This window comes from Triturus cristatus, chromosome 6 (genome assembly GCF_964204655.1).
Source record: "Triturus cristatus chromosome 6, aTriCri1.1, whole genome shotgun sequence".
NCBI classification, from domain to species: domain Eukaryota; kingdom Metazoa; phylum Chordata; class Amphibia; order Caudata; family Salamandridae; genus Triturus; species Triturus cristatus.
The window spans coordinates 121,595,737-121,739,915 of record NC_140589.1 but is presented as its reverse complement, the minus strand read 5'-3'; the positions used below and the strand labels follow the sequence as shown (position 1 = coordinate 121,739,915).

Genomic DNA, 144,179 nt, shown 5'->3' with positions numbered 1-144,179 from the left:
GGAAATGGATGTATCTGTCCTTGTATAGCATCATGGCGGACAGTACATCACTCAGCACCATGCTGAACATCAGTTGTGACATCCCACCAGAGCTGGCCACTGTCTCTTGGAATGATCCAGTGACAAAAAACTGCAGGGCCGCCATCACCTTATAAGTAGGGGTGAAAGCTGTTGGATATGTCCTGCAAGGCTGCAGGTGGGGCTCCAACAGATCATAAAGTGTTTTCAGAGTGGCTGTGTCCAGGCGGCATTTCCGTATGATCGCAACATCCTCCATGTCCTCCAGCACGTCAAGTGACTAATCAAATTTGGCCTCCTCCTATTGGAGATGATAGTGAACACATGTCAATGCAATACATCATGAGATGTGCACAGCACATCTCGTTCTGGATGACACAACGACAACAATGACTGACATCAATCTTGACTAACAGACCAGCTCACATGTAGGGACACATTCATGTACACAAAGGACACGCCTGTCAACTTACACAAGACAAGTACCTCAAACACCACCTTGGTCAATGTGAATGCACATAGGGATACGGCCACATTTCAAATGGGCACGCCTGGTAGTATAGCATCCAGCATATGTGTAACTGATCTAACCCACTGTCTCATACCTAGCTGCTGTACCTGTCACACCTCAATGCGTCATTACAACCTGGCACACATCCACCACACAATGACCACAGTCGGCGCTGGAATGACGAATGTGTGTATGAGCAGACATGAGAGGTAATGCAACATAGTTCATCATTCATTCAGACGAGCATTGCTGTGATTGTCACTGCACCTCAACACATTGACATGTGTACACATTGTAGAGTCCAGAACAACACTGTCCTGCCTACACCAACATCAAATCCATAAGTGACATGTGAGTGGGTACAGGCCGATCTACAAAACACACAAACAAACATGGCATGTGTAGCCATCAGTGAAGTAAATGGAAGATTGGCCTCGTGTGCACGATGATGTTCCATTGACCATCTTGGCACTGTGCCCTGTTGATGTTTGACAGATAGGCATTGCGATTGTATGGCACACAAATTGCGGAAGCTACCGCCTGGCCACGGCAGTGTTTCACCAGCACCCCCATTCACACAAGTGCGGTACTGATAAGCATGGAGACATGTGGAAATGGCGGTGGGCATGCTCCGCCATCCAAATCGTGGTGCCTCGTGTCAATGCATGGCACCCATATCGCGGTACCTACCGCCTGGCCCCAGCGGTGTGTCACCAGCACCCCCATTCACACAAGTGCGGTACTGATAGGCATGGAGACATGTGGAAATGGCGGTTGGCATTGAGACATGCCCATATGGCGGTGGGCATGCTTCGCCACCCAAATCGCGGTGCCTCATGTCAATGCATGGCACCCATATCGCTGTAGCTACCGCCTGGCCCCATCGGTGTGTCACCAGCACCCCCATTCACACGATTGCGGTAGTCATAGGCATGGAGACATGCCCATATGGTGGTGGGCATGCTCCCCCACCCAAATCGCGGTGCCTCGTGTCAATGCATGGCACCCATATCGCGGTAGCTACCACCTGGCCCCAGTGGTGTGTCACCAGCACCCCCATTCACACAAGTGGGGTAGTCATAGGCATGGAGACATGCCCATATGGCGGTGGCCATGCTCCGCCACCCAAATCGCAGTGCCTCGTGTCAATGCATGGCACCCATATCGCGGTAGCTACCGCCTGGCCCCAGCGGTGTGTCACCAGCACCCCCATTCACACAAGTGCGGTACTGATAGGCATGGTGACATGTGGAAATGGCGGTTGGCATGCTCTGCCGCTAAAATCGCGGTAGCGCACACCGCGCCCCTGCGGTGTGTCACCGCCATGGAGCTTGCCCTAAAGCCAATGCGAAGCTCGATAGAGGTGGCATGATGCAATTTTGAAGATCGCGGTAGGCGTGCTCTGCCACCACGGAGGCGGACATTGGCTGCATTTGAAAGATGCACCATCGTGGTAGAGCACCCCAAGCCCCAGCGTTGTGTCACCGCCATGAAGCATGCCCTTACAGCCAATGGGAGCCATGATTGCGGTGACATGATGCTATTTTGAAGATCGCGGTAGGCGTGCTCCGCCACCGTGGAGGCGGACATTGGATGCATTTGAAAGAGGCAGACCTGGACCACCAATTGCTGCAGCTTGGCACCTTTGAAACGACCCCAGAGGGCTATATGTGTGTGGGAGTGAGCCTCACATTGCCACTGCTCCCAGAGCCTGCTGCCTGAGACCCCTCACCTGCTGCTGCCTCCAGGGACTGCTGCCTGAGACCCCTCACCTGCTGCTGCCTCCATGGACTGCTGCCAGAGACCCCTCACCTGCTGCTGCCTCCAGGGACTGCTGCCAGCGACCCCTCACCTGCTGATGCCTCCAGGGACTGCTGCCTGAGTCCCCTCACCACCCAATTTCGCTGCTGTTGCCTCATGTCCACAGTGATGGCAAGGACAGAGAAGATCCGTGTCATTCCCTTCACGAGGAGCTGGAGGTCCTGGTGGACGAGGTGCTCACACACTACCCAAGGCTATATGGTGCCCCAAATGTCGTGGTGAGTCTTCGACAGTGGTGGGGTAGGGCAGGGGGGCCACACATGTAATTGGACTGATGCAGTATGTGCCTGGGAGTGTGGGGGTAGTGTCATGCACTCCCTGGCATGCTATCTCCAGTGGGAGGGTGTGTGTACCCAATGCCACAGCTTTCCCTCCCTGCACATGTATGTATGAGTGACCTGTGTTGTGTTGTCGGCCATACAGTGACACATAAGGTTGTTCATGCTGTAGTCAGGACAGTGATTGCTTGCCTGGATGGCTGTGTGTGCCCCTGTAATCCATCTCAGTAGGAGCCCAGCTGGCCTGCTCAGTCCCCGCCTACATAGTCAAGGACACCTCACTTAACTTACAGAGTATGACATCAGTCTTTTCACATTGCACTCCAGCTATGGGCCATCTCAGCAATGTATTTTGCACACAACTGCCCTTGTGAATGGCATTTTGTATTTGTGAGATCATGTCCCTCAATGTGACCACCATGACACATTCACCTGTTCACAGGACAGGGACATTGATGGCTGTGCAGTCTTGGACACAGTGAGTCCACCCCCAAACACAGGTTGCTATGTGATGTATGTGTTGCTCAAGCCAACAATGGACTGGAGATGTGGGCAGGCTACATGGGTGTTTCAGTGCTGGCATCCTGCATGTATGTGAGATGTGCACGGACTGTGCTCTCCCTCACACCTGCATGCTTTAATATCAGCTTTCCCATGCAGGTGTCCCATGTGAGCTTTACTATAGTCTCTGATTGACCTATGGTTGGATATGTGATGATTTTGTATCTTGCTGCTATACTGATAGATGTCGGTACATGACACTGTGCCACTGATCATTTCCCCCTCTTGTCTCCCATGCCTGCAGCTCAAGGTACACCATCGTAAGGCCGTGTGGAGGGCCATTGCAGAGAAGGTGCAAGCTCTGGGGGTCTCAAACCGACGGCGCACCGACTGCCACAAGAGATGGGACGACATCAGCCGGCTGGCAAAGAATGTGGCAGAGATGACCTTGGGGCTGCTTCCTCGCACTGGGCGTTTGGCATGGTGCAGCATGACACCACTAATGGGGCGCATTTTGGCGGTGACACAGCCTGAGCTGGTTGCACGTTTGAAGGAGCATCAGCAGCAAGCCAGGGGTGAGCATTTGGGGAGTCTGTCTTTTGCTGTCAGTGGCTGCATGTGTACAGAGCCGGTGCCAGCGCTGGCCTATGTGATGTTGGTAGTGTGATGCTGTAGCATGTAAGTGGCTGCTGGCCTGGGTGCCGGTGGCATGCATTTGCCCTACCTGTACTTACATAGGTGATTTGGATGCTGTACCTTCACATTACATTCTGAGTTGTGCTCTTCAGGTTTCTTCTGCATTGGGGTAGTCTTGGGAATCCCATGGGAGGGAATAACAGTGTGCCCGATCTGACTGTGCGTACATCAATACGTCCATTGCATGCACCCATATTGGGGAGGCCTACACATCTGAACGCAATGTGCACCATTCTATTGTCCCTAAGGTACGACATGGTGGGTGGCATTGGCTAATATCCATTGTGGACTGTCATGTTGTAGTCTGGGTCTGTGTTGTCCCCTCCTGTTCCATCCAGATCTGTCATTGGCAACAAGTACTGTGCCCCCATCATGTCCCTAGGTGTGCTCAGAGCTAGTTGTGTGTCTGTTTGAACAGAGCCACAAGCAGGGTGTTGTGCTGTGTGGTCATCACATGGCTCACTCATGCCTGAGTTTCCAGTTTCAACATGTAGATTTGGTCTTCTTTTTTGATGCATTGCTTGCATATGTTTGTTCTGTTGCTGTCACTGACCTGACCCTACATCTCTCTCTCTCTCATGCAGCATCGCCTGTGGTCACGGAGGGACAGTAGACGGACACCAGTGGGGATGAAACTAGCATAACAGCTGCCCAGGAGCCCACTGACACAGATGTCAACAGCGCCTCAGAGGGGGTCAGGAGTCTGTTGGAGGAATCCCAGCCTGAGACGCAAAGCACCACATCAACCAATGCCAGCGGGGATGCATCCATGTTGGAGGGCACAGGGAACGGGGACTCTGCATCGACTTCCACCACACAACGGCCAGTGCCCACCCTCCTAGCCACTTCCTCTGGTGCTGCCCGTGTCCGCCTCAGTAAGAGGGGAAGAGTGTCCTTCACCCCTAGCAATGTTGCCCCTGCCCCTGCCCCTGTCCCCCTGCTGCCATCAGTGCTGAGTCTGTTCACCTTTTGCGCCAGCTGTGTGTAGGCCAGACAGCTCTCCTCAATGCATTCATTGACCACGACAAGAAATTGGCCCAGGTGGTTGCTTTCATGGAGGGCATACATTCAGACGTGGGTGGGCTGCACCGGACAGTCCAGGCTTTGTCATCAACAGTGACGTCTTCCCTGCCTGCAACAGGCACATACTCTCAGTCCAGCTCTGGTCCCTTTGTCTACCCCCCTGGCAGTGGGCACATCTGACGATAGTGACCATGGTCCACATACATCAAAGTCATGATACAGCACACGAAGCACACAGCAGCAGCAACCCAAGCGGTCCCGGGCGCGGACCCCATCCCCATCCAAGGACTCTCCCGCCCCTAAAGCATCGCGCAAAGAGAAGCATACTGTGTCTGTGCCCACCAAGGAGGTGGTGCATGCCAAGGGTACACCTAGGAAGGTCTCCAAGGCAGAATCACCAACCACCTCGACTCCCATTCCAAGCCTAGTGAAGAAGGGGCCGGAGGGCACTGTTGGGGTGACACCTAGTAAACAGGGGAAGTGGGGGCAGAGGCGAAGCCAGGCAAAGCGTTCCGCTGGGTCCAGCACATCACCAGAGGGGTTGCCAGCCCCTGCAGCAGCTGTGGTGGTGAGTGTGCTTGTTGTGCCCACACCACTTCCCATTGATCCACAGTCAGTCAAGCCATTTAGGATCCCCAAGAAGTGGAAGGGCACCCCTCCACAATCTCCCGGTCACACCGTGTCTCCCGTCTGCATGACTCCACCTCCACGTGCCACTACACCACCTGGTCCAAGCAGCCCTCCGGCTTGCCAAGCCACTGATAGCTCTACCTCAGCTGTTCCGCTCTCTCCCCGGGCAAGTGACCCGACAGTCCCCGAGACACAGCCAGCTCCCAGTCCGCCTGACAGCCAAGTCTGAGTGGTAGTCACCCTCACACACCTGTCTCTCACACAGGTGGGCCTGTACTGCACATTGTTGCCCCCTGACTGTGTTGCTGACCATGGACATGCTCTGCATTTTGTGCCTTGCTCTTCTCTTCTCATGGTACATATCTGTGCTATATGTGAATAAAAACAGTTGCTCCTGTTGTCTATTTTGTCAGTGTCCTTACTGAATAAAGTTATTTTGCTGAGTGTAAATGGTTTACTGTGCCAGATGGTCTGTGTGGCACTTCAACATAGTAAATTTTTGGGCTCACTTACTCTCTTTTTTTTCAGGGGTGACACAGTCTTCAGTTCTTCTTGACCCAGATACTTGTGTGGGCAATGGTGTCAATTTACAATGGTTAACAGTAGTCATTTACTTAATTAGTTCATGTTGGCTATATTGTACACATGTCAGGTTGGGGGACACTGCCAGCACAGAGTGGGTTTCTGCACACAGTATTGCAGGCAGGCTGACCAGGGTCATCATGTATGTGTGTTCTTCCTTTATGTGTGCCCAGTGGTGTATGTGTGTGGTCATCTTGTGATGGCCAGTCATCCTAGTCCCATGGCTTACTTTCCATGTGTGCTCTTGGATGGCCAGGTAGTGTGCAGTGTGAAGGGGTGAGTTTGTGGGGAGTGTTGATGTATACATGCCTCTGCACTGTCAACTACACACACGTGTCACCCAGGAGATGTGTGCCTGTTGTTTTGATTGTTTATACCTGTGGATGTGAGTTGTATGTTGTGCACTGTGCAGTGTGTTGGTGTGTCCTTGCAGTTCTGTCTGACTCCTACTTGTTGTTTTTGTCACTTGTGAGTATGCAGAGAGTGTTACTGGCAAGTCAGTGTTGTATTTTGTTGCACATCCATGTGTCTGGTGGCTGTTTGTGGGGACTGTGCAGACCTGCTGCTCCACACTGCCATTTTGGTTGTGTTTTCTCATGCATTGCTGTCACATGGTGCCTTCTTGCCTCCAGTGTGGCATGTTGTGTGTGTTGTCATTCCATCCCCTATCTGTGCTTCAGCTGCCTACCCATTGAAGGTCTGCACTCCCTCTCATTGTGTATGGTACACTCCTGCCATGTCCCCTACTGACATGCAGTACACTTCACTTTGGTGTCAGCTGTCCCCTTGGTTTATATGCGTGTGTGCCTCCCCCTGAACTTCATTTGTGACACTGTGCTTTGTGGTGCAGTTCTTTGGCCAGGGTCAATGTGTCACTCAGGGCACGGTGTGGGTCATGTGTGATGTTCTGGTGCTGTTTGTCAGTCATGATTGCTCCTATGCAGTTCAACTGTGTGTGCTGCCCAGTCTTCTGGTCAAGTTGTTTCCACCTTTGTGTCCCAGACTTGTGCATCTATTGGGTGTTGTGTTGGATTTATGTGTGTTGTTGGTGTTTTTGCTTCACTTCCTGGGTGTGCTGTTGTCTTTGTGCTGTGCTGTATGGTGTTGTGTGGGTTGCTGTTCTGTCACTGATGTCTGTGTGTGGCTGGTATGCTTGGTGTGCACATGCAGCTTGTTGTGCATGCAGTGCTGTGTGTGTATGCTGCCTTGTGATTGCCTGGTGTGCATCCCCTGATGTCCTGCTGTGTTTGCTATGTGATTGTTCTGCCTGTGCATCTGTTGTTTGTTTGCTGTGGCTGTGTTGTTCTATGATTGTGCACTTCTTGTGTGTGTTGTGGTATGTTGCCTGTGCATTGTTCCTGAGTGATGAGGTTGTGCACTCCCGTTGTGTCAGTGCTCCCATTGCCTTTCCCCAGTTTAGCTGCACAGGGCATGTCTGTTGTTGTTGTTGTGGCTCTGTGTGTGTTTCTGTTGGGTTATGTGTTTGTATGTTGTATTTGTTTCCACATTTGTGGTGGCATCCCTGTGTGTGTAATGTTTGTGGCTGACCCCAGGGTGTGTGGTAGTTTGTGTGTGTATTGACTGTCAAGTATTGTCAGCCTTCAGTGTGTTTGGCAATGGTGTTGTGTGCTGCTGGTGTGAGGGGGGTATGTGTGTAGATTCTTACTGGTGTTTGTCAGTCCTGAGGTGTGTAGATGGGCCCTGTGTGTAGTGCTGCTGGTGTACTCCTGTGAAGTAGTTGTATGGATGTGTGTCTGTTCATAGTTTGACTTCAGGGCCTTCCTTTTATCCTTGTGCCTATACGTGGTTTGCCTTGCTGTCTCCCTGTGTTGTTGCACTGAGCTGTCTGTGGTTTGACTTCACTCACTGTGCCAGCCATGTGTGCTTTGATGGTGTGAGGGTGTTGTTCTCTGTTCCTTGTTGATGTGATGTACACATGCTTGTTGTGTGTTTCCACAGCCTTCCATTTGTGTGCAGCCCACTTTGGTTTCCCTATTTGTTGTGCTCCATTGCTGTTGGCATGCGGGGTGTGTATGTGTGTGTGTGTGTCAGTCTGTGGTATGTATGTGTGACTGTGCAGGCTGTGTGTCCATTTGGATGTTAATTCCTTGTATGTGTTCATTTGTTGCTTGTCCTCATTTTTATTTCCCTGAGTGTGGTGTTGTGGTAGTGTGTGTGTTTCCCTAGCCCTGTGCTACTGTGCTGTGTGTTGTGTGTTCCTGTGCAGCCACTCCTGTGTCTGTCTCCATGATTGGTTGTTGTGTGGTGCAGGGTGTGTATTGACCTGGCTTGTTGTGCATGGGGTTCACAGGAGGGGCACATGGCATGTGCCTTCATGGGGTGTGCTAGTGTGTGATGGGAGGGGGTGTGGCCCTGTGGTCTTTGTGCCTTGCCCATGCCTGGCACTGGATGTGCCTTCTGCATTGTGCGCATGTATTTCCTTGTGTTTGCCGCTGCGGTGACGTGACCGTGACATTGCTGCATGGTGGCGGTAGCTGTGTGTCCAGGATGCAGAGGGGTGACTTTGTGGAAGGTGGGTGATGTGTGGGTGCCCTTGTGGATGTGTCCCTGTCCCCCCTAGGGTGTCTGATGTGGATTTGGACCCTGTGTCAGCCCATGTGTTGTGTGTTGTGTTTGGGTTGTTGCTTACCTGCGGTGGCGTCCGCGCGGTCCATGATTTCATGGTGATGTAGCAGGTACAGCACCGGAAAGACGTGTTGAGCTGGGTCCATGGCGGTCGTGACCGGGACTCTGGTTTCGCGCTCCGCTGCTGAGCTTCCGCCGTCTCTGGTTGGGCGGTGTCTCTGCTATGGTGCGTCTGCTTGTTTGAGTCAACCTAATTTGTGGAGCGGGCGGACGTTATTCCGCACGGCGGAGAGTCTCCATTGGCTCCCACCGCCGCTGTGGCGGGTGCACTTTGATGGCGGTGCGCGTCACACCGCGGCAGTTGAGAAATTACCTATGTTTGGCCATACTAATATGGTGGACGTGGGGGCCGCTGCTCGCAGTTGTAAAATAGCTTTTTTCCGCACCGCCAGCACCACGGTGGTGCCACCGCTCGACATCCGAATGGGCCCCTAAGTCAGTATTCAGTAAACAGGAACAGCCAGCCCAAATAGGAATAGGAGACAGCAACACAGCCCTCTCCTGTAGCAAAGTAAAAAATCACGCAACCTAACCCCACCCACCGGGTATCTAAGATATACTCTAAATCCCAAGAAAGACCAACCCTCAACGTAACATAACACACTATTTCTCTTCATTCTATTGGTTGAGGAAGGGGGTGTACTATCACACCACTCTCGTTGTGATAACTCTGCAAAGTATCAACTTCCAGCCAAGGAAATACAAATTCGAGCTTCCTTCATGTACACATTTCCTCCATCTCGGTCATGTAACAACTTTTGCGCCGCTCTCTAAGGAAGTATTCCAGCTTCGAAGATTAATTTGTTTCTGCACACAAACTTTGGCAGGCACACAGGACCCATGAAGGATGAACTGTTTCCGACTTCCCTTTCTTGCCCAGTTTTAAACACATATTTATTTTCTAAAATGACTCTCGGGCCTTTTCTGCAGGGCAGACAATCATACTTCTACGGAAAAATAACACAATTACTATTAATCACTTATAATGCTATACTATAAACGCACCCACCCTGTGTGTTGCATATTTCTCAATTATACCCATGCGCTCCCCGAAATTATGTTTTTTCCAACGTAAATTAGTATAAAATAAACAAGCAGCATTAGTCCTTTTTATTTTCCATTAGTCATAAGCATTTGCGTCCTACTTCAGCATCTTTGTTTGTGCTTTTGCAAGTTCATCTTCCCTCATGTTAGCCCTTTTTCGCATTTAGAGGCCTATTAGCATGGTGGGCAGATCGCCACCACCCAACTGGCGGTGGCGATCCGCCCGCCAAAACACCCCGCCGGACGGCCTTTTACCCACGCCACATTAGCATGGCGAGGGTTCCACAGTGGACGGAAAGACGGTCCAAAGCTTTTCCGCCAGTAGGCAGTCGTCACGATTGCCTACCGGGCGGAAAAGGCCCATAATATGGTGGCGGTGCCTGCCTATCCATATTTTGATGTGTGCGGAAAAATGCCTTTCCGTGGCGGAGACTCCGCCACGGAAAGGCATGCGGAGTTCGCTTCGGTGGCCCGCAGGGGTGTGGGGGATGCACATGGGGGGTACCCATGGTACCCCCCAACATTGGCATGCACAAGGTGGCAGGTACCACGCAGTGCATGCCAATGCAGAACATGCTTATATTGCATTGTGGCGGATGCCCGCCACAATGTAATATATGCGGAATGCCACTGCCGCCGTGCTGATGGCATCCAAATTGCCAGTGCGGGACCGCCCCACCACTGGCAGCCGGTTCCAGCACTGCTAGGGTGGCGGGCGGACTGAAGTCCGCCCGCCATCCTAAAGGGCCCCTTAGTTTGCACATCACACGATTAGTCAATTTCTCTATGAGGGTTCAATCTGAGTAGGTTTCATTTTGCGAAAACCCAGCTCCCTCAATTACCCCCTTAATTGATGTTGGTTGCCCTGTCTAGTGTGGGGGTAATAAAACATACCACATTAAGCCAAAGAATTTCCCTTTCCTGGCAGCATAACTTAACTCTGCTGCATAATTTGGCCCCCCTTGCCATATAATTCCAGTGGCCCTGTCTATTGCACAGCACTGTAGTCTCGTGAAATCTATTAATTCTACTCATTTACTCATTCAATCTACTAAAAGTTCCACCTTTCCCAACAACCCAATTCCCCTGGCAAGCACCCACTTCCCCAAACTCCTGGGGAATACCTTGCTCCCCCACCCTAAAAAAGCCACACAGAATCTGTCTTCTGCAGACATCGCTAATTTACTGGTTAGTTACAAGACTTCTAATGCCATCCCCCTTCCCCTCTCCACTTAAGTCTACTCTGTGCACTATTCCGACCATCTCCTCTGCCAGAAGTAAACAACAGCCTTAGTCTGCTCTGGCACCCTAATACAGGAACGGTGAGCAGTCAAAATATCGAATTTTTAATATTGACCTACAATAATATCGAGTTTTTAATATCGTAGGGACAGAATATTGATGTCAAGAATATCGTTGACCAGAATATCGACCTTAAGGTAAGTAATACCGTTTTTTTTTATATCGAAGTCAGTAATATCGAAGTAAGCAATATCGTTCGCAAAAATGTTGTTGTTAATAATATCAATATTTATATTAGTGTTATGTATTTTAGTATGTATTTTATATGTATGTTTAACATTTTTTGTAATGTATTTTTATCATTTTTAAATATATGTATTAAATGTTTAGAAATTAGTAATTTTTTTAAAGTAAATTTTGCGTTTTAGTTTCAGAGTGGGTTGTGGGTTTATTGGGGAATAGGGTGGGAAGTATTTTAATTATAACTAATTCAAATATTACTATGTTTTTTTATTTATTGTTATTGGTTATTAATTTATTGTTAATTAATTATTAATTAGTAATTAATTTTTACTAACTGATTAATTCATCATTATATTAATTATAAATAAAGTATAATTTTTTCATTTATTGTTATTGTGTTTTTTTTTTAAAGAATTTGTATTGAGTTTTCCCCAACCATCGCAGCATTAAATCAACGTTACATACAATAGCCTCTTGCAAGAGAACTAGGCAGCATAGGAATTTTCAGGAGAAACTAGTTCCTCAACATTTTCTCCCCTAACACCCCCACCCCACCCCCTCTCTACCCCCCCCCCCTCCCCCTTGTCAGTGTGCCCGCGTCCAACCCCATCCGGTTGAGGCATACAGTGCCCCATGTATCGAGAGAGCCTAACTCAAAACTTATGGGATGAGCCCCATCAGTGTTCTCAAAAAGACCAGAGGCTTCACGCTGCCACACATATGCGCACCACGCCTCCAACCCGACCACTCATGTCTTAAGATATTGTACAAATGCCGATTCCTCGCGGAAAGTACTCAAGTGGCCTCATCCTGAGCAGACTCCCCAGCGGTCCCAGGGGGCCCCACCGCACTCCCCATGTTCCGAACCATGAGTGCAGGAGCCCCATCTTCCTCATCCAGCTCCCCCGGGCAACGAAGCTCCTCTACTAAGGCTCCCCACACCCTAGCAGCGTCTATCACCTTGTCATTAGAAGCACGCCTGGCCAGTTGTAGACGAAGCGTCCCTTCATTCCCTGCCCAAACCAAGAAACTCGCCTTCCACCTCCTAAAGCTCGGTCCGGCCCTTGCCTTCCAATGTATGGTAAGCTCCCTCTTCGCCATTATCAGCCCCAAATCATAAAATTTGCTAGTAATTTTTGTACTGGGGATGTGCGGAAACCAAAGCAAAAGGCAAGTTCCCATGTCCACTTCCAGCTCACGCTCAGTCACTTGATTCAAACACGCCACCACATCTGCCCAGTAGGAGCCCAGACCCGGACAGGACCAGAACATATGTCCGAAGTCAGCCCCTTCCGCATTGCACCGAGGACACAGTGATTGAGAGCCTCCGAAATACCGCAAAATCTTTGCCGGAGTTAAGTAGGCTCTGTGGAGAGTGTAAAATTGGACCAGTTGAAACCTAGCGTTGCGTGTGCCCTTCCAGGTGCGCCGTAACAGCTGGGACCACGTCGTCTCTGGAATAGGTCTACCAAGGTCCCCCTCCCATTTCCCCTGCAGGGCATTCAGGGGCGAGAGCCCTTCCGTGGACAGCCACCTATAGAGACAGGTGATGGCCTTAAATGTACCCGCTGCCATAACGACGTACTGACATCCCAAGGACGTTGGGGGTTCCGACAGCCCCATCTTCCAATGTTTCTGAATCCCTGACACCAAGGCAGAATGAAGAAGATAATCCCCCCTCGGCAAGTCAAAATCCCTCTGCAACTCCTGAAACAACAACAAAACCCCGTCTCTGTAGAGATCCCCAAGCATGTGAGCCCCGCGCTCCTCCCAGCCCGCCAACGCCGACCAGTCCCCGCCATGTGGGAGAGCCGTACACATGCCCAAAGGAATTTACGGGGCATATGGGACCACGAAGCCTGTTCGTTTCTGACTGCGGATCCATCAGAGCCGAAGCGTGCGCTCCTCTAGTGTGAGCTGGTCCAACCTGAGTTTATGCTGAAGCACAGTAAATGACAACACATGCCTAGGGATGATCCTACCCTGCGGGCCCTCAGGGCCTCTGAACTCACGCACTACGGCCTGTGTAAGCCATTGCAGCTGCGCTGCCAAATAATACCATTCAAAATCTGGAGCTGCCAGCCCCCCCTCCACCCTCGGTCTCATCAGAGTGGCCAAGCCACCCGTGGTCTGTCTGATACCCAAATGAACCCTGTCATCAGTGCCCGGAGCGCCTTGAAAAAGGAAGCCGGAATCCCAAGGTACGAAAGAAGTAAAGCAATCGCAGCAGCGCTACCATTTTCAGCAGTGCCACTCGCCCAGCCACCGACAGCGGGAGGGTGCACCAGAACGCCATACTCCCCTTAAGCCCCCACACCGCGCCACCCCCATTTCCCTCGAAAAGATCGGCAGGAGCGTGAAATATGCGGACGCCCAGGTACGGTAGGCAGGCAGGTTCCCAACGTAGTTCGTCAAGCGCCAAAAGCGCCTGTGCCCCAGGGGACAGAGGAAACAGGCAAGTCTTAGTCCAGTTTACCTGCAACACCGATAAGTAGCCAAACTCCCGGAGGAGGGCTCTAGCACCCCGCAAGGAATCCCGCGCATCTGCTAGATACAACAAGAGGTCATCTGCGTACAGGGAGATGTGGTGTAGCTCTCCCCGCAACGGAACCCCCTCATAGGAACGCCCCTTACGAGCATGCGCCGCAAGGGGCTCAATTGCCAGGGCAAACAAAAGTGGGGACAGCGAACAACCCTGACGAGTGCCTCTCTCCACCTGACAAGCCGCTGAGATAGTACGTCCCGTACGGACCCTAGCTGTAGCAGAACTATATAACAATCTGGTCCAGCGCACGAAGTGGTCACCCAGGCCAAACCCCTTCAGCACCCGAAACAGATACGGCCACTCCACACTATCAAATGCCTTTTCGATATCTACCGACAGTACAACGGCCTTTGATGGGCCTTCCCCCCTTTCCCCATGATCCGCACTAACCTTCGAATGCATGTTGCGGTATTCCTCTTGGGAATGAAACCCGATTGATCCGGATGTACCAATGTGCTCATGTGGCCCATGAGTCGCGTGGCCAAGATCTTACTAAGGATCTTATAATCCACCGAGAGCATGGAGAGCGGCCGGTACGCCGACCTGGAGGAGGGGACCCCATCCTTCTTCAGCAACGGTACTATGATCGCCTCCCTCATAGTGTGCGGTAGCTTACCCACGTCCCACGCCTCCCTATACACTGCCTGCAGACGTGGAGCTAAAGTATCCAAATATGCTGCATAGAACTCCACTGGAAGACCATCCGACCCTGGGGTCTTTTTCCGAGCCATGTGCTGCCCTGATTTCTCCTATAGAGATCACCGCCCCCAGTTCAGAACCCCGTTCCGGATCCAGTTATGGCAACTCAGCAGCTTCTAAGTAAGCGTCCAGACCATCAGGCAGGTCCCGCATTCTACTCTGATACAACAGAGAGTAATAATCCAGCAATTGGTCATTGACCTCCCTTTGCGAGTAAACCAGGCCCCCTGTTGGAGTAGCCAGTGACACTATTGGGGTTCCCCTAACAGCCGGGTTAGCCAGCCAGGCCTGCAACGACCCTACCTTATCCCGTTCAGCGTGCGCACATATCATATATTCCTTATAATCATAGCAGCGAAGCCGCTCCACCTGAGCGGCCACCTCCTCCCGCGCCGCCAAGACCTCCCTCTGGGCGCCCCCGTCCGTGTGACCATCGAGTTCCGCCTGGCGCAGTAACGCCTCAGCTCGGTCAATATCCTGCGACAGTACCTTGCGTGTCCCGGCGACGGCCGAGATGCAAATCCCTCGCACCACCGCCTTAACCCTATCCCATTCATGGGCTCTGCTCATTGCCGTCCCTGAGTTACCCACAAAGTAGCGCTCCACACCCTCCCCAAGCTCCGCGTGAAACACGGGGTCCTCCAGCGCCATCGGATTCAAACGCCAGGTCGGAATCACTTGCCGCTGCTGCGACCAGAGGACCGTTATCAAACAGGGATTGTGGTCTGAGAGTGTCTTTGCCAGATACTCGCTACGGCACGTAAGTTCCAGGGCTCCCGGGGTACACAAAAAGCCATCCAGCCGAACATGTAGGTCGTGCGGCACAGAGTAGAATGAATAGTCCCTATTATACGGATGATGCACCCGCCAGGCATCCTCAAGGCCCCAGGCTGCCTGCCAGTCCCTTCTTACCTTGGCCACTCTGTGTACTGCTGACTGAGCCAACGGGGGGTGAGAACGATCCAGCTCCACATCAGTAACAGAGTTAAAGTCCCCCCCAAGAAACACACCGTGCCAACCAAAAAGTACGCCAGCCTCCCAGAGAGACGTGCAAAGAATGCAGTGTAATCAGAATTCGGGGCATAGATACTGCAAAATGTCACATCTCTGCCATCAAACCGACCAGACACCACCACAAACCTCCCCTCCGGGTCCACCAGCGTGGCCATAGGTTGAAAAGGAACCCCGGACCGTACTCAAATCAAGGCCCCTCTAGCAAAAGCAGAAAAGGTAGTGTAAAATAACTGTCCCCTCCATCTCTTCTGCAATGCCAGCCCCTCGGCCCGATCCACATGTGTCTCCTGCAAGAAGGCCACATGTATCCCCCTGCGGAACAAATATGCATGTACTTTATAACGTTTTCTCATGGAGTTCAGCCCTCGCACATTCCAAGTAATACACTTCAATTCAGGTCGGGTCGCCATATGGAAGTATACCACAGAACACAGTCCAAAGCAGCCTAGCGGGCACACTGACAAATCCCCCCATGCTAACCATCCCCAACAAACCCAGACCCCTTCCATCCCCAGAACAGGCTCTAAACCACAGTTACCCATCCAAACACCAGTCTAACAAAGAAAGTACCCTGGTAGCTACCAGAGTCTCACAATATGTGTGAGGTAGAGGGGGTGACCCAGCACTAGCACGAGCCAGACAGCAGTCCCACCAACCCAGTCGGTATGCCGGCCTCAAGTGTCAAATTCCCCTCCTCCTGGCAGCGTCCCGCCCCCAGCGGTCCCTCCAAATTAGAAAGCCCCCCCCTCCCACACCGCCCCCCACTCAAACCAGGGGCCATGCCCCCCATCATCGTCAGCAGAACCATACTCGCTCCCCACTGTTCCACAAAGCATCGATTGGCTCGCCACCCTGTACTGTTTACAGTTCATAGAGAGGCTGCCTCACTCGTCCAGCATTTATCTGCGGTGCCCGGCATGACCTCCGGTAAGTGTTCATGGGCTCTCCCAGAGTCCACCGACCCCTCTGATTCCTCCTCCTCAGAACCCCGCTGGGATCCTGAATCTGCTACCGAGGCCGCAGCCGCCGCGCCAGATATGACGGAGACCGCCTGTAAAGACGCTTGCCTCTCCAGCTCTGTCTGGGAATGTGACGGCGAACGTCCGCTCACCACACGCTTCCTGTTTCGGCGGTCCCGGCGAGGTTTTGGCTGGGTCCCAGCCTCCGAGTCTCTCCGCCCAGCACCGCCCCTACCCTCGCGGTATTGTTCCAACCAGTGCCATGCGTCGTCTGGTGCATCAAAGAAATGAGCAGTCCTGTCTGCCAACACCTTCAATCGAGCCGGAAAGAACAGGGCATACTGGATCCCCTCCGCTCGAAGGGCCTTCTTAATTGTCATGAAAGAAAAGCGACTCCGCTGAACCTCTTGGGAATAGTCAGGGTAAAGAGAGACTAAAGCATTGTCCACTCTGTATGGGCCAGATGTCCGGGCATTCCGCAGGATAAGGTCGCGGTCCCTGAAATGCAGCAGGCGTGCGACCAACGGCCGCGGGGGCCGGCCCGAAGCCGGCTGGCGGGCCGGCACTCGGTGGGCCCTTTCAAGGGTGTAGAACTGCAATAAGCCCTCCGGCGCCACCACCTCTGGCAGCCACTTTTCAAGATAGTCGACCATGTTGTCCCCTTCGATTCTTTCGGGCAGGCCCACCACCCTTACATTTTTGCGCCTATTGCGCCCTTCCGCCTCTTCGGCCCTCTTCTCAAGCAGTTGCACTCTGCGCGACAAGTCACCCAGCGATGCCTCCGTCGCCTTCTGGGCCGGCTCCAGTGCCACCAGCTTAAGTTCCGTATTGTTAACGCGGTCGGCCAGTTTGCCATGGTCAGCTCGCAGTAACCCAAGGCTCGTGGACACCTGTGCTATATCCCGGCGCAGTGCCTCCCCCGAGTCTGAAATGGCCTTGAGGATCCGGTCCATCTGTCGCTGCAGCAGCCCCGCCGCACGCGCCCCAGCTGGGTCTTGGTCCTGAGGATCCGGCGGGTTCTCTGCACGATCCGGCGGGGTCGCCCCCAGGCCACGCCGCGACTTCCCCATGGGCCGACCACGAGAGCCACGATTCACCTCAGCGTGGAAGGGCCTCCTGCGCCGAACTCCAGAGAGGAAGAAATACACTTCAGCCGTCCCACTCAGCAGTCACCGCTCCAGTTGCCCCTCAGCGCCACAGAAGCTTCTCCCAGTCAATCAGGTACCACTCAGGGGTAGAGGCATCAACCACCACCAGACAAGGGGACTCCACTACACCAGGCCTCTCACCAGGTCCACCTGAAAGGGGAGCCACACCCCGTATCCACCGCAAGTCGTCTGCCTCGGCCGCCCCCTGCGCTCCCAGGCCACAGGGCGTAGTATTCCCGGGCAGCTCCGCAAAGTCTTCAGCAGTCACACTAGGCGCGCCGCAGTTCACCCACCAGAGTCATCAGCCGCCGCAGATGAAGCCAGCCACTCCTAGGCACCCTGATCAGCGCGCACCGCCGGGCGGCAGCTCAACAGGGACACAGAGGAGCGACCAACACCACGTCCCCATCTAAGCTATGGCTCCACCAAAGCAGGCATCGTGAGGCACCCTCCAAGAACCAGCCCCTCTGAGAAGCACGGGCCACGAGGCTTCAGGGCAGTATCCTCGCAGAAGCGTGTTCAACTTCGCCAATCTTCCTGCGGGTAGGCCCTCTCCCACACCAAGGCGCATGAGGCGAGGGGCAAAGGGGGAGAAGCTCGCACCCCAAAGTCTCCGCTGTGCCCGCACAGTACCTCCGCCTCCGCTCACGCACCAGGCCGCAATCCGCCCTCCAGGCCGATCTTCAGGGCGCCGACGCTAGGCCCAGCCCGCCTCCGTTGCCGTCAGCACAGCAGCCGCACCCGTACCACCTCAGCCATCGCAGGCTACAGCTCCGTCGGCCCGCCACAAGCCTCCGAAGACCATAGAGGCCCACACAGTCCACCTTGTCCGCCTCTGCGCTCGTGAACCGCAGCGCGGTCCGAGTGCCGCCGCAGCCGGATTGCCGTCCCCTCCGTCGGGCCTCAAGTTACGCGAGGCCGTGGATGGCAGGCCCCGCGCAGGCCCGAAATAAGATGACCGGGCCTCTCCAAGCCGGATCCGTTTCAAACGCCAGGCGGTGCAGCCTCTCGGGTCCGACACCCCGCTCGATCTATCTGCGGGCAGTTGTCTCTCAGGCACGGGGGAGCACCCCAGAGCCCGCAACGCCGCCAGGGAAGTTTTGTACAGGATAACTCCCGAGGCTGACACGGAGCTCTCAGCTCACGCGTCCATACTCGGTGGTGTCCAAGCCACGCCCCTCTTGTATTGTTATTGTTAATTACGTTATTGTAAGTTAATTATTAATTGGTGATCAATGTTTATTAATTTATTAATTGATAATTAAATTATGTTATTTTTTATGCATAGCGGGTTGTGGGTTTATAGGAGAATAGGGTGGGAAGTAATTTAATTATTATAAATTAATTAATATTTTTTTATCTATTGTTATTGATAATTAATTTACTGTTAATTAATTTATAATTGGTAGTTAATTTTTATTAATTGAAAAATCTATAATTATATTAATTATAATTAATTTATTAATATTTTTTTATTTGGTTTTATTGTTATTTAATTTATTGTTCATTTATTATTAATTGGTAATTAATTTTTATTAATAGACTAATTGACAATTAAATTAAAATGTGCTCTTTTTTGTGTGTAGCGAGTTGTGTGTTTATGGGGCAATAGGGTGGGAAGTAATTCAATTTTATTTAAGTAATTATGAATTTAATTTTATTGGTATTTATTATTAATTTCTTAGTTAATTAATTTTTAATATGTTATTTATGTTACAAAAGTATTTAATTAATCAGTATGTTAATTTAACCCCTACGCTATCGAACACTTTCCCTACTGTTGCACTCACTGGAGTGGGAATAGTAATTTTTACCGCTACCTTATCCAACACTTTCCCTACTGTTGCACACCCTGGAGTGGGAATAGTAATTTTTACCCCTACGCTATCCAACACTTTCCCTACTGTTGCACTCGCGGGAGTGGGAATAGTAATGTTTACCCCTACGCTATCCAACATGTTCCCTACTGTTGCACTCACTGGAGTGGGAATAGTAATTTTTACCCCTCCGCTATCCAACACTTTCTCTACTGTTGCACTCCCTGGAGTTGGAATAGTAATTTTTACCCCTACGCTAGCCAACACTTTCCCTACTGTTGCACTCACGGGAGTGGGAATAGTAAATGTTACCCCTCCGCTATCCAACACATTCCCTACTGTTGCACTCTTTGGAGTGGGAATAGTCATTTTAACCCCTACGCTATCCAACACTTTCCCTACTGTTGCACTCACTGGGTGGGAATAGTAACTTTTACCCCTACGCTATCCAACACTTTCCCTGCTGTTGAACTCACTGGGGAGGGAATAGTAATTTTTACCCCGACGCTATCCAGAATTTTCTCTACTGTAGCACTGTTTTGAGTTGGAATAGTAATTTTATTACCTCTACTATCTAATATTTTTTATATTATTTTAGTTAATGTAGTATATAATTCATATTAAAAAGTTTACATTTTTTTATTTGTTATATATATTTATTTAATTTTCATTTATATTATTGTTTAATGTGTATAGATGTATTTATAAAATGTATGACATTTTTAAAACCATTTATAAGTTATTAAAATAATTATTAAAAATTATTAGTAAATAAGTATATATATTATATATTATGGTGCCGATTCCGATCGGGTAAAATAATTTCCCGTACGACTCGTATCCGTATTTTTTTACGTACGAATCGTACAAGTCCTGTCCCACTGGTGAAGTACGATTCGTACGTAAAAAATACATACGAATCGCTGCGGGAAAAGTCTACGAGAAGTAACCGGACAGTTTTACATACAAATCGTAAAACTGAAGTCCGAGCGCACAAGTACGATCCGTACCACCCTTCCGAATATACAAGCGTATGTAAAACGTCCCGTACGGAGCGAACTCTGTACCACTCGTATCCCGGGTAAACTTGTGCCCGGGATACGAGTCGTACAGCCCCCCCTCTCCCCTGCGTATGTCCGCACATACCCCCCCGTATGTCAGCACCGTACCCCCCTTATGTCAGCACCGTACCCCCCCATGTCGCACCGTACCCCAGCCCTGTACTTGTACGCACCATACCCCAGCACTGTACTTGGACGCACCGTACCCCAGCCCCGTACTTGGACACACCGTACCCCAGCACCGTACTTGGATGCACCATCCCCCAGCCCCGTACTTGGACGCACCGTACCCCAGCACCGTACCTGTAGGCACCGTATCCCAGCCCCGTACTTTGACGCACTGTACCCAAGCCCCGTACTTGTACACACCGTACCCCAGCACCGTACCCCAGCCCCGTACTTGTATGGATCGTACCCCAGCACCGTACCCCAGCCCCGTACTTGGACGCACCGTACCCCAGCACCGTACCTGTACGCACCGTACCCCAGCACCGTACCCCAGCCCCGTACTTTGACGCACCGTACCCAAGCTCGTACTTGTACGCACCGTACCCCAGCACCGTACCCCAGCCCTGTACCTTTTCGGACCGTACCCCAGCACCGTACCCCAGCCCCGTACTTGTACGCACCGTACCCCAGCACCGTACCCCAGCCCCGTACTTGGACGCACCGTACCCCAGCACCGTACTTGTACGCACCATACCCCAGCACCGTACCCCAGCCCCGTACTTGGATGCACCCTACCCCAGCACCGTACTTGTACGCACCGTACCCCAGCACCATCCCCCAGCCCCGTACTTGGATGCACCGTACCCCAGTACTGTACTTGTACGCACCGTACCCCTGAACCGTCCCCCAGCATCGCGTATGTACGGACCTTACAACAACATTGCGTATGCGAGCACGGTCCAACAACATCGCGTATGGACGCACCTTACATACGCGAAAACGACTCGTACTGAACCAGGACACTGTAAAACAGCACAAGGAGGGTCATTTCGACTCGCACAACACCACAAAACACGTCTACAGTACAAAAAACATCAAAATGACTGACCTGGCACATCCAAACAGGTAAACAGAGGCCCAAACTCACAACCACCTCTTATAACACACCCACCAAAAATTCAAACTCAGGCCCACCCACAAATGGACCAATAAAAAGGGCCCACACACACAAACCATGAGCCTTTGCAACAGACTCACTGCAGCTACAGAGCACACCCCAACAACTGCACCCATACACCTTAACATATACACCTTCACACACACTCCTTCACACAAACCCCCTCTCCACATTCCCACACCCACCTTCACATTCACACCCACACACCGACAACCATCCACACCCTCACCCCACACCATGCCCACAGACAAGAATCCAAAGTTCACAAGGGAGGAGCTGGACATCCTTGTCAACGAAGTCATCAGAGTCGAGCCACGGCTCTTTGGAACATTGGTCAGACAGACCAGCATCGCCGAAAAATCACGCCTGCGGCAGAGGATCGTCGATAGGGTGAATGCTGTTGCGCCCATCAGAAGGACCAGGAATGAATGCCAAGCCAGGTGGTACGATCTGCAGAGGGCAGTCAAGCGCAAAATGAACGAGGACTACGCCCAGAGCAACATCACTGGAGGTGGGCTGCCCCGCAGACCGGTACATTACCATCCCTGGGAGGAGAAGGTGATGGCCCTGCATCCGCCGGTGGGAGTACATGGAGTCGAAGGAGTTGCAGAGCCTGGTGAGTACACTAACAACTTACGTAACATGGGGGCAATGGCATCCACACCCCAACCACACCAAATGCACGCAACTATGTAAAGATTTCTAGAGCTGATGTCATGGGATGGTTACTTAGCTACAAGAAGAATGTAAAGGAATGGAGGTTCCGAGGTTGGCCAGTTACTGAAGGAAAGAATTGATATGATGAAGATGCTTTATGCTGGGATGCTGAGTTAAGAATAAACCTGCTTAAATTACAAGAAACCTGTGAAGGCTCTTCTTTTCATGGCGACGGGAAGCTGCGCAAGGAGCAGAAATCAGCATCTCATCCTTGGATTCACAACAAAAGATTAAGGCAAGACTGAACCAACTTTAAACAAATTGAAACGACTTAAAACTGTAAGACCTCTTAAAAAAGTAATTTTAAAGGGCAAGTTTATAAATAACCATATTCATAATTATGCATGGTTTTGAACAATCGGGACGCGCTGCTTAAAAGAAACCAGATGCCATGAATTGCATATTTAAAACAAGCAATGTTCTGCGCTGCTTGAATTAAACCACCTTGTTTGCCTTTGTTCACCAGCGAGCATAAATATCTGCATTTAGCCATACTGTTTAATTTCAAGCTGAAGTGCTCGACAAAAAACGATTGATTTTTAAAGTAAACACCAACGCGTTATCATGAAGTGCATCTTGAAAGATTAATGGAAACATCAGAAGTATGTAATTTTAAACATTTCCTGTGAAACGCTCAACCAAATCCATCATTTCTAAAGTAAATACTAGCGCGTATACAGAGAAAGTTTTAACAGTTTAAGTGTTTACTTTCAAAGCATTTCTGGCTGCATCACGCTCCAAGCTGCCTTCACGCTCGAATGCTCGAGCTAATTGAACAATGCCACTCTGTCTGGCCTTCATGCTCGAGTGCTCTGACTAAGTGAATAATGCCGGTTAACTGCTCAAGTTAAATAAATAATGCCGCTTTTCACCTGAAAGCTAAAAATCAACATAAATCCACAGAATACATGCAGGGATAACCCGTGTGTGAAAGGAAGTGTTTAAACATCGGTAAACTAATAATTTCTTCTACAAAGGACTGTACCTTAATTTATTTCACCAGTTGCCTTCTCTATGGTCCAAACGAAGTAGAGTGTCAGTGCAAACAACACTGAAAAGGGACTACAGCAGATACAATAAAGAAACTACATTCACAAGGAAGTGAACACTTTTCTCTTAGAACATTTGGAACACACAGAAAGAGGACTAAAACTTACAACAACACTAAAAAAAAAATTCTCAAGTACATAAGCAATAATAAAAGTTTATTATTTTATTCAAATTGTTATTTTAATTTATTGTTTTAGATTATTATTTTAAAATTTTGCGTATTTTTTAGGAAAATGTCGGACCAATCTATGTCATCACCACCTCCCTTTTTAGTGTCTCCAGGGGAGCCGTCTATACCATGGTTACAGTGGAAGAAATTATTTGTAACTTACCTTTTGGCCATCGGGGGAGACAAATATGGTCCTGTTAGACGACAAGCAATCCTTTTACATCATTTAGGAGTAGAAGGTAGAAGAATTTATGAAGAAATACCAGAAATATCATTAGGTATGGGAGATGGCCAACCTACTAACATATACGATATGTCCTTGCAAATGCTAGAATTATATTTTAAACCTAAAACAAATGTTGTGCTTGAACGTCATAAGTTTTTTTCAAGAAGCCAAAAAGATGGGGAAGATATAAAATCATACATATCAACCTTGAGAGGGTTAGCAGTAACATGTAAGTTTGAACAGCTAAACGATTCTTTAATTAGAGATCAATTGGTGCGTTGTGTAAATAATAAAAAAATAAGAGAAAAGCTGTTAACAAAAGAATATAGCTTAGATGAAGCAATTGGTATTGCAAACGCAATGGAACATACAGACATATGGATAAAGGAAATGGATAAACCGGTTAATAGCTTCAAGCAAGAGAAAGTAGAACTTATTGAGAAAAAGAATGACAACAAAAGTGACGCAAAGACTAATATTGACATTAAGAGAATATCACCCCAGTCGTCTAAAACAAGTTATCAACCAAGAGAAATCAAATGTTTCAGATGTGGTGCTCCAGGGCATATAGCTACTAGTCTTAATTGCGCTGCAAGAGGGACATTATGTAGTAATTGTGGTAAGAGGGGACATTTCTCTAGGATGTGTCGAACAAAGGGGATTGGAAGAAATAAGATTCAAGAGGTAGAAGATGTCTGCGAATATGTCGACGATATCTTTTTAATGGTTAATGTAGATCATGAAGAAGTTCCGGTAAATGAGGTCAAAGAATTGTCCAATACTAATGTGAAAATGGAAAGTACGGATGAATTAGAAAAGCCACACTGTAACATTACGCTTGATGGAAGGGAGATTAGAATATTAGCAGATTCAGGAAGTTTATACACTCTTGTGTCAAAAAATTCCTTTGAAAAGAATTGGTCGGAAGATCATAATTTGTCTATATGCAAATCAGACATCCGTGCAGTGGGTTATGCTGGAAAAAGAATAGAAATTCTAGGAATGTGTTGGATGACTTTAAGGTTTAAGAATGAAGCAGTGAGGGGAAGAGTCTATATTACGGACTTTGGATCAGATCTCCTAGGATGGAGACACCAAAAAGATTTAAACATCATCATTGATCCAAACGCCAAAGAACCAGTTATGGTCTTAGAAAAAACAAATGTGCAAGATGTATCTGAGGACGGGGAATTGTTTGATAAATATCCCAATGTGTTTTCTTCTAGATTAGGATTGTTAAAGGGATTTTCACATAAGATTATTTTAAAGGACAATGCGAAATCAGTAGTCCACAAAGTAAGAAACGTACCTAATTTGATGCTAGAACCTCTACGTCAAGAAATTGATAATTTATTAAATCAAGGTATCATTGAGCCAATAGAGGCCTCTGAATGGTTGGCTCCGATTGTAATTGCGCCAAAAGATGGAAAAAAAATTCGCTTATGTATTGACTTACGCGATTTAAACAAAAATATTTGGGTAGATAGGGAGCCTTTACCGAACATATCTGAAATGCTATCAACTATGGGAAAGGGACAAGTTTTTAGCGTTTTAGATATGTCAGCAGCATATCATCAAATTAACTTGCATGAAGCATCCAGGCACTTAACTTCTTTCGCCACGCCCTTAGGTGCATTCAGATATAAAAGGATGCCATTTGGTCTAGCATCAGCTTCAGCTGTCTTTCAGAGGGCGATGAAGAGTATTTTTGGAGACATAAAAAATGTATGGTGTTTTCAAGATGACATTTTGATTGCAGGAAGAGATCATTCTGATCATGATAGATTATTTGAAGAGGTAATGAGAAGGTTGGAAAAACACAATTTAACTATAAAGAGAGAAAAATGTCAGCTGAGAAAGGGTGTGGTTGATTATTTGGGGCACGAAATAAGTACAGAGGGGATAAAACCGAAAAGAAGTATTGTTAAGGCTGTGACTTTGGCACCAGAACCCAAGAATAAGGATGAATTGAGGTCATTTCTAGGTCTTGCAGAATATTGTTCAAAATATGTTAACAATTTTGCGGAAACTGTTGAGGCCTTAAGAGAAATTATGAAGAAAGGTGTCCCATTTGAATGGTCAGAGAAATGTAAAACAAGTTTCGAACTGGTAAAAAAGAAAATTTCTGAAGCACCCACGTTAGGACGGTTTGAAGTTGGTGGGAGAACGTTTTTAACCACAGATGCTAGCGGTGTTGGAATCGGGGCAGTGTTGTCTCAAGTAATTAAAGGTGAAGAAAAAATTATTGGGTTTGCAAGTAGAAGGCTGCAAGGCGCAGAGAGGTCATATTCAGTGATAGAGAGAGAAGCGTTAGCGTGTTGCTGGGGTATGTGTCATTTCAAATTTTATTTATGGGGTATCCCGTTCAAAGTACGAACTGACCACAAGCCCTTACTATATATCTTTAAAGGAGGGAAAGGTTTGGAAGGAAGTGTGACACCAAGAATCTCTAGATGGTTACTATCGGTCATGGAGTTTAACTATGAGGTGGAATATGTTAAGGGAGAAAAGAATGTGATTGCGGATTGTTTATCGAGGATGCCTTTGGAGGAAGATTTTGATGAAGTATGTGGTGATGTAAGTGGTGATGTATGTGGTAATGTAGGAGTGTGTGCTTTGTTGTCTGAAGATTGGAAGAGAGCTATGAAGAATGATCCGGTGTCACGCCCCCTTCCCGCCCTTCTTAAGCGCCAGCCTTCAAGCGCTCACTTGGTTCTTTGCTCCTGAGGCGGAAGCCGGGAGACGCTCTGTTTTAAAGTGTGTAATCTGTGTTTTTAAAAACTCTACCTTGCTGCTATCTGCTGATTTGCACAACGAGGGCTCCGTGCAGCGGATCCATCGCTCACGTGACGCCCTCCTACCGGCTGGCCACGCCCACCTCCAGGCCACGCCCCCTTCCCGCCCTTCTTAAGCGCCAGCCTTCAAGCGCTCACTTGGTTCTTTGCTCCTGAGGCGGAAGCCGGGAGACGCTCTGTTTTAAAGTGTGTAATCTGTGTTTTTAAAACTCTACCTTGCTGCTATCTGCTGATTTGCACAACGAGGGCTCCGTGCAGCGGATCCATCGCTCACGTGACGCCCTCCTACCGGCTGGCCACGCCCACCTCCAGGCCACGCCCCCTTCCCGCCCTTCTTAAGCGCCAGCCTTCAAGCGCTCACTTGGTTCTTTGCTCCTGAGGCGGAAGCCGGGAGACGCTCTGTTTTAAAGTGTGTAATCTGTGTTTTTAAAAACTCTACCTTGCTGCTATCTGCTGATTTGCACAACGAGGGCTCCGTGCAGCGGATCCATCGCTCACGTGACGCCCTCCTACCGGCTGGCCACGCCCACCTCCAGGCCACGCCCCCTTCCCGCCCTTACGGCCACCCTTATTTATGTGTCAATACAGAACGCGCAGCGGACGAGCGCAGCGGGAGCGCCGACTTCGCGCCGAAGTCGCGCAAAAGTCAAGCCCGTCTGCGCCCGTCCGCGGCCGAACGGGGCAAGGGGCACGACACCATGCTCAAATTCTTTCTTACTCCTCCAAGGACCTCATCGCCCTTCGAGGCATCTGGCCACTTCCGGACTCCGTCCGTAGACTCGTTCACTCCCTGGGCCTTGCCCCCACCCTCCCCATACCTCTGCCCTCCCCGCGGCGGTTCTCCCTGCCACCTTGCGTCCCCAGCCCCGACCCACCCCCCACCACTCCAGCTCTGTCCGTCATTCTACTCAATACCAGGTCGGCGGTCAAGCACCACCATGAGCTGTCCGTCCTACTCGACACCGAGAAACCGGATCTACTGCTCTTGACCGAGACCTGGTATTGCGATTCCTCCCTTCCCGCTCTCCTGGCCACTCTTCCACCGTCCTACGTGGTCCTACGCGCCGATCGACCGGCCGGCAGGGCGGGCGGTGGGGTTGCGCTAATCACCAGGTCAGATCTGCACTTCCAGACACTCCCCTCTTCCCCTATGGCCCCTGCTGACTTCCTGGTGGTCCGCTCCCTCCAGACCTCCCCTCCCATCACCTGTCTCCTCATGTACCGCCCCCCTCAGTCCTCGCCTTCTTTTCTACCTGCCTTCCAAGATCTACTGGCAAATCTGGCGGTTAACTTTGCCTCGGTGTTGGTGACGGGGGATTTCAACTACTGGCCCTCTGACCCACACGAGTGCCCCGCCTCAAGAGAATTTACTGATTCTCTGTTTTCCTTCAACTTCGTCCCGTACATCTCTGTCCCTACTCATTCCCACGGGCACACACTTGATCAGGTCTGGGCTCTCAATCTCCCACTGGCCTCGGTGGTTGTCTCTCCTTGCCCCTGGTCCGACCACTCCCTCATTTCCTTCTCCATTCCTCACAACCCATCCCCCAAAACTCCGCTCGCCAAAAACACCTGGGCGCGGAACTGGAACAGGCTGGATCTCCCCGCCCTGACCTCCCTGCTTCACAACTCCATCCCCTCCCTCTCCGGCTTATCTTCTGCCTCACAGGCCAAGGCCATTAATACCTGGCTGGCCGGAGCCTGCGACTCAGAGGCCCCCCTGCGACGCATCTCCATTCGCCGGCTTAAAGACTCTAACAGATGGTTCAACGACCACCTAAAAGAACTCAAACTGAGTGTCCGGAGGGCGGAGAGGCAGTGGAGGAAGGAGTATAGCCCCTCACTAAAAACCCATTTTTTGACACTGTTGGCCGAATATAAATCAGCAATCTTATCTGCAAAGACCGACTATTTCTCCACGAAAATAACGTCGGCCGCCAATAAACCCAGGGCTATCTTCGACATCGTGAACGACCTGGCGTTTTCAGATCGAGCCTCACCCCAAATCCCTCCCTCCCAGTCCCTCTGCGACCAATTAAACAACTACTTCGTGGACAAGATCACCAATATCAAGGCAAATATCCCTTTACCCTCGTCGGCCTTCGTCGATCCTTCCCCCCCCCCTGTACAAAATCATCTCACCGTCATCCCTCCCCTCACTCAGGAATCCTTTCTGGCGATACTCCCCAAAGTTAAATCGGGGTCCCCGGCGGATGTCTGCCCTGCACGCATCCTACAGCAAATTTATTCTAGCTGCCCGGATCCCCCGATTGCCTTTCTCAATAGTGCCTTGGCTCAGGGTATGGTGACTCCAGTACTAAAAGCGGCCACAATAGTACCCCTGCTGAAGAAACCCGGCTCGGACACTTCGATCTCGTCCAATTTCCGGCCCATCTCCCTGTTGCCCTTTCTGGGCAAAGTGATGGAACGTCATGTCACCGCAGCTCTGAGCGCTCACATCGAGGCCAATGGGGGGCTGGCCTCTCGTCAGGCAGGATTCCGCCCCAGGCACTCAACAGAATCGGTTGTAGTCTCTGTCCTAGACAACCTCAGAAGGGGCATGGACGATAACAACTACCAGGCACTGGTCCTCCTCGATCTCTCCGCCGCCTTTGACACGGTGGACCACACCATCCTACTTAACCGTGTCAGGGCGGCTGGTATCGGAGGATCAGCCCTGGTCTGGCTCTCCTCCTTTCTGAGGGACCGCACCCAGGCGGTCCGTCTAGGCAACTTCACCTCCACTCCCCTTCCTGTCACCTGCGGGGTTCCCCAGGGTTCCTCTCTCTCCCCTCTTCTCTTTAACCTCTACATCTTTCCTCTTATCTTTGCTCTTCAGCAGCTGGAGGTCACCGTTTTCAACTATGCGGATGACCTCCAGCTCATCTTTGATCTGTCCTCCTCTTCTCTCTCGGTCACTAACTTCCAGTCTACTATGACATTCATCAGGGACTGGATGAACCACAACCATCTTAAACTGAACCCTGACAAAACCGAGTTGGTTCTTACTGGTGGTTCATCCAGCCCCTGGAACTCTTCCTTCTGGCCCTCTTCCCTCGGTCCCGCACCATCCCCCTCCCCCACTGTCAAAACACTGGGTGTCAAAATGAACAATCAGCTCACCCTTCACTCACACATCAGCTCCGTGGTTTCTTCCTGTTCCCTCACTCTTCGAACCATTCGCTCTGTATCCCGTTTTTTCTCCCCCCAGGCTCTGAAGACCATTATGGCCGCCCTGGTGATTTCGCGTCTGGACTACGCCAACGCCCTTTTCCATGGAATCCCAGCCTACAGCCTGCGTAGACTCCAAGTCATTCAGAACCAGGCGGCCAGACTGATATTTGGCCTTCCACGTTATCACCACACCACTCCCCTCCTGATAAAACTCCATTGGCTCCCTGTGAAACAACGTTCCCTTTTCAAAATCGGGTGCATGGTCTTTCAGGCCCGTCAGGGCACTGCCCCTGCTTTCATCACCTCACTCATCAAACCCTACGTCCCCGCTAGAAATCTCCGGTCCTCCTCCAAGTCCCTTCTCCAGATCCCCCGCTTTTCGCGCAAAAAGTGGGGCGGGTCCAACTTTTCCACTCTGGCCCCTTCCTTCTGGAACTCCCTCCCTGACAATCTCCGCTCCGCAACCCAATACCTTCCTTTCCGCAGAGACTTAAAAACCTTCCTATTCAGCCAGGCTTTCCCCGCTTAAAAACTATCGCCCCGGTCTTCCTTTCCCTCAGCCAATGAACCCTCAGCGCCAAGAAACCGCTAGGTGTATGCTGCGCTCTACAAGTGTTTTAAATTAGAAATTAGAAAAGGTAAAGTTGAGAATTGTTCAGGGCTGGAATGTGCATGATTGCAAGGATTCAGATTTGATAGAATTCTTTAAAATTAAAGAGGAGTTAAGTCTTTGTGGTGACAATATTATGAGAAGATGGCAGATCATACCTCCAAAAGAGGTAAGGAAACAGATTTTGGAGATAATTCATGAGGGTCATCCCGGTCAAGGGATGTCTAAACGCAGGATTAGAGAATCGTTCTGGTGGCCGGGGATTGATAGTGAAGTTGAGGCCTTGGTGAAAGATTGTCAATTTTGTGTGAATAGTGACAAATCAAAGATTGTGCGTCAACCTCCTCTAGAATGTACTAAGTTTCCGTCAAAACCTTGGGAAAAATTATCCATGGACTTTATCGGGCCGGTTAATAAATTAGGAATGAGGGATAGATTTATCTTAGTCCTAGTTGATTATCATTCCAAGTGGTTTGTAATACAGACCATGGGTGAAATTAGTACAAGTAATGTCATAAAATGTCTTGAAAAGGTTTTTCTGGAGGAAGGATTGCCAGGCAGTATTGTGACTGATAATGGGGTGCAGTTTGTATCTAGAGAGATGGTAGATTATTTGAACAAGTTGGGAATTGTACATGAGAGAGTGGCTCTTTTCAGACCACAGGCAAATGGTTTAGTGGAAAGAACTAATCGAATTGTTATGGAAAACATACAATTATCACTTGCTAATGGATTGTCGTGGAGAGAAGAATTGAGAAAAATGATGTGGATGCACAGGATTACTCCACATTCTAGTACAGGAGTAGCTCCTTTTGTGTCACTTAAAGGAAGGGAGCCTGGGAAGAAAGAGTGTCCTGTATGGCTGTGCAAGAAGGAAAAGATATGGGTTGATCGGGAGGAAATGTTGAAAAAGGTGCAAGGGAATCAAGAAAGAATGAAAGGGTTATATGATTCCAGAAAAGGTGTAAAAACAGTCTGTGTTCAAAGAGGTGATTGGGTAGTAGTGCGGAAAAACGAATGGGTTCAAAAAGGGGAAAGCAAGTACCTTGGGCCTTTCCAAGTTAAAGGTGTGAGATCCAATGTTGTCGATTTGGAAAATGGCACAACTTGGAGTTTGGGGAATGTTTGTAAAGTACGCCAACCATAGAAACGTCAGTGACAATCTGGAGTTAAATAGATTTAGTCATGAAATTAGAGTTGAGTTGTAATGTATTATCTTATGCTGTGTTTATTTTATCTTATCAATCTATGATTTTATTATTTGTTGTAAAAAAAGGAGATATGTAAAGATTTCTAGAGCTGATGTCATGGGATGGTTACTTAGCTACAAGAAGAATGTAAAGGAATGGAGGTTCCGAGGTTGGCCAGTTACTGAAGGAAAGAATTGATATGATGAAGATGCTTTATGCTGGGATGCTGAGTTAAGAATAAACCTGCTTAAATTACAAGAAACCTGTGAAGGCTCTTCTTTTCAAACTACCCCCAAGCCCTCACCGGACACCACCACACTCAAAAACAACGCTCATACCACTAACATGTGTATGCCCCATCCACAAAGCAAGGCCATGTCATGTCCCAGGCTACACGAAGCACAAACCCAAGACTGGATGTCCGGGATGCTGGGAGGGTGGGGCTCACAAAACACAATGTTCAACTCTGAATCAGACACCATTGCCCTCAGCCCATATGGCCCAGGTACATACCCATGTACCATGCTCAATGCACAGGGACTGGCAAAGTACTGACAAGGTAGCTGACACTTGGCCCTGCTGTAGCCAGCACAAGGCCCTCCTGTGACCACTGTAAACTCAAACACCAACACCACAAGCTCAGATATCTAGGACAGGAAGTCACACTCACTGTCATGCCAGCATGCACCACGAGGGGACAGATACATCACCTGGGAGACCCACAGCCAAATGTAAATGTAAATGTAGTGCATTTATATAGAGCTCCGCACACCCCCGAAAGGGTCTCTCAGGCACTGTGCACATACCGCTGTGGAACCCTTCCTGGCCTCTCCCTGTGAAGTGCCCACTCCTGGGCACCCCCAAGGTGAAGTCAGGCATCCTAGCGCTGTTGGGGCCGTTGTGGAGATTAATCAAGCTATTGCCCAGAGTTGCAGAGTGGGACCCATGAATATGTGTGGGCAGGGGTGGTGGGAGTGGAGGCAGGCGGAGGCGAGAACCTGACCAGCTGAAGGGACCGGTATGTCACACATACGCAACATCATGGACGCATACCGGCGTGACACCAGGGCCATCAGCCAGGTAGTGGAGACCCTCACAGAGATTAAGAACCAGCAGGCCGAGCAACCCCCAAGTCAACAACAACACCAAGGACGGATGGAGGCAAGACTGGCTGAGCTCCTGGTGGTGCAAACGGACATAAGCCGTTCACTCCGTCAGATCGCCGACAACATGGGCAACCCTCCCTGTGCCACCAGGCGAAGACCAACACCAGCCACAGGGAGGGAGGAGCGTCCCAAACATCGTCAAGGCCTGCATCTGAGGGTCCCGCGAGGAAGGTGGGTCGTCCACGGAAAAGACCGTGAGAGGCAGCGGACCATCCACATCTCCCAGGTCACCTGGCCTGGCACCCGGACTTAATTTGTGTTGCAAGCTGTGCACAAGAGTCCTGCTAGACGTGTATGAGTCCAGTAGGTCTGCCTTGTCCCAGGTGGCTTAATTGTTGATGTGCGTCACAGGAAAGTCCGTCAACGTGACTAGACTGTTAGATCAGTTGCTGATCCAGTGTGTGAGGTTGCAGGGTGTGGCGGTGGTGTTGGCTCCAGTGTCCCACACAGCATGTCTGTGTTGACTTACATCAAGCATCTTTGGGGGATTGGTAGCGGGGTGTGTGGCAGTGTGTTGCCCGTAAGAGACGTGGATGCTAATGTGGATGGACCAATGATGGATGTTGGTGTTGTTCTCATCCAGCCAGAAGTTCCTGGCCCACAGCCACATGTATCCTGTGGATGTGAGGGCGTGCGTGATGATGGACGTGTTGATGGCTTTGCGGAATTGTGGATGTAGGGCTGGAGATCTGTAGATGAGTGTTACTCTGATGGTTTGCAGGGGGTTTGTGCCAAACCGGATTTGTGACCCTGAGTGCGTACTTGGGAATAGATATCAATTCATCCTCCGGGATTGTTAGTGCTGTCCCTGCGGCTGCCCTTGTATCCGTCTGAGATGGCAATGAAGAAGTTGTGTGCTGAGGATGCTTTCATCCAGGTCACTGTCATGATGGTGATGTGTGGGCCTGTTGTGTTGAGGAAGTAACAGAGTCCAATGGCGTGCTGTTGGACGGAGCCGGTGTGGAGTAGGAGGGACATGACCTGGTTGGTGTGACAGGGTCTGGAAGGCGGGGCAACGCTGTGTAGGCAGTTGGAGTTGCACACTCAGCATGCGAAGGTGTGGTGTGTGCGCTTAGGGTATGCCTGAGAGCAGGCGGTTGATTTTCGCTTGGACATTGCTTGGAGGGTGGCTGCAACATGAGACTGTTGTGTGATGTGGGTCATGCAATGACATGAGGGTCGTGCGATGTGCACGTTGCATGCGCTGACGGTCCTGCCTTTGCCACCGCCTGGCCGAAACAGTGGCACAGACAAGCTGATGACATCCTAATGAATGGGTGGAGGGAGGAAGGGAGGAGCATCTTGGAGGCGTGTGGGTTGCAGAATCGGGGAACTTGGTGTGCCCTTGCCACAAGGCCCGCAGCAGCAGGCGGCATGTACTGGAAACTAGGCCAAAAGTAGCCCACAAAGACAAGGATGTCAGAAAGGACAACTGCAACAGGTGCATGTAAAGGAAGGAGTGTCGGGTTACTCATGGCTCACCCAGAGAAAATGGATGAACAATCACCAAAGATGACTGACACAGGATCAGGAAACAGAAGGCCGAGCTGCGCACAGGAGACACACCCTCAGCAGGCGTTGACGGCCTGTTGGTGGGAGCAACCTGACCAAATACATACACAACCATGGACTTCATGCACAATAGAGATTATTATCCATGAAGAACTGCATGCATGTTGCCGAACTACACATACACTCATATGCACAATCTTTGACAACTATGCCAGAGATGACGCATGCAAAGTTGCAAGAGTCCTGCATTGACAGAGATGAGGCACTTCGGAGGGTGAGGAACACCTTTATTACTCAAGCTCACACTGAGGGAAATGCATCAATGCGAACAGACTCACAGGTGATATGACTGAACATGTGGGACCTACGCTGGACACCCCCTTCACAACACGGATGTAGTAAATCCAAATGAACTGGCACACAAGTTAAGGGGATGAGCCAAACACCTCCTGCTGCACTCGGAGAGGCTGCAATTCCCCATTGAGCACGTCATGGGGATGTCCCACACTATGTCCACCCGTAGCATCCCGTATGTTTCAGAGGGAAGTTTTACACACATTGATGCCTTCATCAGAATCCTATATCCATTACAGATGACTGTCACGAAGAGTGACTGTCAATTCATGGGAGTCATGCTACATGTTATGTGCCCCATGGTGAGTCAACATGTATGCATGGTAACACAACATGCACAGAGGCAGTCCTCACACATTCCAAACACGTCCCACCCCCAAAATGCCTTGCTGCAATCCTTACCCAAAATGAAATTTCCCCATGTCCGTGCATGGAACGCTGATTCAGCACACGTTCCAATACTCATGAGGAATAGCAGGAGGACAACGATGACACGAGCAGACAACATGCGCAAGAACCTGGGAATGACAGAAACACAAGAAGTCAGCTAAAAGATTTTTCTCCGCATAAAGGAACAATGTTGTCCCCATGCTAATTTAAAAGAAAGTGTCCCTGCTAAAATGTGTGGAATGACATCATCACTCGAGTGACACATCAGAACACACATCTAAGTCACTTAGCATACAGTCAGCTGGACACACACATTGCAACACATGCCACCCAAGCCTCCAAGCGTGCACACACAGACCCAGTGACTCACCATTATGAGAAGAAGTTGCGTATGAGCTGACTCCGGATATCCTCTTCCTCCTCATCATCACTTGCCTCGTGATCAAGCCCTTCATCCTCCATGGGTGGATGTTCCTGCTCATCCTGCTCCAGGATGAGTGGCACTGCCTTCTCCACTGCCATGTTGTGCAGCATGCAGCACACGAGGAAGATTTTGCAGACCTTCGCCGGTGCATATGGGAGGGACCCGCCTGTCTTGTGAAGGCACCGGAATCGGCTCTTCAGGAGGCCAAACGTCCTCTCAATCACTCGCCTGGTCTGCCCGTGTGCATTGTTGTACCAGTGATCTGCAGCTGACCTTGGGTTGAGGAGAGGCGTCATCAGCCATGGCATGTTGGGATAGCCAGAGTCCCCTACATGGAAACATCATGTAAATAAGTGGGTCACGAGATGCCGTAAGAGCCAGAGATACCACAACACACAGGACAGACTATACCCACCATCAAGACATGCTCGTTCGTTGTGCAGCCGCAGCATCATTAGTGACACCCTGCTACGTCTCATGATGTAGGCATCGTGTGCTGACCCTGGAAAACGTGCACAGACATGGATAATCAGCATGTTAGCAAGACACACCACAAGGGCATTTATAGAGTGGTAATGTTTACGGTTGCGATAGGCTACCTCCTGTGCCTGTGGTGGTACCAAAGCCACATGTGTCCCATCAATGGACCCAATGACATGGGGCATCCCTCCCAGGGCATAGAAATCACCCTTGACACCTGTCAACTCCTCAGGAGTCGGAAAATGGATGAATCCATCAAGGTGCTCCAACATGGCTGCCAAAACATCACGCAGGACACGGCTGATCATTGTCTGTGACATGCCACCAACATCAGCTATGGTGAATTGAAACGTACCTGTGGCAAAAAAATGTAGGGCTGCCATCTCCTTCATCTTGGGGGTCAGCGCAGTGGGATACCTGTGTGGCGGTTGGTGGTGTGGTGCCACCTTGGCGGTCAAGTCCTCAATCAACTGTTGAGTGAATCGGTAACATTGGATGCAGGCACGTTCCCTCATGGCACCCAAGTCTGGCATTGGTTGGGGGACAGGCGGTGCCCTGCAGAAAATTGTGATGAATGACCAACATTGAGAGCACGACAACATCAATGTCAATGAACAGAGCACATGCTCAACTGCTACTACACATCTGCTAAATACAGAGTCTGGTGTGTGCAATACATCCAGGACATGTATGCTAGCTTGGTGATACTCCTACGAAAAGCCAGATACACCCGTTGATTGGCAAGTCTACATGACATGCCCTGAAATGAGCTTGGGGCCAGTCTGAGTGAACAGCCAGAGACATCACAGGAGTGACATACATTCACATAGCTGCATTTAAAGGATGTCATCTCATACAGACAGCTGGCGGCAAGCTAGATGCACAGGTCACATGGAAAGTCATATGTACATATCACACACATTGCCATGAAGGGGTACACGTGAAAACAGAAAACACAGACATTGAGATGACGCAGATATGTCCTCATGTGAAAATATCATGTCCGATGCATACAGACCCTGCTTACGTGGGAATCCACATGTGGCATGGTGTGCGTAGATGTGTGCCATGCCCATCTCCACACAGACACATGTTAGATGCGGCAACAGCAGATGTAGTTGACGGAACAGTAACAGCAAGCTCATGGGAACACATGACACACACATGACATAGTCACATCGGGGCACGCTGATTGTGAACTGTCATTTGTTAGTGTCCCTGTCCCTGGCATCAGGGGACAGTTGCGGGTGGTGGTGACTGTGCCATAACAGTGATGCTGTGCTTGACACGTTTGTACTACAGGCACACATGTGCAAAGTGTGAAGGGGAAGTGTGCCACATAGTGCCCCATCACACATGACATGTGTACACAGGTCATCACACATCAATTGTGCAACTACATGAGGAGACATGTGCAATATCACTGCCTGACACACCTAGGCCGTGCACATGAAAGTCTGCAATGACAATGACTTGATGTACAACCTTTTGCGAGTCGGAGACCTCCATTCCTTTCGTGTGCGCCTCCTATCACCAGTGTAAGCGTGTGAAACGCACCATACACACGGTCCCGTGTGTACGGTCCGTATCACTATAGTAGTGGTGCCGTAGGAGTACACGTGTTACGGACCGTACATACACTCTGAGAGCGTGTGTACGGTCCGTATCACTATTGTAGTGGTGCCGTAGGAGTACGCGTGGTACGGACCGTACATACGCTCTGAGAGCGTGTGTACGGTCCGTATCACTATAGTAGTGGTGCCGTAGGAGTACGCGTGTTACGGACCGTACACACATGCGTACTCCTACAGCACCACTACTATAGTGATACGGACCGTACATATGCTCTCAGAGCGTGTGTACGGTCCGTATCACTATTGTAGTGGTGCCGTACGTGTACGGGTACGTGTGAAGCACACCGTACATGTTTTTTTTAATCAAAAATTACATAAGGGACAAGTATTAGGCCCAAAATGCATGCTGGTTGTCATGGATACAGAGATTTCAGTTGCTATGTGGCCATCATGTGGGCTTGAAAAGTCAGTTGGGCCAAAAATTACAATGTTGCAAAGTGGTGTTTGCCTTGCTATGATGCTCAAAATTTGAACCATGCAAATTTGTGTCATTGGTGTATGTTTAAAGGGTTTGGAGGAAACGTAGGATGCAAATGAGTCTGACCAATCACTCTGTACTCCTGTAAATGAAAGCCCCCAGCAAGACAGATATAAGTCAGCCAGAACCCATGAGTGGGCACTTGCCTGCACAACTTTCCTGTCGACCACACTGCTGCTGTCTGTGCTTCCTCTGGCACCATGTCGCGGACTATGGAGAGGACCCAGCCATTCACCCAGGAGGAGAATGAGGCCTTGCTGGATGTCCTCCTCCCACAGTACCCCAGCCTGTATGGGAGACCAGGGGAGCAGGTGAATGCTGACCCCACTACCTTTGACTGTGCACCTGTTTCGTGGCTGTCACTTCTGGCATTGTGTCCAGACAAGCAATGAGGTTTAGAGTGGGACCCGGGGGGGGGGGGGGAGTCTTATGTCTGTCATGCAGAGCATGAAGTAATTCCTGTGTACACTCCTCACTTGCATTCTGCTTACTGTGACATTCACTGCATAGTGCTTGACACATTCAGCCTGGCACATCCTGGGTGGCATTTTTTGGCTATTGTCCTGAGGTGATTCAGTGGTCCCCCCCGGTGTGACAGGTGACTGTACCCACAGATGTGTATGAGTTGAGGGGAGCTGTGGTGAGAGTGTCCAAGTGATGTGTACGCCCTCCTGGACATTGATGTGTGTGAAGGTTCCTTGTCATGTGGGTGAGTGTCTATGTGAAGTGTTGCACCACAGCTGCATGGAGGAGGCAACAGCTCTACCCATCTGATGTGAGGAGTAAGCTGTGCTGTGTGTCTGACTTGCTGGGCTAGCCCGACACCTGTGACACCCCAGAGGCAAGTGGCACATGTGCAGAGTGAGATATGTATCCGCTGTTGCCAATGGCAGCTGATTGATCTGTGTCTGTGTACTCTGCTGAGGTTGCGTCAGTGGGCTGGGGCATGTAACTGCTTTGAGGTGCTGTCCATCAGCCTGTTGTTGCATGTGATGCACAGTGTGTGCCATGATCAGAGACTGTGTCGCACCACTCCTGCCACCTGTGTAGTTTCAATGCCATGTAGTGCATTGGGGCTTCCACAGAGGCCAATGTCGATATGAATAAGATGGGATTCCTTGGCAGCATCCTATGCCCTATTGAACATATCATCGATGTTCAAATGTGTGTCTCTGTGACATGGAGCAGGTGTAGTGATGATGTCTCACTTTGTCATCCTCACAGGTAACTGCCTACGAGAAGGGGGTGATTTGGAAGTGGATCGTCAGGGCCGTGAGAGTGGCGGGGGGTCGCAGTCGGCGCCTAGCCCAAGTCAGAAAACGGTGGCAGGACATCCGGTGCTGGACCCGGCGGATCGCCCGGGTCCAGCTGGGGCTCTCACCTCCACGCCCCCACGGCGGGTGCCGACGCCTGACCACCCACATGATGCGTGTCCTGGCGGTGGTGTTCCCTGACCTGGATAGGCAGTTACAGGAGGGACAGCAGCAAGGAGGGGGTAGGTACCTGTCTGTTTGTTGTGTTGTGTGTCCCCAGCTTTTGGAAGTGCTCTGTAGCCTGGATACACTGCCAGGGTTTATATGTGCAGTGCATATTCTGTTCCCCAAAGTCAACCGGTGCTCTTATTCGTCCCTTCCCCTGCTTGACATGTGTCCCCTGGTGTGTGTGTAATCACAATTGCACATGGTCATCTAGCCTGCCAGTTGATTCAAGTGCACATTGCTTTCAGCATCATGTGGGAGGGTGGTCTGTGACATGTGTTGTTACCTTGCCTGTGCCCTGTCCTGTTCACTCTGTCAGGTGTCCATATTTGTTGGCAATGATGATGAGTCTCAACATGGGAGTGTGAGGTTTCAAATGAACACCCTTGCAGCATGCATGACCAATGTTGTGGCCTCAGACATGATGTGCATGAGTGGCAGATATGCATAGTGCCAGGACGGTTGCTCATTTTACAGTCAGATCATTACAGGAACAAGGAGCAGTGTGCCCACTACAGTCCCCTGAGACACCCTTGCCTCGTAATCATGTGTGTCATCCAACACTGTATCCATTCTCAGTGTGTTCAGCATATGTTTGCCTCTGTGGCATTGTTCCCTGGCCTCATTTGTATTTATCCAAAGTGTGCTACATGTGTCCACTGGACAGGGATACCCCATTTGGCTTGTGCATACTCACACTGGGCAGTGCCTGTGTGTCTATTCACAACTATCTGTCGATGGTTTTTTGTCACAAATATGTGTTGGCAGCCTCACAAGGTGATGTGGAGTACATTTGGGAAGTCTTGCTGCACATTTTAGTAAAGCCTGATTAAGAGGTGTCACTTCTTGATCTGTCTCAATCACATTGTCTCAGGTATGGGGGATTTGTGCGGGCGAGGCCTTCATGGCCAGACCTTATGTCTCCTTGCCAGGTCTGACCTGTGTGTGATAATTGGCTGGACAGAGACTCAACGTGCAGTGTCCCAGTGATGTTGTGCCGGGTTTAATGTTTGTGCTTTGCAGCATGTGTCAATTGTTTAGATACATGATTCCTGCTCATTCATGTTTTGCACCAGTGTGTGGTCAAGATGCTACGTAGTTTGGTCTTTGTGTGCTGACATCTGTGTGGACATTCTGGCTTGCCATTGGGGTGTCTCCTCAGTGCAGGTATGCCTTTTTACAACACAATAGCAGGCCCATTAGCTCATGCATTGTCCTGGGTTTGGACATGTGTGCCACTCCACATGACAGGCAGTGGGTCAGATGTGTTGGCAACTGTGTCATCAGGTAACGGATGGCCATGTGACAACGGACATAATTCAAGTTGTTAGTCACAAGGTATTGTACCTTGGAACTCACAACACTTGTCAACAGGTCTTCATGTTTTCTATGCTTTATTTTGATGTTTTGTTGTTAAGAACAATAATGTGCCTGCATGACAGATATCTCCCAAGGAAGTGCACACCAAACCACCTTTACACCTTCAGGGAACACACAAGCACAATTTTAGAGAAAGCACTATTCTAATGAGACTGTTTTTCTGATTATACATGTTCCCCCAGTGTTGTGGAAATTGGGTAGGTCCTTGGTTGTTGGTGATACCAACTTACGAGTGTCAAGTCATCAAGCCCTCCGTGGGCCCATGTATATGCACTTTCTGCAACTACATTTATTTCTAACAGTGGCTTCTTTAAAGAAGGCTGCCAGCTTCTTCAATGACTGGGTAAATGTAGTTTTGTGTGCACCTCCTTGGGAGCCATCTGTTATGAAGGCACATGTGTGTTCTGTTCACAAAATGGCACATTCCCACATTCTGACCATGTCGATTGTGTCAAGTATGTTGATTCCCAAGGGACCAACTTTTTTTCGTTTTGTGTTCCAACGTACTTACAGGTCTCTGAGTGTGGGGAAACCTTTGGTATTGAGGTGTGTTACTTTGCCTTGGGGGCACCACTACTGTTTCTTTCAGGGTAAACAAGAGGTGGCATGACTTCATTGTATTGCTGTGCTCACCTGTTCCCAGACACTAGCTCCTCAGTGTTTTCTCATTCAGGTTTTTGGCTGGTGTGTCCTATTGTTCCTTGTGTCCAAGTGGCATGGTGGGTCTACCAACTGGGGAGTACAGGGCTTACATATGTGCGGAGTACTCTAGCTGTTACTCATGATGCATTGCCTGATATGCACTGTGACCTATTGTTTTTGTACTCATGTGTCAGATGTATACAGGTGACTGATGTTTTTCTGTATCTTCACCTTGCCCACAGCATCATCATTGAAAACCGAGGGAGACACCGGCACGGACCTGGATGAGGGACCCAGCACCAGTGCCACCAGTGCTGGCGAGTCTGCGGGAGCCAGTGGCACGGAGGGCGAGGGGAGTCAGTCAGAGGACCTGTCTGGTGGCGAATCCAACTACGACGCAGACGGGTCCGAGGCTGACCTCATCAAGGGGGCGGAGGCTGCTACAACACCTGGCAGCAGCCCAACATCTGTCCCCGCCTCCTCCATTCCCAGCACCGCCCTCCCAGTTGCTCCGGTCCCTTCTGTCCGTGCAGGGCACCACCATGTCTCCTTCGGGACAGGCACCACACCCCCTGCCCCTGTCACCCCTGCTGCCCTCAATGCAGAGTCTGTGGAAATACTGCAGCAGTTGCAGGTTGGGCAGGCATCGGTGCTGACTGTCCTCCATGGCCACACCACACTGCTAACACAGATGGTGTCGTTCATGGAGGGCATGTCAGCATCGATGTCTGAACAACACAGGTTTCTGCGGTCCATGGACTCTTCACTGACGGAAGCAGTGAATCTCTTGCAGCGCTTCATCCCCCCATACCCCAGCCCCAGCCACACTTCCCTCTCCCATACCTGTCCCATGCACACCCAGACATTCCCAAGCACGCACCCCACCAGACACAGGCAGCACACCACCAAGTAAGGGCAAGCGCACACCTCCTGTCACGCACACTCAGGGGGATGTAGGCACACCCACTGGGTCTGGGGCAAAAAGACATGCACGCAGCCACAGTCTGAGTCCGCAGGCCTCACAACCCAGTCCCTCCAATAGCACTCCCCTTGGCTCCCCTGCCAAACTGACACCCGAAAAGCTGGCCACCACCCACACTATGACACCACCCCGTAAGTGGGCGTGGAAGTCCCCGGCTAGGGTAGTCAAGTCCCCCCCCTGTCCACCCCCTCCCCCACGAGCGCTGCACCCCATCCCTCGCCCACCCCCCCTCGGCCACCCCCCCCTCCGTTGGCCCTGGGGTTTCTTCCGGTGCAGGGCTTACCCTGGGCTCCCTGACAGCAGTGTGCAGCGACGTGCTAACATCCACCTTTGCCGCTGCCCCACCCCCTGCGTTGGAGACGTCCACCCCTGCACCCACCACATCGACGAACCTGAGGGTTCCAATGTGCAGGCAAGCTAGGGGAGACGCGTGCCCATGTGTTCCCCCAAGGACTTCTATTGTGGACTGGCCATTGGCGTTTGTATATAGTGTCATTTCATGTTTTTTATTTTTATGCTGAATAAAGCATTTATTTTTACTTTGCACACTATTGCATTTCAGGTATTGATGTTGGTGCTGAGGCTCCTGAAGTTGGTGTAGTGGTAATGTGTTATGGTTCTGAGAAATGTTCTAGTCTGATGGTCATGAGGTGGACCATGCTTTCTGCGTGCCATCACAAGGTCCCTGCAAAGAATCATTGTTAGTGTGTGTTATTTTGGTTTTGAGACATTGCCCCAAGGAGTGTTCCTTCCTCTGTGGCACCTGACATCTTCCCTGCAAAGAGTTGCACAATTGTTGCACTGACCTGTGTCTACATTTCCTTTGTTGGTGACGGATCCCTTCAACTATGGCCATGCCTGCTCAGCAATGTCTCCGGCTGCATCGTCTGTGCCATCCTTGCTAGTCACTGTACTTGTGTATTGAGTATGTCGAAATGCCTTCATGGAGAAATTCTCTCTTTTCAGCACTATGCATGTGTGTACTCCCGGCCTAGCACACATATGGTAATTTTTCTGCAGGGTATTTGGGCACCTGACTCACAATTGTGGGCATTGTATCTGTGTGAACTCCACCCTAGTCCTTCCATGTGAGACAACATCTTGGTGGCTGGCCCAGCACCTGAACATTCCTATCAGTCCTGGGATGTGCGTAACAGTGTTTGTTCCCTTTGGCTCTCTTAGTTTAGCAGGCAGTGACATGACTATACAGTCTTGTGGCATGATCTCAGTGTGTGTATTGTGCAGCATCCGCCTGGGGTGGGTATGCATGTGTTATTTGTCCTCACACCCACATGTGGTGTGTCATGCAGTGGGGAAGTGACATCCATCCTCCTGGGAGTGGGGCACTGCTGTCAGTGATGTGTTGTTATGGCACTATCATCATTGTCCACCGTTAGGGATGCGTACATACACCCAAGGAGTTGTGGTCATCTGATAATGATGTCTCTTTCCACTGCTGGGAGTCCTCTGCACCCACCCCTCACATGTCTGTCCACTCACTGCTGGGAGTGATATGCACCCACCCCTCATGTTGCAGGCCACTGCTGTGAGTCCTCTGCACCCACCCCTCACATGTCTGTGTACTGCTGGGAGTCCTCTGCACCCACCCCTCACATGTCTATCCACTGCTGGGAGTCCTCTGCACCCACCCCTCACATGTCTGTCCACTGCTGGGAGTCCTCTGCACCCAGCCCTCACATGTCTGTCCACTGCTGGGAGTGATATGCACCCACCCCTCATGTTGCAGGCCACTGCTGTGAGTCCTCTGCACCCACCCCTCACATGTCTGTCCACTGCTGTGAGTCCTCTGCACCCACCCCTCACATGACTGTCCACTGCTGGGAGTGATATGCACCCACCCCTCATATTGCAGGCCACTGCTGGGAGTCCTCTGTACCCACCCCCATGTCTTTGTCCACTGCTGGGAGTCCTCTGCACCCACCCCCATGTCTCTGTCCGCTGCTGGGAGTCCTCTGCACCCACCCCCATGTCTCTGTCCACTGCTGGTGTTGATATGCACACCCCCCCATGTCTCTGTCCACTGCTGGGAGTCCTTTGCACCCACCCCTCACATGTCTGTCCACTGCTGGGAGTGATATGCACCCACCCCTCAGGTTGCAGGCCACTGCTGTGAGTCCTCTGAACCCACCCCTCACATGTCTGTCCACTGCTGGGAGTGATATGCACCCACCCCTCATGTTACAGGCCACTGCTGGGAGTCCTCTGCACCCAGCCCTCACTTGTCTGTCCACTGCTAGGCGTCCTCTGCACCCACCCCTCACATGTCTGTCCACTGCTGGGAGTTCTCTGCACCCACCCCTCACATGTCTGTCCACTGCTGGGAGTGATATGCACCCACCCCTCATGTTGCAGGCCACTGCTGTGAGTCCTCTGCACCCACCCCTCACATGTCTGTCCACTGCTGGGAGTGATATGCACCCACCCCTCATGTTGCAGGCCACTGCTGGGAGTCCTCTGCACCCACCCCTCACATGTCTGTCCACTGCTGGGAGTCCTCTACACCCACCCCTCACATGTCTGTCCACTGCTGGGAATCCTATGCGGCCACCCAGAAACCCACCCTCCCCCTTGGTGCAGTACACTGCTGTTCTGGGCCTACACACACACCAATATAGTGGTAATATGCTGCACCAGGCCGTAGGCCAACATTTGTGGCGTGTGTACGCCTTGTATCCCAAATGTACTGGTGCCGTAGGGGTACGTGTGATACGGACCGTACCCCCGCATTCATGGGGTGTGTACGGTCCGTACCACCCGTACCCTTACGGCACAAATACAATGGTGATACGGCCCGTTCCCACGCTATGTATGCGTGGGTGCGGTCCGTATCACTGTAGTAGTGGTGCCGTAGGGGTACGTGTGGTACGGCCCGTACACACGCCCTGTGAGCGTGTGTACGGTCCGTTCCACGCGTACCCCTACGGCACCACTCCAATGGTGTTACGGACCGTACACACGCTCTGAGGGCATGTGTACGGTCCGTACCACGAGTACCCCTATGGCACCACTCCAATGGTGTTACGGACCGTACACACGCTCTGAGGGCGTGTGTACGATCCGTACCACGCGTACCCCTACGGCACCACTACAACGGTGATACGACCGTACACACGCTCTGAGGGCGTGTGTACGGTCCTTACCACGCGTACCCCTATGGCATCAGTACAATGGTGATACGGACCATACACACGCTCTGGGGGCGTATGTACGGTCCGTACCACGCATACCCCTACAGCACCACTGATATAGTGCTACGGACCGTACCCACGCAATGTATGTGTGAGTACGGTGCGTATCACTATTGTAGTATTGCCGTAGGGGTAGGAGTACACGTCCACTTCCGTTGCTGCGTGACGCAGGGATTGGTGGACACGCCCCCAGGAGTGACTGGACCCTTGAGGTAATGTATGTCCTCAATATTGTAGGTTTTAATTGGGGTAGGGGGTATGTTTCCTGGCCCTCACCCCCCCCCCCTTGGCCCCTGGGTGTTGTTCTCACCTTCTGCGGCGTGTGCGTCGGGTTCGGTGCACCAGGTCGTAGGCTAAGAGGGCCGGGATGACACGTAGGATGGGGTCCATGGCTGTTCTGGGCTTACACACACACCAATATAGTGGTAATATGCTGCACCAGGCTGTAGGCCAACATTTGTGGCGTGTGTACGCCTTGTATCCCAAATGTACTGGTGCCGTAGGGGTACGTGTGATACGGACCGTACCCCCGCATTCATGGGGTGTGTACGGTCCGTACCACCCGTACCTCTACGGCACAAATACAATGGTGATACGGCCCGTACCCACGCTATGTATGCGTGGGTGCGGTCCGTATCACTGTAGTAGTGGTGCCGTAGGGGTACGCGTGGTACGGCCCGTACACACACCCTGTGAGCGTGTGTACAGTCCGTTCCACGCGTACCCCTACGGCACCACTCCAATGGTGTTACGGACCGTACACACGCTCTGAGGGCGTGTGTACGGTCCGTACCACGAGTACCCCTATGGCACCACTCCAATGGTGTTACGGACCGCACACACGCTCTGAGGGCCTGTGTACAGTCCGTACCACGCGTACCCCTACGGCACCACTACAACGGTGATACAGACCGTACACACGCTCTGAGGGCGTGTGTACGGTCCATACCACGCGTACCCCTATGGCACCAGTACAATGGTGATATGGACCATACACACGCTCTGGGGGCGTGTGTACGGTCCGTACCACTCGTACCCCTACAGCACCACTGATATAGTGCTATGGACCGTACCCACGCTATGTATGTGTGAGTACGGTGCGTATCACTATTGTAGTGTTGCCGTAGGGGTAGGAGTACACGTCCACTTCCGTTGCTGCGTGACGCAGGGATTGGTGGACACGCCCCCCGGAGTGACTGGACCCTTGAGGTAATGTATGTCCTCAATATTGTAGGTTCTAATTTGGGTAGGGGGTATGTTTCCTGGCCCTCACCCCCCCTTGGCCCCTGGGTGTTGTTCTCACCTTCTGCGGCGTGTGCGTCGGGTTCGGTGCACCAGGTCGTAGGCTAAGAGGGCCGGGATGACACGTAGGATGGGGTCCATGGCTGTCCGTCGCGTACCTGGGCTCCGTTTTCGCGTCAGACTCAGTTTTCTGGCTTTTTTTGGCTGCCGTAAAAAAATAGCTGTGCGGAGTGACGTAGGGACGAATCGTACTTGCTGGTCCGTAAAACGCTGCCTGACTCTGTACAGACGTCACGTATGCGCTGTCCAGGATCAGACTCGTAGGTATTTTTTTGCTGTACGGTGTTTTGTACGATTTGTACGGAAATGGTATTTCTGTACGAATCGTACTTGCTGGATTGTACAGTGGATTTCCCGGGTACGAGTCGTATGGAGAATACGCTCCGTACGACGAATCGTACCCGGGTTTTACAGGATCGGAATCGGCACCTATATGTTTAATTTATTTTTTATATTATATATATATTATTTATATTTTTTAAACGTTTTTAAAAAAAATTAACTATGTTTATTTACTTTATTTAAAAAAAAATGTTTTACTTAAATAGCAAACGATATTTTTAACGACGATATTTTCGACATCAATATTTTTTTCCGATATTTTTGTACTTACCATAATGTAGATAGGATGTTGATATTCTTGACTTTGATATTCTTGCTTAGATATTTCTGTAGATCGATATTCTGACCTTCGATATTCTGTCAGTGATTCTACAGGAAGATTATCCCTATCACCCATATAAGCCCAAACGCCCCCTTCACCAAAACAGTCTTGTCAGAGTTGAGCTGTTTGCTCCACAACTGCAGATCTGCAACTAAACACAAGCTAGAAATTTCTGACACCATCATTCTTCACAATCTTGACATTCTTTTCCTCACTGAGACCTGGTTCAACGACACGTCTCATACTATTTTTGATCTTCTGCTACCCACCGACTACTCCATCATTAGAAATGACAGAACAGATACAGTTGGGGGAGGTATTGCAACCATCTTCAGAAACTCCCTTCAATTCAAGGTACTTCCTAACAGCTCCTTCCATACATTCGAATGCCTTTCTCTGGAGCTTCAAATGCAACACTGCTCCCTTTTCAGATTTCATGCCATATATCACCCGCTCGGTGACTGCTCCTGTTTCCTGGAGGAATTCACTGACTTCGCCAGCGACCAATACTCTCAAAGTGAAAGACAGTTTTTTCTGGGGGACTTTAATCTTCACTGGGGCTCCTTGGAAGACTCCGTTGCCAATAGGCTTGCCACTTTTCTCTTAGTTAATGATCTTATCCAACACTGCACGGAAACAACACACTCTAAGGGCTCAATTCTGGATCTTGTTATATCCAAAGCAGATATGCTAACTATTGAATGAATGAATGAATGAAGCGGATTTATATAGCGCAACTAAGCCCAATGGGCGTCAAGGCGCCTAACCAAACAGTACTGACTCAGAAAATACGCGGAACTTACTGGTAGGCCTTCACAAAATACCAGGTTTTAAGTGCTTTCCTAAAAAGGACCAAAGAGGGTTGGGACTTAATCTGTAAAGGGAGAGAGTTCCAAAGTCGTGGAGCAACGATGGAAAACGCTCTACTACCCCATCTCACCTTCTTACTTCTGGGGATTACCAATTGATTAGCCTCTGAAGAGCGGAGACATCTGCTGGGTATATAACGTACCAAAGGGACCCCAGAGCATCAGAAGGGCCAGCGGAAAGGGCTCTGTATGTGAGACAGAGAAGTTTAAAAAAAATCCTGAAATGGATGGGGAGCCAATGTAAGTGCTTCCTAGCAGCTGTTGCAGAGGAACGTTTCGGAAGAGCCAGAACGAATTTAGCAGCAGCATTCTGCACAACCTGAAGGCGCTGGATGAGATGTTTATTGGTATCCGCATAGAGTGCGTTACAATAATCCAACCTCGAGCCAACAAGAGCAGTCACAGTTTGCTTGCGTGCCAGTGGTGAGAGATAATGAAGAATTTTTCTTAGGGTCATAATGACACCCCAACATGTAGAAACCGTCCTGCTGATCTGGAGATTCATAGTCAATGAAGTGTCAAAAATGACTCCAGGGTTCCTAGCAGACTTAACAGGGGAAGGGCAGATTCCTAATGATGTAGGCCACCAATCACTAGACCAGATATCTTGGTCTTTACCAAAGACAAGGACCTCAGTTTTGTCGGCATTCAGTTTTAAGGAGTTTAACACCATCCAATCCGCGACCAACTGCATACAGGACCTAAAACTGGACGCCGAAACACTGACAGGGTGGGCTAGGGACACCATGATTTGTGTGTCGTCAGCATAGGAGACTACCTCCATCCCCTGAGATCTTACTAACCTAGCAAGGGGGGCAACATAAAAGTTGAATAAAGTTGGGCTTAGAGCAGACCCTTGAGGCACCCCACATTGCAAAGATTTAACAGGGGAGAGGAAGTCTCCAAGCATGACTCTTTGCTCTCTCAGATGTAAAAAAGAGTCAAGAAGGCCTAAATCCGGCCCAGCCACCCCTGCCTCCCTTAACCGAGATGTTAAAATGGAGGGAGACAGGGTATCAAACGCTGCGGTAAGGTCCAGGAGAACTAAAATAGTTGTCTGACCCCCATCAACCTTGCAGCGAATGTTATTTACCACCATCGTCAGAGCAGATTCAGTGCTGTGTAATTTCCTGAATCCATGCTGAGAACTGTCAAGAAACTCAGAGGAGTCCAGAAAGGTGGATAGATGGAAATTGAGATGAGCTTCAAGCATCTTGGCAGGAGCAGGTAACAAAGAGATTGGTCTAAAATTCTTCAATACTCCCGGATCAACGGAAGGCTTTTTAAGGAGAGGTCTGACTATAGCCTTTTTCCACGTCACAGGAAAAATACCCTGGGCTATGGCCTCATTCATCACTTCCAGCAATGGAGGCAGAAGGATCGTCCTGCAATCCTTTAAGACTCTTAAGGGACAGGGATCAGCAGGAGAAGCAGACTTAGTCCTATCAAGAAGGGCATTGAGACTCTCTAGAGAGAGCGGCGGAAAAAGAGTAAGGAGCTTATTGGGTCCCTTTCTCCAGGACTCTGCGGCCTTAACCGCAAGGAGGGAACCATCATCTGATAGAATCCTCTGAGTTGCCAAGTCCTGATGAATATCCGAAATTTTCTTGTAAAAGAAATCGGAAATATTGTTGCATAACTCCTGCGAGTCCACAACTGGATCCGGTGACTGAAAAGAACACAGAGAGTCAACTATTTTAAACAGTTCTTTGGACGAAGAGAGGGAAGCCGTCAAATTAGAAAAATAGTCTTGTTTTTCCTTGATCACATTAAATTTATAAGTTCGTAAAGACAGCTTGTGATCATCTCTATCAGAAGGATCCCAAGACTTACGCCATTTCCTCTCCTTGGCTCTACAAGTTTGTCTGAGGAGTCTTAAGGACTCTGTGAACCAGGGCGCTGAGGGTTTACGACGAGCCACATAGCGCAAAGAAGCGGGGGCAAGCACATCAACCGCTCTGCTAATGGAATCAGCCAACTCCTGAGCCGCCACGTTAACATCTCGTGAGGACAGGACCCCAGAACCTTTTATCAGAGGAGCGAGGGCTTGGGTAGTTATATTTTTATAGCTTCTTTTCCAAACTCTATTATTGATGGCACAACTATGGGGCTCTTCCATAGAAATTGTGAGTTCAAGGGGTACAGCCAGATGATCCGACCAGGCCAAGGGAATGGGAGAGCCGGCTGAAAGTCTAGGGTCATTAGTAAAGACCCCGTCTAGTGTATGGCCCGCTCGATGAGTAGGGCCTTTCACCAGCTGGTTAAGCTCACAAGCTTCAAGCGAGTTAATCAGCTGAAATGTGTCTCTTGCTTCAAGATTCTCCAGATGAAAATTTAAATCCCCCAGAATAGTGAGCTGCGATTTACCAAAGTAAGACTCTAAAATTCGAAGTAAATCGGAGCAAAAACTCATTCTGGGACCAGGCGGTCTATAGACGAGAATGCCCGTGAAGGAAACTGTAGGTGAAGAAGAGATACAAAAATACATAGCCTCGAAAGAGTCCGAGGGCTCAGAAACAGTCTTTATCACACAGGAGAGTGGGGCTCTACACAAAATTGCCAACCCTCCCCCTCTACGTCCCACTCTATCCTGTCTGTGAATCGTAAAGCCCTCCGGAATTGCCAGTAATAAATCATGGCCGGAGGAGTCGGAGGCCCAGGTTTCCGAGACAAAGACCCAGTCTGGCTGCCTATCAGTGACGAACTCATGGAACGCAATATTATTCTTGATAAGCGAGCTGGCGTTAATCAAGAAGCCCTTTTTAGTTTGTGTAATAGTCCGACTAGCTAATAGATTAACAGAACCTCCCCCGACCCCTTTAGGTGGGGACAAAACCGCCTCACAAAGGCGGCATGAAGAGGAAGATCTCAAATCCTCAGGGGAAAGGGAGAAATGGCAAGCTAACGGTCGAGGCCTGAAGGCAAGTAACTCACCTCTTGAATAATTCCTCACTATATGTAGCGGGCAATGCGGGGTCCGGTCGGCCAGCCCGCCCAACAGCACGTCCTCAGCGCGGACGGGCGCAGACGGGCTGAACTCAGGCGTAACTCCGGCGGAAGTCCGGCGACTCCGCTGCGCGAGTCCGCTGCGCGAAGCCATGACTCCCTTATCTAGTGTCTATGGCCCTACGGAGAGCTAGAGCGTCCAAGCCACACGCTCAGCTCGTAGTACTCCTAAGATGGCGCCCTATCGACTACAATGAGACCGGGAGGTGGACCCGCCCAACAGCGGTAAGTAATACGAATTATAGTGCAAGCAGGGGACCTAGTGATTAAAACCAGGGAATAATTCCAAATGAAGACTAAATAATATACAAAAACGAAGGAAGTTTAAAAAGCCAGAGGCCAGTAGTTCCAGGTATCCAGTGCTCACAAAAGCGCCAGCGCTACAACAGGTTTCTCAAGTTAATAGTCAGCAAGGGAGAGCAGACAGTTTACGTCCCTTATCTAGTGTCTATGGCCCTACGGAGAGCTAGAGCGTCCAAGCCACACGCTCAGCTCGTAGTACTCCTAAGATGGCGCCCTATCGACTACAATGAGACCGGGAGGTGGACCCGCCCAACAGCGGTAAGTAATACGAATTATAGTGCAAGCAGGGGACCTAGTGATTAAAACCAGGGAATAATTCCAAATAAAGACTAAATAATATACAAAAACGAGGGAAGTTTAAAAAGCCAGAGGCTACCTGGTTCCGGACCACCAAAAACATTGACCTTGACATTCTTTGCGATTCTGCTATGCTATCACTTCCAAAGTTAGACCCTAATTCGGATGTCAATGATCTTACCACCCAATGCCTCTCCAGCCTTGCAGTCATAATTGATAATGTTGCTCCACTTCAAAGCAAACAGGAACGGCCTATTCCTTCTGCTCCATGGTTCAATAAATCTCTTTATGAAGAAAGGAGAACCTGAGATTCCTGGAGAAACAATGGAGACAATCTTCATCCACCACTAATCTCTCTACTCTGCACCCAGCAAGATCAAAATACCACAAACACATCTTCCATGAAAAAGCGTCACACTTAAGAACCCTCCTCAACTCAGCAAAAAACAGACCCAAAAAACGATTTGACCTCATTAAAACTACAAACTTCTCTCCCTCAACCTTCAAGCCTGACGATCCTCCAAAGAAAGCAGCAGAATTCGCTATATTCTTTGATGAAAAAGTGAAATCACTGGTGGATCACGTCATTGACCCTGCCCCCCTAGAGGAGCGCAAATCCTTAGTCACTTTGCAGAACTGTGACATCATCTCTGAAGATACCCTCCTCAAATGCACTCTTGAAACAAAACCCTCTAACCATTCTTTTGACCCCATCCTGAGTGACATCACCATTGACTTCTACACCCACACTCTTTCCTATTGGACCAGTCTGGTTAACCTCTTTCTCAGCCAAGGCTCCCTTCCTGGTGCCCTTAAAACAGGACATGTTACCCCACTTCTTTAAAAAAAAACGCTGATGAGAAGGACCTCAACAACTTCCGCCCCATCACCAACCTCCGCCCCATCACCAACTTCCCTTTTCTTGCGAAAATCGCAGAAAGAAGTGTAGCGAAACCACTTTCCCTACATGTTAAGGATAACAATCTTCTCAACGAATTCCAATCTGGTTTAATACAAGACTGCAGCACTGAAACAGCCCTGCTGCAAGTGATCGACTATGCCCTTCCTGTACTTGACTCGGGGGAGTCTTGTCTTCTGATTCTACTAGACCTTTCTGCAGCCTTTGACACTGTTAATCACAACACCCTCCTAAACACTTTAAAACAGAGAATGGGCTTGGAAGGCACAGTGCTTAAATGGTTTGCTTCATTCCTCTAGGACAGATCTCAAGCGATTAAAATGGCGGGCAGCCTTTCGTCTTCCATGGCAGTAGGTCAAGGCATCCCTCAAGGATCTATACTCGCACCCACTTTGTTCAATCTTTACTTGGAACCATTGGGAAATCTCCTAAGTAAATCTGGGTTACGTTACCACCACTATGCTGATGACACCCAAATTTACATTAAGGTGTCTTCCGCACACAACATCTCAATCCTCAACACTACTCTCAACTCTATTCAAAACTGGATGTTAGCTCAACTCATTCTGAATCCCTCCAAAACTGAATTCCTCCTCCTCTCTACTTCACTCGCTCCTCCTTCTGTTCAATCTTGGATGGATAAGCTGACTTTACTGAACAACAAACCTATCGTTGTCGACAGCGCTAAATCCCTTGGTGTCATACTTGACAAAAGACTCAATCTACACTCCCACATCAATTCCATTGCAAAGAATGCACGTTACCAACTGCGCCTTCTCTGGGGGATTTGTCGTTTCTTTCCGGAGCAAGACCTTAAAACCTTGGTCCAATCTCTGGTTCTCTCTAAATTGGACTATTGCAATTCTCTGCTGCTTGCTGGCCTCCCCAAATCTCACCTTTCCAGTCTCAAATCCGTACTCCATTCAGTGGCTCGTTTTGTCTTTGGTGGCCAAAACAAGTGACCTCATCACACCCATACTGTTTTCTCTTCGATGGCTTCCCATCGAAGCAAGGTGAGTCTTGAAGATTGCCTGTAACACCCACAAAGCCTTGCACACTTCCTCCCCCGATACCTGGCAACTAAAGTTGAAATCTGTGGAGACTCTAGACCCTCAGGCAATGCGGAATGTACTGCTTGAGCCCTTCCTTCTTCAAAAGGGAAAGATCAATGGCTCAATCCTTCTCAGGCAATGCGGTTAGAATCTGGAACTCGCTTCCTCCACTACTCCGTACCACCACCTCTACCCAGACTTTCAAAACTGACCTTAAATCTCTCCTCTTCCAAAGACACTTTCAGAATTAATACATCCCTTTTCATGTCCCTTAAGGAAGTTCTTACAATGTTGTACAATATGTAATCTATGCCTTTACGATCCTAATCCTAATGTGTTTTTGATTTTTGTGTGACTGCCACCTATTGGGTTTTTTACGTTTTCATCTATCTCGTCTGTATCTGTAAGGTGTCAGTATGTAAATTTCCTCATGTACGTACTTGGTTCTATTGTGAAGCGCTCTGACACCTTTTGGTATAAAACTGCATTAAATAAATAAAAATATAAAAAATTGTAAGGGAAACAGGCCACACAGCCCCTATCTCACCAGCCCCACATTCATAAACATGAGCACGCAAAGACCTGTCTTTCCATCACCCTTTGAGTTTTATGAAGGTCGGTCGGAGCAAAAGCAGATCGTCATTTCCACAACTATTATTCGCGTGCTAAAATAAAGATTTCCATTAAATACTAGTGTCTGTTCTTTGCACATGCGCTGAGCTTGGCCTCAGCTACCCGGCCACAGCGCCTGTGCAGAGATTCGTGCACACTCTCCTTAGTAGCCCTAGCTCAGAGCATGCGTAGAAGTTAAGAAAAAAACTAAAAAGAAGGTGCCCTGTCTGGCGATCTAGAGGCAACAGGAAGTAGGAGGATAAATGATGCAGGAAGTGCACGTCTGCGCATGCGGGGATGCACCAACTCTGACACCACCACGTCACGGAGTTTTCAGGCTGCAGGAGAGGTCGGTGTTTTCTCTCTGCTCGCATATTTCCCCGGCCGTACAAATATTATGGAGCAGCAGATGTCCGGTACAAATTCAACAATACAATGCGAAACTCATAAGTGAGTGAGTGCGTGTTGAATGTTTTCACTTTAAACGTGGCTGTAAATGTTTTAATACCTTTCACTTTTGAACTTGTAACTCTTCGATGTGGTTGGCTGTACAGCTTCAAGTATACATATTTATGTAAAGTTTAACAACTGCTTGAAAGCGCGCGGTGATTGGCACCGGCGCAGCATGCCATAAATCGGCGCGAGTGCGCGGCCATAAATCGGCACGAGCGCGCGCGGCAGAATGCCGAAGTCTTTGAGTGAGCACTTGACTTCATTAACCCTAGTTATAGCATCTTTTCTTTCCGAATATGACAAACAGCCTAGCAGCTGCTGAACCACAGGTTGTCCCTAAAATAGAGCTCACGTCTGGCAGAGACTGAACTAGGCGTGCAAGATAAGCAGTCAGTCTTGCGAGCTCAGGGGTACGGAGTATTGTTAAGTGGTGAGGAAGAAAAATTCATATGTTTGTACAGTGGATATCTCCAGCCCCCACTAATGTGAGTGGAGGCTTGAATTCTGCTAGACACGGGTCACGGGAATTATGTGGCTGGGATGATAAAATTATGCGGCAAGAAAAGGCAATTTTTTTTTAATAGCATTAATTATTTTGTCATTTTTACACATGATAATGCTGTCTGCACAAAGATTTCACTTCATTAGTACCAGTTTAACAACCAAATAGAGACCTAAGCATGAATGATGCCTAGGTAATCTTTACAAAGGGAATTCCACTGCTTGTGAACCCCACTATCCCCTGCTTTAGCAGCTTCAGTGGGGGTAGAGTTCTTGATGGAACTCTTCTGTTTGCAACACCAGAAAAAGACTCATAAATAACTTGAAAGGGTCGGTGGATGGTTGGCTGAGTCAGGAAAAGGACTGATGGATAGGTTTGTGAGGGTCGGTGGATGAGTGAAAGGAGGAATGAGGGAAACGATGGATTGTAGCTAAATGAGTTCCCTTTGAATTTTGAGCGCTGGAGCAGCGCTTTCAATGCTCGTTTTGCCCACAGCCTAGTTTATGCCCCTATTGACGCCCAAATTACCGTTTCAGGCTTTGGGCCGTATAATTGTTGCATAGGGGGACAGAACCTGAGGCTGATTTTACCTGCTGGGGATTCCGTTGGTGCCCCGTCCGCTTTGCCAGCGATTTTCGCCGCTGCTCCTGGGTCCCACACGCTGGTGTCTCCCCTGCCGCCGCTGTTTCCATCTCGCGGCCGAGAGCGGGGAGACTACAGCTCCCAGGCACCACAGCGGCCGGTGACGACACCCACGCGCCCGGAGGCGCACAAAAGGACGAGGCTTCCCCCGCGTCGCGGGACGCGCGCGGGCGGCGCCGGGCTAAGCCCGGGCCAAGGGCGGGCCCGTTTAAGCCCGTTCAAGCACGATCAAGACCGGACCGGGCCACCCCTCTGTCATCCCTGATACTGCTTGCTGCATCGGTTTCGAGGAGGATTGTAAGTACAGTTATTTTTGCTCCCTGACTAACGCACCATGGCTGCACCATCAACTAGAAGCAGGACTGTATTAACAGGAACTCTGGACAATTTTATAACAAGAGCAAACTCCGTAATAGATCAGGGGATAATATTAATGGAAAGAAGAGTCTCCCAAGACTTAGCGTTTGCAAAAAGATCCTCTTTGGGTCATATTGCTAATGTATGCACTCCGGATGCTCTTAGCAGAGTAATGCCAGATAATCGCCCCTCATGCATGGACAATGCATCCTGTAGTCCAGATCCATTGCAGTCCCTCCCATCTGAGCATGCCCTAGATTCTACTTTAGCGTCAACAATGCTAAGCTCACCTGAGAGGTTAAGTCTCCCCCAGTTGCGAGGAAGACGTGAGGGAGCGATGCCAAAAAGAAAATTGACTACGGCGCCGAGAGCGGGGGGGAAAAAAGCGAAATTTGCCAAAGGTCATACGGGTACTCAGATGACAACTGACTCAACTATAACAGCCCAACACGCAGCTGCTTTAGTTCAGGCCCCACCTATACCCTTAGGAACTGGGGCAGCAACTCCCATTAGTAGTGAAACCCCACTTGAGATACATGACACCCCAGCAGAGATAAATGCCACTATAACTGCTCTTCTGAGTGCTATTATTAATCCCCTGGAATTGAGATTGTCTCGTATTGAGCAGCAGCTTTCACGGTTAGAACAGGTGGCGCTGGATACACAGAGCAAGCTAATTCCAAATATACCTAATCCATGCCCTCCTCCTGCCAAAAATGGGTGTCTCCAGTCTGACTTAGATCTAATTAACAACACGCCTGTTCCTCCAAAAATTCCAACAGCAACAAACCCAGCCACTATTCCAACCACTCTAATGGGGAGGGGGGATGCCAATATAAATGAAGGGAAGGGTGATCAGATGGAGAGCAAGGGGTATCTCCCCAAGGAACGTACCATAGATTTGCCACCAGAATGTAGCCCTTATGTGGCAATTTTGGTTGGAGTCCCCGAGCTCCCAATCTCAACCATAGAATCATACCCCTCCCTCAAAAATAAAGTAATAGATTGGCTTAATAAAAACCGACCACTTCCCCAACGCATTACTAGCGAAATCCTTATGGTACGCAGAGCATCGTGGGTGGGTCATGGCCCTAAAAACATCAAAGGTGATTGTATTCTAGTAAACTTTAAAGACCCCCGAACTGCTGAATATATCTGCAATTGGAGGTACCAGGGACAGGGTGCACTGATCCAAACTCACCCGCTGTCTTACTTTTATCCACCGACCCGCTGGGATGCTATGGAGAATGGCTGGACATTAGTACAATACAGAGGAGGAACAAGGCCATCAAGGGCTCCATTTGACCACCCACCAGCACCCCCCAAAATATTAACACAAAACAGATACAGCTGTCTGGACCAAGTGGATTGACTTGGCCGGGTAATGGGAGCGGCGCAAACTCAGAATAACAGCAAAAGTCGGGTTGTCAATGAAGCTGAAGGCCCGTCAATAATAGATGGGCTGTCAACTACTATCATAGAGAAACACACCCATATTGCTGAACTCCCTCCTGAACTTCAAGAGGTTACATCTGATGCTAGGCGTCCAGACGTGCAAGAGGTTATAGAGCCGCACCTATGTGACAGCACTGTTATAATTAGGAGTGACTGTAATACCAGGGTACCTACGTACACTGAATCCATGGTAATTGCGTCTTGGAATGTTGCGGGCCTACATAGTAAAGTAGCGAGCGGTGAATGGGGAACGTTTATCGATGGAATGGACATATGTCTATTCCAGGAGACCTGGGCAAGAATAGAGGAAAGGAGAATGGGATTTGCGGGTTTTCATATACCTGCACGATGGGGGGGTAAGGGTCGACCGTCTGGGGGTCTTACCATATGGGTGGCAACCCACTTGGGCTGTTCAGCCGAGTCTGTTAGCACACACTCGGACGATATACAGTGTGTAATCCTGAAGTGGCCCAATAATTTCAAGCTGGCTGTTGTGAATGTCTACTCGAGGCCTGTCAGTCTAGCTAGTGAGTCTACTACGGTCGACGAACTATCAAATTTTCTGTACTCCATCCCTACGGATGTGTCCTTACTAGTAGCAGGAGATTTTAACTGCCACTTTGAACCCTTACCGGGGATGGACCATGGTGCACTTGCAACTGAGGATGATTACTGGTCCATTCCGCAAGTCCAATCTCCTCACACCAGGTCCTGGTCCCCTCTAGCGGTCCAAATAACGGCCCTCACACTGAGCCACTCAATCAGGGCTTGTAACGGACGCACCAATTCAGATACTCCTTCTAGGTGCACATACAACAAAAAGGGCCACGAATCGCGTCTAGACTACATTATGGTTCGGACACACTCGTGGTCAAAGGTTATCGACCTCGAGATCATTGCAAGGGACGACAGTGATCACAATTTGCTGAGGCTGGAGCTGGCTTCTCCGGTCACACATCCGAAGGATTTAGGACCCAGAGATGCCCGAGTAGACAGGTCAGTCCTAACCAATGACCGGCGCAGGGTCAAGTGGGACAAGGTGGAGGCATCCCCTGAGGACCTGGCAAGATTGTACAATTCAGTCTTGCCGTGTTTTATCGAATTAGATGTTTTAATAACTCAAGAACTTTCTCCAGATTTTAATATTAAACTGCAGGCCCTGCATACGAATCTCGTTAGTATCTTGTCAGATATGTTTAATCCAGTAGCAACCAAAAGAAAGAATAGGACCCCCCTTTCCTCTTGGTATAATGATGCTTGTCGCCTGGCAAAAAAAGAGTTGATTCGGGCTGTAAAGCAAGGCAACGACAAGATCCTTATCGCCACCAAGAGAACTCATTATAAAGCTATGCTGAAGTTGGCCAAACAGGATTGGGACCATGCAAAATGGACCGATCTGTCATGCGCTCTAGAACAGAGAGATGCCCGTAAATTTTGGTCTATAATCAACACAGGAAGTGGGGATCCTAAACCGGCCACTGAGCCTAATATAGAGGCTAGTATTTGGGAAGACCACTTTAGAGCCCTGTATGCTATTGAAGTTGATATGGACACATATCCGGCACTACCAGCACTGAATGACTCCTATGATTGCATACAGTTTTCGCCTGAGGAAGTTGTTAATGCCATCTCGAAAATTCCACCTAGCAAGGCCCCTGGGCTAGATAAACTGCCGGGAGACCTCTTTAAACACCAAATGGAGATCTGGGGACCATATCTATGCATTTTATTTAATGCAATCTTGAGAGGAATGAACGTGCCCTGCACTTGGTTGGGCGCAGAAATCGTTCCCATCTTCAAGAAGGGTTCCCCCTTGCTACCGGCAAATTACAGACCCATCAGCCTCATAGATGTTCCGCAAAAATTTTTTGCGCGGCTCATCCTTGAACGACTTGAGGACTGGATGGAGGAGCACGCTATACTGAGCCAATACCAAGCGGGGTTTAGGAGGAACACCTCTACCATGGACCAAATCTTTCGCTTGTTATTACTATTCTGGAAAACAGCAAAGATTGAGGGTGGCAGCCTCTACATGGTATTCGTGGACCTCCGCTCCGCTTTCGATTTAGTACCCCGAGGGAAACTTTGGGGCGTGTTGGTCAGTCTGGGGGTACCTCTACCAATCCTGACAATACTGATCAAGTTGCATGAGGGCAATTTTGCCCAGGTGCGTCATGGGAAGAACGGGGCTTTAACCTCTAAGTTCCCCATTGGCAGAGGGGTGAGACAGGGGTGCGTTCTAGCACCTACCCTGTTCTGCCTATATGTCAATGGCGTGATTTCCCATCTTAATAGCGCCCTTAACAATGACGCCCCAATTCTGGCAGGTAGCAGGGTGCCAGCAATCATGTTTGCGGATGACACCCTGCTACTTTCCAAATCACCAATGGGAATCCAGCGTGTCCTTGACAGTTTCGAGGACTTCTGTAGAGGTCGAGGCCTGGAAATTAATGTGAACAAAACAAAGTATATGGTGTTTAATCCTTCACCTTCCACACGGCCAAACCCTAAACTTGATTCATCAAATCTGGAAAGGGTAAAAACTTTTGATTATCTAGGAGTAACGCTGAGCGAAAATCTTTCATGGGTTCCACAAATTGCCAAGGCGCAGCTGAAATTAGCCCAGTATGCTGGGGGTATCCTTAAGTTTTCCAACACGTCCACATACAAACCAATTAAACCCCCGCTTGAAGTATATAAGAGCCAGGCCAGGGCAGCAATTCTATATGGAGCAGAACTTTGGGGGCACTTACCTGGGCTGGAACTTCTCAAAATTGAAAACAAGTTCATCAGACAGCTACTATCACTTCCACAGAGTACTCCGATGCATCCTCTGAGGATGGATCTGAATCTGAGGTCGATGGATGATGAACTAGCTTTGAAGCCTCTTAGGTACTGGCACAGGTTGTGGACTACACCAGAATTATTGTATTATAGATTAGAGCTGAAGGAAATTCTGGCAAGCAACTGTGTACTAAAAATCCCTTGGTTTGTGTTTATAAAATCCCAGTGCATCAAACTTGGGCTGGGTGACATGTGGTATGAACCGGAACTAAGCTGCAAGATGATCTCACGGAAGATGCTCACTAAGATCTATGTGGCTGAGAAACAAAACAGAGTGCAGACTGCCCTTAATATTGGAGTTTTAACTAAATCTTTTTTAAGTCTTAAGGACTTTTATCAATTTGAGAATTTTATGGATATTATTTATCCTATACCATCAAGAAAACTATATTTGCAATGGAGATACGGCACACTACCTCTGCGAGCTTTCACTAGCAGCTGGGCATCAAATTCTGTTGAGACCTGCCCTGGCTGCAGTTGTGTTAAAGAGGATGAGCTCCATGTATTATTTTTTTGCCCTGCATACACAAAAGCTAGGAAGCACTGGATAGTGCCTATCTGTAAAAATATGGGTTTTCGGCAATGTAGCCATGCTTTTAGAATTTTAAAAACAGACACATCTGAATGTATAGTTTTTGCAGTTTCTAAATTCCTCTTTGCAATGTGGAACAGGAGAAGGGGACTATGCACTACTTAATGTATTGTAATGATATATTTCATTCTGTGCCAAGTTTGTCTGTATATATATTTATTTTTTTATGTACTTTTTAAGGCAAATTGCCGAAATAAAGATATCTTGATGATGATGAAAGAATTAATGGATGGATACAAGTGTAGATGATGGATAAGTGAAAGAATGGATCGATGATTGAAAGAGGGTGGGTGGATGGATGACAGGGTGAATGAGTGAAAAGATGGATGTAAGGATGGATGAGTGAAAGAATGAATAGGTGCGTGAAAGGGAGGATGCATTGATTAAAGTGCGGCTGGATGTATAAGTGAAAGAATATATGGATAAAGCGAAGCCGGATCTGGTGGATTAGTGGAGTAATGCGGCCACTGTAGGGGCCAGTGTTTGACCTCATGGTCACAAGTTCAAATCCCAGTGGGTACACTCAGTCTTTCATCCTTCTGTGGTCAATAAAAGGAGTACCATTGAGTTGGATAACAATAAACATCTGTTATTCAGTGCCAAGCGGCCCTTCTGGGTGAACGTGTACTTTAAAAATACACGTTATGATAAAAGTGGGTGGATGAAAGGGTGAATGGATGGATGACCGAAGGTGGGTAGATGATGAGAGGATGGATGGATTACTAAAAGCGTGAATGGGTGAAGTGAAAGTGTGGCTAGATGAACGAAATGAACGGGTAGATACATGGATGAGCAAAAGGATGGATGAGTGAAAGGATGTATGTTGGGACATCGTGAACCCCCCAGCTTTAGAATGGACACCGGGGGTGGCGTTCTTGATGGGCATGTTCCGTCTGCAACTTGGCAGACAAAGGGAAGTTAGTGAATGAAAGGATGGTTAGATGGATGAATGTATTACTTAAAGTATGGATTGGATGTAAGGATTGATAAGTTAAACATTGGATGAGTGAGTGAAGTGGATGGATAAGTGAAAGGGTGGTTGGATGATGAGAGAAAGGATGGATGAGTGAGTGAAAGGATGGGTGGATAATTGATGGATGTTTGAGTGAAAGGGAGGACGGACAGATGGATGGAGTGAAAGGATGGCTCGAGTGATAGGGTGGATGGATGAATGAAGGGATGGATGGGCTAGTGAAAGGGAGGATGGATGGACAGATTGATGGATGAATGAAAGGGTCGATGGATGAGTGAAAGGGTAAGTGGATGGATGGCTGAGTGCTTGTGTGGAAGGAAGAGGAAATGATGGATGAATGAGTGAAAAGGAGTATGGGGAAAGACTGAATGGTAGATAATTAATGGATGGCAGAATGTATAGATGAAATTGTGGATATCAGCAGGTGGATGGAAGGATGAATGGCTCGATGCTTGGCTGGACAAGATGAGCTCTTTTGGAGAGTGTCATGATGACTTGCTTCATTTGCTTGATGCCATGAGAGCTTTGGTTCGAAGTGGGGGGTATTTTAAATTTCTGGCTACTCCCTTGCAACAGATGATGGATGATGTGGCAAATGCGCCATTCATAATCATGCGGAAAAAGCTGCAGCCACAGAATCACATAATTACAGGGACCTTGAATATGGCTTCTCTTCTCTCCTGTTAAACTCTAGCAATGAACAAATCAATAATGCATATTACGTGGATTAAGAAAAACATATAGTAGCATAATCCATGTGAGGTCTACAGTCTAATTGGCCTGTGAGGTCATAACAGGACCATTAATCAACAGTCCATTAAACCTGGAGATATTTCTGCAGGACAGCAAATCATCCTTTTGTTCGCTATCCTAAAAGATCAGTCTTGAAAAGTTATTTGTACATGTGAATAAACATAAACTGTCACTGTTGATCTGCATAGGATGTGATAGAAGATGTCAGATTTAAAAAAAATGTTTTTATTAATTTTTACCAAGAGGTACGTCTCTGTTTACATGGGTTCACTGCAGTACACAGTACGAAGCAGTCAGTTGCGCTAGCCAGTGAAAACAGTATGTGCACAACACAGCAGCTTCAGCCTGCGAAGATGTAAGATTCCAGAGGAAATCAGCAAGAGGACGTTATCAGGCATAATCTCTTCATCCAATAGGAAAATGAGTTCATATTAAACTGTAAGAAAAAAAGAACAGTAACACCTGGGAGAGTTGGCGGGAGGGAATCCTTGCCTCCATGTTTTTAATAGAACTGGTTTGTAATAAAACATTTTAAAGTTCAATTCTCTAGCCCAATCTGCTGCTTTAATAATATCCTCCAGGAGCACAGGGTGACCAGCTGAAATGTGCTTTTTGGAAGCTATTGCCCCTGTAATCGAGTGGGCACCCAACAGAGAAACATGGGTGCCAACCTCAGGCATGAGTAGATGGATAGACTGACTTGAGTGTTTTCTTGTATAAAATAAGTAATTACAGTGATCAACGATGAAGAAATGCAGAGGTTCGATCTCCAAAATAATGCAGAAATAAACTATGCATAATTTCTTACAATCATGGAAATCAGGATAAGATACAGACAGCGGCATTGTGTTGGCATGTATAGTCACATAGAAGGTAACAGCCTATGGACAGAAATGTCTTTTATCCAGATCTAAGTTATTACATCGCACACTCTTCTAAATGATATACACAACAACAGCATGCTTACATTAGTTAAAATATGCTTTAAAGAGATTAATAAACTTGTTGGCCAAGAAAAAACTCATCTAATACCCCCTTTATGTCCCATAGAAGTGAGTATTTTGATTTTGGTGAAACTTTAAGGCAGGCTTATCTCATAGCCTTCCAGACTAAAACATGCTTCCCTGCTGTTCTCCTTTGATCAGGATCTGACCACAGGCAATTGCTGGTCTGTAGGAATTAACTGTCCTATGGGCCTTACCTTGAATAAAGAGAGATACCAAAGAAATAACCACCTCTACCTCATCCTACAAAAGTCATGGGATATGCCAGACGGGCCTGAAACCTTCCACATTATGTTGGGAGATGGCTGTGAAGAAATAGTTCGAGGGGATGGCTTGAGGGACAGTGAGCAAGAGAGGAAGCAGAGAAAGAACCCTTAAAAAATCAACAGAGACCTCCAGAAGTTGAGGGAACCACATTTGGGATGGTCAAAAGGGGTCACTAATAATAAAGAATCTAAGTTTCTCCTGACATATATCAGAGTTCTGAGAATCATAGTGAAAACTTAACCCATAAGTAAGTCCTGTCACTGTAGAAAAGCACCCACCAATCTGGTCTCCAGCTGAAGAAGTGTGGAAGTTCACAATTGACTCAAAACACAGAGATCTCATTGAACTGGACCCCATAGGTGGAGAATGTTTTAGATCTATTGGGATGAAGTGACCAATCGCTTATGTTCAGAAGAAATCTGGAACCCCAGTCTGCTACTTTGTAGGAGAGACCGGAGAGAAAGTATTGGATCTGACTCTTTTTTTCCTCCCCACCACCTCTTTAATTTGTTAATTTAAAGCATATTGGAGCTGTTGTACCTTTGTAAAAGGATACAACAGTTTACCTGAGAATGGACTAAACATTTCATGGCGAAGGAGCCTGAGAGCAGCTACAAGCAGTTTATATGATATGGAGTTTTTTCAGACAACCGTTTTCCTCCTGTCAGTCTCTCCACATCTTGAGAAAGAGCACCATTTCTATAAAGTCTATTATGAAACACAAAGAATTGAATTGTCTAATATGGATGCAAGAATCATTTCTTTTTGTTTATCACAAAACCCAACCTTTGGAGGAGGGCAGCCAGACACTATATTTGAGTCTGCAACAATTACTTGGCACGTGACATTAACATATCATCCTGATATATCCCTAGTCCGATGCTGTGTAATCTCAGTAAAAACACTACTGGCTGAATAGGAGCCACTTAAATTGGAATCTTTACTCAAAGTAAAAAGTAGAACTGTAGAAAGTGTCTGTGAGATTGATGAATTGTGCCAGATAGATGAACATCTTTCAGATCAATTTGTGCCACCCAGTCTCCATGCTGTAGGGAATAACTCTACCCCCTCCATTTTGAAACATCGTTACAGTACACTAAAATTGTTCAGTAGTTTCATATTTATCCCCAGAAGATAGCCTTCACCGGCTAGGGTGAGTGTTTTTAAAGTTGACAGCGTTTCGATCCCAATAAAAATGGCGGGATCATCATCAGGACTCCGGGTGATACAAAAGGCCCGAGAGAGAGCTGAAACAATCCTTAAGAAAGAGAAAAGTGTGCCAGTACAAGGCATAGTCAATACTCACGCAACCGTACTTGCATTATGAAAAGTTATGCAGCTGCTAAAGGAGGGGGTCTCTGGTGACAAGCCTCTAGAACAGGATGGCTGGGTATGGCCTATATGAAAAAAATGGAAGGAGGAGCTGCTTAAAACCCTAATAATGGGTAATACTGGTGAAGGAGAAAGTGTACCGTAATATGAAAGGCACGGACCTGAGCTGGAAACATGCTGAATACCCGTGGGGGCTCCAATCAACCCGCATGGGAAGTGAGCATGAGGTCTGGGTCTCCGTTTGAGGGCCAGATTCCTGCAGGGGGCTTGACTCAGCCCAAAAATGGAGCTGTGCTGCTAGCTGTCACTGGCAGATTGGAGTCCTTTCGGGACAGTGAGTTCTAAAGGCAGTGTATGAGAAGGCAGCATGCTGGTTAATGTAGGTGATAGAAAGAGAGGAAGGACCATGAACTGAATTGAAGAAACTGAAGGGAGACTGGGCCCGGAGATTAATAAAAAGGAAGGAGTAGTGGGCACTATTTTGGTACACTTACACCAAATTACTCAGGACAGTACAATCAAAAACGTGAGACAGAACAATAAAAACACATTTACATTGTGAAAAGAACCAGTGAGGCAAGAGAAACAAGATTTGACAGCCCATATAGTTTCAGAATGAGGAGAATTCATTTTAAGTCAAGGATGTCCAGTCTTTCTCACGATTTAGACCTATGAGTATAGTGCCCTAATGAAGAATCCATCGTAGTGGGCCTTCAATTGTTTTTTATAATCTCCTTTGAATAAATTCTATTCGCCATTTGGTTCTTTGCATCTAAAGTATTGTTACTGGGGATCAGTGTGTTTCGTTAACTGAACTGGTGGCATGTGCTGCTTTTATCATAGAAGCATAATGCTTTCTTAACTCATGGCGGAATGCACATTTTGTTGTCTTGAAAGTTGTATGACCTCTTCACAGACCACTGCCTTACTTGCCTCCTTAATAGATTCCCAAAAAAGCCTCACCTACCATTTTTTTGAGCAGCTGTAAAAGACCCTTAAGATTTTTTGGATAAGTTGATCTCCTATTAACAAGCTCGTTAGCTTGCAGATTCTTTCACGCTAACATACTGCCATGGATCCAGAGAGTGGAGCATAATCCGTCATGGATTTTGAACATTTTTCAGCCTAAACAATGTCTTTCAAATAACCTTGTTTATTTGGAAAAACATTTGCTCCTCAAAGTTTGCTTTGTCATTGTTTGCTTTGTCATTGTTTGATGGGCATTGATTGTAAATGGCTATCTTTATTTAGACTTCTCAATTTACGTATTTAAGTGAAGATATAACTGGTTTCACATTTCTTGTTCGTGTTACCCATAAGTTATTACAATTAAGATACATTTTAATGTAATTCTATTTTTTCTTTTTCAATCTAACCGGTATTTGATGCACTGGAAGTAATGAAAAAGTGATATTCTGTTTTTTAACCTTGATCATGAAGAAAAGCTGGGTAAGAGGTGTCTAGGACAAGGTCTTCCCATGCCGAAATCCCCAGGAAAAATCCTCCTGAGGTACCACAAAATCTTATTTCAGTTTGAAGAACAAAACCGGTACCAGAAAATGTTAAACTTTGATACGGTACACTATGGATTGTTGATCTATAGAAGAGCATACACTTCATACTAAACAGCCAATAGATATCTACTTATAAGGGCACCATATTACCTCTTGAGAATGTTAATCAACAGTAGAGGTACATAAGAACCAGGCCATGTAAATATACTAAATGTGGCAATATCTATTAAGAAACGTTATGCAACATCGGAGAAACAGCAGAAGACTCAGTGACATAACCTCAAAAGAGGCCACTGAAATTTGCTGCATGTGGAAAGGATTCCTCTGTAGTGACACTGCTGACAATAAATCCATACAGATCAAGAGAACAATTGAAGATTGCATTTAAATCTAATAGCTTCGGAAGTACAAACAATAAAATTGTGACAATAAAGAGAGAAGATTGCTGTTCAATACATTGGCTGTAAAAGCGCCTTTTCCCATGATAACCAGGTGACAGAAACCATACTAGGCGCTATAATTTTGCCTAGCTTCCATTAGACTTGAAAATCTCTTTGAACAGAGGAAAGTGCACATAATGGAGAGACTTAATACATGCAGGAAATGTGACCAGATGTTACCCACAAAGGGAAGTTTAATACTACATCAGATAAGACACACTGGTGAGAAGCCACAAAAATGTATTGAATGTAACAAGGCTTTCAAACCAAAAGGAGACCTAAGGCAACATCAGATAGCCCATACTGATGAAAAACACTATACATGTATCAAATGTGAAAAGTGTTTCAAATAAAAAGTAGTGTTGCTGTGACATCAGGAAATTCACTCTGGTGAAAGACCATATCTATTTGAACACAGGAAAAGCCACATAATGGAGTGACTTTATACATGCCCTAAATGCGCCCATGGGGAAGTTTAATACTACATTAGATAAGACATACCGGTGAGAAACCATATCACTGCATTAAATGTAACAAGGCTTTCAAAACTGATAAAAAACCTTACAACTGTATCAAAATGTGAAAAGGCATTGAAATCAAAAGCAGTACTGATTTGACATCCGGGAATACACTCTGGGTAAAAACCATATACATGTGCAGAATGTGACAAGGCTTTTAGGACCAAAGATCAGTTAATGATCCATGAGAGGACTAACACTAATGAACAGCCTCATAAATGCACTGAAATTGACCAGGCTGTTAGAACAAAAGATAAGTTAATGCTCCATCAGAGGAATCACTGAAGAAAAAACAAATATATGTTCTGAATGTTGCAAGTCTTTCTGAAGAAAGCAACCTCTAGTTCTGCATCAGAGAACTCACACTGGTGAAAAAACATTTAAATGTACTGAATGTGAAAAGGTTTTCAGTACAAAAAGACAGTGCTACACCAGAGAACTCACTCTGAGGAACGACCATATAAATGTACTCCATGTGACAAGGCTTTCAAGCCACAACCAGGACTGATGCCAGATCAGAGAACCCACAGTGGTGAAAAACCATATAAGTGTACTGAGTGTGATCATGGTTTTATAAGAAAAGCAGCACTAATGCTGCATAAGAGAATCCAGTCCAGGGAAAGACCATATGAATGTACTGAATGTGACAAGACTTTCAAAACAAAACCAAATTTCAGACGACATGAGAGAGTTCACATAGGGAAAACCTTATAATCAAAAATATTGAAATTATGCAACAGCATTGAAAACATTAAGCAGCAAGGAAAGGTGCAGTCTGTAGCAGTATTATTTTTTCATCTCAATAAATATTAATAATGTATCAGCAAAGTTGCATCTCTCGGGTGCCAGTTTTAAACCTGAGAACAGCACTCAGCAACTGAAAGGTGACCCATTAACCTTTGCAAAGGATCTACTACTGTGCCAAAGTACGTGTGTTTGTTCTCGGGTACTAACATTTGATCCGTTTAAAACAATGTTGGTGATGAAATCTGCAAACGGTGCAGCAGTTAGTGGATTTTATGGGAAATGTGACAAATCCCGAAGACCCTGCATATAAATGTGCTAAGCTGTAATGGTAATGTTTGACCGGTCCGCTGCTTATGGTAAGGTGGACCACCCCACCTTAATTATGCTACTCAACAGTTTTGCTAGGATGAGGGTGATTGAACTTCTGTTATTTTGATCTTTCTGGGTGGAATTAAAAACACTTGAATTATTTTAAACCGCAGCTAAATACAGGCCAGGGGGAATAGGCAGACCAGCGCCAAGCCATAGAGACTGCAGTGAGTGCAGTTCCATGTATAGTCTTCCATCCACCTCATTTTGAAACTCCATCAAATAACCTACTATGCGTGAAAAACCATAAAAATTTATTGATTGTGACAAGGGTTTCATTACAAAAAGAAACTTATTTTGACATCGGATAACACACTCCAAAATCAACAGATGTGAGTACACAATATGGCGTAGCTTTTGAAGGAAACGGGACAGGTAATACAACATTGAGGACCCACATTGTATGAAGATACAGTGGCTTCAAAAGCTACAAGGGTGTACTTTAGTGAAGTGTAATACGGATTAGTGAAACTAATTGCCATTCCTGGTATATTAGCATGCGACTAGATACCTGTTAGGAATTGATTCATCATACTTCTTAGGAATCACAGACTGGCCACAATTTTAAATAAGCCAGTTGAATATGGAAATAATATACATATTGCATGTTCATCGGTTAATAAAAAAAAAGAAAACGGCACAGTCAAAGATTATACATTGCAATGCAGGAGAACTTACGCGCGTCGTACAAACAGACTATATCTCTAGTGCCTCAAACATAGGCCTAGCCACATACAGAAAATCAGTAGATGCAAGTTTACGCAAGCTACTTCGATTTAAAAACAGGCTAATCCCTACTTCCATTAACCCCTTCGCCGCAGCAGGAATTCCGCCACAGCGCTGGGGGGGGGTTTGGGGGCAGTTGCGGTGGCGCTGTGCTCATGATGGAACCACTCCGTCACGAGCCACGGGTGAGCTGTGCTCATGACGTAGTGGTTCCGTCACGTCTCCGCCCACTGCGCTAATCGCCCGCACAGGCGGGTAATTAGCGCCGCGTGGGCGGAGGGGCCGCCAACGGCCGCAGCATGACGGAACCACTCCGTCATGAGCACACGGCACCCGTGGCTCATGACGGAGTGGTTCCGTCATGAGCACGGAAAGGGTTAATAAATTCCCACTGGCTTTGTCCAAATTAAAAAGTAACCAGCAGAAGCCTGGAGTGACAGAAAAGGGAACTGGAGAGTGCACAAGTACAGTGGAAAATAAAATAAACTCGTAGTGGTTATAAAACTGCAACTCAATGGTGGCTTCCAAGAAGTGGTTTTTATTTACAATAAATTACTGAAAATAAATGTACAAAATCCAAGAGCTGTTTCGTGAAAGAAAAGAAAAAAGCTTGTTGCCAGAAAACTATACAGAGGGATTGATCACTCTGCCCTACACAATGACATACACCAGGGGGGTTGTTACAGAAAGTGTGTCAGGATGCACCAAACATTTACTCTTCCTTCGGGCCACTTTGTTATATTATGTCGATTTGTAAAGCGCCCTATCACCCAGGAGGGTATCCTGGCACTAAGCCGGTATGAGTCTAGCCACAACTTGGACTTAGTGGGACTACGAGAAAACCCAGGGCTTTAGCTTCTTGAGGAATTCAAGAAATGAGGAGGAGGCTCTCATTTGTAGCAGCAGATTATTCCACACTTTAGGAATGATGTAGGAGAAGGCTCGGCCACAGGATCTGGTTTTGTGCAAGTAAGAGTCCGGATATTCAGAGGCGTCTGGAAGGTTTGTAAAAGCGATTGCTGAGGTTTACTGGTCCAGTGTTATGTAGTACCTTGAAAGTGTGGGTATAGAGTTTGAATGATGCTTGTTTGTGAATGGGAAGACAGTGGAGCTCCTTCAGTTGTCGATGTGAGTGTGGCTTGGGAGGTTGAGAGTGATTCTCCAGTTCTAAGCACTCGCACCTACCCCTTAGGGCCACATAGGTCCTCAAAGGTCCCCAGATATCCTTGGGTCAAAGCTGAGTGGGAATCAGCATTCGAAAGCGTCCAGTTGCTCCAGGCAGTAGGCGGCTTCCTGCAGCCAGTCTATTGGTTGGTACAAGGCAATGGCCCTATCACATCACCACTCTGCACTTGGCCAACAGTAAGCCTGCACAGCCCAGATGGAGTATCCTATACCAGGGGCATACTAGGTACCTAGGTTATCTCATCAACCCCATCATTGTGTGTGCCAGCTTCACCACTACTACAGTATCACTCGTTAGGACTTTGACCCAGCCTCAAAATTCGGCTCTCAGCCTCTGTTATGAATAGGATTTCTGCTGTTAACTTTTCCTTTCTGCTTCTTTTGCCTTGTTCCCGTGTTGTTTTGGCTTTTGTTATTGTTCCTGTGTTGTTTTTGTGCTGTTCTCATACTTTTCTCTACTCCTTCCCTCCTGCCAAAGCCCCCCCCCCCCAGGACTACTTATGGAGGCCGCAGCGCAGACGCACTGTCAGCGCACCAAAGGCAAGCTTGTTTGCGCCCATCCACACCTGTAGCGCGCTAGGAACTGTGGCTCAACTGCCACCTGAAGATATACCCCTTCCAAGCCCTTGACCCCGGACTCGCCACAACTGCTGCTGCCACACCTCTCCCCGATCCACGGTAGGGCCTTTAACCTGCCGCACTACCTCTTCGCCTGCAATTACAAAACACCAGCACACACGGCAACCACACCTACCACAACCACCACAGACTATCTCAAACGCCTCCTGCTCAATGCACAATCTGCAAGTACGCTACCGAGATTTGGGACACCTTCACCCAAACTCATCTCTTCACCAAGACCTGGCTCAACCCCGCATCTGCGCCAGACACCTCAGCTTCGCCCAGCGGCTTCAAGACTGCGCACCAAGAACTGGAAGTGGAATTGCCATCATCCACAAGGAAACCATCCACTGCACCACCACCACAGACGACATCCCGATGATCATGGAGCCCATTGACCGAACCACGTTCAAAACAGCCCTCAGCCAGTACCAGCAACTACTGAAAAAGACAAAAAGAAGTAGCCTGGCTGACCGCATCGAACCAAGCTCCAACCATAGCAAGGAACTCTTCATCATCGTCAAAGAACTCTCCAGTGCCTCAGCCACAGAAAATGTCATCATCCCTTCCCAGGAACTCTGCAACATCCTGGCGGACTTCTTCCACAGCAAGATCTCCACCATCTACAGAAAATTCAGCCCCATCCCACCAACATCCTCAGCCATCTTACCCTCACGAATGAGGAACACGACCATCTGCTTACTACCTGGGACCAGCTTACCACACAAGATGCCGCAGCCATCATGAACTCCGTCCACTCAGGAGCACCCTCAGACCCCTTCCTCCAACACATTTTCATCCTCAGAAGTAAGATGATAGCAGGGAGCTCACCATCTTCTTCAACACATCCAGCACCACAGCTGCCTTCCACAAAGAATGGAAACATGCAAAAGTCAAGCCCCCTACTCAACAAACCATCCGCCGACCCCAACAAACTGAAGAACTACCGCCCCATCTCTCTGTTGCCTTTCCCCGCCAAAGTCCTTGAGAAGGCCATCGACCACCAACTCAAAGAACACCTGAAAAACAACAATCATTTGGGCACTTCTCAGTCCGGATTCCATACCAACCACAGTAGCGCAGCTGCACTGATTGCAGCCACAGACGACATGAGATCCCTCCTTTACCAAGGAACAGCAGCAGCCTGATCCTCCTCAACCTCTCAGCAGCGTTCGACACAGTATCACACCACACTCAAATCAAAAGGCTGCACAACATAGGAATTCAAGGAGATACCCTCAAGTGGATTGCCTCATTCCACACTGGAAGAACTCCGAGAATCTGCCTTTCTCCCTTCACCTTGGAACCCAAGAACACCATCTGCGGTGTCTCTCAAGGTTCTCCTCTCAGCCAGACCCTGTTCAACACCTTCATTACTCCCTTAATCAACGTTGTCAGATCGCATGGACTGAACATCATATCCTGCGCTGACAATACCCAGCTCATCCTTTTGCTATCAGAAGACCCCACTGACACGCTGACCAACTTCCGCAGGTGCATGATGAACATTGCCAACTGCATGAGAGACAACTGGCTAAAATTCAACACAGACAAAACAGAAGTACTGATCTTCTGGAGCTACACCTCCCCATGGAACGGTGCTTGGTGGCCTCCCGAACTAGGTCCCTCACCCACTCCAACTGACCACGCCTGCAACCTTGGCATCATCCTGGACAGTAAGCTCGCCATGAAAAGACAGATCAACGCAGTTTCATCGCCTGCTTCCTCACCCTTCGCATGCTCTGCAAGATCTTCAAGTGGCTCCCCCATGAACACCAGACGGACCGCTACACAAGCCCTTGTAAACAGCCAACTGGACTACTGCAACGCTCTCTACGTAGGAATCACTTCACACCTCCTCAAGAGACTGCAAACAATAGAGAACTTAGCGGCTAGACTCATCCTAACCCTCCCTAAATGGGCCCACATCACCCTTGCTCAAGAAGCTCCCCATTCACAAGAGATGCAAGTTCAAGATGTTGATCCACACCTTCAAGTCCCTCTACAACCAGGGACCAGCTCACATCAACCACCGACTGTACTTCCACCTTCCATCCAGACACCTATACTCCACCGGCTTCTGCCTCGCCCACATCCCCCGCATCCGCAGCAGCACCAGTAGAGGACGCTCCTTCACTTACCTCACTGCGGAGTCCAGGAACGACCTCCCACTTTACCTCAAGGCCTCATCCTCTGCCGGAATTCAGAAAAGGGCTCAAGACCTGGCTGTTCAACTGAGCCCAAGCGGTGATCTCAGCAACTGGATACCTCATGGGTGATTAGCCATGCTATACAAATCCAGTTCGATTGATTGATCAACAATACACAACACCAACTCCCAGAAGTCCACCACCCCAGGGCACTGCCACGCCAAATGTAGAAAATCAGCACGTTGTTCCACAGTGGGTGCAGTTGGAATAGTCTCTAACCCCCACATCGGGCAGTGACAGCAGCGTACAGTACAACTGATGCAAGTGTTTAAAGTGTATCAGGTGGAGTGGGTACTTGAGGGATGGTTAACCTGTCTGAGCACAGCAGAATCACTACTGTGCCTCCATCAGTACTGGCGCTAGGCCCTTTTGCCACATGAAGTAAGCCTTTGGGATGCACACTCGTGCTTTGTTTTGCATGGTGCAATAGAGTCTAGTGACCAGTTTTTCAGGGGACGGGGAGTCAAGGATCTCAGACTGTGCATTCAGTTTTGAGGGGCCTGTGGGAAGGTATGATGTGGGACTTTACAGGCTACATGTAAATGTGAATGTAAATGTGTATGTACTTGTATAGCGCACTGCCACCCCCAACGGGGGTATCCTGGCGCTTTTACTCATACCGCTGTGGAACCCTTCCTGGCCTTTCCCTGTGAAATGTCCACTCCTGGGCCCCCCCATGGTGAAGCCAGGCATCCCAGCGCTGCTGGGGCCGTTGTGGAGATTAAGCAAGCTATTGCCCAGCGTTGCAGCGTGGGACCCATGATTAGAATAGGCACCGAGGCGAGAATTATCAGGTCCGAGGAAATTGAATCCAAGACCCGCCGAGGCAGGGGATTGAACTCTGGTCCCGGGCCAGAACTCTGCATCAGGGTCTGCCACTCTAACCATTGAGCCACACTTCTCCAGTATTGAAATATGTCAAGTGGAGGGCATCCAGTGTGAGCAATTATCGACTCACAAATGAGTAATCACCCCTCCAGGTAAAGATCTTCACTGTCCATGCGTGCACACGTTCTAGCTGCTGACATACCTTGCCATTTGCGGTGAGAGGCATGGCTGGATTTCACGCAACTGGTATGCTTTCAGAGTATAAACATGTTAAATGTGTTATCCTGCAGAGGCCCAGGTCGTACATTTTAAGCGTATTGAGCTCCCTGTGGAGGCGCTTGACTGGTGAGCATACTCTAGGGTTAAGCTAGCAGGGGGCAGCATTATATCGTTCGATTGCCCCATGTGGCTGAATAGGAGTGGGGTGATGTCATTAGTGCGCATATTGTAATAGACCTATGTCAGGCACACACATCTACCCTTTGTAAACTTCTCACTTTCAATTGTTGCGCTCCCCTGGTCAGTCCAGTCAAACTAGATCGTAGTTTATGGAGTAAGAATCGGCACAGTGGGATGAGGATATTGTTGAAGAGATATAGAAATTTAGGGAGAACCACCATTTTGACTAAAGCGATCCAACCAGCCATGGAGAGAGGATGGCCAATCCCAGTTGACACCCTCTCCTGCAGCCATGTCAATGGTCAGCCACAATGTTCATGCTACTGGATGTGGAGGTCTTCACTGATTCAGAGTCCAAGGTATTTCACAAGTCCAAAAGCCCACTTCAGGGGGAAGTCCCACGGGAACTCAATCATAGCAGGGGTAAGCGCGAAGAGCACAGGCTTTGCCTGGTTTATCGTTGCACCAGTCAACCAGCTGAACCTAAGAAGTTCCCTGATGATGGGGATATGTTTGTCTATGGGTTATGGATATACAATATGACGTCATTGCCATATAGTGACACAACAAGAGGTCGGGCCTAATACCCTAGTCCTTTCTCGGAGTGATGCTCACGGAGACATGCGGCGTTCGGCTCCATCACAATCATGAATAGGAGAGAAGACAGGTTACACTCCTGTCTCGCACACCTGCCGATCAAGGAGAGTGGGGAGGTCTCTCCAATGACACACTCAAGCCAGTTGCTGTTCTGATATAGGAGTTGTATCCACTGGAGGTAACATCCTCTGAGGTCTATGCTCTCTAACATAAACATATACTGCCACTTCAAATGCTTTTGTTGCATCAAGAAGGACCGATGCAGGTTTAACCAGTGGTTCGAGAGTGTGCAACTATGCAGATAGTGTTCACATATTGTGGGCAGTAGATCGTCTCTGTATGAATCCCGATTAGTCAGGCCAAACAATTGTGGGTAACAGTGGAGGAAGTCTGTTAGCAAGTAGCTTATTCAATCTTATTATCAATGTTAATCATGGAAGCGGGCTTGTAAGAATCACAGTATTGAGGGGGCTTAGCAGGTTTCAAAAGAGTGACGATGAGGGCCTCTCGAAGCGAGGACGGATGAGTCCCAGCCTCCTAGGCCTCTCCAAACACTGGGGCCAAAGTGTGTGCAAATTCTCCATAGAATTGGGCGTGTAGCCATCACCACCTCGGGCCTTATCGCTGGGCATGCTGTATATCACCTGTGTGATCTTCTCTACAGTGAAAGGGGCATCAAAGTATGTCCTGTGGGTATCTTCAAGCCACACAAGAGCTAAAGAATAAAAACATAAGTAAATATCTGCATTGCAGGGTCTGAGGCCAACTGGTATAGATTAATATAATATTCAGTGACAGTCTGCATGACATTCGGGGTGCCGCGGTGAATGATGTATTTTATGTCTTTAAGTTCCATGATATAGGAAATGGCTCAAGGTTTATTAAGAATGCATGTCAATGTTTTTGCTGGCCTGTCACCTTCACCGTAACGGCAAGCGATGGCCTCAGGTCCAAGGTAGTGGACCTCTTGGTCAGCAGCCTCCCTGAACTCCTCTAACTTAGCACTAATGTAGGACTACAGCTGAACATTGCCGGAGGCCAAACAGTTAAGCTCAAGGACATTCAGTTCTTGCTCTAGAGCTTCCAGTTGGCTCTGCACGGTTTTGAGGATGCCCAATTGCTCTCCATTACAGGTCCCACGAATAACAACCCACAGTGTACTAGCCTCAGTCAAAGACTGCACATTTAAGGAGAAGAATTCCAGGATGTCAGATTTTATTGCATCCCAAAACACAGGATCTCAGAGAGCATGTGGCAGCAAGTGCCAAGAAAAGGCGCCCGGCAGAGTGATCTGTAAGAGGAACAGAGAGTGACCAGATAGGGTTGAAAGCAGGTGGGTGGGTGGCCTGTATCGTCCAGGCTCCTACATCCTTGGTTACCAGCCAATAATTGATTCCAGACCAAGTATTGCGTGTGGTCATGATGCACACTGTCTCTTTGACCTCCCCATGGTACATTCTCCAAACGTCAGCCAGACAATTGGCAACAATTGCACGGAGTTACCAAGCCACCTGCAGTTTGGGATCGGCTGTATGGGCTGGATCTATCCAGGAGGGGATGATTTAGGGTCGCATTGAAATTGCACTCCTCCACCCCCCCCCCATATAACCGTTTTGGAGCTAACCAGACCATCTGTTTCTAGACTTCAACAAAAAATTCAGGGCACTTCACGTTTGGCCCATAAGCACAACTAATGACAGTGTTGATTCCAAATTGGGTGCCACAAAGGAGTATAATGACAATGATTCTTTATTTGTGTGATTAATAAAAACCAATACAAAAGAACGATCAATATAAAAGGGATAGTTAAAATTGAATAATATAATGATTATATATACACGTCTTATTCCTAAAACCACCATTTGGTGTTTTGTTTTATAAAATGCAATAAATATTAGTCCTTTAGATGCGCCGGGCAAACTTTCAGTGGGAGCCAGACTGCAGAGGAACTTCATCTAGATGGTTTCCATGCGATGCTGAGGTTGACCTGTCCATTAGGGCGTGATAGATGAACTTAGCAAAATTGGCCATATGCTTCACTGTGTCCAGCAAGTATAACTGAAGGACGGCCTGCTTTGCCGTCCGCGTGCCGAGTTGGAGGAGAATGGACCTTAGGTGGATTCAGCGGACTGGCAACAGGGCAGGACAGCATAGTAAGATGTGAGCCACTGATTCACGCTTGTAATAGCAGAGACGACACTCCGTAATCGCTGGTCTTACTTTCACTGAAGGATACAGATATTTTAGAGGGAGCGCGTGTAGTCTGGCTGCAAGAATCCTTTGTAGGGCTTGCCTCCCCACTGGTTGTGTGAGATGTGGTTTGAGGCCATACGATGTATGAGGGGAACTTTGGGTCTCATGGAAGCCTCTAGCTGTCAGAGCTTCGATGTCCAATATACGAGAGCGTGATCTTACTTGCTTTTTTATTGATGTTTTAATGGTGGTATACTTAATTATATTAGGATCCCAGTTCTCTATAGCTAGATTCAAAAGATCTTTGGCTGAGGCAAGACCAGTTGACCACGGGTTGCCCGGATTTTGGAATATTTTGTTTATAACAGACTTCATTGAGTTCTCTGGAGCCACAGGGGTTAAATAAAAGTATTTTGCCAGACTTGCCAGTTCTTCCAAAGATTGTCGATTAAGGTTGAATTCCAGGTGAATTAAAGTGTTCCTTGTGCATGATGGAAGACAGAATAACTTTTTGTAAGCTGTACAGTAGATCTTTTGAAGGTCTTGCGCAAATTTGCCCGGGAACGCCTGTATCGCATAATTGAGGGAAGGTAATAATTTTGCCCTCAGGACTCGTTGGATGGCCGTACTTGTTGGACTTTCCAAAGTGGCATTAAGTTTACAGATGGCATAGGTAACCATTTTTCCTTTCTGCTGGAGCTTGTGGCGATGGGCCTGTGGCCGGCCAGTCGTACTGAACCAGACTCCGAGATAATTGTACGATTGTGTACTGTTCAACATTAGTGGACCCAAACTCCATTTCATAAGCTTCTTTTTCGGATGGCATCCAAAGATCACTATCTTCGATTTCGTTGGGTTTGTAACCAGCTTATTTTTAGAGTTATACTCTGAGAGTGCTGTTAAGGTTTTTTGAAGGCCGACTTTGGTATGGTCCAAAAGGACCAGGTCATCCGCATATTGTATCAGCTGGATCCTAATTCTCCCAATCCTAGGAGTCGCTAAAGTTGCTCCGTGCAGTGCGCTACCCAAATCTGCTGTGTATAGATTAAAGAGCAACGGGGCAAGGACACAGCCCTGCTTTAACCTGTGATCTGTGATGATTTTTGCTGTAGCAGATTCGCACAAGAGTTTAACTCTTACCCAAGTTTGCGTATACAACGATCTGATGGCTTGTAACAGTTTCGGGCAGATGTTCCAGCAGGCCAATTTCTTCCATAGGATGTTGTGATCTACCCCATCAAATGCTGCTGTATAATCGATAAACCAAGCAAAAAGTGGCTGATTGCCACAAGCCATTGTTTGATGTACTAAGTATGAGAGGGCAATTATATTGTCTAAGGTGGAGCCTCCTGAACGGAATCCGGTCTGATAAAAAGGGAGCAGATCTTCCTTGCTAACCCAGTGTGCTAGTTCCGTCAGGAGAGTGCTTGCATAAGCCTTGCCCTCAATGTCCAATGAGGCAATCATGCGGTAGTTCCTAGGGTCCGTGCTTGGCCCTTTTTTGTAAACTGGATGTAATAGTGATCCCCTCCAGGAGTCTGGGACATCCTCCAAAAACCTGCACTCGGCATACAACTGTCCCAAATTCTCAGCCCAGAAGTTGATGTCCTCTCTGAAGAGGGAGCCAGGCAGGCCATTAGGTCCAGGAGCTCCATTGTGGCATATTTTGTTCAGAGTATTTCGTATTGCCTGTTTTTCTGAGGGGGTGGCAACGGCCAAAGGATCCATAGATTCAGTTGTTGTTTTACTTGGATGTGCATCAAAGGTTATTTCTATTGGTTTGATCTTCGAGTCGTCAGTGTAGAGGGTTTTTACATGGGCTGTCCAAATGCTTGCATCAAGTGGGTTCTCTCTGTTAGTGGTCCCATGGATTACCTTGTTTATGTATTGCCAGAATTCTTGGGATTTGCTAGGTGCAAGCAGCTTGAAAATCTTCAGCCATTTTTCCTCTGTAAGTTCGCGTTTTACTTGCCAGACCAATGTTGAGTGGTTCTTGGCCACTAATTTTAGTTCTTTTTTTTGCAGACTCGGATCTAGTTACTCCATAGGCCCTGCGTTTGGAATTCAGTTGTCTGGAGCATTTCTTAATTGCTGGTTGATGTCCCAATTTATAAGCAGAGTTAACATGGATTCTTTGAATATCGCTCCCCCGAAGCTGATGTGCTAAGTCATAAGCGAGTGAGCCCCATTCCCCTATTCGGTCCTTGTCATTATGGCCAGTCTGCCAGCCTTTCCATGTTAGTTTCCATGAGGCAAACTTATGGCTTGGGAGCGGCCCCCATTTGATTCTTCTAAGGAGTCTATATAACTCTTCCCCCTTTGTAGCTCCAATATAACTACGAGTATAACGTATTTTCGCAGTAATGGACAACTCTAAGGTAAGAGCGGCATGGTCACTTTCGTTCTGAGGTTGGAATGCATAATTTAACATGTGTTTTTGTAGACTCTTACTTAGTAGAATGTAATCTATTGTTGTCTGGTTATTGTAAGTGGGTGCTATCAATGCTGTTGGGTTAACATTTGTAGTTAAAAAGTGTGTCGTTGCCAGATTATATGCCCGCATTAGGGTGTTGAATCTTCCAGTGCTCCCATTGCGGTGATTTTCAGGTATCTTTTGCCCTATGTCGTGCATGTTAAAATCACCAAGAATGATGGAGTCCATACCTGCATACTGTAATAGCAGAGTTTCAATCTCGTTTAATAGCTGATTGAGTTTGTCGTTTAAACCCAGCCCATGGCGATTAAAGTAGACATTGATTAGGAGTATTGATATTGGGCCGTCTGTCATAATCAAACCTTTCAAGACGCCAGCCAAAAACATGTCTGATGAATTCTTTATTACTGAAAAATGTACATTCAATGCATGCTTGACGTATATTGAAATGCCCCCAGACGGTCTCCCGAAAATGTTGGCTTTTATTGCGGGTTTGAAATATTCAGCATAGTCCCCTATTGGTGTGGAAGAAGTAGTCCATGTTTCCTGGGCGCAGATTATATCTGCTCCTGCGAGAAGTGTAATTGCCCCTGGACTTTGCAAAACTTTATGTATCCCTGCAACGTTCCAGGACATTGTATTGATTGTTCGATTATTCTTAATGGGGCTATTGTGCTGAGCGTGGCCGAAGGTGGTCTTTGATGGTATCAGATGGCTGCCCAACGAGGATCTAATATTAGGAGCTAGAGTTTAAAGCCAGTGGGAGCCAGGTCCAATCTTTGGTACTGTTTCCCTTAGTTGAGCAGGAGCGATTGCCTCCATCTATATGTTTGGTGATTTGAATTGAATTGTTGCTCCGCTGTATTGCTTGTGTGCCACCTATGGAGCCGTGTAAAATAGATCTGGAAGCTGGTAAAGTTAGGTATTTACTCTTCATCCATTACTGTCCGTTCAGGTCTTGTTCTCCCTGTTGAGCAGTTGGCCCTTTATTTTTCAGAATCTCTGGATATTTAGTAACTGGTGGAGGCTTAACTTTTATACCCTTGTTGTCCAGTTGCGTTTTGTATCCTTTCAAAACGTTCGCATGATCTGGTTGGAGAAGGTTATCTCAGTTGTTTCGTTTAATTCGCTCTGCCCTGGGCCGGAGAAAGCCACCCTCTCAATATCAGTTGTTTTGATATTTTCCAGTCCCGGAATGTTTTCGCAGAGTTTCAGAAGGTTCCCTCTGTTGAGGATGTCCCAGCTCCCCTGCGAAGCGTATTCGGGATATAACAAAACCTTCGGGTTTTCACAGTCTGTGACAAGGGCCTGGTGGGGGTTAAGTAAGTTGGAAAGAGCCTTGGTAGTTTCCAAGGGCTCTATTAAATTCCGAGTTTGATTTTCACAAAGAGCAGATCCCTCCCTGGTCCAATTTGTATTCGAGATACGGAATTGCGAATCAGTCCTAAGGGTGACCGTGCGATCCGGGGCATTGAGTGTGTTTACAAATTGGAGCTCATTATAGGCTATTGTCTGTGCGGCAGCAAGTTTGTTTGTGATGTCTTGGTGCGGCTCATTGATCTGTGGGCCCTGTGTGTTGCTCAAGTGGTCACTGGGCGCAGGGTGTCTTGCGGAGTCCACGAAGGAGTATCTATCTGCTTTGTTTTTCATTGATGGCTCAAAGCGTATACCAAGGGGTATATTTACTAATAGCAACTGCACATGTGTAAGCTGAGTATGGGTCAATGTAGGTTTCTTTCAGCCATGTTGCCTGCACCTTGTGCCTGGTGGCTGGGTTGAGGTGGAGCTCCTAGAGGAGGCTAATATTAATTTTCTGTCTAAGTAGCTGAACCCCTGCCATGCCTTGGGTGCATTGCTAATGCCTGAATATTCTAAGTTAGCCGACTACTTGTCGTGCTTCAACCACCCGCCTGGGAAGCTTTCCAATTGTCAGTTGGGGGAGTGCCCGGAGCTAGCTTGTCAGCACCTGTCCTAGTATCAGAGAAACATGCAATACGAGTGGAAAGTTGTGAAATGAGCACGTAGAAAAAGTAAGCAAAAACCCTATACTAACATAACCCACCCAGCACTCACTTCAACAACCCCAACACGAGAATGCTAAGGAACCCACACCAAGAAATAGGTACAAACATGATAAACCGAGAGCTACCAGTGAGTTGAGTGTCAGCTGCAGTCTGGGCAATGGGGGCTCGCCAACTCTTCCACCAGCACACCAGCAAAACAAAAGCAACATACCAAATTGTGTAAGGGATCATACTGGGGGGTGGGGCAGGTAGCCAGGCAAACAACCCACCTCGACAAAGACGGGGTGGATATTCTGTCTTGCCAGCAAAGGGTGCCCAAGGAATATGTTGCCAGCAGTCAATTGTACAGTGGGCCACAGTATGTAGCAAGATGTAGTAGCTAGGTCCGGAGACAGTCGGGACAGTTCCTCTATCCGTGAAGACAGCTGATGGCCGAGGGCGAAGGCAGACGATCCCCTACAGTACTCAGATACAGACACTGAGAAGGAGTCATCATGTGGACCAGGAAAAGGGAGGGAGAGACAGGGAGCAAGAAATCAAGTGTGTCACCACTACAGGCTAGCCGATGTTGCTAAGGGTGCTTTCTGGGCTTCTGCACACCCCAGAGCCTATGACAGTATTAATAACAATACCAATGGGTGGGATAATCCTCGCCTCAGTGTCCTTCACAGAATTAAAAATTATTGATGTGTCAGCTAGAACATTTTTTATTTTATGGCTGGACCCGAGGCTCAGAATATGCTTGTTTAAAACTGTCCTATAACCACAGAAGCAACATCTTCCAGTGGTTTATAACAAATCATTTTGATTGTAGGCTCTGCAGACCACTCAGCCAGTCTCATAATATCTTCTACTCTAGAATCCAAAGCATAAGCGTTTGATGCCAATGTACTTTGTGCTGAATGTGCTCCAAAAATAGAAACATAAATACCTGATTCAGACAGGAGCCATTGTATCCATCTAGCCAGGGTAGCTGAAGTCACTGATCTAAACAGTTTCTGGAGTGCTATAACAAATGAACTCTACCATCTTCTCTAAACTCTCTGGTGTTGTCTTCAAATGTTTTCAAACAATGTAGGAGGCTGGATTAGTATATGGTGCTCACCTATGTAAGTGTAGCACCCTGCACCAGTCCAGACAACCCTTATGGTGATTTTAGTGGTCTTAAACAACCTTAGAAAGCTCTCGAAGTGGTACCTGTGGACAGCAGCCTTCAGACTTAGTCCAGAAGGAGTGTAAAGCAGCTTGTTTTACCAGTACTTAATCTTATGGTATAGGTTAAGTGAAAAAGAACCACTTAGTGTGCTTATAAAAATATGTATTTTTTTATAAACACTAACACATTGTAATATCTCCTACCCGCAATACACACAATGCTTTGGAAATGGAGCATGTAAGTAGCACAAATACACAGTTTTCTCCAGGGGGAGACCAAACCATATACTAAAATAGAGGAATGCGAACCACGACCTAAGTCGAGAATGGACCCAGAAGACGTAGAAGAGCCAGGGACCCAATGAACTACCAAAGGTGAGTATCTAAGAAACCCACGGAGGTCGTGTGCTGAGTGGGAATCCGACTACGTGCTCAGTGCAAATCCATGTTTACGTCGCGGTTGCAGTTTGAAAGAAAAAGGACCCTTCCCAGCGGACCCTGTAGACACCCTATGGAAGATGGAAGATTGGAGAGCCACCCCACCCGTGGATACCCCAGGAACCAGGATACCTACATCCAGAAAGCCGGGTGCATAGGTGCGAAGTGACGTCGGAAACTGCCGTAGATCACAATGGGGGACTTCAGCAAAGACGCCGCTGGCGAAGAAGGTGAAAGATTCCGGTGAATCCCAAAGGTGGATTCAAGATGAGAGGTACCTGCAAGCAGGAGGGACAGAGTCTCTGCCCCTCAGGAGGGACCTGGAGGCACGGAAGACGAAGGTCCACCAATGTCGGAGATGCAGGAGAGTTGACGGTACCCTTGAAATTGCAGCTATGCGGACCAGGTGATGCTGTGGAAGACCAGGAGCCGTTCATGAGCTGCCCCATGTCAGATGTCACGAGCCAAAGGGTGAGTTTCCAATAGTGGCACCAACAAGCCTTGGCAACGGCAACCAACTTAGTCGTAGAAAAAGGTGCAATGTCGGGACCACTGTCCAAGTGACTCACCACAAGCAGGTATGTCAGAGCAGGCCCCGAGCAAGCAAGGGAGCCTACTGGAGCCAAAGAAGACCCTCAAGAGGATCCACGGGCCGATGGCACAGGAGTCGTAAGAGGACCTCGAGCAGCTCACCAAAGGATGAAGACCTACGGTGCAAAGGATGCGGTGCAAGTAAAGATCTTGGCTGCAGGAGATGTTTGAGGGTGGAGCTTCTTGGAGCCCGAAGATCTCTGGAGGACAGTCAACAAGCCTTGGCAACAGCAAGTCGACGCATTGCACAGGGGTAATGCTCCAGCGGTTCCGACGAGGGATACTGGCTTCAAACTTGCTATGAAGACAGTGCAGGCCTCGAGAGAGTTGCAGAAACACCACCTGTGTTACTGAACCTTTCAGACCTGTCAGCTTTGTTGCGGTGCCTGCAGATGCGGGGGAGTGACTCCTTCACTCCAGGGGAGAGTCCTTTGGGTGTATTGGAAGACCACAGGCCTTGTGAGGAACCTGCATGGAGCACATGCACAGACGTTGCAAAGACTGGCAGGACGACAAGACCAGGAGCAGCAGGAGTCTTCCCAGTTGCAGTCTCGGTTCCCAAAGCTAAGTCCAGCAAAGTACAAAGTGCCCAGACAGTTGAAGTGGTTTCGGATCTTAATCTTGTCCTACGATGGATCTAGGGACCCACCTACGGGTAAGCCCTTAAGTGCCCTAAGAAAAGGGTTGGGACGATTCAGGGGTCCCTCCCAGAGGAGGGGCTGGACAGTGGGCAGGATACTCCCATGTCCTTTGTCCAGTTTTGCACCAGAGCGGGAGCCAACGGGGTCCCTGAACTGGTTTCAACTGGAGTATTCAAGGAGGGCACCAAACGTGCCCTTTAAAGCAGTATAATGGTGCTGGCAAGCGCCCCACCCTGTCCCAATACACTAAGTCCTGTCTGAGAGGTGGTCACACCTCCCTGTGACAGGAAACCTATTGTCCTGCCTTCCTCTGCTCGAGCTTGGCTCAGCAGCAGAAGAGCAGAATCGTGTCTGGTCGGCAGCAGCCATAGTTTCCTGTCCGGGTCTAGAAGAATGGTATCGGAAGCACGGAGGGCCTCCCGGAGGAGCTTTACAGTGCATGGAATCATACCTTCAACACCGGTTGGGGTATGATTCTGGTGTTGAGGTATGATTCCAACATGTTTGATACCAAACACAACAGGGTTCGTTACAGCCAGTTTAGAGATAGCCATCGCGTAATGGCGCATGGCCACTCTATATATTGTAATGGCTGATGCACTTGCAACCCGGGAGAATGGACACTGAAGTTGTAGGGGTGTCCTGCCCATGCAGAGGCACCTTCCCACTTATAACCGAGCACACTGCCTTCAGGATTGAAAGGCCTGCCTTAGGGGTGACTTATAGGTAATAAGTGTAGTCACCTAAACTATAAGAAAACTTATATCGATCTTAAGTGGTAGTAGCAGCAGCTTACACAGGCTGCAATGGCAGGCCCATAGTCACAATTTGAGTGGTCTCCCATGGGTGGCATAATACATGCTTCAGCCCATGGGAGACCCCTGGTGTACCTATGCCCTGTGTACCTATGCCCTGGGTACCTTATTACCACATACTAGGGACTTACAAGGTTACATCAGTAGCCAATCTGAGGTGTACCGAAGTACTCACCATATCCAATTTAGGGAGGAAGCACAGAGACTGGGGTCCTGATTAGCAGGATCCCAGTCAGACAAGTCAGTAAAACATAATGACACCAGCAAAAAGTGGGGGTGACCATGAAAGTAGATCCTACTTTCCTACAAACACTGTATTTCACACAACTTCCTATTGATAGGAAATGCAATAAGGCCCTGTCTTTGTACATGAAGAAATATGAAAGACTCCATCAGGAGAAAGGGCTCTACCTGCTAGGCCCAGGGCTCCAACATCTGAAGCCCTTCTACAGGAGTTGAGACATAGTAATAGTCAGCTTGACTGATAATAGCTTTTTTGACAAATCTCCATTATCCGACCAATGTTCCATGACCCTAGAAACCACATTAACATTCCATAATTTGCAATATCTAGGCTTGTGAGGATTAGAAAATCTAACTCACCTCATCGGATGTTCTTCGACTGGGTTGCCATCAGAAAAAAACATGACCTGTGGAAATGTAGCAATCACAGTTTTATATCTCAGTGCACTCCAATGTAAACTGAATTCAACAAAAGTTTTATAGCAAGTTGCTTTCGACGTTTGTGGTGTGCTACAACATCCGTTGCACTGTGTCAGTCAGTGTCCTACTTAATACCGGTCCGTGGGTCAGGAAAACCAGTCCCTTGGATGGGTGCACTTTTGCTTGAAACGTTGCGTTTATTAACGTCTCTATTAATTAAACAAAATAATTCCAAAGTCTCTGAAGATTCATTCGTTACTTTCATTTATTATTGAATATAATAATGAGGCACAGTGTTTAGCGACTAACAAAGGTAAGAGGTATTGGGGAGTGGTGTTAGCAGCCTTAAGTCTTAAATGGCATACTGACACCTTTGTTTGTTTATTTTTGAATACCCGCCCTAGTCCCAGCCGGATTACTGGAGACGCTAAACACTGTGCCTCATTATTTTAATTGAGGGGCATAGAAAGCGGCGAGACTACCAGACTCTCCGGCCTGACTTGAGCACCCTAATATTGAATAATCGTGTCATATATTTAGATTTACAACTACAGGCTTAGTCCACCCTGATCCATACCTCAATGCACATCGTAATATAGTTAACCAGAGCCAAGAAGTGAGCGCTTATCTGAAGTGCTTGCAGCCTACTTCTAGCTTATACTCTTTGGCTCTTTATACCACAGAGATACTACGCTGTGTGTCCAAATTACTCCGCTGTGATCTGATGAGGCAGCACATGAAAATCAAAGAGGTGAGCATATGTTCACTCACCCACCATGGTCTGAACCATGACCTTTCTGAATACGGTTACACAGGGGTTATATGTATATATGAACACACACACAGAGCTAGATAGGTTTGCATGACAGCACTGTGTGATTTTAAAGTTTTTACATGTTTAACTTTGAGAATGTATATAGTGAGACACATCCACTGCATTTAATCTGGATCATTTGCCATTATCTTGACATGGTTTTTGATTTTTCTCCTTTCTTGTACTCTAGGTTTGCTGCCCTTCTCCGGGGCATTAACCCTCGGATAGAAAGAGTGGTAGGTAGCGTTGCACCACACCACCCACTGTAGATAGTTTTTTTAGTCACCTGGTCCTGAGGAATCGCCAACTGATCACTTTGTGACATTCCGAGGTGAGAAACATGTTGACCATCTGGGGGTAGAGCGAATCTTTGTCACATTAAAACAAAATAGGCGCCCCCCCTCTCTTCCCTTTTTAGTCAGGTTGGGACCTTCCTAGAAAAAAAATAATCACAAAGGATTCCCTTACCTGTTTTAAACCACACACCACATCTACATGCCTCTAGGCCCCTCACACCCACGGCACCTATACGGCAAGGAACTAAAGATCTCCAAAAAAGAGCCCCTTTATGGGTGCCCGTCGAGCATTACAGCGCTGGCTCGACGAGGAGCAGACCCATATGATGAAGCATGACACCTAGCTTGCTGGGTGTGTGAGGATCCTAGTTCCGACAGGAGGTATGGGTTTCATAAAATCGTCCCCCATATTATCGTTGAGTAATTTACAAAATTTAGATAAGGGCGCTGGGGTCCCTAATGCCACATCCAGTAAAGGAGCTCTATGACAACTTATTGCCTTTTTATATAAATAATCCCTCACTTGTAAACATTTAAAAAAGTAGTTATTTCCTATCCCGAATTTGCTCTTAATTGTATCAAAAAGAATTTTATTATCCTCCATAAAATCACCGATATACCTCACGCCCTTCTCCATCCATTTTTCCATATATCCGTCTTGAAAGATTTCGGGTAATAGGTCATTGTCAGCCAGGGAAAAATATCTATGAATCCTGCTTTTTTTAAATTTCTTCCTATCTGCCGTCCAAACCTTAAATGCTCCCATCAGAATTTTAAATTTCACCCTTTTAAAATAGGCAAAATCTATATGGCGCATTAGACAACCATTGGCCTCCGCCCCTAATACTAACCTATAAATAGAAATATTCGGTGTTTCGTCTATTGTCGTTGCTTCTTTCCCCAACAACTCCGCCATCTGTTGTAAAGCTGCTGCCCAGTAATAAACCTATATATTCGGAACAGGGCAGCCTCCCCGATCTATAGGTAGAGTCATAAATCTTAGTGTTCTTCGGGGCCATTTCCCGGCCCCAAAAAGTTTCGAGATAATTTGATCAAATGCAGAGAGCAAGGCCTTATTTATTTCGACTGGGATGGCCCTAAAAAAATATAAAAATTTGGGCAGGAATAACATCTTAATGACATTACACCTCCCTAAGAGTGTAAGGTGCAGGCCGTTCATTCTATTAAAATCTCCTTTAGTCTTTTGTAGCAGAGGTTCCAAATTGCTTTGTACAATTTTGTCAATATTAGCGCAAATCTCAACCCCTAGATATCTGGCACTTTCCACCACCCTTACATCCTCTAAATCTATTCTTAACAATCATAGTCTTATTCTCATTTAAGTAGTACCAGCATTGCGTATTGCTCTTAAATTGTGATCAAAAAGGTTTAAGGGCCACCGCCAGTGCTCTGTTAATCAATTGTTGAACTGAATTGTCCAAAGCCTCCACTAACTCTTCTTCAAAATATCTACTAGCAGAATCCCCTTCAGAATAGTCCTGGTATTGCTCAATATTGAAGGGCTGCGATTCTGCCATAATTCACAGACCCACAGACGGCCACCCAAAAAGTATAAAATAATGTCAAACTAGGGTTAGAATTATTTGTAAGTCACCTGCCAATCTGCTTCAAAAGGTTGAGAGGTGTGCTTAAATCTATATCTGTGCTGACAATTTCTTTGGGCACAAAGTTTGTCAAAAATAATACATAGACTATCTGTCATGAACTGTGCTTCTTGTGAAGTGGTCCATCATGACCCCCTTCCTACTGTACTCGACTTATGGGATCCCAGAGTAAACCTTTTCCATTTCTATGACTGCGTTTGCTCAAGACTGTGCAGACAAACTCTGTATCTTAGCAAAATGTTGCTCAGACATTTCCTTCACTCTCATTTGCCGTTGCCTGGCCGGCAAGAGCAACTTAGGTATTAAATAACTGCCGATCAGTGCTGGAAAGGAAGGGGTTCTCGCTTGAGCTCGGTTCCAGCAGCTATTTCTGGGCTGGATTGGAATCCAGCTGACCCCGGGAAACATGCTGAATTTGTCCTGGTGACATTTCCCATCACTGGTACATAATTCAGCAGTGCCCACATGTTGTCTGCATTCCATTCGGAGCAGCAACATGCAAGCAGCCAGGAGTCTTTCTGATTGTAATTTCAGCTGGACCCAAAACAAAGGCCTGATTTAAAGGGCCATCACCCCTCCTTTTGTTTAGGCATCATCCTGGCTGGGAGTCATCTGGAACCTAACACTTAGACACCAATTGAATGGAAGGAAACTAAGGCACACAGCTTGCTACCACTCCACAAGTACTTAAGAGACACTATTGGAGGCAGGTTTTTAAACTTTGTTCAAATCCCTATGTTAGAGATATGCTTGCACTGTAAGAATGCAAGTTATTGGGGCGTGGCCAAGACCCGAAGCTTAATGGCCGCCTGAGCTAGTTGCTCCGTAAGCCCTTTTCCCCCTCCAGATATCCTGAAGGTCAATCCTGTGCCCCAGTGGTGAGTGCGCCACCGGAGCACGAGCGGAGCCTCCGCAGCGGTTTCCCGTCGCTGCCGGCCTCTCGAGCCCATTGTAATCGGCTCCGACGGAGGTGTGCCTACGTACGCCTGGGAAGCCGTGGCCTCGGTTTCGGAGCGGCGCTGCGGTGCTGCAGGGAGAGCGCGGCCGTGAGCCCGGCGGACATCGTGAGGGCGCTGACTTGTGGGCGGAGACAAAGATCGCGGAGCTTGGCTGGAACCCCAGCAGCCACGCCAGCCCAGTTGTTCATTGTTGGACTTGGCCCTTCTGGCAGGTTCACCCCTGAACTTTTTGCTTTTACTGGTGACCTGGTGGTAGTGATTTTTGGTTTCTGCGCACTTTCCCTGTGTCCCAGAGTAAAGTGCGTGCGAACTCTGAGTGCATGTGGTGAGATAGGCCTGCCCTCCTATAGGAATGCATGAGGAATGTATGTGTCCCTGGTAATTCCTGATGCGTGGGGTGTGCAGGCTCGAGTTTGGTATGTGCGGACTCGTGTGATCGAATGCTTCGCAATGAAGTATAATGCGTGATTATGTCATGTGCGGAAGTGCCACTTCTAGGAGTTGGGATATTAGTGTAAAGTGTGTCTGGCGTGTGATTGGCTGGAGCTGGCTGGTGAACCTGGCTCCAGGAGTCTGGTTGGGTCTGCCCCAGTGGTGAGTGTGAGATTAGCATGCTGATGGCTGGGGAGGAGTGCACCTTGGACCTGAATAGGGCAGGGCTTTCCCCACACAATGCTGGCTCCGCCCCCTGTGGTGCGACTGATGACCCTAGCCCTGCCAGTGAATAGAGTGAGGGGCTGAGCACATCAAGGGTGCTCCCCAACCAGCTGCGACTGGTTTTCCCCCTCACCCTGAACCAAGAACAAAGGGTTTTACAGTATAAGAAGGGGCTGTGTCCCCTTACAATTGGTTCTCTCTTCCAGGATCCTACCTGAGGGGGGCTGCTGCTGGACCAGAGGACCGCCACTTGGACTACCTCCCTGCCTGGAGGCCCAGTGAGCTGGCTCTGGGTCCAGCCTTGCCCCCCCCCCCACACCCATGCTTGGCTGTTTGCAGGGGAGAGATTTGCTGGACTTTGTTTTTATCCTCCTAAGCGCTGGGAGCGCTTTATTTGTATCCCTGAGCGCCTGAAAGCGCTTTTACTGGACTTATAGCTCTAGGAGCGCTTTATTTTGGCCCCCAGCATCAAGAAGCGCTTTCCCTGAAAAGCGCCTTCATTGGAGCCCGTAGCGCGGCGCTACGATAATCAAGGAGGGAACCCCAACGTAGGGATTCCCCCGTTTTGGCCGAGATCGAGCGGGAGCCCACCCCGCTGATTATGCCGTCTTTCGTTGCCTGATCCTCGCGGGTGCCTACCCTACTTATTTTATTATTTCTATTGCGGGAGCCCACCCCGCATACTGTGCCTGCCGCGGGTGCCCACCCCGCATTGTGTGCCCAGAGAACGGGAGCCGACCCCGTGTTGCGGCGCCAAAACCCTCAGGGCCGCCGCGCTGCCCGCGGTGACCCGGAAGCAGTCCGGGAAGCCCTGGACGTGGGCGGGTCCTTATCCCGAACCGGAAGCTGAGGGAGGCAGAGAGGTGCGTGTTTGCCAGCGGAGCTCCCGGCGTGTTAGGGAGTCCCGCAGCCACCCCAAGGCCAGCCCAGGAGAGAAGCCAACAAGTCTGCCCGGGGTTCTCGTGAGCGGAGAGAGAGCCCCGCAGCCCAGGGAAGTCGGAGCGCTGTGGGCTCCGCTCCCGTCGTCGGCCGAGCGGAAATCGACCCGCTGGCGGGAGCCTTCCCCGCCGCGATGAGTCCGGTGAGTGGGGGGGCTTCTGCCAGCCTGGAGAAAGGGGCTGTGTGGGCATTGTGTTGAGCCGGTTGAGGCTCCAGTGACGGGGCACTATTTTCCAAAGCCGGGGGCAAGAGTGTTTAGAGCGCTAGGCGCTCCAACCAAGGGGCATTTTTGTTTAGTAAGAAGAGCGGCCCCGGGAGGCAGCGGGCCGCTCCAACGTTGGCCCCCCATATTTGTTTAGAGCCCTGCGAGGCTCCAACGTTCAGAGCACTGCAAGCTCCAACTCCGGGGGCATTATTTGTAAAAAGCCTAGAAAGCTCCCACGCCGCATTGGTTGTTAGAGCCCACGAGGCTCCCACATTGCCCCAGAGCATATTTGCATAAAAGAGCCCAGAGGGGGCTCCAGAGGCACGCCGGTGCCAAGTTGCTTTCTACAGCTGCCCAGCACTTAGTGGGCAGCTGCACCGTTTAGGTTGTGCCCCTCCACGCGTTGGCCTGCGCAGCCCCGCCCTGACTCTGGGACAAAGGGCGTTTTAGCCCCTGATAGGCCAGGTGGGCCTGGGGACAGTTTGCTGTATTGTGCCCTCACCTAGGGTACCTGGCGCCGTTTGGCGCAATTTTGTTTACCTGCACCTCTGAATGTGTTGTGATGCATCATGTGTAATGTGCTTACCCCTACAGGTATTGTGATACTTAGGTGGTGGTTTTCTCCTAGTACAGGTGGTGCTAGTGAGGTCCTGGTTCCCTGCGCGATATTTTCCTAAGGTGGTTAGGGTTGCGTAGGTGGTACTTACCTGTTACCAGTAGTTACTGGTCGTGTGCTACATATGTTATTTAGTGCTACAGTGATTGTATGTGCTATGTTCTAAAGCATTATTCCTATGTTCTAAGTGCTAATTTCTACAAAGTGCTAATTCCTGACAGTGGTCCATGTGGCCCAGTCCCCTGTACATATAATCCCTTGTAAACTCTGCCCGTGCCTGTTGGCACATTGTAAAGTGTGTGTTTTTATCTAATGTGTTTTGGTAATACAAAGGCTATTTTTATATAATACCTTGTGTGGAGTTTCTTTTGTGGTGGGCCTTGGGTGTTGTTGCTGGGTGCGCGCACAAACGCTTTACACATCGCCTCCGGGATAAGCCTGACTGCTCGTGCCAAGCTACCAAGGGGGTGAGCAGGGGTTATCTTTGGCGTGTAACTCCTCAGCTCTGACTAGAGTGGTGGTTTCTGCCTGGCTTTGGCGCAAGCCCTAGCCAACCAGAAATCCCATTTCTAACATTCATTGTGTGGCGCTGATTATGCTAATAGCGCTGAAGTGGGGACGCTAACCTGACGGCGGCGCCCGACTTCGGTGCGATACGAGTATCCCAACATTATCGGCTGGCCCAGGATAACTGTGCGGTGATCTGTCGTCAGGTGAGGGGGCCATGGAGTGTGACCAGCGGAGTGATTTGACCGTGGAAGCCCCCTCCCCTCCCCCCCCCCCCCCTTCCTGGCTGCAAGACTCGCTGGGAGAGCTCTGTAGCCCCTGCAGGGCCCTGGACAGGACTTGGTGATAGTATTATATCCCGGCACAAGCAAATCAGGCGATGGCCGGCGGTGGAGCTGGCAATTGATAGCCTCTTCACTTTGTGTGCCTGATGGTGGGGAGATGAGCCGCTACTTGCCAACGGGCCTCCCACGGCCTTCTGGAGGGATATACTGAAGTGGAGGAGGGTGGAGTGACACCCAGAAGTCTCTAAGCTGCCCTTATACGTTAACTTTGCCGCTGTCTGCCTACCTACTATGACATTTGGCGGGATCCATGCCTAAGCCATTGATACGCACTGTTTTATTGCGCTGATCCAACTGGTGGCAATCAGGTGGGGTCTTGCTTTCTCAGCCATGACAGGTGCATTCACATACACTCCCGGGCACGGGGGAGCATACCCTGAGAAACTCGCAACATATCGCCCAAATGGCGACGGAAAAGAGCAAGACGGCTGGCGCTAAGGGACAAAGGGCGATGCAAACCAACAGGCTTGACTGCTACACCCTCCCTAAGGATATGCTGCAACATCGTCAATCTGGGGGTGGCCCCACTGGTGAACAGGGTGGGGAAGACCAGCAGCTCTCCCTGAAGGACGTGATGAAAGCAATCACCACTGGTCAATCCGCGCTTGAGCACAAAATCGACACCATCATCATTGAAGTCAACCTGATACGAGCCGATCTCACCAAGTTGAATGGGAAAGTCAAGCAGGTGGAACTCACCACTGCCAGTCTTGTTGACGACGTTGCCCAGCTCCAAGGTTAACTTCAAGACATCCAGAACATCCGTAAAACCACGGAACTCAATCTAGATGACTATGAAGGGCATCTACGCCGAAATAACCTACGTATTTTGGGTGTGCCGTAGAAGGCTGAGGGGCAGGCCCCGGACCTCTTCGTGGAAGAACTTGTGCTCCAACACCTGAAACCTAAAGGCCTTAGTACGTTTTTTGTCATCGATAGGGCACACAGGGTTCCAGGCAGACGTCCCAAACTGGGAGCCCCTCCGCGTTCGATGCTGGCGAAGGTGCTCAACTTTCGAGACAGAGATGTAATCCTCCAAAATGCTAGAATGGGAGCTCCACTTCTCTTCGAGAACACAGACTTCTCTTTCTTCCCTGACTTCACGCAGCGCGTACAGCATCAAAGACGATCCTTCACGACAGTGAAGCAGAAACTTAGAGACAAGGGCCTGAAATACTCTTATGCTGTTCCCAGCGCGTCTCCGAGTGGAATCTGGTGGGAAAATTTGTTTTTTCCAACAACCGGAGGAAGCTGCAGACTGGCTCGAGCGTCAGATGGAGTGGGCCCCGCAGGACCGGGATGTCGGGGGTGGGGCCTCCACACAAGCTCACGGCTGACATGGATGACTTGGACTATGTCTTAATAAGCTAGCTCCCTGTCGGACTGGCCTGGGCAGGTAACGGGTTGTGAGGGGTCTGCTACCGGTGGGATGCCGCTCTATTCCAAGACTGACTATTAGTCGTTTGGTGTGTAACCTACGCTGGGGGTTTCTTTCTTCTTCTAACCATATTCTACTAATAGTTTCTTTTCAGGGCGACAGGCACTCTGCAAGTTTCTATGGGCAGTTTTGAGCCCAGAGTGCAGGGCAGCGGGGTGGGGGGGTAGTAGGGCAATGGGGGGGGGGCAGTTGGGGTTGGGGGTTGTATTTAAGCATCATCACGGTTCGCGCACTGTTAATTTCCTTTACTATTACTGCAGACACACCAGCCAAGGTAAGTCTGAGTTACGAGCGGAATGGGGGACAAGGATGTTAAGATTTTAAGCTGGAACGTCAACAGCCTGGGGGATAAAATTGAACGTAGTGTGGTTGTACACATTATCAAACGACAGGCCCCAGATGTCGTGCTCCTACAGAAAACACACCTTGTTGGAAACCTTTGCAGGGCTATGCATAGAGGAGGATACAAAATGGTTGCACATGCAGGTTTTACGTCTGGCTCTAGGAGAGTCGGTGTTATGATTAAAAACTCACTCCCGCTTGAGGTGGGGTCTGTGTGGACAGATGAGAGGGACAGGTATGCTGGGATTACAGGCACATGGGAGGGCAGGACGTTCACGTTCATATCGGTATACATGCCGCCGGGTTTACAGGGCTCCACCTTCACTGATCTGGATTCCTTCCTTCTCACGGTACCTGACGGCCTACTGGTCCTTGGTGGTGACTTTAACGCTGTGGTCTCCGGCACCTTGGACCGCTTCCCTCCTAGGGAAATTGGTCCATCTACTAGCTGGTTGCCTGAATTCCTCGACACTATGGGGTTGGTGGACGCTTGGAGGGTCTACCACCCAGACCAGATACAGCATACCTTTCAATCGGGAGCCCACAATAGTTTATCCCGTTTAGACTACTGCCTGATTCCGGCAGCCCGAATTGCTCACATACATGAAGTCAGACATTTGGCTAGGGGCATCTCGGATCACTCTCCGATATGGGTACACATAGTATTCAGTCAAATCGGGGTGGGTAGGCTAGCCCCAATCAATCCCTGGTATCTCAAGAATCCGAAACTTCGCTCGGACCTTCTCAAGGCCATAGACCATTACTTTACCGAAAATGTGGGATTGGTCTCTTCGCCCCAGTCCCTATGGGAGGCTTTCAAGACCGTGATCCAAGTTCAGGCTCTGTCCTTAATCTGTGGGGCAAACAGAAAAACAAAACTAAATCCTAGATATAGAGGTTGACGTCTATCGGCTTGAGAGTGATCTTGAAGCCGGAGTGACACTCTAGAAACTACACCTCCTGAGCCTGAAACAACATGATTACAAGTCCCTGGTCACGGATAGAGCCAAACTCCTGAGCAGAGAACGTCAGGGCAGGATATATGAACTCGGCGACAAGACAGGAAAACTAATAGCCTGGTTAGATAAGAAAGAATGGGCGAGCAGGCTAGTCCCTGAACTGAAAGATGGGGAGGGTTCCTCTCTGACTGAACCCCAAGACATAGTAGACAAATTTGCCACTCACTTCCAGCGGGTATACTCGACTGTGACTCCCCACACAGAGGAAGACTCGCGAGACCTTTTACGTGACATTAAGCTCCCCTGCCTAACCGCAGATAACCGTGATTATCTGGACAGCGATCTGACCGCAGATGAGATTGCACAAGCAATACGTGCACTAAAAACAGGTACAGCTCTGGGACCAAATGGTATTCCCATTGAGCTCTATAAATTGAAGCCCGACAAACTCGCTCCGTGCCTGAAATCGATGTTTGAGGAGTCGCTGGAGCACGATGCATTACAGAGAGATCAGAGTATTGCCACTATAGTCACAATACACAAAGAGGGGAAAACCTGTACGGACTGCGCCTCGTATAGACCGATTTGCCTCCTCAACGCCGAACCTAAAATCCTCGCCAAACGTCTGGCTACCCGCCTGCTTAAAGTGATAGGCACCCTGGTGCACCCGGACCAATCTGGCTTTATGCCGCACAGGAACACTGCCCTGAACTTACGCAGGCTTCAAGGTGTGCTGGGCAGAGCTTCGACCCTACAGGAGTCTGCTGTGGTTGTGTCACTAGACGCGACCATGGCATTCGACGCGGTGGAATGGCCGTATCTTTGGGCCATACTGGTAAAGCTGGGATTTGGACCCAAATACATTCAGTGGGTACGTCTTCTGTATCGGGATCCCCTGGCGCAGGTTGTAGTCAATAACAAATTGTCAGCCGCGTTCCCACTCAGCCGTGGAACCCGCCAGGGCTGCCCCCTTCCTCCCCTTCAGTTTGCCCTTGCCCTAGAGCCATTGGCGGACTGGATCCGACAGGACCAGATGATACGGGGGCTCAGATGGTCCCCCGGATGGGAAGACCGCATTTCGCTCTACGCGGATGACATTCTACTCTATCTGGCCTCCCTGGCCAAATCCCTGATTGTGATCCTGGATATCCTGGCAGGGTTTGGTAGATTCTCCGGATTTGCAGTTAATTGGAGTAAATCCTTGGTATTCGGAGTTCCCCCTATTCCCCCTAGAGACTGCCCGATCCAGATCAACAGAACGGGGTTCACATACCTCGGCATTTTTATCTCTCGCGACTCTTCAGTTCGATATGCCCGAAATCTCCATCCGTTACTGCACAGACTCAAAAAAGACATTAGAAGCTGGAAATCCCTTCCCCTCTCCCTACTGGGCAGTGCTGCATTATTTAAAATGATGTCTCTGCCGTCTCTGCCCCGTTTTCTCTATGTCCTGCAAAACGCTCTTGACCCGGTACCCCCACAATACTTTAACAGGGCTCGACAAATCCACTCGACTGCTCGCATTTGCGAGGTAAATTTAATGAGGTCGAGCTATTTTTAGGTCCTACTCGCCCTTTCTGGCGAGTAGGAAAACATACTAACTTTTGTCCTCTGTCTTTGAAAACGAACCAAATGTGACAAGATAACAAGATTTAAAGGCCTTTTTATTGCTCACAAAGCAAATGAGCAATAAAGATGCCTTTAAATCTTGTCACATTTGCTCCGCTTTCAGAGACGGAGGTCAAGTAGGTTACTGTTAGGTCGAGGAGAGTTTTCAAGGTACTAGACCTGCAGGACTAGTACAATTTTTCAGATTTTTCGAGCCCTGTAGAGGGCCTTCAGAGAGAATTACTCTGGGATGGTAGACCACGTATTGCCTTAAATAAATTGACCCTGAATTGGTATGATGGAGGCATAAGCCTTCCAGACATTAAAAAATACTACTGGGCTGCGCATTTAGCTGCCATAAACCATGGCACTTACGGGCGGGGCGATGACCCAGGCTACGCCATAGACAAATGGCTCCTCCCTGGAGGGAACTATAACAGGGCGCTCTATTCGCGGCCTAACCGATAAAACTTAACGGGCCCCACCAGACACTCGGTTCAGGTCTGGCATGATGCTACAACTCTTTTGGGTGGGGACGTAAACTAACGTTGGCGACCCCCCTTTGGGATTCTGAGTCGTTGGGCAGCCTTTCGAGAACAAAAGGCTTTGACAGATGGGACCTCATTGGCATCACGCAAATTAAGACCTCTGGGGGGAAGGGAGGGTCAAATCCTTCAACACACTACAGGTCGAATATGAACTAGCAGCAACGGAATACTTCCGCTATGCCCAAATCAGCCATTCACTATGAACGCTTTTTCTGGTGGGCGCGATCCCTCCCGAGGCCTCACCCTTAGAGGACAGAATCCTGGATGGCCACCTCCCCGAAAAGACGATTTCCCTAATATATAAAAAACTAATAAATAACATGACCGACCCCCTCCAGGTGTTGAGGGAGAAGTGGACGGAAGACGGGGTCGAGATCGATGATGAAGATTGGCAGGTGGCAGTGTCATCTCGTAGGGTTGTCACCATTCCGCCGCGCCTCAGACTGGTGCAACTGAAAATCCTCCACCGTGTGTACATCACCGGGCTGCGCTTGATCCACATGGGAGTCACTGTTAATGGGGACTGCAGGAGAGGGTGCGGCCAGCTAGGAACCTTTTAAAACATCATATGGTAATGCTAATTTGTGAGCGTTTTTTGGCACAAGGTACACAAGGTAATATTCACAGTACTACATACCCGTCTTACACCGGAGGCAAGACGTTACCTCCTCAATATCTGGGAACCCACAGGTCTTAACATTCACCAGACACAATGCGCCACCCTGGGGTTCATGATAGTGAAAAGAAAACATTGCACAGTTGTGGGGTGCGGCTACACCACCCACGTTAGAGGCCTGGGAGAGAGATCGCAACTGGTGTATGTTTAGGGGGAAGATGACATATGTCGCTAGGAGTTGCCCCAAAAAGTGGGCATGTGTCTGGAGCCCTTGGATTAGTTATCGGGGTGAGATCTGTGCGCCGCCTGAATACCCTGAACCATATGCCCCCCCCCCCGTGATGTTCCCATCATGTGTTGTAATGTAATCCCTGTCTTCCACACGCCATTATTGTTTACTTCATTTATGGTGCTCTCTGTATTGCTTATATGAACCGATGCTTGTTTCAATAAAAAGAATTATAAAAAAAAAAAAGAAGAATGCAAGATTTGTCTGTCTGTATGGCTAGAAGAGTCTGCAGTTTTATTACAGGACAGGATGCACTTATTAATGCATGTTCAAAGCATATCCACTATGACGAATGCATCATGATCAACTGGCTTATGATAGCAAGTTCTAAACATTGAAACTCTAGACCAGTCTGCTGCTTTGAGGATATCCTACAGTTTTGCTCCTCCACAAAATGCTTTGGATGCCATCACTCCTCTTGATCAGTGGGATCTAGATCCACCTGGCTAAATACATACTGTATTTACCCACCTAATCTGTGCGGTGGAAGACACAGAAGTAAAGCGCCTACGCAAGGCTATTAGTAATTGAGGGATTTGTGTTCTCACATCCTTAGCAGATCCATTGAGGTGACAGACACCATTTAGGGTGTTAAGGAAAACTTGGAAAGAAAGCATATGTAGATGAACATTTCATGTCTCATAATATTAAAATGTACGCTATTAGGAGAAAAACTCATTCCCTGAGTATCCAAAGTTCTAACATAAAATACTCTCCTAACAGAGACCAAGCACAAAAAGCATTACCAGTTTAGCAGACAGAAGCCTGAGTGATAATTCCTCACTATCCACCCAGGATTTGAATAAATGTATAACCTTACTTCCACCCCCCATGAAAGTGTTCTTGGGTTTAGGAAGATTCATAAACCTAACCCCTTTCCTCAGCCTTAATGGTCCTGTAGGACATCTGACCAGTTGCTAAAGCAGCTAAGAATTTTAAAATACCACCTACATCCCCTCAAATGGGATCTTCTCTCTTTCCCAAACACCAGCTACACTAAGACTCCCATATAGACTTACATGTTCCGAGCGTGCCCTGGGCCCGTGATCCTTTAATATATCTTGAAGCGGCTTCTGAAAGTCTTGGCATGTCTGTAATTGCCCTGAAAGGTTCCATGCTACCAGTTGCAACTTGCCCCTCAGAGCTAGACTGTGGAGCTGCCCATGTAGACTCTTCAAATTGGAGCAGAAATTGATAATTCACCAATAATTCCAGTAGGACTGGATGCCAAGACTGGGTCCTCCAGAGTGGAGTGATCAGTACCACCTTCGCCTGCTGTCAGTGAATCTGAGCCAGACGTCTGGAGATCATTGTGAACGGAGAGAAAATATACTTAATCCCTCCTTACCACTCCTGAAGACATTCATCCCTAACCAGAGATTCCATAACCAGCATTCCACTGAAAAAATGGCTAATTGCACTGTTAAACTGGAAGTCTATAGATATATTCTGAAAGGCCCCCATATCACCTGAAATTGCCTGAGAATTTGAGACATCTAACTGCCATTTGTCTCAATTTCGTACGCCCTAGTTAGTTTACATATCGGATCACAGTCAGATTGTCCATATACAACAGAATTGCACACCTTGCTCTTTCTTTCGCCAAGCTTTAAATTGCAAAAGAGCCTACAAGAAACTCTAAACAGTTTATGTACAATGATGGCTTTTTCTCTGACCATCCTCTACAGTACGGATGGTGCCACACCTTGCACCTCATCCCCGAAGACTGGCATCTCATTCTAGCTTTATGTCTGGGGATGTAGGGAACATGGCATGACCGTTCCAAGCCTGCAGGTGATCTATCTACCATTCTATTTCTTCCCTCAGTTCTGCATCAAGGGGAATATGTTGGGAGTAGGTCAAACCAGTATTTATGTATTTTTTGTTCAGTCCCTGAAGTGCCCTGTAATGTAACAGACCTGGGAATATTGTCTTAATCGAAGATGCCAAAATACCCATTATTCTTGCTAGGGGTCTGAGAGATATTAGTGAACATTTTAACATATTCCTCCGTTTTTTTCCTGAGGGCCTTTTATTTCACCTCCAGGAGTCTTAACACACCTTTCTCAGAGTCTACCAAAAACGAAGAAATCCATAGTTCTTAAAGGCACCAAATCCGCTTTTCTTAAAACCTATGATAATATTAGATGTTTGTCTTGTCCCATGAAAATTGTTGTCCAGAAAAACAACCATTCTTAAACCTCTCTACATTCGGGAGGCTGCAACTGGTTTCAGTATCTTTGTAAAGCACCATGTCACTGAGGAAATACAGAAATGGCAGGGTCTTGAACCTGTATGTCTGATTCTCCACTATTAAAACTGTAGATACTTCTTGTGTTGTTGATAGATGGGGAGTGATCATTTGATATGCATTCTTCAGGTTTAATCTCATCATCTAATCGCCCAACAAAAGTATATCTCTCACGGATTCCACGGTCTCCAATTTGAAATGGTCTGTACACTACAAACTGGTTTAGATCTTTCAAATTTATGAGTGATTGTATTTACGTGATTGTACTGTTAATTAGGTTTCGGGCGACTAGGACGCCAATCCAGCGAACCACTGTATTTATTGCTCTCTTGTTTTATTTCTGTTACTTTTTTAAAAAAAAGGGGGAAAAACGTAAAAAAAAATAACGAATCTCTTTTTAATGATCTGTTGGGAATTTTCAGGGGGGGTTAATCCGCGCTGCGTGTAGGCAGCTTGATTCCACTAGGGCAGCCTTTTGGTGTTGTGGGGTTATTCGCGCTGCTGTACTGTTGATTTTTGCTTCCGCCTGGCTTTTGGGACATCTGCCTGGGCCGGAAGTTGGTAGGGTGTCCTTCCCACCTCAATGGTACACCGGGGGGATTTAAATGTCGCCTCACAGCGGGCGCGCCGCGGGCGCACCAAAGGCAAGCCCGTCTGCGCCCGGCCCATGCCTAGGGCCGAAGATGCTGCCGGTGTGAATCCCACCCGTGTCTCTGTCTCTAGGATTATGTATAACAGGGAACAGTTACGAGCGCTGAACGACTATGGTAGGTGCGATGCACTTTCTGATATAAATACACAGGATTGTATCAACCATTTTATTTGTCAAGTTTGCGGTTTCACTTCGAGTAGTCCAAATTGCTCCCAGGCCTCAGCAAACTTTAAACAAACGCTCACTGGGTAAACCGACACTGTGCCTATATTAGGATGTTTGATTAATGCACGCTCCCTGTGTAAACATGCATCTGAATTTGCCCTATTCATTGAGGTGCATGGTATTGATGTATCATTCATTACAGAGACTTGTGGAGACGTTTCTTCTGACCCAGATTTAGCAATGGCAATCCCTCCTGGGTATATATTCCATAGGCAGGACCGAGTGGGCAATTGAGGGGGAGGTCTGGCAGTTCTGTTTTCCTGTACCTGGAAAGGAGTTTTTACTTCCCAACATAATGACCCCCATTTGGAGTCCTTACTTTTTAAATTGTTGATTGATAGTCGTCATACCTTCAATGGCCTGTTGTGTTACCGGCATCCAGGCACACGGGCTAGTTTTTTAACGGACATTGGTCTGTCTCTAGATACCCTGGCTCAATCACGAGACTTCACTCTTTTGGGCGATTTTAATGTCCACCTGGAGGACCCCCTAGGTATCCGGGGACACACATTTGGCAGGGCATTTGCTGGATGGTATTTTTTCAAATAATGATTTTTTGGAATGTTTTCCACCTTTACCAATTGTCTGGTCGGACCATAATGCTGTCATGTTTTCCTTCCCAGTTCAAAAGTCTCATTCAAAGAATAGAATAAACAGACAGCGGAGATTGGTCCGCCCTTGGAATAAACTAAATGTGGATTTGTTTCAAAATGTTTTGGCTAAAAATATCCCACAACCTCAAGACGACCCTAATAAAGTCGTAGCAGCATTTGAGGAAGGGTTAAGGAAGTCAATCGATCATAGTCTGCTGGCTAAGTGAATCTCAAGCCATAGGTCAAGGCTCTCTGAACCATGGTACACTGAGCAACTCAGGATCCAAAAACAAAAATGTCGTCGTTTGGAAAGGAGGTGGATATAGCGTAATGGAGTATGAAGCTCCTATTAGTAAAGAAAAAACGAGGTTTTATACTACGGCGATATTGACAGCAAAAAATTTGTCTAAAGAGCTTTTCTCAACAGTTAAAAGATTAGCCAAATGTGTTGTGGCCACTGAGTCTCCGAAAACCCAGCTATTCTGCGATAGAGTGGCCATTCACTTTCAAGAGAAAGTTAAGGGGGTCTATCATAGCCTTGCTGAAGCGACAACGCATGAACTAACGACATTGTCAGCAGACTGAGCTAAAACTAAGACTACCTACACTGAGACAGGTATTTGTGCGGTGGGCGGTTATAGCAAAAATACCTCTGAGTTATCTATGTTCGGTTCTTTGTCATTGGAAGCAACAATAAAATTGATAGAATCAGTTAAATCAGGCTCTCCTCTGGACCCATGCCCACCGAAATGTTTTCATCTTTTGCCGGAGATTTCCGCATCTTATTTGATGCCTATTTTTAACGCAATGTTTTCATCTGGCATTTTCCCCACTTGCTGGAAGTTGGCCTCTGTGCTCCCTCTTCTAAAAAAATCAAATTTAGACGTTACCGACCCGAAGAACTATCGTCCAATATCTAGGCTTCCTTTACCGGCTAAAATAGCGGTGAAAGTAATTAATAACAGCCTATCAGAATATATTGATAGGAACAATTTTCTTGATGACACTCAATTTGGATTTCGTAAACATCATAGCACAGAATCGTCCCTAATCACAGCCTCGGAAATGATTAGGCAAACTGTCGACCGGGGGGGGGCAATGCAGCACTTGCGCTGCTAGACCTCTCAGTGGCTTTTGACACCGTAAACCATCAGAAACTCTTGGAAGTTTTGTGGGGGATCGGGGTCAAAGGGAAGGCTCTTATGCTACTTAAGTCATTTCTATCTGATAGAGAGCAGTTTGTGGCCTTAGATAATTTTAGGTCACCAAATTTTACACTACCCTGCGGGGTTCCGCAGGGATAATCCTTGAGCCCCACACTTTTTAATGTTTATGTTGCACCCTTGGCAAAACTTATTAGATCTCTGGGGTTCTCTGCTGTCTCCTATGCGGATGACACGCAGATTATTGTTTCAGTGTCCGGATCTCCCACTGACACTGTGAAGCGTTTCCATTCTTGCCTACGTCAGGTAGGGAAATGGATGGCTTCTAATTATCTAAAGCTGAACTCTAGTAAGACAGAGGTTCTACTGTTTAGGGCGCATGCTAATTTTTGGTCACCAGATCTCTGGCCCCTAGAGCTGGGTCCACTTCCTAAACCAGTGACCAAGGGTAAGAATTTGGGAGTCACTTTTGACACCACTTTGTCCTTTGAGTATCATGTTAATCAGGTTACTTATTCTTCTTTTCATACATTACAAATCCTGCGAAAAGTTCTTCCTTTCATTCCAGCCGAGCTTCGTAAGTTGGTGGTCTCTGCACTTGTTCTTTCGAGAGCCGATTATTGCAATGGGCTCTTTATTAATCTTCGTATAAAATGTTTGGCCAAACTTCAGGTTGTTCAAAATGCCGCGGCCAGGCTTTTATTGAACATCCCGAAGTATAAATCAGTTTCTTCGGCATTGAAAGATCTCCACTGGATGCCAATAAAGAAACGTATAGAGTTTAAGGCCCTCTGTATTGTTTTTAAATCCATCCATGATATAGGACCAGGTTTCCTAAAACAGAATCGGATACGCTATATCCCAGCACGAAGTCTTCGCTCCTCCTTGTCCAATGATCTGGTTGTCCCCAAGGTAAAAAGATGCTCTTGGGGAGGGAGATGTTTTCTGGTAGGTGCTGCTAGGTTGTGGAATTCACTCCCGTCTTATTTAAAGCATGAGAACAATCTGTTGGTGTTCAGGAAGGCATTAAAGACCTGGCTGTATAATCATTGAGATCTGTGTATTTCCTAGTCAAAGAGTAAGCGCCTAGACACCCTCGGGTGATTGTTTCGCGCTTTATAAATCGCCATTTCATTAATATGATCACCTTGTGAACACTGCCTTGCCTGCACTATATTCACATATTTCGCACCAGGCTGTATATGTATGAATTCAATGCTTTTTTGACTGAAAATCTTACTTTGTCCAGTACGGTCTTCTATATTGTTTTTTATATTAATGTTTCCACACAATCAAGTTGAATTGGAATTGTGTTAAAAATAAGATAGAGCCCTCTAACCCATGGATGAGGGCTCCTTCCTTTTGAATGAGTCCCATGTGACATTTCTTTTGATGTATATACACATTTACACGTGTCCCGTGGGCATATAGGGTTTTCTTGTTGTAGATACTCATTGGTCACTCCTAAAGCAACCATAATTCAGTACTCCACTTCCTTCTCAATGTATGTCGATCATATTAGAATATGGATTGTTATACAGTGTCTGCAATCTTAGACCCAAAACATAATATAAGCATCTTATACTGTTAGTTATGTTGTGCATAATTTCATTGTGCACAACTTGCACAGGAGGGTATTCTGGAGCTGAAGCATGTGCTGCATGCACCGAACCACAGTTGGGGATAGGTGAAGAGCAAGGCTTCACTTTTTTGCAGAAATCAAGAACTGAGGAGGTGGCTCTGATGTGCAGGGGCAGGTCGTTCCCAGGTTTTAGGAGTGAGGTAGAAGGCACAACCACCAGATCTGGTTCTGCGTATGCAGGTCTTGTGTTCTAGTATGAGTCTGGCTGAGCAGTGGTGTCTGGTAGGTTTGTGGGAGTTTATGCAGTTGTTGAGGTATGTGGGGCCAATGTTGTATAATTCTTAATATCTGTGTGTGGGGAGTTAGAAGAGTGCTCGTTTGTGGATTGGGAGCCAGGGAAGCTCCTTTAGGTGCAGTGTGATGTGAGTGTAGGGTGAGTGGTTGAAGGTGAGCCCAGTGGCTGAGTTTTGTACGGTCTGAAGTTCTCTGGACAGTGGAGCATTGATTCCTGTTTAGAGTGCCTTGCCAAAGTCCATCTTGGGTGACAGTTCTGCAAGTGTGGAGAGAGCGCCATTTGAAGATGTTCTTGACTGTGTGGAAGTAGGAGACGGACACTGCATTCACTTGACCGGTCATGGAGAGTTTATTGGCAATTACTATTCTGAAGTTCTTCGCATTGGTTGCTGGAAGGGGCGTGGGTCTGAGTTCAGCAGGCCACCAGATAGAGTCCCATGGTGAGATGTCTTTGCAAAAGATTACTACTTTTGTCTTGTCTGTGTTGAGCTTGAGGCAATTGGTTTTCATCCATCTGGTGACTTCAGTCATGCAGGTGAAGAAATTGGTCTGGGTGTATGGCGTCTTGTTGTAGAGGGAGAGTATGAACTGTGCTTCTTCAGCGAAGGATATGATGTTGATTCAATGGGAGTGGATGATGCTGGCAAGTGGGGTTATATAGGCATCGAACAGATTTGACTAAAATGGATATAGTCTGGAGGAAACTTCTTGTAACTAGTATTTAATATCTACTTTTGTCAGAATCATCATGTTAAGCCAGCACTAGGAGGGGGCTTTAGAGTGGTTGTACTATTAGGAACACTGGGACAAAGAGGGGTTCTGACAAGAAAAACTTTAGCTGGGCCACAGGAGGGAATGGTTGTTACACCAATGCAACTGCATGAAATGTTCGAGGTGGAGAACTCTGGTGGGTCTGTAGCGTAACAAGCTGCCTGTCACTTCTCCCTACAGATGACGAAGAGTTAGCAGTAGTCAAGCATCCTCACCACTGAAGGAGTGTAGATAGACTTGAGGCCAAGTGATATGCACTAAAAGAATCCACAGTTGATTGAAAAGTAACGAGGCATGGACTGTTACTGCATCATGGTGAAGTGTTATTAAAAGGAGTGTGTATCAGCTCTTTCCTAAATTGGAGCAGGATATGGGGCTATCATGATAGATACAGGTATGTTGTTCTAGATACGGTGTGCATTGATGGAAAAGATACAGCTTTGCCTGCAGTCTGATTGTGTCCTGGCTGTGGATGTGCTGAGAGCCACAAGCAAGCTTGTCAGCCAGATATCATTAAGATGCAAGAGTACGAGGGCTGGAGTAGATGTTCTTAAGTCTCTTTCTGGGAGATACAATTTCACTGTCTTTAGTATATAGTACTGATGCCAGGTTGGCTTTGCTTTCTTGGCAACATGTCACTTGAGGATGCGCTTTGCGTCCAGGATGAAGTTAGGTTTAGAGTCATTAAGGTTCATGTCATTGAGCCAGGTTTGCACTGGTTGTTTCTTGTTGTTCTTACCAAATAACAGGAATTCTGTCTTGGTGGGGCTGAGCTTCAGGTAGGCGCTGGGCATCCAGATATGGAGAAGGTGGTGACAATTTTTGAGGTATTGACTGTCTAGAGCAGAGGAGACCAGTGTATCGTCAGTATATTTGTAAATGTTGATGCTTTTATCAGCGAGTAGAGCTCCAAGGGGCTCCATGTAAAGGTTCAAGGTGACAGGAGACAAGAATGAACCATGTAGGCTTTCTGAATTCTCTGTCCAGTGAGAATTCAGGACCTCACCATGAACAGTAGTTTGCGTAAATTACATTGCTGCCATATTGAGCCATAAAACTGTTTAAATAACTTCCAAACACCTTTATAGGAGTTTCTCAATATGATTTCTAACTAGCTAGAACTCGGTTAGACCTTCCTCTGACCAATGCTGGTTTCCAAGAGGTTTCTGGATTAGTGAGACATCTCGTTCAGCTGTTCCAGAAAGAGACAATTTCTTCAGAAAAGCACTGTTCAAGCTAGCTGCCAATTTGTTCGTGAAAAAGAATAATTATTGTTTCAGCCCAACCACAGAGTTGAGTTCCTCATGCGTCACCAAAGATCCGTTTTTCAAAACTTACTTATTGTGCCACCCTTTCTTTGAGCCATAAGTCAGGCTAATAAAACACTGTTCAGGCTGCTCCTTTTGTAACTCTTTACCTGTCTTTTAAGTCCGTAGTCATATGTTCCATTTCTTCTTTGGTTTTCTATAGTTTTATGAGACCCTTTCAGTAGTGTAATAGCACTTTACAAAAACCATTAACATACCATAGGACCAACTGTGTTTGATTTTCATTTGTAGGGTAGAGTCTGTGATTTAAAAACTAACATCACAAAACTAAAAAAAGTTTATACTTGCAGTTTTCAGCTAGTTGATTGTTGAATGATATGAGAATTCCATCAGCAACTGTTACGGTCTTGAAAGAGGCAGCATTTCCAAAATGTGCTTCACTCCAAAATATATAGCCCATTAATAATTACATTTTCATTATCTCAATAAAGCGAATGGTGGTGCGCCAAGTAATGAAGTCCAATCAGTCTTGTTATTTCAAAACCTTTATTAGTACTTATTTTTCTCCAGTGCACAAATATCCTTAATAACACATACTGCTCAGCCTTTCATTATCTCATGTAATCTTTCTGTGATCCTACTATCCAACAGGTAATGGGTGCATAAGGGAATTTAAGGATGAAGACTATACACACAATACTGGAACTACAGCCAAAAACAGCTATTCTCAGTAAATGACAGAAAATGTATTTCCCAGTGCTCTGTGTCAATTGAAAACAGCAGGAAGAAAACCAGCAATGTGCAAGGTGAACAAACAACCTCTGGTGGAAACAGAACTCATCAGCCCCGTACATGCAGCTGTTGAGCTGGCAAATCGTCAAACTTCATTTCAAAGGAAATTTACCAAGAAGAAAGAACACATGTAGGTAACAACCTCAATAAGAGATTCAGCAAATCATCAGCCATTGAGCATCAGCATACTCGCCCTGGAAAGATTGCTGCAAAATCTAGTGATAATTGGAAAGATTTTAACATGTTACCAACCAGAAGAAGAAAACTGCTAATTAACACTGATGAAAAGTCAAGACCATATGCTGAAGATGTCAACAGATTCAGGCGATCTCCATCACTGGACACACACCAAGGAACACACTCAGAAAAGAAGCCATACTCATGTACTGAGTGTGAGAAGTGTTTCAGAACTTACTGCTACCAACAATTACACTTAGGAAGGGAACCATATCCCTGTACTATATGTGAGAAATGTTTTGCAAGCTCATCATACCTGCACATTCATAAAAGAATACATATGGGTTAAAAAACATATCTATGTACTGAATGTGGCACTATGTACTGAATCCAACAAACGTTTTAGAGACTTAACACACCTGCACAGTCATCAGGAAACGCACCCAGGAGAAAAAAAAACATTCATATGTACTGAGTGTGGTAAGTGTTTCAGAGTTGCATCTTCGCTGCGTAGCCACCAACAAGTCCACACAGGAGAGAATTTGCACTCATGCAGTTAGTGTAACATGTGTTTCAGAACATGTTCCAATACTGCCCCGCCACTGACGTGTACACACAGGAGAGAAATCCTATATGTGTAATGTTTGTGGCAAGAGTCACACAAGCTCATCATATCTGCGCAGTTACCAAACAATCCACACTGGAGAGAAACCACTTCCATGTATCGAATGTGAGAAGAGTTTTAGACTCTTTAACACTGCACAGGCATCAGGAATACACACAGAAAAACAATTGCACCAATGCTCTGTGTGTAGGTAGAGATTAAATTATAAATCAGTTTTGAGATAACATGAGCGAATACACACAGAAAAACCATATAAATGCGTGGGGTGTAAAAAGAGATTTAACCAGATATCATCCTCGATCAGTTAATCAATCAACAGTCTATTCGGTTTCATTGAGAAAATCATAAAAGAACACACAAGAAATACCAATTAAAACATGCTCAGATAAAATACAGATTAGTACAATAGTTACAACCGAGAGAATCAGATGACATATAATGGTAAATAAAATCTTTCTCAGACCAACCGCACCAGATAAAAAGATGGCAATATTAAAGCAGGTAAACACCTCTGGTAATAAAATTAAATTAAAAAGTGCAGGTCGGACTTCTATAAAGTGCTTATCAAAAAACAATGGAGTAATAAAAGACGGTCTTAAGCTTTTGTAAAAAGTGCAAAACATAATAAAGTGCATCTGTCCTGGACTGGCTCCCCGTCAAAAGAAGAATAACTTTCAAGCTGCTCATGCATGGTTAGAAGGCTCTCCACGACATCGGACCTAAATACCTCAACAACCTCCTCTCCTTCTATGCTCTCAAGAGAAACCTCCGCTCAGCCGACCTCTCCCTAGCCACCATCTCACGCTTCTACAGGAACAGAGTGGGGGGAAGGTCCTTCTCATACCTCGCAGCCATGATCTGGAAAGATCTCCCCCCTTCACCTCTCGTGAAGCCTGACACTGCACCAATTCAGGAAAGACCTCAATACCTGGCTCTTCGAATGACCTCAACAGAGCCGCATACCCCCCGCGCCTTGAGACCCTGACGGGTGAGTAGTGCACTTTACAAACCCCTGATATGTTATAAGAGAGATACGGTTCGATTGACAAAGTGGCATGAAGTGGTAAGTAATCTCTTACAGACGGTTTATCCTAAGCCAATACTGCTCTTTCTCTGGCTCTCCAATTCGCAAAAGCTCTTAGTCCAAGAGTAATCCTCTGTGACTAAGGACACAGGATGATTAAACAATTCAGGGTGACCCAGCTTAATAAAACAAGCCTTAATATAGCTGAGCCATAGAATGCTGGATGCTCTATCAAGCGCCAGACAGTCCCTTAATATGAAATGATTAAGTGCCTAGCAGTGCGAACCCACACCAAGATCCAGAAGAGTAAGGACCAAGCCATCAGTATGTCCTCTAGATTGTCAATCCCTAGTTTGTCGTGGATAATCATGGAGGATATACTTTCGGAGAGAGAGAAAATAATTCTTAAACTTATTTTCGAGAATTTGCAGTGGGACACATTAGTATACCCCTAGATGTCATCGCTACGCATTTAGCTCTATAGATATCACTCATGACCTTGATTGACTTGTGACCCAACCTAGAAGCAAACCTGAACACAAATGCAGTACTCCCATAGAACAGATGTCCTCTGGCCATCACCAAGGGTGCCCACTGGCCATCACCAAGGGTGCCCAAGATAAAGAAGAGTCAAACATAACTCTCAAATAAGGGAATAACGCAACTCAATTAAGGGGTTTGCCTTTATTACAGTATTATCTAAACTTAGTAGTTTGCAGACCAATCACCATAAAATGGGACTTAGAGAAATTGGTACTGAAATCTAGGCTATCCATGAATTCCATGAAGCAGTTGAGCGAAACCTCTAAACCGAAGGCAGTACAAGATACAAGAACAGCATAGTCTGCATAAAGCAGTATAGGGGTCAGATGAGAACCAATTTTGGGCAAGTCTCCACCAGCTTCTAACAATGACTTCTCGAGGATGTTGATATATAATGTAAACAAAAATGGGGCCAGTATACAGCCTTTACGAACATCCCCGTTTTAACTTACACTGCTCTGTGCATTCACCCCCATCACCAAATCTCACTGAGGCTGACAAGTTAAAATGTAGGTTGCGCAAAAAAAGACTGAGGGTCAGCCCCCATCTCCAGTATGATGGACCTTAGCTTCGTCCTGTTGATCTTGTCAAAGGCTGTGTTAAGATCCATAAATGTGCCATCTAAAACCCCTTTTTTAGCAACAGTGTATTTGGCAAAAGGCATATATAGATTAAGAAACTGTTGAGTACCAAGGCCCTGACAAAACCAGTACTGAGTATCCGATAAGACATTTTGTTCCATGGCCCAATCCACTAGTCTATTAAATAAAACAGGGCCTACAATCCTGGCTGAAGAACTATTTAGTGAAATGGGCCAATAACACTTAGGGTCTTGGCAATTGCCTTTCTTAAAAACAGGGACGATAAGAGAAGACCACGCTTCAGGGATACACATTTTCACAACTGAATTTAAATATAAAGTTGAAAGAGGAGCCCAAAAGTCTATAATTGCCTTATAAAAGTCAAGAAGAACCCCATCAGTGCAGGAGCCTTATTAGCGTGGAGCACAAAAATAGCATTTTGGACATCATCCAAAGTAAAACAGATGGGGGCTCATACCTTATCATAAGAGTCAGAGGTGTTTGTGAGAGAACAGGAAACCAGTCACCAGCCAACACATACGGGAGAGAAACCATATGCTTGTACTGAGTGAGGGAAAAGTTTTAGAGAATCTGCAAAACTTCATAGTCATTGAACAATACACACAGAAGAGAAACAATACCAATGTCCTGAATGTGGGGAAAGGTTTGCAGATGCATCATAGTTGCTCCGACATCAGAGTATACACAGGAGAAGAACTGTACATATGTACTGATTGTGGGAAAAGATTTAAATAAAAATCTGTTTTGCGTGAACATAAATGAATACCCACAAGACAAAAACCATACTTATGAAGTACGTGTTGGAGGAAATTTCCCCAACACTTGTCACTAGTCATCAACGAATACACACAAGAGAAACCATATGCTTGTACTCCGTATGGGAAACCAACAAGCATACCTACAAGCTGACCAGCAAAGATACAGCAGAGACAAGTAATACTGACATCTTCTCAGGTCTGAGCTGCATATATTTTCATCATGGAACTTAAAGTAGTAATCTTTCAACCACTCTGCAAAGCGAAAATTATATTATGTGAACTCTGTGAATGAATTAAGGATTCTTGCTGTCTTCTGGGATAAAAAGGTGTTTTCCCCCCACCATGTTCACAATAGCCTTTGTCAAAAGGCTGTAACAGTGTAACCACCTCTAAAAAAAATCATACTGTCCCTGTTGTGGTTTTACACTGTTGTGGCCATGTTAGCGATTACACTTTCTTTGAAAAAGCCCAGTTGGCTTAGTGTAGCACAGTGGGCAAAACAAAAAAGGCAGAAATCTACTGTCCATGCTATGGCTAATCTCAAGTAAAAAAAAGTAACTAAATGCAATTAGATCTACATGCACTAACACTATAAAAAAATAGATCAAATAGAGTAAGCAACTGTAACATCCAACTACCAAAGAGCAGCTAGAAGAGTACTTCATCCTTATGATAACTGAAAGAGTGAAATCTGTAGCATGTTTTTTCTACAAGAACATTTTGACTGTAAAATATAATCTTAATTATGAGGAAGTTCATCCACTGCCAGATATTAAAGAACCAAGATGCCAGAATGTACAAACTTTTTAATTCCTAGGGATGGGCGGAATTTTTAATCCCGCAGGAGGAATTGGAGGAATTTAGTAATTTTGCATTACTATTGTAAAGCGGAATTACTAATAAATTCTGCTGCTCTGTTGGCAGAATTAATTAATCAGCACGGCTTTTAAACACTTGTTTGAACATGAAAAACATGTGTTGGCCTCTGACGGGAAACTCAGCGAGTAAAGAGTTAAAACCTTGCTCATTCAATGAGCGAAGTTTTAACTCTTAGCTCGCCCGGTAGCAATTAGCCTAATTGGGGAGTAAGAGGATTGCTTCCTGCCTGAAAGTCATGCAGCGAGTCATGGCATGGGGCCTCCCACGGGCTCTCAACTCTTGGCTCACTGACAGAGCTGCCACCCATCTGGACGTCCTCCTCGGAAGTTCAAGGCTACAGAGCACGGCTCGAGCTTGCAGGAGCACTCCCCAAAATGTGACGTCTCAGCAGGATGTATCCAAGAGCTCCAAACTACGTCCGCATGAAAACAGCATTAGCACTAGTGCTAGGGACCCTGGTACTGTCCTTCCTGTCCCCCGGCGCGTGTGAAGAAGGTGTGCGTGTGTCTTTGTGCTGTAACCCTCTCCGGCGCTCTGTGTGGTGAGCTGGGCAGCTGCGAAGGCTAGCACAGACAATGTGGAGCACTTTCCTCAATGAAGTGGTGAGTACAGATTTAAAGCGCATGTGGCAACATTTCACAAATCACATATGCGTGTACTCCCTGTTTGCTTTTTCAACTGAAATGGAGTAAAAACGTTTTAAAGAACACACTGGTGAAGGGGGGGGCGTGTTGCTGTTTGTCTTCGGAAGTGCAAGAGAGGATTGCAGAAGCATGATGGCGTCAGCGGGAGACAATTTTAATTCCTGAAGTTATGAAGTGACCTTGAGAAGCACATCTTCCTAACAACATCCTAATAATACTAGCAGGTAGAGCTCAATGGGCGAGCCAGAATTGAATACCACACGAGTGGCTGATTATTCTGCTGGAGTAATGACTTGGGCGAACGGAACTCCACGGAATCTTGCAGAGTTTTTATGTAACTCAGTGGAATTCCGCGGAGGAAAACTCCATGAGTTCCGCCCACCCATGCTCCCACGTCAGTGTCTATCACTTGTGTATTTATAATTTTAAGTGATCAATAGCTCATGCAGCAATCTGTCATTAAAGCAAAATTTAAAGGCAAAATGACAAAGGCTTTCGAAATATTACGTTCAATCCTATTTCTTATATGTGTGATATGTTATATGTATTTTTATAGTGTGCAAACATCTGTGAGAGTATCCTGGTGCTTTACAGGTGTATGAAGGCTAGTCTCGAGGGGACTTACTCGAAGCCAGGTCATTAGCTTCTTGCGGAATTCAAGGAAAGGTGAGAAGGGTCTAATGTGCTGTGGAAGTTCGTTTCATACTTTAGAAGCGATGTATGAAAAGGCACGACCTCCTGACCTGCTTTTATGTATTCGTGAGTGTTGGAAGGCGGACCTCGGGGGAGTCGGGAGAGACCACCCAGAGGGGCCCCCACACTGCATGAAGTAGCCGAGCGCTGCTGAGAAGCCTCCTAGGAGAGGTCCTTCTCCTATATCGTACTAGCACAGTAACACCACCACACAGGACTCGAGGATGTTTATCAAGACGAGCAGTTCTTTATCAGCATCTAAGAAATTACGGTTATCGATATGTACAAGGGGGATCGAGGGATCCACAAGAGTCTCAAAGTCTCGGGTAGGGACGGGGTAGCGGGACAGTCTTTAGTAGCAGCTTGGTACGAAAGTACCCTGGGCCCAGTTCTTGATCCTCAAGCTGGAGGGACTCCGGGTCTCGGAGTGGTCGAGCCGCGACGGCGTCAGCAGGGCTCTGGCGATCAGTTCGTGGAGTTCGAGCCGCGACCAGGTCAGCAGGGCTCTTAAGGTGTTTCAGTTCAGCTCGAGCCGCGACGACGTCAGCAGGGCTCCGAGGGAGGTTTCAGCGAGGTTGGGCCGCGACAGCGTCAGCAGGGCCCCGATGTTCCGTGAGGTTCCTTGTCTCAATAAGGTGGAGCCGCGACGCAGTCAGCAGGGCTCGTGATATAGTCTCAAGCAAGAGTTCTTCTCCGTAGGGTCAGCCGCGATTCCATCAGCAGGGCTCTTGACTCCGGGATACAACTACTGTCCCATTGCGGGGTTGCCCCAGATATAGGTCTGGAGCCCTTTGATGTCCGGACCCTTGCGCCTGGGGGGCGGAGAGGCCGGGCTGGGAGAGGCCAGACACCCAGCGGGAGAGGCGCCAGGCCCGGGGAGGCCGGAGGACGATCGCACCTAGGTGTTGAGGGACGGTGGGGGGTCCCATCGAAACTCTCCTCCTCCGGGAGTGGTGAAGTGGCCATGCGGTGCCCCCTGGCCAGATCTTGGTGCCTCGATGTCGGGGCTTCGCTGGGGCCGAGGCTTGAGGGAGCCGGGCTGCGTGGGCTGGTGCGTGGAGCAAGCATGGGGGGGACCCCGAAGGGATGAGGGGTCCCTGGGTGACCTGGAAAAGGGGGCCGCTGAGGCGGGTGTGGGAAACGGGTACAATCCAAAGGGGGCCTCGAAGGTAAGAGGGGTCCCTGGCGGCCTGAAATGGCGGCCTGTGTAGGCCGGTGCGGGGGACGAGCACAATCCAAGAGGGTTAAGACCACGCCACGAGGCCGGGTCCAACAGGCGTCCCCCCCCCCCCCAGCCAAAGGCAGGGAGTCACCCATTTCCTTGGGGGTTCTCCTCGTCGAGGCGAGACAGGCCGTCGGCGTTGGCGTGGTCATTGCCGGGCCGGTGTTCAACAGAGAAGTCCATCCCTTGCAGCGAGATGGACCATCGCAGTAGCTTGGGGTTCTCGCCCCTCATTTGCATTAACCACCGCAAGGGCCGGTGGTCGGTCTGGACCCGGAAGTGGGTGCCGAAGAGATAGGGCCGGAGCTTTTTGAGGGCCCACACTACAGCGAAGTGTGGTAAATATTTCGTTACCGGTACTATTTTTTATGCGGTAAAGTCTATTAAGAATAACTCAGTAAATATAAGAGGCAGAATCCGTGGTATTAGAGGTTTTAAAAGGCTTTATTCCTATATAAAAGGAAGACAATTCGAATTGTGGGCCTTCTATTCCATCACCACGAAAGTTCAGGAAGGAAGGGGCATACATTATTGACAGATAAGCAGTTTTATAGAAAATACATTACAGTGAAACAGATGCAAGAGGCGTAACAACTGATAAAAGGTGCATACGTAGCTAATAGAAGGCGTAATTTAAGAAACGTCATTAAACATGATGTCACAAGTGGGTGGATCCATAAAAGAATCCTGCAATGTCAGCAGAAATATTTGGCAGAGATGCGTGCGCAGCCGCATGACGTGTGATTGACGTGCAACTAGAGGGTGAAGGGGACTTGACATTTAGCTCTACATGTGGAGACAGAAGTCTAGGGTTATGTCAACCTAATTCCAAATCATATCTAATATCCTATGTTTAAAGAACAGTGTTATCCAAAAAGAGAGGTCTCTTAGGATAGAATCTTATTCTATACTGACTATACTGACTGTTAGTGCGTGTACAAGCGTCTAAGTGTCTACACTAGATGCGAGGGGGTAGGAATATTCCATGGTAACGGGGCTATGAATTACTTGCATGAGGGCAGCGAGGCCTGGCCCTTTGTACGGTAGCTGGAGAAATGTTTACCTAAACTACTAGACAGGAATGCATCGGATGAGGAGCGAAGGAGATAATCTTGAAGGTGAAATACAGTTTTTGGCAGGCAACTGGCTGGATCAGGCACCGTTAGCCGCGCAGGGAGTAGGACAAAGTTCATGGTCACAGATGCAGGCTCAGACTGGAGCTTTCAGAAGCAGAAGGCAGGAAAAGGCTTGATGACAGAATTCGGGCCTACTCGCCTGAATCTGTAAAATGTGGAAAGTGAACCATATAAAGTCGGTGGCCTTTCATACTTAGGAATGGAATATCTGACCCATTCATGGCGGATCTGAAAGAGGACATGTTAACGGTGGACGCACATATATTTGCGTCTTCAAAACTGGAGTAGGAGGGAACATACATGTACTTATAGCATGCACATGGAGCCGTTGGGGTCTACGATAGGGGACATAACTGATCACAAAATTCATATTTCCTCATTCCCTCCTTGTCCCCTTCGGACCCTTAGGAGATATCGATCTTCATCAATCCATCGATCTGTTCATATAGCATCATTTGTTCTTCTTCCTTCTTCCGGGATCTCGAACGAATACTTGGATGTGGGATACACGAGGTGGCACACAGACCACAAATCGCTGGCCCACATTGTAGACATAAGCAGCAACTGAATAGTATGAGAAAGCCAATACCTAGGAAGGATAGGATTCTCCATCCCCAGGCTGACAACACGCCCCAGAACCAACCGGACCAAGTCCAGGTGCCTGGGCTCTGGTGTATCTGGCTTACAATCTTATGAAGGCGAGTTATGGCTTTATATACTGACGGCGAATTTTCTGGGATGAAAATGCAGCAACTTGATCCGATGACCCTACAAGCTCCGCCCCTATCGGCCAGGATGACGTCAAGGACAAGACGATTTTGGAGCACAACAATCCGCATAGCAGACTGCTCTTCTGTTAAATTGCCTAAGGCGGAAATAGTTTCATTCACTACTGCTTCAAGGGTTCTGGTTAATCTACGTATCAGCTTACTATTAGTGACTGTACCTATATAGGGAAAGAAACCTTTATTGAAATCTGTGTATTTCTCCCATGCTGTTTCAGTGTAATCGACAATTGGGAGATCTCTCTGCTGTCTATTGTGTACTAAATGGGTATTTCTGTGATAATCAGGAGGGGCTAGGAAAACAGGTGGTAGAAGGAATGCTATGTAACAGGTACCATCCCAATCTAAAGGTAGACATATATATGCGGTCTGGCCACATATGAAGTAGGAATGATGAGAAGCTCTAAATGTAGACTTGCCTTGATCACTGAATTTTATTACAGTGGTGCATTTACTATGACCCATGTGTATGGAACCATTCTTTCTTGTACATAATTCCCCTTTTACTGGGAATACTGACATGGCGGGCAAGATTGGTGTAGCTTCAGATTCAACGTTCAGGATCATGAGGTTAAGTGTAAAGTTACCTAATCCATATACTTCATTTTCTAGATCAGTTCCTGTTCTTTTGGGAAGTCCCTCCTTGTTAGGGTAGCAGACTTTAAGTAAAACTAAGTTCAGGTTGCCCCATACCCAGTTGTCTTGATAAACCGCGGAATTTGAATCTAGGGAATTAATCAAACTAAACCATGCTCCACAGGAGCCATTGTGTGTAAACGGATAGGGAAAGAGGGGCAAAACTCCCTTATAGTTCTGATAGGGAGGGAGTCGGCCACATATCCAACAATTTGTGGCATTGCTGGTTTGATGGGAATGATGTAACATGCTAATGAAAGTGTTATTGCGCAGCGCAAATCTATAAGACAATTCATGTGGAGGTAATTCACTAAAAGAATGTTCTGCAGTTGTATTATAAGCACGCTTAGGAATAGGGTAATACATGTGCAATAGGATGCTGACAATGATGATCAGAAGACTTAGAAAAAACAAAATTAATAATGTTACTGTGCAGTGACTACGAAATGATTTACAATACGCATGCTTTTTGAGCTGCATCTGATGATTTCTTTCTCTATTCCGGTCTAGAGGATACATGTCAGGGACAAATTCAACCGATTCACCTTGGAGAGGACTTAAACAATCAAATTGTCTGACTTACTAGACCTCAATTTTAGTTTATAAATTTCTGAGTTCGATTGCTCAACCAAGGGGAGCTTTGAGTCTGTCTGTGAGGGAATACAGGGTTGAGTCTCTACACTGGGTGGTAGTCCATAAAATTTCTTGATATGACTCGAGTGCAACCACCCTTTCCGTCCCTCGATTTTCACGGCTGTCCTTGTGGTGAGTAGAACCAACTTCGGTGACTTCCACCTAGGATCCAGTTGGGTCTTCCGGTCAAAATTCCTGACCAGCACCAGGTCACCAGGAACCACGTCATGGGGCTTCACCTCAGTATTGTCGGGAAAAGCTGCGGATACCTGTGAACGACAAGATTGTAGTGCAGACATCAAGGAAGCCAGGTAATCTGTCAGCATATTACAGTCAACGTCAGTGATTTTGCGAGGTATAGGCGTCCCCCACATATTTGGTGGTCTACCGAAGATCACCTCATACGGGGATAGCCCTGTTCGAGAATGTGCTACCATTCTCATGTAAAAGAGCGCAACTGGTAAGGCTACTATCCAATCGACTCCTTTTTCTCTACATATTTTGGACAATCTAATTTTCAAAGTTTGATTATGGCGTTCTACGAGACCTGCTGCCTCGGGATGTCGGACACAGTGAAATTTCCATTGATAGCCTAATAGAAGGGAAACGTGTTTCATTAGTTCGGATGAGAACGGCTGGCCGTTATCTGAATAGACAACACGTGGTAAACCGTACCGTGGGAAGAATTCTCGAACTAACTGTTTGGCAGTAGTCGGGGCAGTGTAATCTGAAACCGGGTATGCTTCTGTCCAACGGGAAAGAGCACAGACAACTACGAGAACATATTTGAATCCTCAACATCGTTCCATCTGGATATAATCCATCTGGAGGACTTCAAAAGCATGATCGGGAGTTTGAAATCCACCCTGTTCTACGGGGATGCTTTTACCTGGATTAAACTGACAACATATCATACAGGTACGAACCTTTTGTTTAGCTGCGGCTCGCAAGTGTTTGTTGAACCAAATGTGTTGAATACTGTCTAGCATAGCTTTTTCTCCTAGGTGCGCTGGACTATGTATAGTGTTAATGATGACTTGGACCATTGAGTCGGGAAGAAACCATATAGATTTTTCCTTCGTCATCCATCCTTGATCGGTTTGGATCCCTCCTAATTCAGTCCATTTCTTTATTTCTTCTGGTGTAGCATGTGTCTGTATATCAATTACATCAAGGGCGGGATCCTTAACTGTCATGCAATGTGTTGGTGTCGGAACTATTGTCTTTGTCATGTCAGTTGTGTGAGTCTGATTCTGAGCAGTCTGTTTAGCTGTTCTGTCAGCTAGGTCATTACCCTGAGAGATGATATCGTTAACTTTTGTATGGGCTTTGCATTTCATAATCGATATTTCAGTGGGTAGATGAATCGCATCTAATAGGGCTTGAATGAGGGGTCCGTGTTGGATGTGGGCACCGTGAGAAGTTAAATAACCTCTCTCTCGCCACAGTACGCCGAAGTCATGGACGACTCCGAATGCATAACGTGAATCTGTGTATATGTTGACCTTTTTATTTGTGGCTTGAATACAGGCTTGTGTCAGAGCGGTGAGCTCTGCTGCTTGAGCTGACAAAGTGTTAATACAATTTGTTTCAATGACTTCAGTGTCTGTTGTGACTGCGTAAGCGGCCACTAACTCTCCTGTACTTGTTCTCATACATGACCCATCTACATACAATGTCAAGTCTGGATCTGACAAAGGGATGTCTGTCAAGTCTTGTCTGGGTTTCGTCGTGATAGTAATGACTTCGACACAATCATGTGCCAATGGATCTGTTCCGCCTACTGGTAACAGTGTGGCAGGATTTAACGTATTACAACGTCTGATTTCTATGTGTGGCTGAAACAATGTTAATTCGTAACCGGTGAGTCTCGCTATAGTCAAGTGTTGTGTCTGTGTGCGGTTCAAAAGAACCTCTACTGCGTGTGGTACTTGTACTGTCAATTGATGTCCTAACACTATGGCATCGCTTTGTCTGATTGCTAAAGCTGTTGCTGCCACTGATTTCAGGCACGCTGGAAGAGCCTGAGCTACTGGATCTAATGTACTAGAGAAATAAGCACATGGTTTATGTGATCCTGCTTGTTCCTGAGTGAGTACTGACAAAGCAGTACCTTCGCGTTCTGTAACGAAGAGTGTAAACTGTTTACTGTAACATGGTGTTGTTAGGACAGGTGCTTGGCATAAAGCTTTCTTTAAGCTTTCAAAGGCGTGTGTATGTTCTGGAGTCCAAGGGAGGACAGTCGATGTGGCTGCCTCCTGTGTTGTCAACTGGATGAGTGGTTTTGCTAGAAATGCATATTGAGGGATCCACTGCCTACAGTAGGAAGTGAGGCCTATAAAAGCCCGCACCTCCTTTTGTGTCTTGGGTGCTGGCATGTTAGCAATTAACTGGATGCGGTCGGATGTAAGCTGCCTTCCCTCCTTGGACAGCGAGTGCCCAAGGTAAACAACTCGCTGGACACAGAATTGCAGCTTAGAAGGGGACACCTTGTGCCCCTTATCGGCCAGAAATTTCAAAACCGTCAGTGACGCTTTTTCACATTCAAGTTCGCTTCGAGCGGTGATCAGCAGATCATCGACATATTGAAGCAAGGCAGTGTTAACTGGCATGTGGATACTGTCAAGTTCTCGTTTCAGTGCTTGGCTATAGATGCTGGGGCTCTCTGTAAATCCTTGAGGTGCGCGTGTGAATTTAAAACTTTGTCCATTTAAACTGAATCCGAACAAATATTGACTTTCCGGATCGATTGGGACACTAAAGAAAGCGTTCTTGAGATCAATTACAGTGAAAAACGTTGCTTCTGAGTCAATAGCTGTGAGTAATGAAGAGATATCTGGGACCACAGGGTATTGTGGTACAATACATTTATTTAATTCGCGCAGATCAATAACTAATCGATATACTGGTGGTGCTTTTGGATCCGTTCTTTTAAGAATCGGAATTATCGGGGAATTACACACATTGGAGTCCGTTTCGACAACCACTCCTTGTGCAATGAGCTCGTCAATGATTTGCAGTAAAGCCACTACAGCATCTGGTGGTAACTTGTATTGTCGCATTCGTGGTAGTACTATTCCTGATTTCAGTGTAACTCGATATGGTGTAATGTTCATGCAACCAACATCAGTGGGGCCTTGTGCCCATAAATGTGTAGGTAAATTCTGCAGTCGGTGATCCATGTCTCTGGATACGTAGTGACCTTTAAAGTCACGTAAAAATAGTCGTACTCCTTCCGGAGAACAACATATTATGGCTCCTAGAGCTTTCAATGTTTTTATGCCTAGCAAGTTTTCTGGACATGATTTAGTAAGCAACAAATCTGTAGTACGTGTTAATGGACCTTCTGTAAGTGGAAGAGGTTGTGTTACGTCATTGATTATAGGTTTTCCTGAGAATCCAAGGGAAATAATCTGTGAGCCTGAGAGGGGTGCCCCTGGAACTTCGCTACGTCTTATAGTTGTTCTGCTTGCCCCTGTATCAAGTAAAAACTTTCTGTCTTCCCCTAATAGTTCACTATGTACATAAGGTCCCTCTTGGTCTACAGGAACCTCAATAAGGGGTAAGCCAACTTCCCTCTCTAGGCTATCTCATGAGTATCGCTGATAATCGGGATAATCTGTTTGTGCGTACTGATACATCTGTTGTGTTGTTGCTTGGGTTGCAGCAATAGGCTGCGCTTGTGGTGGTGCTACGATCTGTTGTGGAGCTGCCTGTTGCGGAGCTAGTTGTTGCGGAGCTAACCTAGGTTGTGCATGCTGAGGGATTTGTTGTTGATTCTGATCCTGTCTAGGTGGACGTGGTCTCTCCTGAGTTCTACCTGTGGCAATATTATGTTTCAGGACTGGACAATCGTGTATATAATGACCTGGTTGTTTACAATAGTTGCATGTCCCTTTTGCAGGACTTGCGGAATCACCCTTTTGATGACCATCGGCTGGAACTGACTGTGCAACAAGCATTTTCATTTTCGTATCTTTCATACGTCTTTGTTCGTGTTCTTGTTCTTCTCTAATTCTATTGTGGTGATATTGTAACATCTGTAGCATCTGTGATGGGGTATTACCTTGCCAGGTACTTTCGAATTTCAATACTCTATTCTTGACTTGTAGCAAAGAATTTTCAACTAATTTTGTCACAAACAGATGTGGGTATGACTCACTACTGGCTTTTATGCCACTATTTATACTAAAACATTTTTCAAATCGGGAATAGAAATCACTAGTGTCTTCATCGGGTTTTTGTTTACAGGCTGAGATTGCACCCCAGTCTTCCTTTCTCGTAGTTAATAAACGTGGCAGTACCTGTATTAGTAATCCTGCTAGTGCTGTAGTCTTTTCCCCAAGCCCTGCTCCTGCAGCTCGGGCTTTTTCTTCGTTTTCTAATGCTGTCCAATCTATCTTTTGGTCTCCCACCACCCATTCTTTTTCTTTGAGTTTTTCATAAACACCGGCGGGTAATAGGACTTTTAATATTTTCATAATGTCGGGGTAGGTATACTCTCCCATGAGTAACATGTCTTTTATCTCACGGTGGAAACCTGCTGGGTCCTTGTCATGGCTGGGTACTACTTTCTTCATTTCTAATAATTCCAATTTAGTTATAGGCGTGTACACAAACACGCGTGTGAAATTATCACCGGCACCTCTTATTGGGTGTACTTCGCGTAACGGGTTCTGTCTGTCTATGTGATACATTTTTCTTCCCATGATGGGAACTGAAATGTGTTCTGGGCATAAGAAATTTAAATATTGGTTTCGGGATTCTAGAATTTCTTTAATCAAATCAGTACCTGACCCTCTCCATATATTCGTGAGTAGTTCTGTCAATATGTCAGGTAAGGGTCCTGGATCGGAGTGTTGGCCTTTATATAATATAAGGAGGTGTTGAATCATGTATATACTAGCTAAACGCTGTTCATATGGGTCTAGATTCAGAAACGTGTGTGCAAGTACATCATCATTGTATTCGCCGGGACTGTCAGCCCATTGTACTGCTGACCTGGCTAATTCTTGTTCGTCCATGGAATCGAGCATGTGGTACCCCCTTCGATCTCGGAGTAATTTATCAGCGGCTTGGAATAAGTGTTCGGGGGATTTTGTATTTAACATAGGGTTTGGAAAATGTCTATTATATTCTGGACGCATCGGACGTATCGGATCGTTAAAGCCTCTGGTATTATTATGGGGCCTTCCTCTACCTACATAAGCTATCGTTTCTACTTGCTCTGACTCTTGCTCCTCCTCTTCTCTGTTTAGGTCAGCGGCGTCTACCTCTAATCTTTCTTCGTGTATTCGTTCTACTTCTTTGCGGATCTTTCGGTACATAGCTACTATACATAACTGTTTATCATGTCTCCCTTCTGATATATTCTGGCCCCAAGTGACAAGTTTTTGCATTTCTTCCGGATTTACCCCAGGCCGGTCTTGATTTCTGATTACACAGTTTATGAGGAAACGTAACAATTGTCCCTGTACCTCCGCTTTCTGGTACTCCATGGCTCTGCTAATACTTTCAGGACCTCGCCCCGACTGGACAAAGTGATATATATTTTCTAAATGTGTAGTCATTCCTGGTAGCTTCGTTAAATATATTGCAGCTCGTCGAATACGTAATGATGACAGCAGCATTTCGTCCCGTTTACCGGGCACAGGATCATATCTACAATCTACTAGAAGTTCCTTAAGCATGTCGGGAGTTGCTAGTTTGGGCGTACGTTGGTGTGCTAATTCTCTAAGGGTCTGTTTATTTCTCGGCGGTGTGGCAAACATATCTGTCGTACCTCCTGTAGCACCATCTGAGGTGCTAGGCACGAAAGGATTAGTTGGGCGTAGGATAGAGATTGTAGATGCGGGAAAAACTGTAGAGACGGACGAGCCTGTTGAAACTTGTGTAGGAGTTTGTAGTTGCGGGGATACAGACGAATGCTCTTGGTGTTGAACACCATCGGCAAGCGGTGTGGGTGGTATGGCATTAGCATACTCGGGAGCTGCGTCATCTAAATAGGAGGAAAGAAAAACGTCCTTTGCTGTTTTGGGATGTGATTTGGGATGTGCTTTTATCGGAAACAATGGAGGTGGCAGGTCTTTTGGTATTTCCGGAGTAGCCTTAGGTAACCCTTCGGCCAGAAGTGGATACATACCATTCATAAGGGCGTTTCTTTGTCTATCTACTTGTTCTGATTTTACTCGGGTACCTTCCTCAAGTAATAGATTTTCTCGTGTTTTATTTGAATTCTCTCTACCTTTCTCTTCCTGTCTGAGTGCTTTTTCTGTACGTCTATATGATTCTTTACGCCATAATTCAATGGCATCTTTCTGTGACTGTCTGGCTTTCTTTTTCCATAATTCTTCTTCTACTCTCATGATGCAATCTGCGTCCCAGGTCCCCGCTGCGGGCCATCTCTGACTCTCCGGTAATTCTTTGGTGTAATCCACCCATAAATCAAGAAATAATACGGCATCTAGGCCATGCTTATGATACATAAAGTACCCTGGAGTGTCCCTCGGTGGGATGGGAACAGCTTCTTCGAGTACCCCTTTTCTGGTTTTGATCTGTCTTAGTTTCGAAAAGAGCGGCATTTTTAGACCTTATTACTAGAACACACTTTATACAAAAAAACACAATAATGAACAGTCATTCACACCACAGTATATAGAACCTATTTTAAAACATTTAACACTTAACAGTTTTACGAACAATAATAACTAATAGAAAACTAGTTACTGACATTATACTGACACTAGATAATACTTATTTATATGCAAAACATACTATATATACTGCTAAACAGTACAGATACACTGCTAAAACAGTGCAGACCGGATTTGTGTACCCAAACCCGTCTTGACCGGCACAGACTATGTGCACGTAAAATGCCTTCCCGGTAATGGTACTCACCGGGTAGCTCGGAACGGAAGGCCTCGGAACGGAACTGAAACTGGACCGGACTGGACTCGACTCGACTGGACTCGGAACTTCGGAACCTGGCGGGTCTCTATATACCTCGGATCTTGCTCTCTCAGCTAGGCTCTGGTCGGGATACTTCGCACTTCTCACCGCCTCGTCTGGGTGTTGATCGCAGCCTCAGTCGTCCCCGCTTGGCCGGAAGGAGACACAGGAAATCCTGTAGATACGCGTTTTTGTCCGTTCAGCTGTGGCAGGAGACCGGGCCTGCAACGCACCGCCGGCGCGTGAGATGAGAAAGTGTCCCTATTCGGGCGCCAATTTATGTGGTAAATATTTCGTTACCGGTACTATTTTTTATGCGGTAAAGTCTATTAAGAATAACTCAGTAAATATAAGAGGCAGAATCCGTGGTATTAGAGGTTTTAAAAGGCTTTATTCCTATATAAAAGGAAGACAATTCGAATTGTGGGCCTTCTATTCCATCTACACGAAAGTTCAGGAAGGAAGGGGCATACATTATTGACAGATAAGCAGTTTTATAGAAAATACATTACAGTGAAACAGATGCAAGAGGCGTAACAACTGATAAAAGGTGCATACGTAGCTAATAGAAGGCGTAATTTAAGAAACGTCATTAAACATGATGTCACAAGTGGGTGGATCCATAAAAGAATCCTGCAATGTCAGCAGAAATATTTGGCAGAGATGCGTGCGCAGCCGCATGACGTGTGATTGACGTGCAACTAGAGGGTGAAGGGGACTTGACATTTAGCTCTACATGTGGAGACAGAAGTCTAGGGTTATGTCAACCTAATTCCAAATCATATCTAATATCCTATGTTTAAAGAACAGTGTTATCCAAAAAGAGAGGTCTCTTAGGATAGAATCTTATTCTATACTGACTATACTGACTGTTAGTGCGTGTACAAGCGTCTAAGTGTCTACACTAGATGCGAGGGGGTAGGAATATTCCATGGTAACGGGGCTATGAATTACTTGCATGAGGGCAGCGAGGCCTGGCCCTTTGTACGGTAGCTGGAGGAATGTTTACCTAAACTACTAGACAGGAATGCATCGGATGAGGAGCGAAGGAGATAATCTTGAAGGTGAAATACAGTTTTTGGCAGGCAACTGGCTGGATCAGGCACCGTTAGCCGCGCAGGGAGTAGGACAAAGTTCATGGTCACAGATGCAGGCTCAGACTGGAGCTTTCAGAAGCAGAAGGCAGGAAAAGGCTTGATGACAGAATTCGGGCCTACTCGCCTGAATCTGTAAAATGTGGAAAGTGAACCATATAAAGTCGGTGGCCTTTCATACTTAGGAATGGAATATCTGACCCATTCATGGCGGATCTGAAAGAGGACATGTTAACGGTGGACGCACATATATTTGCGTCTTCAAAACTGGAGTAGGAGGGAACATACATGTACTTATAGCATGCACATGGAGCCGTTGGGGTCTACGATAGGGGACATAACTGATCACAAAATTCATATTTCCTCAGAAGGCCTCCCGCTCGATGGTGCTCCACCGCTGCTCCCGGGGCAGCAGCCGTCGGCTGATGAAGGCCACGGGTCTGTCGAGTCCCTCCGAATCTACCTGGGACAGGACGGCCCCAATTCCATACTCGGAGGCGTCCGTCTGCACCACGAACCCCTTGCTGTAGTCAGGGGCCTGTAGCACGGGGGCAGTGCACATCGCCGTTTTGAGAGTCTCGAAGGCCGTCTGGCAGCGGGTGGTCCAGTGTACCTTCTTGGGCTGCTTTTTTGACGTGAGCTCTGTGAGGGGGCCGACAATGCTCCCATAGTCTCTGATGAATCGCCGGTAGTACCCGGTGAGGCCCAGGAAGGCCCGGACGGCTGTCTGGGTGGAGGGGGGTTCCCACGCCTGGATGGCATCAACTTTCGGTTGGAGGGGAGCCACCTGACCGCTCCCTACTTGATGGCCCAGATAGGTCACCGATCCTTGGCCTATCTGGCATTTGCTGGCCTTGATTTTGAGCCCGGCCCTTTGGAGGGCGGCCAGGGCTGCTTTGAGGTGCCCCAGGTGCTCAGCCCAGTGGCTGCTGTATACGGCAATGTCATCTAAATAAGCCGCGCTGAAGGCCTCTAGCCCGGCCAGGACTTTGTTCACTAGTCTCTGGAAGGTGGCCGGGGCGTTCTTCATGCCGAAGGGCATCACCCGAAAGTGGTAGTGCCCATCAGGGGTGGAGAAAGCGGATCTCTCTTGGGCACCGGGGGTGAGCTGGATCTGCCAGTACCCGGCGGTGAGGTCAAAAGTGCTCAGGTAGCGGGCTGCTGCTAAGCGGTCGATGAGCTCGTCGGCCCGGGGAAGAGGGTAACAGCGTTCAGGGCCCGGTAGTCCACACAATCGTAGCTCCGGGGGGGTGCCTGGGGCGGCGGCCTTTGGCACCAGGACGACGGGACTGGTCCACGGGCTGTCGGAGGGCTCGATGTTCCCGAGGGCCAGCATCTTCGCCACCTCAGCCTGGATGCAGGCCCGCACCCGGTCGGGTACTCGGTAGGCTCTGTCGCACGGGGGGACTGTCCCCAGTGTCGACGTCGTGGACACACCATGGAGTCACCCCCGGAGTGAGGGAGAAGAGGGCCGCAAAGGGCTGCAACAGTTGCTGACAGTCGTGGTGCTGTTCCGGGGTCAGGGAGGAGGCGAGTTGGACGCCTTCGATGGTCCCGTCGTGGTCGCTGGTCCGCAGGAGGTCGGGTAGGGGCTCGGAGTCGCCTTCGCCCCCGTCGTCGGTCGCTAGCAGTAGGCTTAGTTCGGTCCGGGCAAAGTGGGGTTTGAGCCGGTTAGCGTGTAGAACCCGGAGGGGGTTCCGGTGAGACTCCATGTCGATCAGGTAGGTGACAGGGCTCTTCTTCTCCACCACCTTGAAGGGCCCGGTCCATTTGTCCTGGAGGGCGCAGGGGTCAACCGGTGACATGACCCAGACTTGCTGACCCGGCTCAAACTCGATGGTAGAAGCGTTTTGATCGTACCATCTTTTCATGTCCTCTTGGCTGGCCTCGAGGTTGGCTTCGGCCAGGGCTCGGAACCTTCGTGTCTGGTTTCGTAGGGTCAGGAGGTATCTGTAGACGTCGGGAGGGGCATCTCGGGGCTTCGTCTCCCAGCCCTCCTTGACCAGGCTGAGGGGTCCTCGGACCGGATGCCCGTACAACAATTCGAAAGGGCTGAACCCCAGGGACTTCTGCGGGACCTCCCGATAGGCAAACAGGAGGCACGGCAGCAGGACATCCCATCTCCGCCGTAGGGGTTCTTCCAGGCCCTTGATCATGCCTTTTAAGGTTCTGTTGAACCGCTCGACCAGTCCGTTCCCCTGAGGGTGGTATGGGGTGGTGAATTTGTACGTGACCCCGCACTGCTGCCACAGAGACTGCATGTATTTAGAGATGAAGTTCGTACCTCGGTCGCTCACCACTTCTCGGGGGAACCCTACTCTCGAGAAGATCCCCCATTAAGGCCCAGCCCACTACGGGGGCTGTCACAGTTCGAAGCGGGATGGCCTCAGGGTACCTGGTTGCGTGGTCTACGAGGACCAGGATGAAGCGGTGACCCAGGGCGGTCCGGGGGTCCAGGGGCCCTACGATGTCTATTCCGACCCGTTCGAACGGGGTGTTGACATCTGGGAAGGGCTGGAGACCCGTCCCCCCGTCTTGCCGCTGGCTTGGCAGGTCTGGCAGGACCGGCAGTGGTTGTCCACGTCCCTCCGCATCCGGGGCCAGTAGAAGTGGGTCACCAGGCGGCTGTAGGTTTTGTCCTGCCCCAGGTGCTCGGCGAGGGGCACATCATGTGCCAGGTTGAGGAGGAACTCCCGGAATCGGAGGGGGACCACCAGCACGCGACTGGCCCCCAGTTCTGCAATCTTCTGCTCGCTGTACAGTAGTCCTTCGGCCCAATAGACCCAGTGTGTTCCGGTCTGGTCACCGTTGGCCTGCGAGGCCGCTTGCTGCCGGACTCCTTCAAGGGAGGGGCAGGTCTTCTGTTCCTGCTGGAACTGTTCTCTGGTGGGGCCCCCGTCGTGGCGCCATTGGGCAAGCTCCGGGAGGGCGCCGAGAGAGGCGATCTCGCCCGGGGAGGGTTCAGTGGGCCTGGCATCGGTGCCCGCTTCTTCCTCGCTGAAGGCAGGTGGTGGCACGGGCCCCTCGGGCTCGACGGTGTCGGCTGTCATGGACGAGCGGGGGGCCTGGGCGGCCATGGACCGGGTGGTGGCGCAGGCCCATTCGGGTAGTCCCAACATTCGGAGATGTTCTCGCCGCTCCACTTGAGCCCAGGGGGAACTCTCTAGGTCGTTCCCCAGGAGGCAGTCCACTGGGGCGTCGTCGCGGACAGTCACCTTCAGCATGCCCGTTACCCCTCCCCATTCGAAGGGGATCTGGGCCATCTGGCACATGCTTTCGCTGTTGTCGGCCGTCCGGACGGGGCATAGCACATTTGGCAGGATCTGTTCGGGGGTCACCAGGTGGCAGCGGACAGCGGTGACACTGGCTCCGGTGTCACGGAGGGCTTCGGCCCGTCGTCCATTGATAGTGACCCACTGTTGGTACTTCTGGGTGTTGCTCGGGATGGGTGTTCGGGGCACCATTTCTCGGCTGCCCAGGCAGACCAGGGACATGGCCGCCGGCTCCCACTCAGTGGACCCCCCGTCGAGGGGTTCTTCCTCTTCCTCCCCTTCTCCCAGGGCGGCAGCCGGCAGTTGTCGGGGCGGGGGCCCGCTGGTCCCACCTCGTCGGTTCATGGGGCAGGCAGGGTCGCTGGCATAGTGTCCTGTTTGTTGGCAGCCGTAGCAGGTTATCGGGGGCCGGGGTCCGGTTTTGGCTGGCGTCGTCCCTCTTCGGGCTAGGCTCGGGGAGGGGTGTTGCTGAGGCGGCCCCCGAGGCGGACTCCGGGGCGGCACGGCTGGGATGTCCCGATTCCGGTTCGACCCTCCTCCTCCGCCGCGCTGGCGGGGGGGTCCGGTGTGGTTTCGCTGATACTCCCCCATCAGGGTCCGGGGGACTCGGGTGTTGACCCATCGATCGGCCTCGGTGGCGAGCTTCCGCGGCTCGGTCAGCTTGCTGTCGAGGAGGTGTTGTCTTAGCTTCACGAAGCAGTTGTTGGAGAGGTGTTCCCAAATAATGAGGTCGACCAGCTGCCCGTAGGTGGTGACCTTGCTACCCTTGATCCAACCTTCTAGGGCCCTGCTGAAGAAGTCAACATACTCTACCCACGTGGTACCGGGGATCTTCTTGCAGTCTCTGAAACGCTGGCGGTACATTTCCGCGGTTAGTCCGTAGCGGGTGAGCAGGGCCTCCTTCATATGGTCGTACGAGGTCATCACCTCTTCCGGGAGCTGGAGCAGGGTGTCTCGGCCCTCGCTAAAGAACCGACCCCATAGGCCGGTACCCCAATCCTTCCGGGGTACCCGATGGGAGGTCATGGCCACCTCGTACGCCTTGAACCACTGCTGGATGTCGTCGTTTTTATAGTACTCCTTGACGACCTCCTTGGGGATATGGACCTTGGCTTCGGTGGGCGGCAGAGCGTCTCTATTGCTGGGGGTGCCGGTCTCCCCCTTCTGGGCCTTGAGTTCGAGTTCTTTGAGGCCCCGCTCGTGTTCGAGGGTCATCCTTTTCTCTTCTAGTTCTCGATGGCGTTTCTTCTCCTCTTTCTCCTCTTGTAGCCGTAGCTGCTCCATGGCCCATTTCTTTTCGGCCAGCCGGAGTTCGCCGTCCAGCCGAAGTCGTGCGAGCTCTGGCTCATGGGTCCGGACCTTCTCCCGCTCTCGTATTTCTTCCGCGGAGAGGCCGGTTTCCAGGTTGTTTCTCTCTTCGTTCGCTGGGGTCGGTGCGGGTGGCGTGGCTGCATTCAGGGGCAGGGGACCTTCACCCTGGGAGGGACCCGCCTCGGACTCTATCCAGGTTCTCAGGGCTTTCTGCATCTCTTCCTTGGTACCTAGGCCGGTGGTCGTAATGCCCTTGTCCTTGCAGAACTGTTTTAACTCTTTGTGCGTGTACTCTTCCAATCGTTCTGGTTGGAACTCCATGGTCTCTGTTCGTCTGGATGGATAGCGAGTGGGTTACTTGCTTGTAAGATCTGCGTTCGGCTCGGATCCCGTCGCTGGCCACCAAATGTTGGAAGGCGGACCTCGGGAGTCGGAGAGACCACCCAGAGGGGCCCCCACACTGCACGAAGTAGCCGAGCGCTGCTGAGAAGCCTCCTAGGAGAGGTTCTTCTCCTATATCGTACTAGCACAGTAACACCACCACACAGGACTCGAGGATGTTTATCAAGACGAGCAGTTCTTTATCAGCATCTAAGAAATTACGGTTATCGATGTGTACAAGGGGGATCGAGGGATCCACAAGAGTCTCAAAGTCTCGGGTAGGGACGGGGTAGCGGGACAGTCTTTAGTAGCAGCTTGGTACGAAAGTACCCTGGGCCCAGTTCTTGATCCTCAAGCTGGAGGGACTCCGGGTCTCGGAGTGGTCGAGCCGCGACGGCGTCAGCAGGGCTCTGGCAATCAGTTCGTGGAGTTCGAGCCGCGACCAGGTCAGCAGGGCTCTTAAGGTGTTTCAGTTCAGCTCGAGCCGCGACGACGTCAGCAGGGCTCCGAGGGAGGTTTCAGCGAGGTTGGGCCGCGACAGCGTCAGCAGGGCCCCGATGTTCCGTGAGGTTCCTTGTCTCAATAAGGTGGAGCCGCGACGCAGTCAGCAGGGCTCGTGGTATAGTCTCAAGCAAGAGTTCTTCTCCGTAGGGTCAGCCGCTATTCCATCAGCAGGGCTCTTGACTCCGGGATACAACTACTGTCCCATTGCGGGGTTGCCCCAGATATAGGTCTGGAGCCCTTTGATGTCCGGACCCTTGCGCCTGGGGGGCGGAGAGGCCGGGCTGGGAGAGGCCAGACGCCCAGCGGGAGAGGCGCCAGGCCCGGGGAGGCCGGAGGACGATCGCACCTAGGTGTTGAGGGACGGTGGGGGGTCCCATCGAAACTCTCCTCCTCCGGGAGTGGTGAAGTGGCCATGCGGTGCTCCCTGGCCAGATCTTGGTGCCTCGATGTCGGGGCTTCGCTGGGGCCGAGGCCGGAGGGAGCCAGGCTGCGTGGGCTGGTGCGTGGAGCAAGCATGGGGGGGACCCCGAAGGGATGAGGGGTCCCTGGGTGACCTGGAAAAGGGGGCCGCTGAGGCGGGTGTGGGAAACGGGTACAATCCAAAGGGGTTCTCGAAGGGAGGAGGGGTCCCTGGCGGCCTGAAACGGCGGCCCGTGTAGGCCGGTGCGGGGGACGAGCACAATCCAAGAGGGTTAAGACCACGCCACGAGGCCGGGTCCAACAGTGAGAACATGTGCTAGTGAGAGTTCGAGTGAGCTGAGGTGCCTGGAGAGTTAATGGAAATGTATGCAGTTGTTTAAGTAGGCTGGACCGTGTGTTGTGCAGTACTTTGTATGTGTGATTGAGAAGCTTGAACTGTGTGGCTTGTATATCGGGAGCCGGTGGAGTTTCCTCTGGTATAGTGTGATGTGTGATCGACCTGGGAGGTAGAGGACTAGTCCAACTGATGTGTTTTAGACTGTCTTTTTATGAGTTTCTTGGTGATTCCTGCCAGAGGGTGTTCCTGTAGTCTAGCCTGCAGGTGATGAGGGCTTTGACGGTCTTTCTGGTGTTTGGTAGCCCCTCGTAGATCTTTCTCCTCATTCTCTGGGTGTGAAAGCAGGACATGGTGACTGTGCTAGGCAGACATGTCCAGTTTGCTGTCGATGATGATTCTGAGGTCCCTTGCGTGTGGGTTGGGGGTGGGTGTGGGCCAGTGGTCTGCAGGCCACCAGACGGAGTATAATAGTGAGGCATCCTTTCTGAAGATTCCCACTTTGGTCTTGTCCGTGTTCAGTTTGAGGTAGTTGGACTTCATACAGCTGGCTACTTTGGTCATGCAGGAGCTGGATTTGTTCCTTTTGCTGGGTATTTTGTCTGAGAGGGACAGTGTCAGTTGTGTGTTGTCAGCTTAGGTGAGTATGACGATGACGTTTGCCAGCAGAGTTATGTATATGTTGAAGAGGGTCAGGCTGAAAGAGGAACCCAGCAGCACTCCGCAAATCAGTTCCTGGGCTCTGAAGAATAAGGTGGCAGGTTGATTGCTAGGTTCTTCTGGTGCAAAAGGTGCTGATTCATTGAAGGGCAGATCCTTGGATGCCAGACTCGTGGAGTCATCTGATCAGGATGGGATGGTAGACTGTGTCGCAGGCTGCAGAAACATCAAGTAAAATGAGGGCTGCATTCTCGCCCCTGTCAAGTATCATTCGGATGTCTATTCCTGCGATGAATGGCGTCTTTGTGCTGTAGTTTGGTCTAAATCTTGATTGCATGGCATTGAGGAGCTGGTAGTTGGCAAGGTGATCGGTCAGGCGTTTGTTGATGGCTTTTTCTAGGACCTTGGCTGGGTATGTGTGAGGACGATCCTTGTGAACCCCCTCACTTACCTGAATTGAACCCCAAGGTCTTCTCTGCCGTCTTGCCTCAACACTGGAGTGCCTGTGGGGAGAGAAAGAGATGCATGGTTAAACCAGGCAGGACCTGTGGTGGGTCACAAACAGTAACAAGGGACCAATCTGTCACGGAACAGGGGGGCAGGGCCCTAATAGCCGTGAACAAATTCAGACTGAAGGAAGGAAGGGACAAAAACACAGAGGCTGGCAGAACCTGGCAAGATAGAGACGGCGCAAAACTCCTAGAAGGAGAGGAATCTTGCCGCAGGATGCCAGAAGAGGATAAAGAGGGAACCCAACCTGCAGAATACGTGGACACCAGCCTTGACGAGTCACATGAGACGTGGACCGAAGAGTGGTGGATGCCGTCAAAGCATGCTGGTTGGCCCGCTGCAACTCTACTGAGTTGCGGGTGAGTGACTCGAGGGAGGGAGGGAGTGGCACATTGCAGGGTGGAGAGTCTTCTGCAGTATGTGTAACGCTAGCCTCATTCCCTCCTGCACCACCTGGAAGTCAGCCATGAATAAGACGCTCAGTACGAAGAATGTAACCAGCACCTTTGTTTTGATTTGAACAAGCACAACTGATTGATTCACCTGGTGACACTGGAGGAATGGGATCCACCGTTTAAGTTCATAAGTACAAGCTTGTGTAAGGTACACTACCGTTTGGTTAGCGAGTGACCTGGGTGTGGATCACTAAAACTGAGGTTGATGATCAAAGCCCTTTTTGAGGGGAGACTACCCTTGTTTCACGGTGACTAGGAACTCGCAGGAGCAATAGAAAGAAACACTTCGACGTACTCAGAGGAAAGTTCAGAGAGGGATTGTTTCTGACCTGGGTTGGGTCATACATGGTTATCCCTGCCCTAATCAAATCACGGGTGAGGAGACTGTTTAGAGAGAATGAGGAAAAAAATATGAACCTCATGGTTTACCGCTCTTTCTCTTTTCAAGGATCCTGGTGGCGCCATCCTTTCGGGGGACACCTAGAGGGAAGAAAAGAGAGCCCAGCATCAGCCATATTGTTGGGAAGGAAGAGACTGGAAACCCAAGAAAGCCACTGAAGCTCAATTCAATTTACCAGGCTAACTGTGAAATTAATAAAATCTCCAAATTCAGAAACCTATGCAGCCTCCGCGTCCTTATGTCCGCCAAGCCCTCCTACAGTATAATATACTGAAGGGAAATTGGTCAGTAGGCCGCAAGCTTGACTTGTCTGCTGAAGGCTTCTTCAGGAGGGCGTTGACGGCTGAATGTTGCCAAACTTCCGGGCTGTGTCGAAGGAGGTGTTGAGGATGAGAGCTTTGCTGATTGGGGCAGAAGCTTTGTTGAAGGTGTGTTGAGGCAAGGGTCAGACGGGGCCGACATGGTTGACTTTCATGATTGATGCAGTTTCCTCTGTGGTTATGGCGTTCTAGTTGGTCAAGGTGTTCCTAGCCAATGCCAGTAGACTTGTTACAAAGTTGCTGGTTGTGGGTCAAAGTTGTAGTGCATGGTTGCAAATTCCCTGTAAAAAGGTCCAAGAGTTCTGTTAAACAGTTTTTGAGTTTAGGTGATGTTACTGCAGGTGTGGTGAAGACCTTGATGATTGCAAAAATGTATTTGATGCTGTCGGAGCTTTTGTTGATCTATTTGGCTATGGCATACGTCTTGGTTTCCTGGATTTGCTGGGGTAGCGCCTCTCAACTGATTTGAACACGTCCTTGTACGATTCTGTCTGGCTTGCTCTGTGCCTCAGTTCTAGCTGCTTGCAGTGCAGTTTAGTCATTCGGAGTTATTCTGTGTACCATGGCCTGTGTTCATGTTCTTGCTAATTGGCTTTGTTTGCAAGGGGCTAGGATGTCCGCACAGGTGGTTATCTAGTCATTAAATTTGTTGATGTCGCTTGATGGGTGCCCTATGTGCTCTGGTTTGTTCTTATGGAGGATCAAAGTCGAACCCACCTCTGATATGATGTTCCACTGTCAGTGAGCTGCCGGAGATTTCCTTATAGAAAAAGAGGAGAATGAACCGTTGAACAGAAATCAATTAAAGCTATATATTGCTAGAGTCAGGTTTTGTATTTATTTTCATAAAGAAAAAGATCAGGAAATGACATAGGATGGGGAAAGGAGCTCGAAAGGCATAGAAGCCAAAAGTTCAGCATATCAGTTAAATATGGTGACAAAGTGGTCCCTTGAGGGACTCCATGGGATTGACTTTGGGGGCTGGTGAAAGAAAGGGAGGGGGAAGAGAATCATCTATATATATGTACCAAGCAGCTGTATTGCTGCACAATATACATAGTTACACCTATAAAAGGGTTTCTGGTGTAAAGCAGCCCACATGATGCATTCTAGCCTAACCACTAAAGTTGACCAAGGCCATAAAGTATGCGTGAGTCATGAATCTAGTAATCTTGATTACTGAATGAATACAGGAGCCTTATTCTACACTGGATGAGGGAAGGGGGTCCGCATCCATCCTGTTTTTATTTTTATATTTCAGAAATTTTAAGCTGGAAAAAAGGGGAAAGCAACAAAGGGACAGCCAAACCTGTGATCAACAACCATGTTGTAACCAGTAGGACTCCTAAAACAGCACCATACATTAGAGCATGAAACAGAACAAATGAACACCAATCGGAATATGAGAAATGTAACGTGGTGGGGGAAGTTATGGAACTTATATGCCATGGAGAAACTCACAGCCATTGTAAGGTACAGGGTGTCCAAATTCAACACAACATGGTGTCCTTTTACATTATTTGACACCCGAATGACAACAATCCAATCAATAAAACCGGAGATATGCAGTTTCAAAGGATTAAGGTAAAAATAGCACCTAAAAGCATAAACCTCCTTTCGTGGTTATCTGGTCGTGCAAGACTGGGTGAAACTCACAAGTTCAGGCCGACCACGATGGAGCGGGGGTCCGCTAGGGTTAGTCCCGCTGAAAAAGTTACCTTCTAAAGTCCAGCGAGAAGAGTTCTGTTCGTGGTGGAGGAGGCGATCGGAGCAGGGAAAGTGTTGTGGAAGGTTGTTATAGTGCGAAGAGCAGGCTGGATATTGCATAAAGTCATCGCTGCAGCACCAAGATCCTGTCGGCGTCATGGGTGGTTGGTGGAGATCTGTGGTGGCGGTCACTGTGGTCTGTCAATGCTATAGCGCGAAGTGCAGATCTTGCATGGCCTGTCATCGCTGGTGGTCGCTTTTGCGCACAGAGTTAGGTTCACTGGAGCTTCACGCTGGTGATCGGTGCAGACAGCAAGAGTTTGGTGTAAACAGGTCTGTTTGTGGTTCCAAAAATCCCAAAACATCAGGATTTCTCCTTTTTTTTTTTTTTTTTTTTTTTTTTTTTTTTTTAAAAACCTTTATTTGTGCATATGAAAAGGACAAATACGGGCCTACAACCTTCAGGCCGGCCACAAAACGGTTAAGCACTGAGACACACATTACAACCCCTGTGCGTCAATGGTCAAGATTAGCAACGATTCAGGAGTTATACACTGGAGAGATCCTTGACACCAGGGGAAGGAGAAGTAAAGGTTAATTTTAAGGTTTTCAAAATAATTTTATCGAGTAAAAAGTCAGTAGAGGATAGAACCAAGGAGATTCGAGTCCGCAAGATGGCTTCATCACACGGGAGAGCAGCAGCATCATTAAAACGGCCATAGAAAATCTCAGACAGTGAGGCGATGCAGTTATAGAACAGGAGAGTCACATGAGTAAATACGCACCCCTCCAAAGCCGCCCTCACTCAATCCACCCCACACCCGGACCCCGAATCGGAAACAAGTATAGCGCAGAGACATAGAAGAAAGAGGCCCATAGAACCAAAAAGAAAAGGTAATTTACCCCCCCACCCTACACCAATGCGGAGGCTACGGCCTGCCCCCCCCCCCCGGCATAGTGCCTGTCGCCCAATGAACCCGAAATATAGACAAGAGAGAAAGTAGGAATAGAGTAAAGAAAATAAGAAAACAAAGAAGAAAGAGGGGAGGAGCCCACGTAACCTCGGAGCGCCCGAAACCACCGGCCAACTACGTCTCCACACACTAAGAACCCACCACACCCAAAGGGGTCGTGTGAAGATAACGCGTGACAACCATATAAATGAAGGCAGACGAATCGCAACGAGTGCGCACAACGTATGCAGACAGTTCCAGTCCCAGTCCAGCCCATCCGTGACACCATGGTGATAGAAATCAGTCTAGCCCTGGCCCGATCGCGGGCGTAAGATTAGACTAGCCCCCACATGAAGGCCCCGCAGCCCGTGCAGAAAAAGACAATATGGCCGCTTGGGAGAAGATGGAGAAGTAGAGTCACAAAATGGCCGCCGATCATCTATTGAGGTCCCCTTGTGCACCATATAAAATCCAGACCTGGCCTGTAAAGTACAGGAGTTCCACATAAAAGAAGCCGTAGGCCACCGTGAACGGTTCCTCAAGGACGTCAGGTGTCGCTCAGCTGGATACTCTTGCGGACGCGGTGAGGCAGGCAACAACAAAGCAGGCAGCAATGAACGGGGAAATAAAGTGTCCACACTTGAGCAGGAGATCGATTGATCCTGGGTGCCGGGAAAGCCAGATGCAGACACCAGTGTTGCACGGTTATACACAGTAGTTGCGTCCCCGCAAGAGGACAGAAGCACTGGCAGACCCACGTCTTGTTGAGAACAAACGGGGCGCTCACGACCCGCAGCCGACAGTATGGAGTCGAACCGCTCACTCAGCGTTTGCAAGCCAACACACAATTGCAGACGAAGGTCCCGCAGGGCAGCCAGAACGGAGCCGCATGCCAGCGGAAGCTGCGCCCCCACATCGGCAGCAATCCGGGACGGCACTGTGGAGCTGGAGTCTGATAGAGGGAGGGCGAAGCGGGCAGCGGGCGAGACCGGAGCATCGCCCCCCAGCAGCAAGCAGGCAATCAACGCCATGTTTTACCGCTGAACGGTACAGTGGCCAGGGGGGGGTCGTAACAAGGAGGCAATTCCACGCAGGTCTGCGCCGCATCAGGTGAAAGCCAACAGTCGCTTCCCCTCCCTCGGACTCTCTTTGCAGCCGACTAGGCAATAGAAGAAGGGGGTCCGCAGCCGTCCACAGCGCGGGCCACAGAGCGAAGCAGGCGACCCGCCACACCGGGGCTTACCCTATAACTCCAGCCCGTCAGGTGAAAGGTGAAGGAGGTGTCCGGGCGTCTCTCCCCCGGCTCATCTGGCGACAATCCGTGGTATGAGGCGGGGTCGGGGCCGCGGGGCTCAGATTTGCGCCGGGGGTCCAGTGACTGCGGAGCTTCCAGGGGGCCGGCCAAGGCCACAATAGAGCAGGGGTCCAGCGCGGAGAACCAAGGCCCCAAGAACTCCGGCATCCGGGCGGGCTCAGACTCCGGGAAAGCGGCGGCGCGGTCAGCGCGTCGTCGCGCACGTTGCACCTCGAAAATCGGCGAGGATAGGAATCAGGATGATAGTCCGAGGCCAAGGGCCGGCGGAGCCGGGCGCTCAAGCGTCTGCTCCGGTCGCCATCTTGGCTCCTCCCCCAGGATTTCTCCTTTTTGAGTCACATGAATGCGCTCATGCTAGCTAAGGGCCTAGTACCTGGGGAGGCACCTTTTGAGGATCAGAAATTCACTCTTGCAGAGGACAGCTGGGCTCAGGCAGTTCCAGGTACCTAGTTACATGGGCAGATGTGTTAAGTACTCCAACCTAGGCCTAAGTAGCAAAAGGACCTTTCACCTACATTTGTCCTACCTTGCTCTGCAGAACGGTTCTAGCACTGACCTTTTACCCAGTTATGTTGAAACTAGCCTAATTTATTATCCATGATGATTCTTAGAAAAGTCCCCTGCACATGACTTACGCAACAGGATAACATACTCTGTATAAAAGTCATGATCATCTTCATGCTAGGGTGACAGAACTACTTTGCATAATTGCAGGTAATTGATTTAGGCTCATTTACATAATCTTACTCAAAACATATCGATTGTGGTAGAAACCCCAAGGCTATCTTTGTGGTATAAAAGAACTGCACCTTCACTAAGTAAAGAGAGGAGATGCTTCCACGCTGACCCAAGACACTGAGGTCCCTGCACGCTCAAGCTTCAACCCGCAGCGCTCTGACATCCCTTGCTTGGTGTCCAACTGGTGACCAAGATGGGGTCCTACATTCTCTATATGCAAAACAATGTGGACGAACCCACTGTGAAAAGAGTTAGGACTCACTGTTATGATGAACGGTGCCAGGAAACCATTAGGTTTTGTTAAAATACCCCTCACACACCAACCTGGTCATCATTGGGGTCCCAACTGGGTGGCCGAATGCCCCCCGGGTTGTGCTACGACGCCTGATTGCAGAGGAGCTGGTGTGGTGTATTTGTGTGAAGCGGTGTAGTGAGGATTTAAAAATATCTCTGGGAATCCTTGCCTAATGTGTTTATTAGTGGCTGCCCAGGATACGGTTAAAATCCAATAGCGCAACTACTGGAGTGAATTTTACTCTTAGTTGTCTCCAATATGATCTACATGTTTCAGCCCTGGATAAATAATGTACGGGCTTTTGTCAGGACCGGGTGAAGAGTGCGTGAGTGGCAAAAATCGCGCCACATAAAAGGTGATTATCCAACACACACGCTAAGGTGTGTTGTGGTGCTCAGTGGTATCAGTATACTTACAGACCCACTGTAAAAACCTGTTGAAATAAGGAGACAAGACAAGACACATAAATGCAACATAAAATGCAATCTTTAGCGTATTTTTTAGTGCCATAGTGCTGTTCTCGGGTAAGTAGGCACAACAGTGAGTCAAACTGTAGTCTGAGCCGAGTGGGAGAAATATATTATTTGCACATGGAACTCTCAACAGGTAACGCAGCATGCTAATAGTCCTTAACGGTGTGTCTATATCGCCTTTAACATCATAGACTAACATGCGGCATGCTGTTGAAGAGCTGTGAGTACTCCTAGGTGATTGGAATCGAGAGGTACTGGGTGCCTGGTGATCGGCAGGGTAGTGGCTGTCCGTGCTGGCGTTTGGCTGGAGCATGCGTGGCCACTAAATCATGTAAGTTAAAGAGGATTGCAAACAGCATAGTTGTAAAAAAAGGGGGAAATTGTTACATGAAATTATAGTGTGAGGCAGAAATTCAGGGTCCGGGGGGGTACCGTCTATAGTCACACTCTAGGGAAGGAGAAAGAGAGAGAGAGTGGAGAAATGCCATTAGCAGCATGTATGACCAGCAAATCGCAATGTAAAATTGCCGACCAGGAGAGGGAGCAGAAATGCCTCACTTCATCAAGACTAGTGACCCGCTGAAACCTAGTGTGGTCTCCCGTGATCCTGGCTGCTGGCGTGTTCTTGTAAACAGCTGGTATAAATGGTAATCCTCTTTAGAGTGTGAGCGTACGCGAGCGTGTGCGTTGTGCCAGCGGAGGGGAAAAAAAGAACTAGACCCGAAACGTAGGGCTGTACGGCGCATGCGTGAGCACCATGTTGCGCATGAAAATGCGTCGTCAGAAAGCAATTTTGTCCCATTGTGATGGGAAGCAATGACGCATGCGAAGGCACCATCGCAACTGAATGAGAATATAGCGAGAATTCACAAATAAATATGTCATATTAGCAAAGAACTCACATTGGGTTAAGTGTAAAGAGGACCACATATATGCGATATAGAAGGCACTTTAGAATGGGCATTGGAACCATACTTGGGGAGAATTGAAGAGTAATTGGTAGAGGCCACCTGGATGCATAACAAAAGAGCACTCGCCAGTGTGAGCTGGAGTACGGACTTCTGTGTACCCGGGGCAGAGGGCAAAGGATGTCATGTGTGATGGCAAAAAACACACATTGGGTTAAGTGTGTAATGTCCCATGTGAATGCGATTTAGAAGGCACTTTAGAATGGACATTAGGACCATGGGCACATTCTTGGTGAAAATTGAAGAGTAATAGGTAGAGGCTACCAGGATGTATAAGAATGGACCACTCACCGGTGTGTGCTGGAGTACTGGATCATATGTACCCGGGGCAGAGGGGCCACAGGCACATACGTACTTGTAGAGCAGGGCCTACTTAACATGTATCTCAGAATAGTGGGATCAGAGTTTGTCAGATGTTTCAAGGAAACTCAGATAGTATATAGACAAATAGAAGCTAAAGCTAGACAGAGTAAGGAACCCACTGGGCTAAATACAGTAGGAGAGTAACTACAGATATTGAGCATCTCAGAATGGTTTTCTCAGGGAGTTCCACGGGATGTTATCGTTGAGGCCTGTCAGATGGCTGGACAGACGATAAATCCAACGTTGTTCCTTTTCCAAGAGGCGACTCTGTATGTAGGGAATCTTCGGGTCAAGTGTTTCTATCACGACCCACCGCATGTCGTTGGTGATGTGGCCTGCCTTAAGGAAGTGGTTGGTTAACCGCTTGGTGTTTTTCTTGCATCGGATGGTGCTGCGGTGCTCACATATGTGGGTTTTCACTTTGCGACTAGTCATGCAGATGTATATGAGACCGCATGGGCAAACAATGCGGTAAATGGCATTTGCAGTGTTAGTTTGTGTGCTGTCTGATATGCCACGTCTTGCCAGGTTCTAATTGTAGGCTTTTCGTGGTTTCCGTGATGTGACAAACACTGCAATTCCCACATGGGAAGTGACCTACAATGCTAGGCATTGTGAACTGTGTTAGTAGGTTTTGAAGGTTGGGCAGGGCGCTTGGATACCAAGGTGTCTTTAATGGATCTGGCCCTCCTGTATGAAAGTAGAGGTTTATCCCACTTAAGTTTGCCATTGTGCAATATCTTCCAGTTTTTCTTGATAATGTGGGGAACTTGGTTTGATACAGAGTTGAAGGTGACCACGCAGGTGAGGGGGATTGGCGTCTGTGTCTGTGCATTGTGTTGCTTCTAGCAGCCCTTCCTGATTTTGATTGCGTGCAGGTTTTCTCGCCTTCTCAGTTAGTCTTTTGGGGTAGCCTCGATGTTGCAATTTGGTGCCCTGGGCTTTGGCCTGGTCCTTAAAGTGTTGGACTTTCTACACAGCCGGAGAAATTGTCAGAAGGGGAGATTTTCACGTAGTGTTTTTGGGTGAAAACTGGTGTAAAGTAATAGAGTTACGGGATGTAGGCTTGAAGTGT

The 144,179-nt window shown here is 48.1% G+C and overlaps 1 long non-coding RNA gene across 1 annotated transcript; it reads left to right on the top strand.

Moving 5' to 3' along the window:
* Positions 1-54,998: 54,998 nt before the first annotated feature.
* Positions 54,999-113,843, top strand: LOC146816495 (uncharacterized). Its single transcript, XR_014962915.1, has 2 exons — positions 54,999-55,138; positions 109,183-113,843. It is a non-coding gene; the product is annotated as an uncharacterized LOC146816495 (long non-coding RNA).
* Positions 113,844-144,179: the final 30,336 nt, after the last annotated feature.